The sequence below is a fragment of the Osmerus eperlanus genome, chromosome 13 (assembly GCF_963692335.1).
Source record: "Osmerus eperlanus chromosome 13, fOsmEpe2.1, whole genome shotgun sequence".
NCBI classification, from domain to species: Eukaryota; Metazoa; Chordata; class Actinopteri; order Osmeriformes; family Osmeridae; genus Osmerus; species Osmerus eperlanus.
Window position 1 is genome coordinate 1,795,980 of NC_085030.1, and position 144,179 is coordinate 1,940,158.

Here is a 144,179-nt window from a genome sequence, read left to right on the forward strand (position 1 = left end):
AATATGCCCCCCAAAACGTAAATAAGCTTGACATTTATTTAGTGGAAAATCGCTCATTCATAAAAAGCTCACTGGTAGCGATCAGTCAGTAACAACGCAAAATGCGATATAGCCCTGTGTGGAGAAGCTGCCCCGGTAAATTATACTACTACAGTACTAGACTACTGCTGTGTTCGTCTTGGTAGCGATTGCGTTGGTTGAATTGGATTTAACGTTCCGTTGTACGGTTTATGCTGAAATTAATTATTTTCATGAACAGATTGACAACGTTTAGGCTGTGGCAATGAAGTTCAGGTTAGTAGTTAGATAGACTTTTGATTTAAGTAAGCGGAGTGCCGAACATGTTCTGTCGCCGTTTGACTTCCTAAACAGCTGTGTACTGTAGATGTTTTTGTAGTGTGTCTCGCGTAAGCTACAGCGTTGCAGTGAGCTACACTGGTTTGAAACCACAGGTAATGGTAATTTCACCAACAAATCGTTTACTAATGTCGGAATGAATCCTACAACGAAAATGTATATGTGAGGAATGTTTATTTTAACGATTGAAAACAGATACATCATAGACCACTGTAGTATGTGTTGCCCGGGCAACACAGGCTAATGTCATGATGCTAATACTTCAGTGAAATAGTAGACTACTGTTTCCGAAAGTAGATCTACTTCCTTAATAATATCAGCTTATATTGTACATTACACATCACAATTGTGTGTCATATCACAAAGTAAAATGAGTAAATAGTTATCACCCTGGCCTCTTTGCTTGTGGCGTTTCTGCAGCTGCCTTGCAGTAAAGCTATAGTTAGCCTAGCTATCCCCCAAGTTAACAGATGCGAAATGAATGTTCTGCCAAAGGTAGTCACGCGTGTTTTCGTGACGTTAGTGACGTTAGTAACGTCAGTGACTGTGGCTAGCAAATTAGCCACCGTTAGCTTCACTTTTCGTCACAAAAACTTAACTTGAGCCTAAACCATGCAACGGAACGTAAATTCCAATAGAAGCAACTCAATCGCTACCAAGACGAAACTTTTGACACCTATGTTGTCTATGTAGGCCAAATATTGACTGAGTTTTAGGGGGGCAAAAAGAAATAATAATATATATGTGAGAGAACAAAGGTTGTGCCCTTGCCAAAGGCAAAGCACACCCAATAAGTATGCATTTTTATATAAAATATACAGAAATATCAGTTGTAAAAATGTTTCCTCCGTAAGGAGGAAACCTATTGTTATTGTTAGTTTTATTATTAGGATTCCTCCGTAAGGAGGAAACCTATTGTTATTGTTAGTTTTATTATTATTAGGGTTCCTCCGGTAGGAGGAAACCTATTGTTATTGGTGGTATTATTATTAGGGGCCAAGCAGCGAAGCTGCGAGGCACCTATTGTAATTGTTAGTATTATTATTATTGTTGGAATGCTGCTTCAGCATTCCAAGTATTGTTCTTTGAATCTTTATTGTTGGAATCCTGAAGCAGCATTCCAAGTATTGTTCTTTGAATCTTTATTCAACTTATTGTTGGAATGCTGAAGCAGCATTCCAAGTATTGTTCTTTGAATCTTTATTCAACTTATTATTATTTATCTTCAATTTCTTCCGTGGCACCTTTCAGCGCCTTCAAATCTTCAGCTATTAAAACCGTTCAGCTATCAAAAAATTCATCAGTTTCAGGCCATGGGTGCTATGACTTTTCAGCTTTGTACCTCTTATGCTTGAATTAATATAAATCAATATTCATAATATTTTTAACATGGGTTTCCAATGGAGTTTTCTTTCAAATCCTCTCAAACTTCTTTAAACTTCTTCAACTTCCAAATCCTTCTTCTTCCTCAATCTTTCAGCTAGAGCCACCATTTAAACTTTAAAATGTTGACAAAACCCTAAACTATTTTTAAATAATTCATCTTTTTGATATCTATTCAACTTTTTTCAATATCACTGATTATGTTTCATGACTTTTTCAAGCCGTTTCTGAGATTTACATGGGTGTTTACGTGAAACCCTAGACTGCAGACTGAAACGCTTAGAGTGGAGGGCAGCTTCGGATGTCGTTGAAAAAATATTTCTAGTTTGCCAGCATTGCCACAATTTTCGCTCTTCATGCTTCGTTTTTGGATCAATAGATAGCTAATTGTGTGCTGGTCGTAGACAGTTGTCTGTTGAATCCAACAGACGTACACATTTGTTCAGAGCCCCACGAAAGCGAGACAAAGTCCAACTCTCGCCCATAGAGACCAATGCAAATCTGGTGACAAAATCGTCAGAGAAAGCAAAAAGAACAAGATTTTGAAACTGCCGGTAGAGTCGTATTTCTGACCGCACAGAAATATAAAGGACATCTCTGGTTTCGGCAGAGTCTTGGGTCTCGGAAAATATCCTTACTTTTTGGATTGGACGTATAGTTTTGCGTCTAGGTCAACTTGTTTGAGGTGTGGATGCTAGGTAAATGTTCGTTTTTCTCTCTGCCTAGCTCGTTAGCCATCACAGCTGCGCCATCACCGTGGCAACCAAACAAACACGCACCAGGAAAGCAAAAGGAACACGTTTTCGAAACTGCAGGTAGAGTCGTATTTCTGACTGCACAGACATATAAAGAATATCTCTGGTTTAGGCAGAGTCTTGGGTCTCGAAAAATATCCTTATTTTTTGGATTGGACGTATAGTTTTGCGTCTAGGTTAACTTGTTTGAGGTGTGGATTCTAGCTACATTAGTTATTCTCTCTGCCCAGCTCGTTAGCGATCACAGCAGCTCCATCGCAGTGGCAACCAAACAAACACGCACCAGGAAAGCAGAAGGAACACGTTTTTGAAACTGCAGGTAGAGTCGTATTTCTGACTGCACAGACATATAAAGAATATCTCTGGTTTCGGCAGAGTCTTGGGTCTCGGAAAATATCCTTATATTTTGGATTGGACGTACAGTTTTGCGTCTAGGTTATCTTGTTTGAGGTGTGGATTCTAGCTACATTTCTCTTATTCTCTGCCCTCAGCGCATTAGCAATCATAGCTGCACCATCACCGTAACGACAGACACGCACCACTCAGTCTCTCACACAGGTGATTGGTACGTTTACTTGACCATGAGAAACCCGATTACTAGCAATTGTCGGTTTATGCCAATAATACGATTACTCCGTTTACATGTGTAATTGGTGGCCAAGCCGCGAAGCGGCGAAGCCACTTAAGTGTTTCTACCTTTTCTTATTATTGGTGGCCAAGCCACGAAGCGGCGAAGCCACTTAAGTGTTTCTACCTTTTCTTATTGGTGGCCAAGCCGCGAAGCGGCGAAGCCACTTAAGTGTTTCTACCTTTTCTTATTATTGGTGGCCAAGCCGCAAAGCGGCGAAGCCCCTTAAGTGTTTCTACCTTTTCTTATTATTAGGATTCCTCTGTGAGGAGGAAACCTATTGTTATTGTTAGTTTTATTAGGGTTCCTCCGGTAGGAGAACCCTATTGTTATTGGTGGTATTATTAGGATTCCTCCGTAAGGAGGAAACCTATTGTTATTGTTAGTTTTATTATTATTATTCTAGTTCCATGGGAGTCAATGGCAGCCCCTAGAACCCTTGGATAACTTTTTGTGAAATTTGGCACACTCATTAAGGACAGTTCCTTATATACCTACACCAAGTTTCATGTATCCAATTAGACCACTCTAGCGCCACCAATGGGTCAAAGTTGGACTTGTGTTTACACACGCAACTTTTGAACCGTATGACCGATTTTCAAAAATGAGGTACCATTGGATTCCCTGGATCAAGACGAGTTCAACGCACCCAATGACGTCAACTTCCGGTTATATAGATTTTCCGCCATTTCCGGTTGTATCAAAAACCTTTGAAAGCCTACTCCTCCTACAATTTTTGTCATATCTTCTTCAAAATGACCAGAGATGATCTAAAGACCAAGCCTCACAAAAGTTATCCCAAGGCGTTTTGATTTTCTAAACCGTTTGTCCGGTACAACCAATCAAAATCAGCAAAAAAGCAACCAAACAGGAAGTTGGGTCAAATCTCAGCAAATCTTTGAGATATCAACACGTAACTTGGTATGTCACAAGGAAGACACTACAACATGTTACCATGTGCAAAGGCTATTTCATTTCTCCAAAAATTGTTGATATAAAGCAAATCGAATTTATCGCTAACGCTAAAATAATGCTTTACACATCCGCCGGTCAAAAACTGATACTTTGATTCAATCACAAGTTCATATGAAGACTCTTGAGAATGTTTAGTACACAAATCTGAGGAAAAGTTGACTGTAACATGAAAAGTCGATTTGTGGTGAATATTTGAAACATGCATGCTTGGCTAATTGCTAACAAAATTTCCAATGAAATGTCTCCCCTCCTCTTCAGCGCTCGCGTGCTCCACATTCTCACACACTCAGCCTTTCCCTTGACACACGCGCGGGCTTGGCGAGACGCATACACAACATTTCAGGCAATTGTGGGCTGACCAAGCCCCCACTCATTCCTTGGCTTGAAGTGAAGGCCCTTGTGGATCTTGATGGTAATGCATTTTAGAAAAAGTTCTCAAAATCCTGAAACATTGATAGTATAGGCCAGGAGTAACTACCACACCACAAATGACGCACCATTATCCATAGGTGGCGCTACGGCCAAGCCCCAATTGTCCATTTACAAAGTGATGCCATTCGCATCCCATTTGTCCCAAAATTCTGAAATTCATTAGATATACCTTATTTCTTATGAGGAACAAAAAAGCCTCAATAACCTATAACGGCCGCCATATTGGATTTTTTTTGTACAATAAAGATTTAGGAAACACGTTTTTTTGCTACTTCTCCTACTATTTTTGTCCAATCTTCCCCAGAATTGGCAGGTATCATCGTCAGAGCTACCCTGACTGAATTCTTCAACATATTTTTGAATTTCAAAACCATTTGTCGGGTACAGCCAATCAAAATCGTCAACAAAGCAACCAAACAGGAAGTTGGATCAAATCTCAGCCAATTTTTGAAATATCAACACCAAACTTGGTGTGTCACGTGAAAGACACTACATCATGTTCCCATGTGAGAAGGCAAATTAATATCTTCAAAAATGATCGAAATAAAGGAAATCTAATTTATTTCTAACGCTAAAATAATGCTTTACACATTCGCCGGTGCAAAACTGATACTCTGATACAATCACAAGTTCATGAAGACTCTTGAGAATGTTTAGTACACAAATCTCAGAAAAAGTTGACTGTAAGATGAAAAGTTGAATTTTGGTGAATATTTGAAAAATGCATGCTTGGCTAATTGTTAAAGACATTTCCAATGAAATGTCTCCCCTGCTCCTCAGCGCGCGCGCTCCACATTCTCACACACTCAGCCTTTCCCTTGACACACGCGCAAGCTTGGAGAGACGCATACAAAACATTTCAGGCAATTGTGGGCTGACCAAGCCCCCACTCATTGCTTGGTCTTTAGCAAAGGCCCATGTGGATCTTGATGGTATTGCATTTCCGATTTTGTATGCAATGGTAAAAAGTTCTCAAAATCCTGAAACATTGATAGTATAGGCCAAGAGTAACTACCACACCAGAAATGGCCCAATATCACCCGTAAGTGACGCTACAGGCCACGCCCTGATACACAAAGATTCAAAGCTTTCTGGAATGGGTAGGCTCACCAAGCCCCCTCCCTTCAATCCTTGGCTTGAAATAAAAGCCCTTGTGGATCTTGATGGTATTGCATTTCAGATTTGGTATCTCATTGGTAAGTCTACAGCATGGATGTTTCTATACAGTGACAATTTGAGAAGAATATACATTTGTCAATGGTTCGCAATGTTTTGGAGGAATCCGCCATTGCTGCTTGCAGCTATATTTATTATTATTAGGATTCCTCCGTAAGGAGGAAACCTATTGTTATTGTTAGTTTTATTATTAGGGTTCCTCCGGTAGGAGAACCCTATTGTTATTGGTGGTATTATTAGGGTTCCTCCGGTAGGAGAACCCTATTGTTAGGGTTCCTCCGGTAGGAGAACCCTATTGTTATTGGTGGTATTATTATTTTTTACCCATGGGAGTCAATGGCAGCCCCTAGACCAGTACCGTAAAAAGTTGTGAAATTTGGCATGTTGAAACTGCAGACCATTAGTAACTACCATACCAAACATGGGCCATGTGAGACAATAGGTGGCGCTACAGGCCACGCCCCAATATGTCAATTTTCAAATTGATGCCATTTGCAGGCCATAAGTCCCAAAATTCTGAAATTCATTACATATGCCTTATTTCTCATGAGGAATAAAAAAGCCTCAAGAAGCTATAACGGCCACCATATTGGATTTGTCTGTACAATAAAGATTAAGGAAACGCGTTTTTTCCCTACTCCTCCTACATTTTTGGTCGAATTTTCTTCAAAATTGCCATAGATGATATCCAGACTGAGCCTCACAAAAGTTATCGTAGGGATTTCTGATTTTCAAAACCGTTTGTCCGGTAGAGCCAATCAAAATCTGCAACAAAGCAACCAAACAGGACGTTTGGTCAAATCTCAGCAAATCTTTGAGATATCAACACCAAACTTGGTATGTCACGTGGAAGACACTACAACATGTTACCATGTGCAAAGGCAACTTCATACCTCTAAAAATGATTGATATAAAGCAAATTGAATTTATTGCTAATGCTAAAATAATGCTTTACACATCCGTCGGCCAAAAACTGATACTCTGATTCAATCACTAGTTCATATGAAGACTCTTGAGAATGTTGAGTACACAAATCTGAGAAAAAGTTGACTGTAACATGAAAACTCGATTTTTAGTGAATATTTGAAACATGCATGCTTGGCTAATTTCTAGGGCTGTTTCCCCAAATCCTCTCTCCCTTTGCTCCTGTGCGCGCGTGCTCCACATTCTCTCACACACAAGGGGCCAGAGCCCCTTGACACACGCATGCTTTCTTGAAAATGTGTGCTGACCAAGCCCCCACCCTCGTTTTTTAGCCCCTGTTTCATTTCGCTTCCAATCGCAGCTCGCTGTTACGAATACAAATTATTTTTCGGCGGCCATTGTTGTTTCCCGTGTCCCGTGAAAGTCGTCTCCCGTGAAAGCCGTGTTGGAGGCAGCCACTTTCGGTAAGTCCTGGTTTTACACATTTTAAGCTAGAATTAATGATTGGGTTTGTGAAAGTACACTACTCTTGAATTATGGTGAAGGTTTAGCACTTTTAGACTTTATAGATCGTGATTCTGAAGTGACGGAAAACCAAACTCGAAAAGTAGCTACTGTAGCTCTAGCTTTTTTCCTCTGTGTTTTTAATTAGTGAGTCATTTTGCATCTCGGCGAATTGTTCATCAAAAAGGTCGAGGAGAGCAGCCTTTAGGAGAAAAAGCAATTCCCCACAGACCTGTCGGCTCATAATGGTGATTTTTGGCGTGAAAGTCTTTGTAATAAGCCTATGCGGCAGGGAGACTTTTTCAAGGCGAGCCTGTTTCATTCGTCATATGCCCTGAGAAAGCGACCTACGTTAGCCAGGCTAGTTTTGCCAATTTCGGTAAATCAGGCTATTTAAAGGTCTCTTACAGTCAGAATCACTGTTTACAAGCAAAGGTCGAGCTGGTCTTTTGTCAGATGTGTATATATTGACCAGTTTAGAGGTAAATACTCTTGCCAGAGCCTGGAATCGAACCTGTGTTTTGAGTGACTGCATGGGTCTCCATGACGTCAACACATTTGGATTCAAGTTCAAGTAATGACACTGCATTTCACAGTCAAAACTGAAGTCTGTATCAAGTGTAGATGGGAAAAGCTTCATTTTTCACAACTGACATGGACCCTTTCTTCACTTTGACAGGTCTGGAGGGTCATGCAGAGGCCTGCTCAACAGAGTTCAACAGAGGATGCAACAGACTCGAGGATGGTGAGATCCACACAGACCCCTTGCTGGACTACCCCTCTCTAGCTGGACAGCTTCTCTTCAGCCCTGACCCCAGAACAGCTTGATCCAGCTGGCCTGCCTGCCTGCCTGCCTGCAGGCCCTGCTTGCCCCTGCCTGCCAGCCCTCCAGAGACAGTCACCCCACAGACACAGTAGCTCTGCAGCCTGCTTTTTTGAGGACATTGATGAAAAAGGACAAGCCAGCATTACTTTGATGAAAGTCTAAATGTTTAATCCTTTCCATGTGCCAGTATGCCAAGCTGCTGACTTTGTGTCTTAAGTGATGAAACTAGTTCAAGTGATAGACTTTTGACCTGAATCCAATGATTATTCATCTGAATAAAAACCACTCAAGAAAAGTACTGCTTCTTGGAGCATTTGTGCTCCACATCAGTACATCTCACACATTTGCCTTTGTTTCCATGGGATTCATTGAATTGTTAGTTTCTGCTCCACCATTTCCACCCTAGTGTAATAATAAGTATAATTTAGGACAGCAATTACATTTTTGTGTTATCCTTCCGCATTACACACATTTAGTCAATGTTCTTAAACTCAACCGATTATTGTCATTTTACCATACTGTTCATATTGAACAGACATCAGTGTTTACTTGGAAAGATGACTGTATATTTCCACTTTTGATTTGTATTTCCATCGTAAGTTTGGTCTTTAATTTCATTTGGAAGTGGTATTAAAAGGTCTTACATTTAACTTGTTTATACCTGTAGACACCCTGTGAAGCCCCCACTGCAGAGACAGTTGGTGACAGAGAGGTGCAGACATTAAGTTAAACATGCCTTAACCCTCGTGCTGCCTTCGGGTCACATGACCCAAAGGTTCATAACGAACCATCGTTGTGTTTACCCAATTTTACCCAATACAAAAACAAATAAAAATAATTTTCTTTTAACCTTTGCAATGTGGGGGGTCTGAGACAGCCCAACGGTTAAAAGAAAATGCTTCACTTTGTCTTTGTATGCGGTAAATCTGTCGCAATACGACGGTGGGTCACAATGACTGATGGGTCAGAATGACCCGAAGATAACACAAGGGTTAAGAATAGAGTAACAAATAGAGACTAAATGTGTAAATGGCTGTTGAAACTGAGTTGGTGCATGTCAGTTTAGGCAAAGGTAACCTTTTAAACCTCTAGGTTTAAAACAAATTCAGATTTGATTGGAACTCTCTTTTATACATTTATAGTTGGATTTGACATTTAATTCATTTAGCAAGTTGTTTAACTCAAACAACCATAACACGGTACATATGGTATACAATGCTGCAGTCAGATTTGGCGAAATTGTTAGCTTGGATGTTATCTTTACATATAGATGGGGTCTTGTTGATGCGCACGCAGCTTCAAGGCAGAAAGACGCGTTCCATTTCACTTTTACTGTACCTACACCTTTAATGTTCCCGCCATCCCCCCATTTCTGAATAAAGTTCGACTGATATGATTTGTTGATTTCTGTTGCTATGAAAACCAGTTTAGCCAAGCTAACTAACATTGTTTTTAGCTAGCTTGCATTACCATTCAATTGCTAACAAAACATTAGTCAAAATAGCTTGCTAATCGGGCAGAACTTGAACTCGGGCAGGAGACTCTGAGACCTCAGCGCACCACTAGCATCTCGTCATATCACGCAGTCGGAGCACAGCTAGATAATCAGCGTCAGCGCTCTTGGGTACCCAGCATGCAGTGCGGCATGTTAAAAAAACAACAGCTACGCAAGGGATTTCAGTTGTTGTGTTCGTTCAGTTAGATGTTTGTAATGTTATTGGCCGGGTTTCCCAGATTCGTTAAGAAGCTCTTAGCGTTAAGAGCTTCTTAACGAATCTGGGAAACCCGGCCATTGTTTGTTAGTTAATATAATCTTGTTGGTCACCTTGAGTGTGCATGCTGTGTAGTTTAATGGGAACAGAGAGTCGGCCAATTTACTATCACAGGCTATACTTGCAAGGAGCTGAACGTGGGCTGTGCCCTAGACCAGACCAATTGCCTATGAGGCTAATCTTGATTCTGGAATGACTGAGATTCTGGAAAGAGATCTACTCAAGAAGAGAGTCAATATCTGTGGTATTCAAGCCATCTTTGAGAAAGTTTGAAAACAATGTTGCGGTTAATATGTTTTGATTGTGGGAGGCAACTTTTGGACTACACCTAAACCTCATGCGGCCACCGCACCACCCGCACTGGCAAAGAGGGAAACAGCATGGATGGGGAAAGTGTGTGGGCAGAGCAAGCAGTAGTAGTACATAAACTACACACGTCCTTTACTAAAGTGTATTCTGACTTTCATAAAGTTATTGTTGTAATCAAAGCTTTTAAAGAATGGATCTCTGCATGATGGGCCTGACCAGAGCACAGGTGGCCTGACAGAACACGCTTCAAAGTTGTCACTTTCAAAAGGGTGGCATTTTAACCCTGTCAGTCCAAAATGTCTAAAAGTTGGTACGCATGCCTTATTGCCAATGGGGAACAAAGAAGTCTCAAGAACCCATAATGTCGGCAGCATGGATATTTCTCTACAGTGACAATTTGTGAAGAATTTCAAAAAATGACTTCAAATCAGCCATTGATCCAATTGTATTGAAATGTTGTGTACATGTATGAAATACATGTCTGTGTCATGTCAATTTTGTAATGGTTTGCAATGCTGAGGAGGAACCCGCCATTGCTGCCTGCAGCTATATTTAGGGTTCCTCCGGTAGGAGAACCCTATTGTTATTGGTGGTATTATTATTTTTTACCCATGGGAGTCAATGGCAGCCCCTAGACCAGTACCGTAAAAAGTTGTGAAATTTGGCATGTTGAAACTGCAGACCATTAGTAACTACCATACCAAACATGGGCCGTGTGAGACAATAGGTGGCGCTACAGGCCACGCCCCAATATGTCAATTTTCAAATTGATGCCATTTGCAGGCCATAAGTCCCAAAATTCTGAAATTCATTACATATGCCTTATTTCTCATGAGGAATAAAAAAGCCTCAAGAAGCTATAACGGCCGCCATATTGGATTTTTCTGTACAATAAAGATTAAGGAAACGCGTTTTTTCCCTACTCCTCCTACATTTTTGGTCGAATTTTCTTCAAAATTGCCATAGATGATATCCAGACTGAGCCTCACAAAAGTTATCGTAGGGATTTCTGATTTTCAAAACCGTTTGTCCGGTAGAGCCAATCAAAATCTGCAACAAAGCAACCAAACAGGACGTTTGGTCAAATCTCAGCAAATCTTTGAGATATCAACACCAAACTTGGTATGTCACGTGGAAGACACTACAACATGTTACCATGTGCAAAGGCAACTTCATACCTCAAAAAATGATTGATATAAAGCAAATTGAATTTATTGCTAATGCTAAAATAATGCTTTACACATCCGCCGGCCAAAAACTGATACTCTGATTCAATCACTAGTTCATATGAAGACTCTTGAGAATGTTGAGTACACAAATCTGAGAAAAAGTTGACTGTAACATGAAAACTCGATTTTTAGTGAATATTTGAAACATGCATGCTTGGCTAATTTCTAGGGCTGTTTCCCCAAATCCTCTCTCCCTTTGCTCCTGTGCGCGCGTGCTCCACATTCTCACACACACAAGGGGCCAGAGCCCCTTGACACACGCGCGAGCTTGGTACGACGCACAAGAAGAAGGCCATTTTATAGTTGGAGAAGACTTGAAGACAACTACTGACGAGACTCCTGCAGCCCTCAGAGATTTTCATTGTTACATTTGACAGTGAGTAATAAGAGCCTACAACGGCAGTACAAAACATGTATTTTAGCGTTTGTATTCGTATGATAACTTGAAGACTTTTATACTGTTGTAAACAGGATAGCAGCTAATCTATCTAGGCTAGCTGAGCTAAGGATTTCTCTTTGTACAGGCAGTATTACAGGCTAGCAAGCCGTACAATCTTTAACATTATACTTGCTTCTGTGAGACGCGTTTGAAATTTGTATACTGTGCTAACTATGCGGTTGGGTTGTTCTATTTCTACGGTCTTCACATCGTAAGTTATTCTTTTCCAAACTGTAGCTAGGTAGCCTAGTTTGCTGCACAGATAGAGCTACCTAGCATTAAACAAGTAGCAATGGTACCATGGTTGTTTTGCTTGCTAGCTTTGTTTGGGTTCATGGTTTGATCGTTTAGGAGTTCCATTGAAAGCCTATAGAGCTACAATACGTTTGTAATCGGCATGTTGTACTATGCTGCACGATTTCCCATCTCTTGATAACATTTTATATTTGTATCAATTTTATACACTAAATTGCCAAAGTATTCGCTCGGTTGCCTTTACACGCTCATGAACGTGAGTGACATCTCATTCTTAAACCATAGGATATGATGTCGGACCACCCTTTGTAGCTATAATAGTTTCAACTCGTCTAGGAAGGCTTTCCACAAGGTTTAAGAGGTTTATGGAAATGTTTTACCATTCTTCCAGAAGTGCATTTGTGAGGTCCAACATTGATGTGGAACAAGAAGGTTTGGCTCGCAGTCCCTGCTCTAATTCATCCCAAAGGTGTTGTATTGGGTTGAGGTCAGGACTGTGTGCAGGCCACTCAAGTTCGTCCACACCAATCTCGCTCATCCATGTGTTTATGGGCCTTGCTTTGTGCACTGTTGCACAGTCATGTTAGAACAGGAAGGGGCCATCTCCAAACTGTTCCCACAAAGTTTGGAGCATGAAATTGTCAAAATGTTGGTGAATTATTGCATTTCAGGAAATTAACTTATGGGTAGGAAATATTTAATGGATTGGGCTCGGCGGGGTATTTTGTCATCCATCCATTCCCACTCCATGCTCTTGATTATGTAATTGACCTACAGGTACATCTTCTAGGCTATGTTTATTTGTTTTAATTTTCTAATGTGAGTCAGTGGCTTGGCAGTATTTTAACAGTAAGGTTTGGTTATTTGTGTTAAACTGTGATGATTCTTTTGGTGAAACATGAATTTAAAGTAAAAACCATTTGCAAGATAAATTGTTCTCAATTGGTCTTAATTTGTATTTATAGTCGAGTCCGTTTCTCTATGTTTACATTTTACAGACTTAAATTTGAATGTAGACAGTGTAAATTGAATAAAGGTAAATAATGGATGTCTAAATATTTTTTTTAAGTACAGAGATTGGTGTTTTGAGAATCCTAACCCTTTCAATATTTTCTTAAAGGTCTGTATACTAGAACTGTTGAGTATGAAGTTATGATAATGTAAGACTATGAAATTGTTAAGCAGTAGTGTGGTATGTTACATTTCATAGTTTTTGATGGTTTTTCTATGTGTTTTTTAGATGCCATGTTCCAGCAAGAGATCCAGGGACCAAGGATCCACTGTTGAGGTTAGACTTCCTTGTGGGAAAAAATGCTAAACCAGTGTGTTTAAGTGATAAGATTAATTGAGAAAAATGAATGTGAATGAGCATTTTTAACAACGTCTTTGTTACGGACCCATGTTTAAAATGTCCTAATTCAGTCTGTATAGTTGTGGTTGTGTGTTTTTTCTTTTCTCCCCTCTTTCTTTCTATTCGCTGCATGCAGGTATGGTCTAGTCAGCGTTTGTTGGCGGTTGGCTATCAGTCTCCCTATCTCGTGATTGGCAATCAGCCGCGCACTTCCAATCAGCGGTTTAGTTGTCAACATAAAATTACCACACTGGTCAGCTGTTTCAGAGATTGCTTTGGAAAGTTGCTTGTTTAGAGAGTTGTCAAGTCAGAGAGACTTCTTGTTGAAATCATTGTAAATGTTTTTATTATTTTGTTAGAATGGTTTGCTTCATAGTGAACCCTTTTAATAGAGCAGTTAGTGGTGCAGCGTTTATTCGAGGGTGGCGTTCATTCAAGGGCAACGTTTAATTGGTAAGAGAGATTCAGTGAATTGTAGCTGCAGTGCAGCCATAGACAAACACAGAATAGACAAGGAAGTCAAACAAAAGCCCAGTGTAAAATGTATGCCGCGCGTGTCTCTACTTTGTGTACAAATCTGACGCAGCATGCCGTAACATTCTTACACTTTAGCTTTCAAACAGAAACCTGTGCAGAAAGCACTCACCACCAGCAACAGATCTATAGCACGCAAACTTGGTGTTGATGAAAAGCACATTCAGGAATGGTTAAGTCAGCTACCTCGCCATATTGTATACAATATGTGTAACTATCTATAGGCCTGAATGCAATTGTCGCAATTGCATTATAATAATGTATAATTTTTTTTCAAGCAATGTCTTAATTTAGAATTATATAATTGTATTCAGAATTATTACGTGACTTTATTTTGAAGGCCTTTTGGGACGCTCATGAGTGAGAGAGTCGACAACCTAACAGCAAGCGAAGCACAGACAATTTAAAGCTCTGATAAGTTTCAAGTTCAAGTTTATTATCATATACTCATAAACAGCATTTATAAGTAATGAAATTCTTTGTGCTCAATGTCCGTTCAACTTGCAGAATAAAAAAATTCAATACTAAAGAATGGGGAAAAAGGGTAGAAAAAATAAGAAAAATTGTAGTGCAAAAAGATATTTCAAGGACAGTTCAGCATCCTGATGGCATGTGTGAGAAAACTATCCCTGTATCTGCTGGTACAGGACCTTATACTCTTGTATCGCCTTCCAGAAGGCAGGAGGGAGAAAAGACTGTGGCAGGGATGACTAGGGTCAGAAATGATCCACTTGGCCTTTCTCCTGCACCGCTGGCTGTAAAGGTCCTGAATGGATGGTAATGCAGTCCTTGTAATACGCTGTGCAGATTTGACCACTCTTTGTAGTGTCTTCCTGTCCTGGGCAGTGCTGTTGCCAAACCATGTTGTAATGCCACCAGTCAGTATGCTCTCAATGGTGCACCGGTAAAAATTGGTCAGTATAGTGCAGTCCATGCCAAATTTCCACAGTCGCCGCTGAAAAAAGAGCCTCTGTTTCGCTGTCCTTGTAACCACACCAATATGGTGGTCCAGCTCAGATCCTCACTGATGTTGATACCAAAAAATCTGAAACTTTTGACTCTCCACAGCTGTGCCCTCGATGTGAATGGGTGCATGTTCTCCCTGCAGCCGCCTGTAGTCCACTATCAACTCCTTGGTTTTTGCTACATTAAGCAACAGGCTGTTATGCTGACACCAGGATGTCATTGTTGCCACCTCTGCTCTGTAGGCAGACTCATCACCATTCTTGATGCAGCCGATAATGGTGGTGTCATCAGCAAACATAATGATAGTGTTGGAGCTGTTTGTGGCTGCACACCATAGGTGAACAGAGAGTACAACAGTGGGCTTAACACACAACTCTGTGGGGCACAAGTGCTGAGTGTTAGACTGGTGGGGTGATGTTACCTAGCCGTACTGCCTGTGTCCTGTCCAGCTGCACATGGAAGGACTGATGTTCCGGTCCTGTAGTTTTATGATGAGCCTTGATGGTACTATGGTGTTGAAAACGGAGCTGAAGTCGATGAAGAGCATCCGCACGTATATGTTGTTCTGATCCAAGTGAAAGAGAGCAGTGTTCAAGGCCAAAGCTACAACATCATCTGTAGACCTGTTCGGCCTATTTGCAAACTGGAGTGGGTCTAATGCAGGTGACAGGCAGGATGTAATGTGGTCTTTGACTAACGTCTCAAAGCATTTCATCACAACAGGGCAACAGGGCGGTAATCATTGAGACAGTTCACTGATGGTTTCTTAGAGACTGGGATGATGGTGGCCCCCTTGAACCTATTGGGGACGACAGACTGCGACAGGGAGAGGTTAAAGATGTCAGTGAACACCTGCCAGTTCAGGAGCACAGGCCTTGAGAACACAGCCAGGGATGTTGTCAGGTCCTGGAGCTTTATGCACATTCACTCTAAGTGATAAGTTTAAGGTTGTTATAGAGGTTGTTAGCAATCTAAGGAAACCTCTATTCCCTTGTGTAGGCTACAGCATGCAGCCAACAAAGTATGTTGTTTTGTGTCTGTATTTGACTTTGGTGAATGTTATTTACATGCTGCGCATGTCATTGCATGTTCATATTAAGCTAATGTGGTCTTTATTTTCTCATTACAGCGTGAGTTTAGTTTTAACGGTGGATTTGGAGAAAAAGCTTCAAATAAATCTGTAGCAAGAAAGACACTTGCGCCTGCCAGTGTTTCATGGGATAATAGTATGCTACACTTGTAAATTACTTGTGTAATAAATACTGTGTTTTAATTTAACCAATTAAATAACCGTTTTCTGATTTTTTGGGGGAGGCGTTTAATCGAAGGTGCCATTTATTACACAATGTTCATTTTTGGTGCAGCGTTTATTCAAGGTCAACGTTTAATCAAAGAAAAACTGTAGTTTTCTTCCCAGCATGGGAAGGCCAAAGGATGTTTACAATTGTAGTAGGCCATTGATATGTTTTAAAAGTTCAGGGATGTAATTTGTTGGATAAGAAGCCCCCATCCCCCACTCCAGAGACAATTGATGACAGAGAGGTGCTGACATTAAGTTAAACATAGTCATGCGTTAAAGAGTAGAGTAAAAAATAGAGACAAAATGTGTACATGGATGTTGAAACTCAGTGCTCTGAGTTTGTGCATGTCAGTTTAGACAAACGTAGCCTTTTCAACCTCTAGGTTTAATTCTCTCTTTTATACATTTAAAGTTGGATTTGACATTTAACCCTCGTGCTGCCTTCGGGTCACATGACCCAAAGGTTCATAACGAACCATCATTGTGTTTACCCAATTTTACCCAATACAAAACCAAATAAAAATACTTTTCTTTTAACCTTCGCAATGTGGGGGGTCTGAGACAGCCCGACGGTTAAAAGAAAATGCTTCACTTTGTTTTTGTATGCGGTAAAGTTGTCGCAATACGACGGTGGGTCACAATGACTGATGGGTCAGAACGACCCGAGGAGAACACAAGGGTTAACAGACATTTAATCATTTAGCAAGTTGTTTGACTCAAAAACCATAACGAAGTACATATGGTGTAAAAAATCTGCAGTCAAATTTGGCGAAATTGCTAGCTTGGATGTTATCTTTACATATAGATGGGTTGGTGGTTACAAACAATGAGGATGCGCACGCAGCTTCAAGGCAGAACAATGCCTACCATTTCACCTCTAGTTTATATGTTCCCACCCCCCCCCCCTTCTGAATAAAGTTAGATTGATCTGATTTGTTGATATCTGTTGCTATGAAAACCATTTTAGCCAAGCTAACTAACATTGTTTTTAGCTAGCTGACATTACCATTCAATCACTAACAAAACACGAATAGAAATACTTTGCTAACAGTCCTCACGTGTAATCAAAAGCTTGTAGTGAGATCACATGCATGACCCCCCGAGACAAGCTTTCATGTTTGCATCGCTAGCATCTCGTCATATTACACAGCCGGAAGACAGCTAGATAATAAATATTGTAGCGTCAGCGCCCTTGGGTACCCAGCATGCAGTGCACACCAAAAACGCAAATAGCTGTGGAAAATAGTTTGGTTACAACAGCTGTGCAAGGGATTTCAGTTGTTGTGTTCGTTCACTTAAATGTGTGTAATGTTATTGTTTTTTACTTAAGATAATACTGTTGGTCACCCTGATTGTGCATGTTGTGTAGTTTAATGGGATCAGAGAGTCTGACCATGACAAAGTATTGTTAAGCTGCTGTACCATCACAAGGTACACTTGCTAACAGCTGGACATTAGCTATACCTTGGTCCAGTTCCCTACATGACTCTTGACAGTTGTTTGACTGAGACTCTAGAGAGAGCTCAATTCAGGTAGAGTTCTAATAGCCATGGTCTTCTAACCAGTTTCAGTTTTGAAAACAGTGTGACTGTGTATGGTATGTTTTTTGGGCTACTTCTAATACTCATACGGCTGCCGCATTTATGCCTTGGCATGACCTGCGCTGGGATAGAGGGAAACCGCATGGATGGGGAAAGTGTGTGGGCAGAGCAAGCAGTAGTAGTACATAACCTACACACTTCCTTTAGTGAAGTGTATCCTCACTTTCATAAAGTTATTGTTGTAATCAAAGCTTTTAAAGAATGGATCTCTGCATGATGGGCCTGACCAGAGCACAGGTGGCCTGACACAACACGCTTCAAAGTTGTCACTTTCAAAAGGGTGGCATTTTAACCCTGTCAGTCCAACATGTCTAAAAGTTGGTACGCATGCCTTATTGCCAATGGGGAACAAATAAGTCTCAAGAACCCATAATGTCGGCAGCATGGATATTTCTCTACAGTGACAATTTGTGAAGAATTTCAAAAAATGACTTCAAATCAGCCATTGATCCAATTGTCTTGAAATGTTGTGTACATGTATGAAATACATGTCTGTGTCATGTCAATTTTGTAATGGTTTGCAATGCTGAGGAGGAACCCGCCATTGCTGCCTGCAGCTATATTTATTATTATTCTAGTTCCATGGGAGTCAATGGCAGCCCCTAGAACCCTTGGATAACTTTTTGTTAAACTTGGCACACTCATTAAGGACAATTCCTGCTATACCTACACCAAGTTTCATGTATCCCATTAGACCACTCTAGCGCCACCAATGGGTCAAGTTTGGACTTGTGTTTACACACGCAACTTTTGAACCGTATGACTGATTTTCAAAAATGAGGTACCATTGGATTCCCTGGATCAAGACGAGTTCAACGCACCCTATGACGTCAATTTCCGGTTATATAGATTTTTCTCCATTTCCGGTTTTATCAAAAACCTTTGAAAGCCTACTCCTCCTACAATTTTTGTCAGATCTTCTTTAAAATTACCAATGATAATCTTCAGACCAAGCCTCACAAAAGTTATCGAAAAGAATTTTGATTCTCACAACCGTTTGTTCGGTACAGCCAATCAAATTCAGCAGAAAAGCCGCCAAACAAGAAGTGAAGTCATATCTCCGGTACAGCCAATCAAATTCAGCAACAAAGCAACCAAACAGGAAGTTGGGTCAAATCTCAGCAAATCTTTGAGATATCAACACGAAACTTGGTATGTCACAAGGAATACACTACATGATGTTACCATGTGCAAAGGCAACTTCATATCTCAAAAAATGGTTGATATAAAGCAAATCGAATTTATCGCTAACGCTAAAATAATACTTTACAAATCCGCCAGTCAAAAACTGATACTCTGATTCAATCACAAGTTCATATGAAGACTCTTGAGAATGTTTAGTACACAAATCTGAGGAAAAGTTGACTGTAACATGAAAAGTCGATTTGTGGTGAATATTTGAAACTTGCATGCTTGGCTAATTGCTAACGAAATTTCCAATGAAATGTCTCCCCTGCTCTTCAGCGCGCGCGTGCTCCACATTCTCACACACTCAGCCCTTCCCTTGACACACGCACAGGCTTGGCGAGACGCATACACAACATTTCAGGCAATTGTGGGCTGACCAAGCCCCCACTCATTCCTTGGCTTGAAGTGAAGGCCCTTGTGGATCTTGATGGTAATGCATTTTAGAAAAGGTTCTCAAAATCCTGAAACATTGATAGTATAGGCCAGGAGTAACTACCACACCACAAATGACGCACCATTATCCATAGGTGGCACTACGGCCAAGCCCCAATGGCGGAAAATCTATATAACCGGATGGTTATAACTAATGGTTTTACCCTTAGAATGTGGCTGTAACATTAGCTCTGCAGCTAGCTGAGTTACTGTCGCTAATGGAAATGTATATAGCATCAAGTATGTGTGTGAATACACATGCTGTAATGTGAGTGTTGTACACTTCTTTGTTATTTGGATAACCGTTCTGCTGTTGGTGTTATGGCGCGCGCGATATCCGCCTTTCCCCTCATTGAAATGACTGAGTGTTTACCTCTGCAAACCAGGGTTATAAGATGAGAATGGGCAAATTCGAGGCATCTTACAGCAACGGGGCTACAGCCATTGCGATACATCCATTGTAAACATTAGCGCATGGTGCCGCCCCTCCGCTCCTCATTAGCATTTAAAGCTACAGACACCAAAACAGCACGTTCTGAGGAAAGCTCCTTGTGGGACTGCTAGTAGTAGGCCGTAAGGTGAACCCTGTTATCGTTTCAACCCGCTCCACAGTCTGGCATCTACACGATCTTTAGCTCATAAAGAAGAACGAGTCCTGCTAAGCTACCAAAAAAAAGTTTGTTGCTGAAATTCCAGTCGATTGTCGATGTGTCTATGTTTTATGCAGAACTAGTTTCTTCAGAGCGTAATAGGATTTTGGTGGCACAGTTCGACACGTGATCCTTCTACACCAATAAGGTAGCTGCTTTTTGTCAACATGGATGGAAATGGTTGTCATATAGAGGATGGGACCTCTATATGACCCGGCCCGCCACGACTACATTTCTGCCGCCATGGTATCAAAAATAGTGCTGTACAAAATTTTAGGACGTCTATGTGATTGTTAGAGTGCATGTCGGAGAATAGCATGGATACACGCTTCACACCGCAGTTGAGATTGTGCGTCTTTGAGAAGTCGTATAGCTAACTTGTCAGTTAATTTAAGCCTGTTATTGTATTAGTCTATATTCTTGCTAATTTAAATTAAGTTAACTGGTGATCTGTATTATTCCCCTGCTAGCTAAATTGCACATGTCTGTTGATTCGATAGCGATTGCTGCCTTTGCTTACGTTTGTATTTTCGGTGCATTACTATGCAGAAGTAGTTTTAATTAATAAATAGTGGGTTTATTGTTATTATTTGCTACAGAATGCTTAGCCTATCAAGCTCAAATGAAGCAGACAGTGTACATGCTTTCGAGTACCTTAATCGATAATCAGAATCAGAATTCGGTTTATTCGCCATGTATGTTATACAAACACGGAATTTACTGTGGCAGGGAGGTGCAAAACACTAAACATATACAGATCTTAAATTAAGTAAAAGTACAAAAGTTTAACTATTTCTAAGAACTAAACAACAGACATGAAAATCCCTCTCCTATTCGGCGAAATTCGCCGTTTTGAAACCAAAATAGGTGACCTACGTGAATCGTGTAGATTCAAGAATTATTTTATTTTTTGGGGGGGGGTATTCATTCAGTGAACTGCGAACAGGTGCGCGTGTCAGAAGGGAGCGCGAGTGCATGGAAATTAGTGATGGGAAGTTCGGATCATTTTACTGATTCGGTTCTTTGAATCTCGTTCAGTAAAATGAACGAATCTTTTTTCGAGTCATTCGTTCATTTCAACGGGGGGGGGGGGGGGGCTATCCGTCCACTGCAAACACGTATCATATTCTCATGTAGGTTAGTGCATGACATGTGCACCAGCAGATACTATTTTAAAAGAATTCCTGCATTAAAATAATGTATCATGACAGTTTGTATGATTTGGTCATTTATTATCACACTAGCATTTAATTATCACGGCAAACAATTACACTGCACTAAACTGTAAGTGTGAATGTAAAGTGAAAATAACAAAACCAGTCAGTATGATGACTTGAGCGAATATTATTCACGTCTTACTAAAACAGCAGCCTCAAGGGAATGAGGAAACTGTTTCCTCTACTAAAAAATACAATGTGGGTCACGTGAAAAAAGGATCCAAAAACTCGTAGAAAGACTGAGTCGGGAAATGAACGAATCGTTTGTTTCCTCCAGTACAGAGCCTATGCAGGTCACGTGAAAAATGATCCAAAGACTCGTAGAAAGACCGAGTCGGGAAATGAACGAATCGTTCGTTTCCTCTAGCTACCAGTACAGAGCTATGCAGGTCACGTGAAAAATGATCCAAAGACTCGTAGAAAGACCGAGTCGGGAAATGAACGAATCGTTCCCTCTAGCGTTTCCTCTAGCTACCACTACAGAGCCTATGCAGGTCACGTGAAAAATGATCCAAAGACTCGTACCCGAAGACCGAGTCGGGAAATGAATGAATCATTTCTGTTTACTTGGACGAGCCTATGCAACCGTCCCGATGCGCGGCCACGAGAAAATGAACGAATCACTCTTTGAGAGGACTTGTTACTCCCGAGTCCTTGTAAGGATTCGTTCAAAATGAACGAATCGTTCACAAACGACACATCACTAATGGTAATATTATCGCGAAGGGCCTTGCATCACCAGTGCAGACCACCATCAGAAGCTGAAAGCACTGGCCTCGGCGATTTACCTGACTGAATTTGGTGAATGATGGTTTCAATCATTTTTATATTTTCTGGTATATCTAAGTTAAGTTACCCAGGAGCTCTGTTGACATAGACTTAGCTAATGTTAGCTACAGCTTGATGAATTGACTCATTGAACACAGCAGGAGAGAACGTTAGCCAGCTAGCTAAAGCTCCGGTGGAAAATTCCAAATGAACCTATGCAGCCCTTAGTGCCGCTTACACACAACAGTGACACTGACAGATCGAAAGCTAATTTGAGACAATATAAAGATGGAAAACCAGGCTAAGAAACGTAAACGTAATTACTTTCACTAGAACGTTTTACCAATTGGACAAACGGCTATGTTTGTTTGTTTCAAGCTCCAAAAGCTATTTTGTGCTCAAATCTGACCAGCGCTATGCGCGCTCGCATTAAGCATGGAAGTCCCTAACTAGCATCACATCAGGCAGAATTTGCCTGCATTAGCAGGGCGCTCGCTGTGGGCCGGTCTGGATCAAAGTCCAGGGCCTATTTTTACTCCCAGTCCGTCCCTGCCGTTCTATCAATAAGCAGACCTGCCAACCTTTAGACTTCAAAGTACGCTGGTACTTGTATTGGCTGTCAATCATGATGGAAGAGTTGACAAGTTAAGTTACAGCATGTCCACCATCTCTTGTGGGGGTTATGCATTAAGCCATTTGTGGTGCCCTTACCACATTGTGCCTCATATACTGTAAATATTAGACCCAGTGACAGGCTGGCATGAAATGGCTTGCATAATACTTAGTAAGGAGGCCATAATAATTTTCGACTCATGGCTTAAGTTACGTTTCTCCAGCTCTCCCCAGGTTGGCAAAATAAGTATCTCAAAATGCATCAGATTGATGCTTTAAAATATGGAATATTTAAATTTTTCTTATGGGGGAGCATGCACCCGGACCCCCTTAGAGGGGTAATATCCTTCTCACCTTTTTCACCCCTGACCCGTTTTCATGACTGAAACAATCTAAGAATACAACAATTTAAATATAAAATAAAATATATTTAAAAATAAGAATAGAATGAGCAGGGTGAATGGTCAACATCGGATACTGAGATAAGTGGCTTATGCATACTGAATTGCCATTAGATGGACTTATAATAGTTAAATAAGTGAATGAATGTCAATGGGAGTCCTTGGCCTTGTTGAAGAGGCCAGTAGCAGATGGAAAGAAACTGTTCTTATGGCGTGAGGTTTTGGTCCTGATGGACCGCAGCCTTCAGCCAGAGGGGAGTAGCTGGAACAGGGAGTGACCAGGGTGGGAGGGGTCAGCCACAATCTTCCTCACACGCCTCAGGGTCCTCGAGGTGTGCAGGTCCTTGAGGGTAGGCAGATTGCAGCCGATCATCTTCTCAGCAGTGCGGATGATATGCTGCAGTCTGCTCTTGTCCTTGGCAGTGGCAGCAGCGTACCAGATGGTGATGGAAGAGGTGAGGATGGACTCAATGATGGCTGTGTAGAAGTGCACCATCATTGTCTTTGGCAGGTTGAATTTCTTCAGCTGCCGTAGGAAGTACATCCTCTGTTGTGCTTTTTTGGTGAGGGAGCTGATGTTCAGTTCCCACTTGAGGTCCTGGGAGAGGATGGTGCCCAGGAAGCGGAAGGACTCCACAGTGTTGACTGGGGAGTCGCACAGGGTGATGGGGGTGAGTGGGGCTGTGTTCTTCCTGAAGTCCACAACCATCTCCACTGTCTTAAGAGCATTGAGCTCTAAGTTGTTCTGGCTACACCAGGTCACCAGGTCACCAGGTTGTCAGCTTCTATAGTCAGACTCATCCCCGTCAGAGATGAGCCCAATGAGGGTGGTGTCGTCCGCAAACTTCAGAAGTTTGACAGACGGATGACTGGAGGTGCAGCTGTTGGTGTACATGGAGAAGAGCAGAGGGGAAAGGACGCAGCCCTGAGGAGATCCGGTGCTGATGGACCGGGAGTCAGAGACTTGTGTTCCCAGCTTAACGCACTAGAATAGGCTACTGACCAACGTCAATTATTAATACGTCAATTAATAATTGGCAGCATTTATGCCATTTAGAACATGCTTTATGAGTGGAAGGTCTCTAAGTAGCCTAACCTTATTGCTTTAGGGGAAATAGTACGAAAATATGTTCAATATTACATTAGTTATCAGGGCTCAACATTAACATTTTTTGGCACTGGCCCCATCGGGCCAGTGGGTTTGAAACTTACTGGCTCCAAGACAGTTTTTACCCCCTCCAAAAGTTGTAATTTATCATTGTTACAACAAAACCAAAGACTTATAAGTTGTGTTATTCTGTTAACATGTTTAACCATTTATTAAACACATCCTGGATATAAAAATAACTCAAATGAAATCACATTTCTAGTGATAAAAAGTTAAAAGGTAATAGTCAACAAAACAATTGACTTTTAACCTCAAACATGACGTGCTCTCTTCCCTGCTGACAGCTATCTCTGCACAACTCTGGCTGGCTGAAACTGGTCCCTCAATGCTAATATATAAAAGCTTCCATAGCATTTCATCAGTATGATACTAGGTACCCAAGTCGACACCATTCTTCTGCTGCAGTTCAATAGCCTGGGGGAACGAGACGAACGGCTAGTCCGTCTTAATTACGTGATATGCCGTTGTTATAAGTCGTGCAATAACACGATGGGCATCTACATTTAAATTCCTGACAACTGACCAGCATGGTCAACGGCCTCGAAGATGGATTGTCAACCATCCGCTTAGCTGTCACGCAAACCAGGTGCTGTCTGCTAGCATGGCTGGTCAGGTATTGTTTTCGAAAATTGTCGGTGCCTCTGTAAAAATATCCACTTTTGTCTGCTTTAGACGGGAACATACGACAGACGACACAGTGCATCTTCGTTCCATAAAAAAAGTTGCCTCCGTTTGAGCTCGTAGCTCTACTTTGCTGCCATCTTCACTTTATTGTCTCGCGCCAGTTGTTAAAAAATGTATCGACATTAGAGAATTACAATTTGACAACCAGTCGTCACTCCTCAACTCTTGATTTGCCAACTGTTCGCCCCACGAGCTGCAAAGTTATTTATGCATTTAGCAGATAGCAAAACATATGAAGGATGTTAACTTTTACAATGCAAATTTTTTTTTTCAATCAATAATTTGCAGTGGCCCGATCGGGCCAGTGACTTGCTAGTTTAACTGTCCCGACGTTACTTTTAACTGGCCCCGGGCCATCGTTATTGTCGAGCCCTGGTTATTAAACTAGGCTATTACATTAACCTGGGGGGGGGGGGGGGAGAGACAGACTTATGTCGTTGTTGTAACATTCATTCATTCATTCTTCCACAAATGAAAACACTGATCAACCATAAAAACAATCGTAATGAAAAATATGAAATATGATATATAAAACTGTACAAAACAGAATAAGGAATAACAGATTAAGGACACTCAGTCCTCACTGTCAGTGTCAGGACAGTTATCTCCCAGTTCCTCAGTTTCTTTTGTGTTGGCACAATTACAACAACGACATAAGTCTGTGCAACACAGTCCTGCAGAAAAACATGAACATCTGCCTGTCTCACACGCACTTTTTCAGCCGCAGTGCATCACATGCAAAACACTGTCAGGGGCCGAATTTCTGTTACGTGCAAGGTCCCATCCACTATTTGCCAAACATATCCATCCATGTTGACAAAAAGCAGCTACCTTATTGGTGTAGAACGATCACGTGTCGAACCGTGCCACAAAAATCCTATTACGCTCTGAAGAAACTAGTTCTGCATTAAACATAGACGCAACTATAATCGACTGGAATTTCCGCGACAAACTTTTTTTTGGTAGCTTAGCACCAATCGTTCTTTTTTATGAGCTAAAGATTGTGTAGATGCAAGACTGTGGAGCGGGAATCATTTTCTAAAAGACTTTTCGTGGTTCACCTTGCAGCCTATAGTGGCTGTAATTCTGCACCAAGGCTGAATTTCGGGAAAGAGACTTCTGATACAGTATTAGGGGACCACTTAAGGCCTTTATAAAAGCATCCAAAAACAGCATGTCATGTCACCTTTAATAGGGAGTGGACAGGCTCTCCGTAAACGGGCTCTGGTAAAACCTTTGATTAATGGAAAAAAAGGAGCCTTGTCCATGAGTGAAAAACATTGCATTTGTTTGTCAATATGTTTCATAAGATCTTTATTTTTCTGTTATACTGCATTCATGTTTTATAATTGTTTTATTAATTCCTGAGTCCTAGTCCAACAGAGTCACGATATCCTGCATGCTTTGGATTCGTTTTTTAAAATATGTGATTACACTCCAATTAATAACAAGTAGGTGAGAAACATGAAAATGTATAGTCAATCATTGTGCCACCCAAGGATGCAGACAGTTCCAGAGGATACACCCGCAGACATCCCAACCTGCAGAGACTTGTATAGCATTTGTGGGCGTCTGGGAGCCGCTATTGAAATGCTGGAGACTCCCGGAACTTCCGGGAGACTTGGGATGTTTGCACCCGGAACTGTTAATCAATCTACGAACCACACACCGGTACATTATTTCCAGGAAGTGTAATCGAACGGATGGATGAGCTAGATGCCGGGCTAGAGGAAATGGAATAATGGCTCTTTCCAGGGGCTTAAGATGCTGTCAAAGGGTTTTTTCCTGGATACCAGTCATAATCATCACTTCAGTTGGACTATGGTCGTACTATGCCTACGTGTTTGAGCTATGTTTGTGTAAGTACAGTAGTGTATCATGTATTTAAAAAGCTAGTCTAACAAGGGTATATTTCTGCAATACGTTGGTTTCCAACTACGATTGCAGCAGTGTCACAAGCTTGGACAACAACAATGGCATGAAATAATTGCAAAGCTACAGTAGCTAGCTCTAGCTAGGTAGCCAGCTAGTACTTAACACGAAGTGTTGGTCGGTCTAGCTAGCTCTAAATGATTATCTGAAATTGACGTAGGCTAAAATGCACGCCTGACAATTTAGCTAGGTCGGTTTCGTGTTGTGTGCGTGAAATAATGAACTCTCCGTATTTCTTTCCCAAACATAGCTTTTAGTTGCCAGCGTTGATCTAAAACATTGTAAAAAGCATGACTAACAATTTACTTATTATCTTTACCGTACTGTACAGTACCTTTGTCATCATAAACCTGTATTGCAACTGACAACATCCCTTCTGTAACTAGCTGAAATCTCGTTTTTTGCAGTTACAATAACGAAAAGTTTTGAAAAAGGTGAGTTAAAGTCCCTGAGTTGGACTTCAAATCTTAAAATTTGACGTCCCACAGAAGCCAGGTTGATATGTGCACATTAAAAAGTTTAATCAGCTAGGTTGTTTGTTAGCAAAATGATTTGTTGTCGTGTATACAGTGGCCTACCTGCTAGTGTTTCACATCTGCTTCGGGATGTTCTCTTGGACATACTGGAAGGCAATCTTTACCCCACCCGCATCTCCTTTCAAGAAGGTAAACAAACTTATTGATATTTTAACTTGAAATCTTATAATGGGTTTTACTGTCAACTTGTTGGTTTGGACTTAACTAGAGCTACATTCCTTGGAAATATAATTGGAGTGCTGTAAATAGTTTCCTCAAATTATCAGACAAAATAAAATACTTGTTGACTGGATTAGCTTGCTGTTTCAGTTCCAGCTCTCCTACATTGACAAGGAGCGCTATGAGATGGAGGAGAGGCCAGATGCCCAGAAACAGATACTGGTGGACATTGCCAAGAACCTGCCCATCTTCACTCGAGCTGCATCCGGAGGTGATCAAACCAGATTGCGCTTTAGTCCTTATATGCAATTGTTGGGCAGCTGTTCTTTTTTAGAATCTAAGACGTGATAACACTATAAGGACCTAGCAACTGCTCTCTGGATTTCTCAACCTGTCTGGGATAGCTTATGGTATAATTTTCAGCTCACACATACCTGTCTTGTAGCCTATAGCTGAGGGTCAAGCTGATGGAAGGACAAGCGGTCTCTTCTCTTTCTCTCAAGCTCTCTGTCTTTGCATCCTACCACCTCTTAATGTTATCAGAGCCTGTCTAAAAGAGAGCTTGTTCACTCCCTATTAAAGGGGTCATTGATTGCAGAACCGAATTACCTTGTCACAGTTGAATAACGACAGTTCAGTGGGTAAAATGGACATACAGTGAACCTCAAAGTCCATTGACACCTCTTTCCTATGTAAATCTCACAATTAAAAAATGTAGCTGTAAAACGGTAGGTTTTGAAATAGCCACCGAACTGACGTCAGTTTGTTGGCTCTGATCTGTACCTTGGTCACGCCCCAAAATTTGCTGCGCGCTGCTATGTGTACTTCCACAGAATTACAAAGAAGAACGTTTTTCTAGCATATTGAAAATGGACTACGGTGGTAAATGAAGTGTTCCAGGTACACTGTTCCAGTGCAGTTCGACCCTCAATTACACATTTGCTCGAACCATTTCACCCAGGACAGTTTTGAATGAAAACCTTGGACAATTTAAAGAAGGATTTGTTAAGCCGCTGTTGCTGAAAAGAGGTGCTGTTCCAACCGTATGCTCATCACAAACGCAAGCTGTAAGTATGATTTTGTCGATAACAGTTAGCAATGCTAACGTCTCCTGTATCTAGCATAGGTAGAATGCTAAATACGTTTCTAAACACATCAACATACCTTACTTAGCAAATGACTCTAGCTAGACTAGCTGTAGTCGGGAGAAGGGAAGCTTCCGAAAAAATAGCCAGAAAACGAATAGCAGTCTAGCCAATTTCTAACGCCTGTCAAGATTATCTATTTGAAATAACTAGAGAAAGGCAGGTGCTAGATACAGGATACGTTAGCATTGCTAATAACTGTTACAGACAAAATCATACTACAGCTTGCGGTTGTGATGAACATAAGGTCGGAACGCACCTCTTTTCAGCAACAGCAACAAATCCTGCTTTACATTGTCCCAGGTTTTCTAAACGTCCTTGGTAAAATGGTTTGCGCAAATGTGTCGAGGGTCAAACTGCACATGGATCTTCTACGCTACGGTATAGACAAACATCATGCTCGTCTAGTCAATGTTAGCTAGACTCATTTGCTTTTTATCAACGCTGATTTGCAAGGAATGCAAGAACAGCTAGATAGCAAAAACACCTAGACTGTAAACTAGTTTAGCTTGCTAACGCAAGAGCATAGGTAGAATGTGTGATGATTTAGCCTAGTTTATTGGCAATGGTTATTTCATGTTCCGGACTGTTTCATTCAAATAAATAAAATGTGTTATGTAATTCTACAATTCAAGATGCATGTTTGTCCACATCTATTTTTCAGTAAGATAGCTAGAGCTAACTGAAGCTGAGTTGAATCACGATAGTTTGTTTGCTAAGCTGTAGTGCTAACGTTACCCACCTAAGGCGATCCTGTTTGCTTCGACAACAGAAGTGGAAACAACTAACATAATCATTTCAAATTATATCTAGTCAATCTGTTCAAAAGTGTTGTGTCCTGGGAAAATTTCACTGGATGTATAAGGGAGCATAGAACAGCACCCGGGCCATTTTCAGCCCAACCAATGTTACATACCCTATTCGGAGACCTTAACCCTTGTGTTATCTTCGGGTCATTCTGACCCATCAGTCATTGTGACCCACCGTCGTATTGCGATAGATTTACCGCATACAAAGACAAAGTGAAGCATTTTCTTTTAACAGCTAGGCTGTCTCAGACCCCCCACATTGCAAAGGTTAAAAGAAAATTATTTTAATTTGTTTTTGTATTGGGTAAAATTGGGTAAACACAACGATGGTTCGTTATGAACCTTTGGGTCATGTGACCCGAAGGCAGCACGAGGGTTAAGGAACAGTGTGAAATACCCCAAAAACCCAGTAAATTACCCCTTTAAGACCCATTGTACCGAATTTTGTTGCAGTTACACCAGAGTTGCACTGGGAGTGATCGCGGTCCACTGCAAAATGAATGGGAGTCTATGGAGCTAAACGGCTAAATTTGGCTCTTTTCCTGATTGTCGTTGAGAAATCTCAGATTTGATTGTAGTTTTTGCATGTTCAACATGGATTACAGGTCAAAAGTTGAATGAACGAGTACTTATGTCCTTTCGATTTCTTACAGGGTGATTTGTTGTTGCCCATAACACGCTCGCATTCTTCTAATGAATGCTGATTGGTTAGTGAAGGACTGACTACGACCAAAGATCCCGCTTGATGGTATCCGAAGCGGAACCAGAATGTCATTAGGGAGATTAGCAACAACATTAGCAAGCCAAAACTCTTTCTAGCATGTGTATTGACAGAGAGAGCCTAACGTGTCAGCTGTGTTGTCGATGCCTCGAGAGAGAAAAAGTATAAATGTATAAACGTTGCGTACGCACAAAAAGCTTGCGTACGCTGGTTTTCACGCACACGGTGTGATGTATAAAGATCAAAGTCTTGTCTGGCTCTGTAACATGGCGAATTCTAACTGAAAAGTGCAGAAACTCACCAAACATAACAAAATACTTACTGTCATACGTCTATGACGTTGACTATTCAAATCACATGTTCATTTTTTTCATTATTTTTTTTTTCTTTCATTAATGTGGATGATCACATCAAAATGCCAAAACCCAAACGGGAAATGCTAGCTCTATATAGGCTACTGTTTAATCCGCCACCACTTAATAACTTCTGTCAAATTTGAGGGTGTCAAACGAACGCCAAATTCACTCAGGAAATCATGCTGTTACGATTCGCCACCACTCGTTTCTTAATTTTGAGTTTTACATTGACCATTTCTTCTTAATTTCTGCTATGGTCCGGTTCTCCGAACCCACAGCATTTACAGCCCTTTAATAATAATAATAATAATAATAATTGTATTTGTAATGCACTTTATATTTAGCTAAATCTCAAAGTGCTACAGGTAAAAAAAAAAAGAAATGCGCCTGACAGTTTACTCCGCCGACTTTCTTATGTTGCTAATGCCTGATGACAGACCGACAAACAGGACACATTTTCTCGCCTCGTCTATTGTTAGAACCTCGATCTCAGTCTGTGAAATTTTTATTTTGTGTTTAGACATTTTAATTCAGACAAAGAAATGACCTCAGGAGCGCATTTATAGGCTAATCTGCATATTCATTTATGGGAGGAGGCAAGGCGGGGTCAGTGGCTCGTTCACGTGCGGTCAATCTCACGTTGATTGTGATTTATAAAGGAAAGGTGCGCAGGACCTGGCGTACGACCGGTTTTATACATGTGAATATTTCTGTGCGTGGGTACTTTTCGAGTTTTGGCCGTACGCCATCTTCTGGTATGAAAGCTGCGCCTTCCTTTATACATGAGGCCCCAGAGCTTGCCGCAAAGCAGTATCTATGGTCGTACGATGTGTATGACGTCATTGACATTTTAAAAGGCTTTTTAGGACAAAAAAGCGACTAAGAAAATCGAACGCCCAGCAGTGTGTATTCTTTTGGCCTCCCCTTTTGAATTCACAATTCAAATTACTAGACAAAAAATTATCCTGAGAAAAGTGGATTTTGAGTGGTATAGCTCCATTGACCTCCATTCATTCTGCACTGGACCGTTAGCACCCTCATATGGAACTAGGGTGGAACTGCAACCAGTTCAGACCCCGGAAGTTTCCAGAGATTGGCATTTCTCACCATATTAGACATTCTCTGGTGTTATTGTATCTTCCTGTGTTGAAAAATAAGGAAGCAGTGTTTCCCCCAGGATTTATTTCAGATGGGGTGGTAGACAATAAACCTATTATTAAGTAGACCAAGCGAAGGAGCTTTTTAAAGATGGCGCCCCCGTTAATTTCTACGGAAAGTGCGCAGTGAGACAAGTGAGAAAAGGACCGTGCCATCTTTCCAGTTCTGGCTCGTCTGATCTTGCGCTGTGGCTCGCCATGCTCCTAGATCCAAGGCTTGTGTAAGCTAAGGCTGCAGTAGAATCAGAAAACGGGCAGAATGGGATACACAGTCAATCAAGAAGCAGATTACATTTAGTCATTTAGCAGACGCTCTTATCCAGAGCGACACAGTAGGTACAGGGACATTCCCCGAGGCAAGTAGGGTGAAGTGCCTTGCCCAAGGACACAGTCATTTGGCAAAGCCAGGAATCGAACCAGCGACCTTTTGATTACTAGCCCGATTCCCTAACCGCTGAGCCACCTGACTCCCAGATACATAATGTGAACAAAAATCAATGCTATCAGTACAGTATAGTATTCCTTTCACTTGGTTTTTAGAAAATATAGGCCTATTCTAGATGGAACTCGCCACATATGTTGTTCTTTTTGCTTCATGTTTTAAGTATGATGCCTAAGTAGTGTGTCGAGTTAACCCTTAGCTGAGTGAGTTCTAAATATTTCCCCACAGCGCAAGTTATTTTTCCAAAATGGTAGCTAGCTAGCTTACATTTACATTGTAATTTAGCAGACGCTCTTATGGGCCTCTTATGGACACAATGGGCCTCATTCACCAAATGTTCTTAAGAACTAATTTGTTCTTAAATCCCACTTACCCAGTTTTCATGAAGATTCTGGCATTCGCCAATGTTTTCTTATTTGGGAGCACTCTTACAAACAATTTAGAGGTGACATGTTTGCGCAAAAGCAAGTAGTTATACCGTTTTCGTCCGTTCTAATACAAATTTTAATATTTCTCTCCTTTATAATTTTGCAACTAATAATTTTCATAATTTACACATAATTTTATGTTTGTTTTAATAAATACACACTACACTTACACTTCTGCTAATTTGTAAAGCACTTTGAATTGCCATTGTGCATGAATTGTGCTAGGCCTATATAAATAAACTAGCCTTGCTTTGCCTTCAATTCACATCAATTATGTTAATGGGAACCTTGCCATCCAATAATAAGTGACTTACCACCGTATTTATAGGCCCAAAGTACGCTTATTCCGCACACGACAACAACATCACACAATGGATTATTTATTGCTGCTGCAAAATTTTGCAGATCGTGCCCTGAGGAGGGAAGGCATCTTCCGTGACCATACCGATTTATTTGCAGAGTGATGAGTACCTGTTGGGACGCTTTAGGCTACCAAGAGCAGTCCTCATGGATATTTGTAACAGCATGCAGTTAAACAAGTTACAATTGAACAACATGAAAGAGTGTACCTGTAGAAAAAATCATCAACAGTAAAATATTTCACAGCGAGTACAAGAATTTGAAACCGTTACAACTAACCAACAAGAGCAACAAGTCTCTCAATACGAGTCATTGTGATCCTGGAGGAAACTAACATCAGGTCCAGCCAAGCATTCCTAAGTGCCGTTGTACTCCCGGAACAAGTGCGTCTTGAGCCTTTTCTTGAAGGTGGGGAGACTGTCAGTGTCCCTGATGGAGGTGGGGAGTTGATTCCACCATTGGGGGGCCAGACGGGAGAAGAGCTTGTGTTGGGACTGGGCGCTCTTGAGCGGTGGGACCACCAGACGGGTGTCAGAAGAAGGCCATAGGTGGCGGGGGGGGGGGGTGTAAGGCTGGAGGAGAGACTTGATGTAGTCGGGTGCAGTCCCGTTCACCGCTCGGAAGGTCAGTACCAGAGTCTTGAATCTGATACGGGCCGTGATGGGAAGCCAATGGAGAGAGATGAGGAGCGGGGTAACATGGGAGCGTCTGGGTAGATTGAAGACCAGACGGGCCGCCGCGTTCTGAATCCTCTGGAGAGGGCGGGTTGCGCATGCTGGGAGACCGGCGAGCAGCGAGTTGCAGTAGTCCAACTTTGAGAGGACAAGTGCTTGGACTAGCAGCTGGGTGAAATGCTCAGATAGGTATCTCCTGATCTTCCGGATGTTGTAGAGGGTGAATCTACACGACCGGGAGACCGCAGCAATGTGGGCTGTGAGGGAGAGCTCGTCATCCATGGTCACCCCGAGGTTCCTGGCAGAGGATGAAGGGGTCACCGACGCTGATCCCAGGGTGATTGAGAGATCGTGGGAGATGGAGGGTTTGGCCGGGATGATGAGGAGTTCTGTTTTGGCGAGGTTCAGCTGGAGGTGGTGCTCGGTCATCCAGGCGGAGATGTCTGTGATATCTCCGCCTGAAGGAGGAGTTGAGGCCCACTGATGTGGTATCAGTGGGCCTCATTCAGAAAATGTTCTTAAGAACAAATTTGCTCTTAAACCCCACTTACGCATTTTTCACGAAGATTCTGGCATTCACCAATGTTTTCTTATTTGGGATTTGTTCTTGGGTAAGAACAGAATGTACGCACACCCAAGAGCACTCTTACGCACAATTGAGAGCTGACATGTTTGCGCAAAATAAGTAGTTATACCGTTTTCGTCCGTTCTAATTTAAAATTGAATATTTTGTCTCCTTTATAATCTTGCAACTCATTTTTTAATTATTTTACACATAATTAAATGTTTGTTTGTTTTAATAAATACACACTACACTTACACTTCTGCTAATTTTTAAAGCACTTTGAATTGCCATGGTATATGAATTGTGCTAGGCCTATTTAAATTAACTAGCCTTGCTTTGCCTTCAATTCACATCAATTATGTTACAGTTTTTCCCCATTGCTTTGGCTCATTTCACGAAACAGAAATGCCATTCTCAAAACAACACGTGCAAACCTCCAAACCACTGGGCACTTGTTCACAAACGATTGGAATTTTTCATTCCTTTAATCAAATTGCAATTGTATTAGCACATCCTCGTAAATGACAAGTGCAATTGCCTACAGTTTGCACAAATTTCAAATGATTTAGCACATCTTTGAAATGGTTAAGTACAATTGCCTTCATATTGGCATAATTTCCTTGTGTACATCATCACCTGCACAATAGTTCACTCCACTGTAAAAATATTTCAGGCACATAATACCATGAAAAACATCATGGTATATACTGTAATATGGATCTCTTGGATCAACTGGTTACAGTCATGGTCAGGTGCAACTAGAACTTTACTAAACAAGGGGACACATCCAATCACACAGTAAGTTTAGTTACAGTTTTTCTCAGTCGCTTTGGTGCATTTCTCACATCACTTTACATTTGCACAACAGTTAATGCAGTTCTCAAAACAATTAGTACAAACTGCAAAACCTAGTTGATAACCTGCAAAAGCGTGTCACTTGCTCAAAATGGATAACTCATTCCTCAAAAGCAAGTATTCATGTCAATGAAAGTGTCAGTGTCATCAAGATGAAAAGTCCCGACACCATTGTTTATGAACAAGATAGTCAAATGGCTTTGTCATGTTTTCATTATGACAGTTTACTCTGTAAATGTTTTCCAATGCAAAAAAGTCAGATCTTGGTGACACTACCTGAAAATGCTCAAGACAGCACTATATACTATTTGCACAGCCATTTGAAAAATACAGTAAAGTTACACATTACTGTATTTAGGGAGGTAAATGAGTACAAGACACTGAATATGTATGTTTCACATTTTTACTGCATATGCTCTTTGCAATTCTAATTTGTTCACAGCATTGTGCAAACAAAAAAATACACCCTTATTTATAACAAATATAAACTCCCTTTGGGTACAGCTGTGCACAACGGTAAACAATATTGCAGTACAACATGCAACAACAACATCAGGGATCCGCCTATGTACTCGGCCTCTTCTTCCTCTTCCCCTGTTTTGTCCCCTTCCTCCCCACACCCTCTTCCTCAAGGCTGACCTTCCATTTCTGTGTCACAGTATTGTAGAAATGGTACACACTATGTCCTGCTTGGTTCATATGTGCTTGTAAAGTGGGGGTTTATGGGACTCGGCTCTGACAGTGATTATAGAGAAGTGGCTTATCATTGGTTGCAACTGATACTTCACACCCCTTCTCTTCAGTGAAAGCTGAGATTCACTTGAGAGAAATGGTTAAATTTAGGAGACATTTTCAGGAAAAAAAAGATTTTAAAAAACGTTGTAAAATTTGCATGACAGATTTTGACAACTAGTTCAACATTTTTGTATATAATGACTCAAACAATGAAATGAGGACTATTAGTTTTATATGGAATGACTATTCAGCATTCACAAGTATAGTTAATTTTGACTGACATGACATAAGCAAATGATAATGTTATAAAACAGCAGAGAGTTGTATGAAAGCAATTGATGCATGTCCAAACGCACTTGCAATTTGTTGGAAGGAATGAGAAACTGCTACTATGATGTGCACAAATGACTAAATGTTGTGGAGGTTGAACTAACTGTTGTGCAAATGTAAATAGTGATGTGAGAAATGCACCAAAGCGACTGAGAAAAACTGTAACTGACAGGAGCTGACAACTGACCATGCTGGTCAGTTGTCAGGAATTTAAATGTAGATGCCCATCGTGTTATTGCACGACTTATAACAACGGCATATCACGTAATTAAGACGGACTAGCCGTTCGTCTCGTTCCCCCAGGCTATTGAACTGCAGCAGAAGAATGGTGTCGACTTGGGTACCTAGTATCATACTGATGAAATGCTATGGAAGCTTTTATATATTAGCATTGAGGGACCAGTTTCAGCCAGCCAGAGTTGTGCAGAGATAGCTGTCAGCAGGGAAGAGAGCACGTCATGTTTGAGGTTAAAAGTCAATTGTTTTGTTGACTATTACCTTTTAACTTTTTATCACTAGAAATGTGATTTCATTTGAGTTATTTTTATATCCAGGATGTGTTTAATAAATGGTTAAACATGTTAACAGAATAACACAATTTATAAGTCTGGTTTTGTTGTAACAATGATAAATTACAACTTTTGGAGGGGGTAAAAACTGTCTTGGGGCCAGTAAGTTTCAAACCCACTGGCCCGATGGGGCCAGTGCCAAAAAATGTTAATGTTGAGCCCTGGTAACTGTAGCACAGTGCACATGAGGGATATTTTTAAGGTCCACTGCCATACTGACAAAACATCTAATCATTTTGACCTGCAGTGTTTACACAATGCCAAAGGGACTTTTCATTTTGGGGGCACTGACTACTTGTATGAGAAAAGGATTTAGTTTTGACTGATGAGTTGTCTGTTTTAGGAGAAAGATGACCCTTTGCAGGGGTGCCATGGTGTTTTGCTGAACCATCTAGGTTATTTTGGCAAATGTATGTATGTCCTCTTTTTTCTCGAGAGATGAGCCAAAGCAATCGAGAAGGAACTTTTCATTTTGGGGGCACTGACTATTTATATGAGAAAATGATTTGGTTTTGAAGCATGAGTTAACTGTTTTGGGTGAGATATGACCTTTTGAAGGTGATCTATGTATTTGTGCTGAACCATATAGGCTATTTTGCCAAATGCACTTAGAGTTTTGAGAATGTAATTTCTGTTTCAAGAATTGAGCCAAAGCAATGGAGAAAAACTAACGGGGAACCTTGCCATCCAATAATAAGTGACTTATCACGGTATTTATAGGCCCAAAGTAGTCTTATTCCGCACACTAAGACAATATCACACAATGGCGTGTTTATTGCTGCTGCAAAATTTTGCAGATTGTCCCCTGAGGAGGGAACGCATCTTCCGTGACCATACCGATTTATTTGCAGAGAGTGACGAGTACCTGTTGGGACGCTTTAGGCTACCAAGAGCAGTCCTCATGGATATTTTGTAACAGTCAACTGTCTTCTAGGCTATGTTTTGAAATGTTTTTTTGCTTCAGAATTCAGATTAAAGTTAAACCATTTCATTTCACTTCATCAGTTCTGCGCACTTCTCCAGATACAGCGTTCACTGCGCTTTTATCCAAAGCGACTTCCAAGAGAGAGCTTTACAAAAGAGCATAGGTCACTGATCATAACAACGAGATAGCCCCAAACATTGCGAGCAGCCAAAACATGAAGCATACATTGTGGAAAACCAAATAAGTGCAAAAGGGAAGAACCATAAGAGCATGCAGTTAAACAAGTTACAATTGAACAACATGAAACTCCCCACAAGAGTGCAAGAGTGTACCTGTAGAAAAAACAATCAACAGTAAAATATTTCACAGCGAGTACAAGAATTTGAAACCGTTACAACTAACCAACAAGAGCAACAAGTCTCTCAATACGAGTCATTGTGATCCTGGAGGAAACGAACATCAGGTCCAGCCAAGCATTCCTAAGTGCCGTTGTACTCCCGGAACAAGTGCGTCTTGAGCCATTTCTTGAAGGTGGGGAGACAGTCAGTGTCCCTGATGGAGGTGGGGAGTTGATTCCACCATTCGTGGGCCAGACAGGAGAAGAGCTTGTGTTGGGACCGGTGCTTGTGTTGGGTATTTTATTGATGAAACGGCTAATTTGTAAATTTGCTCCGACTTCTCGATAACCTAGGTAGCCTAAATAAACACTCAACGACGACTTACAAAAAACCGTTGCGCCGCCTACTCTTCTGGCGGTGAATTGTTTTCAGCACCCACAGCCTACGGAGAACAATAAACGAAGTCTATCCGTCCGTATCCGTGCGTATCCGTGCGCCCGCCCATCCGTATACGGAGACGCAGAAGCATATTTTGGCCTTAACGTCAAAACAATGTACCCCCGGGACGCAGTCTCACTCCACTTGTTTTCCATGAATCACAAAAATAATCGGAGCATCTGGCTAAAAGCACAATTCCCACATCTCCTAAAGGCTGCCCTCCTCGACTTGGTGGTTGGGGTAGAATTGACCGAACTGTAAAACGGTAAACTTATGAACATGACGCGACCAAAACATGGCTGCCGCCTAAGCCTATGTGGTCTCCCTGGCGCATAGGCTTATTACAAAGACTTTCACGACCCAAATCAAAATTCTGAGCCGACAGGTCTGTGGGGTATCGCTTTTTCTCCTAAAGGATGCCCCCCTCCACCTTCTTGGTGAAGAATTCGCCGAGATGCAAAATGATTCATTAATTATAAACACAGAGGGAAAAAGATAGCTACTTTTCGAGTTCGGTTTTCCGTCACTTCAAGCTCACAATCTAAAAGTGCTCAAACCTTCACCATCATTCAAGAGTAGGGGAGTCAGGTGGCTGAGCGGTTAGGGAAGTGGGCTAGTAATCTGAAGGTTGCCAGTTCGATTCCCGGCTGTGCAAAATGACGTTGTGTCCTTGGGCAAGGCACTTCACCCTACTTGCCTCGGGGAGAATGTCCCTGTACTTACTGTAAGTCGCTCTGGATAAGAGCGTCTGCTAAATGACTAAATGTAAATGTAATGTAAGAGTAGTGTACTTTCACGAACCCAATCATTGATTCTAGCTTAAAATGTGTAAAAATAGGTGACATGACTTACCGAAAGTGGCTGCCTCCAACACGGCTATCAGGCGATTCCAGTTGAAAACAACAATGGTCAGCACACACTTGGTCAGCACACAATTTCCAGAAAGGATGTGTGTGCGTCTCGCCAAGCTCGCGCGTGTGTCAAGTAGGGTGACCACCTGTCCCGCTTTGCGCTGTATCGCACAGCATTTTCAATATGTGACGTGCGGGAGAAGGGGTGAAAATGCTGTGCGATACAGCGCAAAGCGGGACAGGTGGTCACCCTACTTGACACACGCGCGAGCTTGGCGAGACGCACACACATCCTTTCACTCAGCTTGGCATGCAACTCAGCTTAATTTTGTAACTCTGTTAGTGAAATGACAAACACTTTCTCCATTAAGGAGTTAACAGTTTGCCCTGTAGCAGAACAGCAATCAGATGTTTTTCAATCCGCAGACATTATCCTACGTAATCAGTTGTGAAACGTCGCATTTGCACTACAATGCATTTCACAATGCATTTTAGAAACAGTATAATAAAACTCCCGGTCCTGTCCTACATCTATAAAGTTGAATAATGGATTTTGGTGTTTTAAAAACCCATCGACACTGTATGACTATGTTTAGCCTGTGTTCTGCTCCTCTCTCCCACCAACCGTCTCTGGAGGAGGGGATCCCTCTCTGAATTGCTCCTCCCAAGGTTTCTTCCATTTTTTTTCTCCTGTTGAGAGTTTTTTGGGAGTTTTTCCTTGTCTTCCTTGAGGGTTTAGGTTGGTTGAGGGGCAGTTCTATGGGCATATGTGAAGCCCTCTGTGACATGCTTGCGTGTAAAAAGAGCTATACAAATAAATTTGATTTGATTTGAACTGAATTCCCTGAAATGTTCAAATAGAGCTGTGTTCATGTATGTTTAATACAACTTAATGGCTCATTATTTTCACCTTGTATGCATTGCAGTAGGCTACTGTGTATGAGTTCTTTATCTCACACGCTACCTCACCAATTTAACAATCCTAAAAACCAACTGCTATTCTAATCAACTATTTAATGATGCAGCAATTCAGTATTTCTTTTCAACTTACTGGGGGAGTAGGATTTTGGCAACACTGTTTTTCATCAGAATCAGAAAGGGTTTTAATTGCCATGAAAGTTTGCACAGACAAGGAATTTACTTTGGCAGGAAGGTGCATACATTAAACATATAGGAACCTTAAAACTTAAATATGTGGTCTAACTATACAAAAGGTACAAAGTCTAGCTAATACTAAGGGGATTTAGAATAAAATATAAAGTAGCCATAATTTACAATATAAAAATACAAATACTACAAAAGATACAAATAGTGCAAATTGCAATGTGGCAAGGTGTCATTGTGCAGCTTGTGATTAAAGTAATTAAAGTCAGTGTGAGCCCTTAACCTTGTTGAAGAGGCCAACAGCGGATGGGAAGAAGTTTTTGTGGCGTGTGGTATTGGTCCTGATGGACCGCAGCCTTCTGCCGGAGGGGAATGGCTGAAACAGAGTGTGTTCACAATCTTCTTTGCTCGCCTCAGGGTCCTCTAGGTGTGCAGGTCTTTGAGGGTAGGCAGATTGCAGCCGATCACCTTCTCAGCAGTGCGGATGATACACTGCAGTCTGCTCTTGTCCTTGGCATCAGCGTACCAGATGGTGATGGAAGAGGTGAGGATGGACTCAATGATGGCTGTGTAGAAGTGCACCATCATTGTCTTTGGCAAGTTGAATTTCTTTCGCTGCTGTAGGAAGTACATCCTCTCATCCACAGTGTTGACTGGGGAGTCGCACAGGGTGATGGGGGTGAATGGGGCTGTATTCTTCCTGAGGTCCACAACCATCTCCACTGTCTTAAGAGCATTGAGCTCTAAGTGGTTCTGGCTGCACCAGGTTGTCAGCTTCCCAGCTGTAATCAGACTCGTCCCTGTCAGAGACGAGCCCAATGAGGGTGGTGTCGTCCGCCAACTTCGAGTTTGACGGATGGATGACTGCAAGTGCAGCTGTTGGTGTACAGGGAGAAGAGCAGAGGGGAAAGGACGCAGCCCTGAGGAGATCTGGTGCTGATGGACCGGGAGTCAGAGACGTGTGTTCCCAGCTTAACACACTGCTTCCTGTCAGACAGGAAGTCTGTGATCCACCTGCATGTGGAATCAGGCACATTCAGCTGGGAGAGCTTGGCCTGAAGCAGGGCGGGGATAATGGTGTTGAAGGCAGAGCTGAAGTCCACAAACAGGATCCTGGCGTAGGATGCTGGGGAGTCCAGGTGCTGTAGGGTGAAGTGGAGGGCCATGTTAACTGCGTCGTCCACAGACCTGTTGGCTCTGTAGGCAAACTGTAGGCAAACTGCAGGGGGTCCAGGAGGGGGTCTGTGATGGATTTGAGGTGTGCCAGCACCAGGCGCTCAAAATACTTAATTACCACAGAGGTCAGGGCGACGGGTCTGTAGTCATTATGTCCTGTTGGTCTTGGCTTTTTGGGCACAGGGATGATGGTGGATAACATCCTACCTGCCGAAATCCTCCCCCCCCCCCATATCTTGGGACTATAATATCTGACACAACCCAAAATTATGTTGGTGGCTCCTCATGCCCTGTAAAGTGTGACATAAAAAGCTTTTGATACTAGTTGCAAAAATGTAAACGTTAGAAGGGGAGTAGGATTTTGGCAACTGTTTTTCATACCTGCCGAAATCCCCCCCCCCCCCCATATCTTGGGGCTATAAGATCTGACACACCCCAATGTGGACAATCTGGATGGCGACACTAACTGAGAATAGAAGTATGCAGTGGCATAACGACGTCTCTGGCGTTGATAACAACCCTAACCGTTTAAAAATCGGTTGAAAATGTAGCAAGTTATGGTCATTTAAAAAGTACATGTAGCATCAACACAATGTTATGGGTGAGCGAGTTGACTTTAGCAAGATTGCCGCCATGTGCGGACGTTCTAGACTCCGCCGTAAGACATCTAGTCTTTATATATATCTATGGTCACCCTAGTGTCAAGGGGCAGGATGAGCCTGTGAGATTTTGGAGCGCGCGCGCTGTGGAGCAATTCAATTTAATTCAATCATATTTTGACATACCAAGGTGAAATTGTTTATGGTACTTCAGAGTGATGTCATCTTGAACCCTATTAGGTTTGAAAAACCATCAGTCAAAAATAAAGCTGCAAGCAGCGATGCGGGTTCCTCCGCAAAATGGCAAAATATTATAAACATGTACACTGTTGAAGATGGAGAGTTGGACAACAAGAGAGCAAAACAACTTCATGTTTGGCCAACAACAATAGGCTGAAAGGGGATTTGAACTCATGAGCATAAGGTCACAAGTCAGTCTCTCTATCCTCTCTGCTACACACCAACTGTTGAGATTGTATGAGTAGAAAAGGCAGAGTATGAGCTTTGGTCAGCTTTGGGACAAAGGTTAAGAAACGGTTGACATTTCAAGGTAAAATTGCATGAAATTGCTCATGGTACATCAGAATGATGTCACCTTGAAGCCAATAAGGTTTGAAAAACCATCAGTCAAAATGATATTTTATTTATTGACACAAAGATATTGAGGCAATGTGGACACTTATATAAATACACCCCTTTCAGACATTTTGTATTGCATTTCTACATTTACATTTAGTCATTTTAGCAGACGCTCTTATCCAGAGCGACTTACAGTAAGTACAGGGACATTCCCCCGAGGCAAGTAGGGTGAAGTGCCTTGCCCAAGGACACAGTGTCATTTGGCATAGCCGGATTTGAACCTGCAACCTTCTGATTACTAGCCCGATTCCCTAACCGCTCAGCCACCTGACTCCCCGATTTCTCATTCCATTTCACCCTATATAAAGACACATCTGCCCGCACACTATCCCCATCCATGCTGCTTCCCTCTCTCCCAGCGCAGGTCATGCCAAAGCAGAAATGCTGCTGCAGCCGCATGAGGTTTAGATATAGTCCAAAAATTACCTCCCACAATCAATACATATCAACCGCAACAGTGTTTTCAAACTTTCTCAAAGATGGCTTGAAAACCACGGATATTCACTTTCTTCTTGAGTAGATCTCAAGAATAGCCTCATAGGCTGTACCCTAGCCAGTTGCCTATGTCCAGCTCCTTGTGAGTGTAGCCTTTGATAGTATAAGGGCTGACTCTCTGTTCCCATTAAACTACACGACATGCACACTCAGGGTGACCTAACTAACAAACAATAACATTACAAACATCTAACTGAACGAAGACAACAACTGAAATCCCTTGCATGGTCGTTGTAACCGAACTATTTTCCGCAAGTCTTTTCCGCACGTTTTTTGACATGCCGCACTGCATGCTGGGTACTCAAGAGCGCTGACAGCTGATTATCTAGCTGTGCTCCGACTGCGTGATATGACGAGATGCTAGTGACGCGCTAAGGTCTCTGAGTCTCCTGCATTAACAATTTCTGCTCGATTAGCAAGCTATTTTTACTAATGTTTTGTTAGCTATTGAATGGTAATGCAAGCTAGCTAAAAACAATGTTAGTTAGCTTGGCTAAACTGGTTTTCATAGCAACAGAAATCAACAAATCAGATCAGTCGAACTTTATTCAGAAAGGTATTGTATCTGTATTTTTTACTCTACTCTTTAATGCATGACTATGTTTAACTTAATGTCAGCACCTCTCTATCACCAACTGTCTCTGGAGTGGAGGGTGGGGGCTTCATATCCAACAAATTACACCCCTGAACTTTTAAAACAGATCTAATGGCCTACTACAATTGTAAATATTCTATGGCTTCTTCTCCAATTGGGCCTCGATACAATGTCATCTAATATTTTCTGCCCATTCTGCACAGTTTTTGGGGACTTTCCACACCAGCACCCTTTGCCCAGTCCCTCTATTCTGCCCTACTACATGTGTTTTCCAACACCAGTTACAATCAACCCTGGGCAGGGACGGCGCCAGAGAATTTTTAATACAGGTGCTGAGGAGGTGCTAGATCATTGACAGGGGGAGCTGTGCAATTATATATACATAAATACTATTAATAAAGAAGCAGTACTTCTCTTGAGTGGTTTTTATTCAGATGAATAATCATTGGATTCAGGTCAAAAGTCTATCACTTGAACTGGTTTCATCACTTAAGACACTCAAAGTCAGCAGCTTGGCATACTGGGACATGGAAAGGATTAAACATTTAGACTTTCATCAAAGTAAAAAATGCTGGTTTGTCCTTTTTCATCAATGTCCTCAAAAAAGCAGTCTGCAGAGCTACTGTGTCTGTGGGGTGACTGTCTCTGGAGGGCTGGCAGGCAGGGGCAAGCAGGGCCTGCAGGCAGGCAGGGCAGGCCAGCTGAATGAAGCTGTCCAGCTAGAGAGGGATAGTCCAGCAAGGGGTCTGTGATGCTCTCAGCATTCTCTGTTGTTGCTCTCAGCATCCTCTATTGAACTCTGTTGAGCAGGCCTCTGCATGACCCTCCAGACCTGTAAAAGTGAAGAAAGGATCCATGTCAGTTCAGTTGTGAAAAATGCTTTTTCCATCTACACTTGACATAAACTACAGTTTTGACTGTGAAATGCAGTGGCATTACTTGAACTTGAATCCAAATGTGTTGACCTGATGGAGACCCATGCAAAGTCACTCAAAACACTGGTTCGATTCCAGGCTCTGGCAAGAGTATTTAGCTCTAAACTGGTCAATATATACACATCTGACAAAAGACCAGCTCGACCTTTCCCTGTAAACAGTGATTCTGACTGTCAGAGACCTTTAAATAACCTGACTTACTGAAATTGGCAAAACTAGCCTGGCTAACGTAGGTCGCTTTCTCAGGGCATATGACGAATGAAACAGGCTCGCCTTGAAAAATCAGATATACTGGCTATCTTTAGCAGGCCCTTGTCTACAAAAAGCAGTCCTTCCTGACGTTTTTGGAGTAGAATTGAGTGAAATACAAAATTGTTTACACATTGCCAGTGGGCGAGCCGAGCCTGACTCTGAGGCTAACGTCAAATAATGTACCCCGGGACGCAGTATCACTCTAATTGCAAGTCCACAAATCACAAAAATAATCGGAGCATCTGGCTAAAAGCACAATTCCCACATCTCCTAAAGGCTGCCCTCCTCAACCTTTTTCGTGTAGACCTAACTGTAAAATGGTGAACTTATGAACATGAGGCGACCAAAACATGGCTGCCGCCTAAAGGCCGAATTATACTTCTCCGACTCCGTTACGGACGGACGGAGTCGGACGGATTGGTTGAATTTATAGTACTCCGAAGGCTGTGGGTGCTGAAAACACTTCACTGCCAGAAGAGTAGGTGGCGCTGCACTGCGATGCTAGCTAGGTTATCAAAAAGACTAAGCAAATTTACAAATTAGCCGTTTCATCAATAAAATAAGCACATTTTCAGCAACTACACTGCCCATTTCTCGTCACATTTTAATTCAGATGCTGATTTACATGTACTGTTTAGCTGAAATAGGAATTGTAAACTTACAGCAATGGCGGTCAAAGGATTCTGTTCCGTCTTGTTGGTCACAGCAACCCCGCCCCTGACGCAAGCGGTTCTTAATACGGACCAATCACAGCCAAGGGGTATCCGTAAAATGACGGACGGATAGTCAGGAAAATCAGGAGGTGCACGTAGAGCTCTCCGAGGGGCTCGGAGAGGGCACTGAGAGGGAGTTCCTCGTCGGAGAGGGCGTTCCCTGTGTCCGTCTCCGTAAAAACGGAGAAGTATAAATCGGCCTTTAGCCTATGCGGTCTCCCTGGCGCATAGGCTTATTACAAAGACTTTCACGCCCCAAATCAAAATTCTGAGCCGACAGGTGTAAGGCAGAGTTTCTGGGTACATGTACAGCTTGTGTCTCTGTAAGGTCAAGAGGTCATGCAGCGAGGCCCCCTCTGAGCAGAATATAGCATGCAGTCCAGACAGTGGGGAGACAGTGAGGAAAATCATGTACAAATAGGGCTTATGTGATTAACGACCACTTCACCTGCTGAACGTTCTAGTGTGTCAATACATTGACCACTGAAGACCCGTTGCGGAAGCAATTCTGTGCATTCTATATCTGTACTGTCCAACTCATGTATTTAAGCACGACTGAGAGACAGAGTTCTCACTCATGCCATCAGCTCGTCTTGAACTGATTGTTTGATCCGGACCGCTCGACTAATAAACCCAAGTCAACTCCTTTCCTTTGTCGTGACTCCTTCCGGCCTGCCTTCTCCAGAATTTACATCTTATCAACAGGTCTGTGGGGAATTGCTTTTTCTCCTAAAGGCTGCCCTCCTCGACCTTTTTGATGAACAATTCGCCGAGATACAAAATGACTCACTAATTAAAAACACAGAGGAAAAAATCTAGATCTACAGTAGCTACTTTTCGAATTCGGTTTTCCGTCACTTCAGACTCACGATCTAAAGGTCTAAAAGTGCTAAAACCTTCACCATAATTCAAGAGTAGTGTACTTTCACGAACCCAATCATTGATTCTAGCTTAAAATGTGTAAAAATAGGACTTACCGAACGTGGCTGCTTCCAACACTATCAGGCGATTCCAGTTGAAAACAACAATGGCCGCCGAAAAAAAAATTATATTCGTAACGGCGAGCTGCGATTGGAAGCGGAATGAAACAGGAGCTAAAAACAGAGGGTGGGGGCTTGGTCAGCACACAATTTCCAGAAAGGATGTGTGTGCGTCTCGCCAAGCTTGCGTGTGTGTCAAGTAGGGTGCCCACCTGTCCCGCTTTGCGCTGTATCGCACAGCATTTTCAATATGGGACGTGCGGGACAAGGGGTGAAAATGCTGTGCGACACAACGCAAAGCGCGACAGGTGGTCACCCTAGTGTCAAGGGGCAGGATGAGTCTGAGAATTTGGAGCATGCGCGCTGTGGAGCAATTCAATTGAATTCAATCATATATTGTGACATATCAAGGTGAAATTGCGTATGGTACTTCAGAATGATGTCATCTTGAAGGTTCAAAGGTTTGAAAAACCATCAGTCAAAATTATATTTGATTTATTAACACAAAGATATTGTGGCAATGTGGACATTTACATAAATACACTTCTTTCAGCCATTTTGTATTGCATTCCTTATTCAATTTCACCCTATATAAAGACATGTATTCTACAAATATGTAACAATTTTCAAGTCGATTTTCAAGTCTATGCTTCATGAGGAGAAGGTTGTACCAAATTTGGACAGTACAGCAAAATTTATCATGGCAAACCTTATGGGTTCTTGAGGCTTTTTTGTTCCCCATGAGAAATAAGGCAAGTATACCAATTTTCAGGCATTTTGGAGTAATGGGGCGCTGAGGAAATCACGTAGACTTTGGGCGTGGCTTATAGTGCCACCTATGGGCGTACATGGGCCACTAGCCGTCTGGGAGTAGTGAGTGACCTGTTGTATAATTGGGCCAAATTTGAAAAAATCGGGTCAAGTACTTTTTGAGCCATTTAGCAGAGAAGAGGAAAAATAATAATAATAGGAATACTAACAAAAACAATAGGTTCCCTCCTACTGGAGGAACCCTAATAATAAGAATAAGAATACTAACAAAAACAATAGGTTTCCTCCTACCGGAGGAACCCTAATAAGAATACTAACAAAAACAATATGTTTCCTCCTACCAGAGGAACCCTAAATAATAAGAATACTAACAAAAACAATAAGTTTCCTCCTACTGGAGGAACCCTAATAATAAGAACACTAACTAAAACAATAGGTTTCCTCCTATCGGAGAAACCCTAATAACGATGATGAGGATGGGAGAAAGGGCTGAGCAGGACCAAAGCAAAGAAATCAAATATATAACGTCCCCACCCCTAACCTGTCCTAACTCCCTAGCACAACACTCTTGATCTAATCTGGCCCACAATCAAGGTGCCCTAAACAACCCTCTCCCCACACAAGGGAAAACAAAGGAGCTTAAATAACAGGAAGTGGGTTCTGATTAGTGAATCGGGGCAGATGGGTAATTGATATAGGTGGATTAAATGATGAGCTGTAGTCACTGATTGGACCATTCAACAGGAGGGCGGGAACTGAATGACACCTGGGAAACATAGACACGGACAGAGGGAGACAAACAAACAGAGCCAACCGAACAGTACACGCAGTCACAAGTCACGGGACGTAACAATGAGAAAACAATTGAGTCTTGATAAACGTAGGAGTTAGCTAGGCTTGTGTGTTCTGATAGTAGGTTAGCTAGCTAGCTGCAGAGCTGTATCAGCAGTGTTCACGTTAATTTGGTAGTTAAGAGCAGCACGGTCAGACACTACCACAAATTGGGTGTCCCGCAAGTAAACATTTTTTCCAGAAATTGTAGGTTAGGCAACACCTCCCTTGTATTTATTTCCATCTCACAATTTTACATAAACTTTGGATGCTTTTTTTAGTTAGGCTATATAGTGTATATTACAGGATAAGATAACAGGCCTACAAATGTTGTTGAATAAATACAGAAAGTACATGTTTTGTTTTTCACCAAAATGTTCTATATCACATCACGCATGACACGCCCACAACTCAGCAGGAAGCTTAGGTATCAAGAACAAATTATGAGTATTTAGTGATCCTAAACATGTTGTATATTATATTGAGTGGTTTCTTCAACACTAACTTTTGTAATATGCAAGAAAATGAAAAAAAGCGGACAAAACGCCGACAACAGACTGGACTATGTCACATTTGTGTGGGGGAGATCATCTTGTGCAGGTTAATTCATTACAATCTTAAATTTAAATCTTGATTTAAATGTGAATATGATATTGTATTCAAGCTTAATTTTTTTTCTCAATAAGTTACCAGTATCTTACAAAATACAGTTGTTAATAATGTCACTGACAATTAATATAATTGCTTTAATTAATTAAAACAAGAGGTTGAGTGGGGAATGGTTTTCTCTTGCAATGATCTGGTTTCCCCTCAGAAACGAATAAAGTCAAAGCACCCAATTTTAAATGTCTTAAAACGTTTGAAACAGCTGTGTTTATATGGGAATTTCTGTCATCTTAAGACTGCCAAATGTATCGACTTAACACAAACTTACAGGTTTTGGCACATATGGCTTTCCATAATTAGGGCATTTGTGGATGAGCAACGTCAGTATGTTGCCGGTCAAAACAAAACTAGCACAGTTTATGCAAGAAAGTAAATGCTATACCCAGCACCACACTGAGCCGCACGCGAGGGCGGACTCAGCGAATTCACGTGAATGAATCGCTGCCAGTGGATCTAGTGTACTCAGGCGAACAGGTGTATATCACAAGGGCAACGTTGCGCAAACTTTTGTCGCAAATTAATTGAACTTCTGAGGCGACAAGCAAAAAGCGAATTGCCTGTATGTATCCGTTTTTGTTTTCTGGAATATATAGCCTAATTACATATATTTTGTCATTCTTTTATGGGGGCGGGAGGTTGGTTTGGGGGGGTGGGCCGACCTGGAGCAGGTTAATATAGCTTCGGTGCATATGAAAAAAAAAAACATTCTCCAGCCTTTCTCAACCCTGGTCCTCAAGGACCCCCTGCCAGGCTTGTTTTAAATGTTTCCCTGCCCCAATACACCTGATTCAAATAAATGGGTCATTATCAAGCTCAGCAGAAGCCTGGTAACAACCCATTCGTTTGAATCAGGTGTGTTGGAAGAGGGAAATGTTTAACACATGCAAGGAAGGGGGGTCCTTGAGGACCAGGATTGAGAAAAGCTGCTCTACAGTGCAAACTAACCTATAGCGGGGAGTAAGTGTGGGATTGGATGGCCTATCATGCAAACATACAGTACATACTTCCTTTCCTGTCTCATCTCAACCCACCCTTCCTGTCTCCAGCTGTCAGGTTTTGTGACCACTGCCAGGTTCTGAAGCCGGACCGCTGTCATCACTGCTCCATTTGTGAAACGTAAGTATGTCACACACAGACACACTCCTTTTGTCCATGTGATGTGGAGAGAGACCATTGATTGTAAAAAGAATGGACGGCATGACAGATCCTCAAAAGTGAAGCCAAAACATCTTGATTGCCCCCTGGTTGCTTGCTGCAGTATAGGTCATAAGTCCTGCCTCCTCCTTGTTGGCTGATAGGACATAAGCCAAACTAAAAAATCAAGTGCACGTGAAAATAATTTTCTTCCCAAAGATGGTTTCTGTCATTTTAGGTACAGTGCAACTGCAAAGTATTCACAGCGCTTAGTGAAGGGCCTTATTCAGGGAGGTGACCAAGAACCTGATGATCACTCTGACAGAGCTCCGGCATTGCTCTGTGAAGAGAGGAGAACCTTCCAGAAGGACAACCATCTCTGCAGCTCTCCACCAACCAGGCCTGTATGGTAAAGTGGCCAGATGGAAGTCACTCCTCAGTAAAAGGCACACGACAGCCTGCCTGGAGCTTGCCGAAAAGCACCTGAAGGACTCTCAGATCATGGAAAAAAAATATTTGGTCTGATGATTTAACTCTTTGGCCTGAATGCCAAGCGTCATGTCTTGAGGAAACCAGGCACCGCTCATCACCTGGCAAATACCTTCCCTACAGTGAAGCATGGTGGTGGCAGCATCAAGCTCTTGTTTTTCAGCAGCAGGAACTGGGAGACTAGTCAGGATCAAGGGAAGGAAGAATGCAGCATGTACAGAGACATCCTTAATAAAACCTGCTCCAGAGCGCTCTGGACCAAAGGTTCATCTTCCAACAGGACAGGACAACGACCCTAAGCACACAGCCAATATAACAAAGGAGTGGCTTCGGGACAACTCTGTGAATATCCTTGACTGGCCCAGCAACAGCCGAGACTTGAACCCAGTTTTTGAGAGAATTGCAAATTAAGAAAACATCTTCATGAATTTGACAACACATGCGCAGCATTCAGCAAACGCGCTGCAAATACACACAACACAACCAAATACATAAACGCGCTGCAAATACATAAACGCGTTGCAAAAACGAAAGCACGCAAACCAAAAACGCTACATCCAGTTTTCACAACGGAAGTTGTCCAGGCCTCTAGGGGGAGCGCTAAATGGGACAGCTTGATTTTTGGCCCCACGGAGCGAGAGAGAGAGAGAACATATGAGAAGTTTGTTTTAGAAATGGGACCAAAATCGCTGCTCTTTTGAAAAACTGTAAAAGAGGAGGGCTACATGTAAAAATGAATACTAACCTTTTTATGTTGCCTCTTTACTTCGATGTTGTTCCAAACTTCTCACATGCTCTCTCTCTTTCGCTCAGTGGGGCCAAAAATCAAGCTGTTCCACATAGCACTCCCCCTAGAGGCCTGGTCATTTTTGCAACGCGTTTATGTACTTTCAGCGTTTTTGGTTTGCGTGCTTTCGTTTTTGCAACGAGTATGTATTTGCAGCGCGTTTATGTATTTGGTTGTGTTGTGTGTATTTGCAGCGCGTTTGCTGAATGCTGCGCATGTGTTGTCAAATTCATGAAGATGTTTTCTTAATTTGCTTGTGTTTTGTCTATTTGCATGTGTTTTCTTAATTTGCAGCGCGTTTGCACATGACGGCCACCGTACCATAGAAACGTGAAAAAAATGTCCTCAAATACTGAACCTGACTCATCTGTTGTTACGTTTGTTAAAAGGGGCAGGGAGTCAGGACAATGATTTAATCAGAATATCTTGCTAAACGTTTCCCTGCACTGATTAAATGTTGATGAAATGTAGGCTAACACTGTACCCAGCTAACAAAATGACGTCCCCAGGGCGTCCCTTGTTAGCTGGGTAGCTAGATAGCTTATATGGACATTAAACCAACAGGTTAATGTTTGGCTACCCACCTTTCTTGGTAAAAAACTGGGTTACTGATTGAAACCCTGTCTTTTGTCTATCCTCTCTTTTTTCTCTGATCTTTTCCGAAACCCTGATTTGTGTTTACTGCCTGACATTCTAGCAACTAGCGCATCTACTGACTGCAACTAAACACCGTCACCGATAAGTGCGCTAAGGCAGGATCAAACCATTTCATGCAGATACAGGGGGATGGTCGGTCAATATGGATGTTTACTTTTTGGTCAATAGGGATATTTAACCTTTATTGCCAAACACAAGTAAAAACAAAGAGATCATTCATTGTATTATTATATTTTAAATGTATTATATACTCGATGATGGTTTATATAATATAATATAATTTTATATTACTTTTTTTCCTATTTTTTGGGGCCCCTGTCAGTCAGGGGCCCTTAGAATAGTCCTAACTTTTCCCCCCTATACGGCGCCCCTGCCCACACATGAATGGTCTCAGGAAACTTTTCTGCTGGCATGACACAGGATCGATGGTAGCGCTCAACTTTTCTTTGTGCCAAGCTCAATTGTTTTCTTTTGTTTACACCGCAGTGTCTACGGCATGTTACGGCTGCGACGCAAGTTTGTTCCGTCCTTGAAGCAACCTCACCACACCAGACACGTCTGCAGCGCATGCGACGCGACCAGATTTAGTTGTACACATGCAAACTCACCTTTTGGCGAAATTCCCAGTTTTTTATCCAAATCGTTGTTTTCAGCATGTTCGTTTGGCCAACCAATGTCATCATGAAACACACGCTTTTTATTTCGAGTCTTCGGGTCTGTAATTTACGGAGCCCCAGACATGACTTCCGAAAAAAAAAAAGAAGAATTTGTGGCCACGAAATCCTAATTCGTGGCCACGAAATGCTAATTTGTGCTATTTTGGGGATAACAACGTAGTTTAACTATATTGCGGGCAGTTCTGCTATACCTGTGTGGGGCACATACCCAGAGCAAGCTAAAGGTGCAGTCATGGACAGAGATGATTTGATTGTATTGTATTTTAGGCTGGTGAATGACCGTGGTAAAATAGGTTTGAAGTTGGATATTCAACAGATATTCGGACGCCCAGTATTGTGTTATTTTAACCGGTGTTAGCACCGCTACGACCGGCTGCTTAGCCACTGCTTTTGGCTGCCTAAACAAAGCGTATGTTTAGAGACCATCAACAAATTACACGTTTCAAAAGTCAATAGCTTCTCAACAACATGAACTAGGAGCGTCAAAATAATGTTAAACTGTTGAAAATGTATGCATTCATGCTGCACAGCCTTTATTTTGTTCATTTTCATCTCAAGTTATTACAAATTAATTCTCATGTTTTAATGCCCACTGTGTTTTTATTTTGAAGTGACCAGGGGCATTTTCCATAAAGCGGAATTTAAGACAGGCATGTCAGTTACTTTCCCGTTTATTTGGTAAACTTTCTTTATGGAACATTCAGACTTTTATTCTTGAATTTTACCTTAATGCTTGGACGCGACTTCCGCTAAAAACATATCTCTCGCAAAGCTGCGTGGAGGCCCGTGTCTGGGATGCTTCTGAAACGCGCCGCACCTCGTCTGGTGTGAACTGCACAATTGACTGGAATGGTTATGGAGTAGCAAGCTACATAACTGAAACATTCTGGCTCCTTTCCACTGTGCAAAATTGGCTTCCGTGGTTGTGGATAATGGCCGCGTTAAGAAGCGTTAAGAAGTTCATTAATATCGGTGAACTTGTGATGTGTCTTAGTCGTTGGCGGGTCTCAGTTTATGTGCTGAATTGAAATATAAAATGTTCTCAGGTTTAGCAGCATTTTAGTATTAGCCTACGTATCATCATTATTATTTTATCTTTTTTTACTTGGACAAAAAATATTTTTCAGTGTGGTTCTTCGGGGTTACAGGTCTGAGTCAGACTTTAAGAGGGTGTCGTGGAAGGTTTTGAGAGAATCAATCGTTAAGCTGAAGTCGGGTGAAGTACAGAGTTAATGTTTATTTGACGTATGATGTATACATAATAACGTTACCAACATAACATCATGGACACACAAACATAAGATAATAACACAAAGACAATTCCATACAGCTCCATCTAGCATTCTAGAATGGAACCAGGAGAATCCAGCACTAGGGGTGTCACGATACCAAGAATTCAGTAGTCGATGCCAATACCAGTAAAATAACATGATTCACTATGCCGATTTCGACCACGGTTAAAAGTACATGTACATGGAATTTTCTTAAATTCCATGTACTTGAACTTGAAACATGAACTTCTTTATTAAAATACTTGAAAAATATCAAAATGTCATACCAAGACATAAAAACATGCAATATAGCATATAACAACATAATAAAGTGGAATTAATGCTCATAGTGCAACAACTAGTGTCCCCAGACACGTTCCAGACATATTTTCAAAAGGTACTGTGCAAAAACAACAACAGTGCAAAACAAAACAGTGGATATAGCAGTGCAGCCATTCAGGCCAGGGGTCTCATTTATAAAACTGTGCGTAGGATTCTTACTAAAAGTGTACGTACGCCCAAAAGCCTAAAATGCCGTACGCCCCAAAAAAATCTGATTTATAAAACCTTGCGTACGCACACCTGTAAGCAATGTTCCCTTTATAAATCACAGATTACCCACAAGTGTGCGTACGTGAATCTGCATTTAACCCACCCTGAACACGCCCATTTTTAACCATAAATGGTCAATGCAAAGCACCTCATGAATGCTAATCCAGTATATTAATGACCCTGGAATGCGATTGTTCTTTACGGTGAATCATGGCGCATGACAACTTCTCAGACACTGTTATCCTATTGGCGGAGGCCCGAAAACATTATTTGGTGGCCGGTGGATCACCAATTAAAAAAAACAGTGCGAGTGGCATCAACTGTGCCAGTGATACCCCGAGTCGAGATACAGTTTGAAAACAAAAGCGTTTTGTTATGAACAGTAATCTATTAAATGGACTGCATTTATATAGCGCTTTTCTACCTTAGCGGCACTCAAAGCGCTTTACAATGTTTGCCTCTCATTCACCCATTCATACTCTCAATCACACATACCGACGGCAGCGAGCTACCATGCAAGGCACCGGGCTGCCCATTGGGAGCAACTTGGGGTTCAGAGTCTTGCTCAAGGATACTTCGGCACATGACCTAGGAGGAGTCGGGGATTGAACCGCCAACCTTGCGATTAAGAGACAACCCTCTCTACCCCGAGCCACAGCCACCCCTCTATTAAAGTCTGGACTGATAACAAGGACGTAGAGTGTAGCGATTGCGCGGGAGCTTAACGACTATTTCTCTCCAACGTGCGTTCACTGAGCAACAAACTGAATAAATTTCAGCTACTGGTGTGGAAAAACAGAGACTTTCATCTTCCGTTTTGTGCTTTATGGAGACATGGCTGAGTGAACTGATCCCAGACTCTGCGCTACAGCTAGCAGGTTTCAAACTGCTGAGAGCGGATCGTGACCCTGTGCTCTCTGGCAAAACGAAAGGCGGTGGTATTTGTTTTTACATTAACAGTGGCTGGTGTGAAGATGTGACAGTGATTCTGCAGCACTGTTCTCCTGATCTGGAATAATTTTTTATTAACTGTAGATCTTTTTACTCGCCACGAGAGTTTGCATCATTCATTCTGGTTGGCGTCTACATGCCTCCGCAGGCTAGCGTCAACGAGGCTCAACGTGTGCTCGCCAGCCAGATACTGAGTGTGGAGCATGAAAATCCGGATTCCTTGGTTATTGTGCTAGGCGACTTTTAAAAAGGCAATCTCACTCAAGAACTCCCAAAATATAGACAATTCATCAAATGCCCTACCAGAGAAGGAAACACATTGGATCACTGCTACTCTACAATCAGCAAAGCATACCATGCGGTCCCCCGAGCAGCACTGGGTCACTCTGACCACGCCATGGTCCACCTGATTCCTGCATACAGGCAGAAGCTAAAGCGCTGTAAGCCTGCTGTGAGGACATCAAAACAGTGAACCAGTGAAGCTATGGAGGATCTGCGGGCGTGCTTGGACTGCACTGACTGGGACATGTTCACGACTGCTACCAATAGTCTGGATGAGCTCACAGAGGCTGTGACATCATACATCAGCTTCTGTGAGGACTGCTGTATACCAACACGCACCAGGGTAAGCTACAACAACGACAAACCCTGGTTTACAGCCAAACTCAGAAGGTTGAGGTCAGAGAAAGAGGCCGCGTTTAGGAGTGGGGACAAAGACAGTTTCAAGGAGTCGAAGAACAGGTTTAGCAAGGCGGTGAGGGAGGCTAAACGACTGTACTCAGAGAGACTAAAACACCAATTCTCTGCAAACGACTCTGCTTCTGTCTGGAGAGGGCTCAGGCAGATTACCAACTACAAGCCCAGAGCCCCCCACTCCACTAACGACTCCCGCCTGGCCAACGACCTGAATGAGTTCTACTGCAGATTTGAAAGACAATGAGACAGTCCTGAACTACCCCTTCCCACCCAGGAAGCCTCCCACCTCCCCCCCTCTACAGTGACGACTCTCTCCATTCAGGAGGGTGAAGTTAACAGACTTTTCAAGAGGCAGAATCCCCGCAAAGCAGCTGGGCCGGACTCTGTCTCTCCAGCCACCCTCAAGCACTGCGCTGACCAGCTGTCTCCGGTGTTTACCTACATCTTTAGCACCTCCCTTGACATGCCACGTGCCAGCCTGTCTCAAGTCCTCCACCATCATCCCTGTGCCCAAAAAGCCAAGGCCAACAGGACATAATGACTACAGACCCGTCGCCCTGACCTCTGTGGTAATGAAGTCTGTCGAGCGCCTGGTGCTGGCACACCTTAAATCCATCACTGACCCTCTACTGGACCCCCTGCAGTTTGCCTACAGAGTCAACAGGTCTGTGGACGATGCAGTTAACATGGCCCTCCACTTCACCCTACAGCACCTGGACTCCCCAGCATCCTATGCCAGGATCCTGTTTGTGGACTTCAGCTCTGCCTTCAATACCATCATCCCAAGCTCTCCCAGCTGAACGTGCCTGATTCCACCTGCGGGTGGATCACAGACTTCCTGTCTGACAGGAAGCAGTGCGTTAAGCTGGGAACACAAGTCTCTGACTCCCGGTCCATCAGCACCGGATCACCTCAGGGCTGCGTCCTTTCTCCTCTGCTCTTCTCCCTGTACACCAACAGTTGCACCTCCAGTCATCCGTCCGTCAAACTCCTGAAGTTTGCGGACGACACCACCCTTATTGGGCTCATCTCTGATGGAGACGAGTCTGATTATAGGTGGGAAGCGGCCAACCTGGTGACCTGGTGCAGCCAGAACAACTTAGAGCTCAATGCTCTTAACCCTTGTGTTATCTTCGGGTCATTCTGACCCATCAGTCATTGTGACCCACCGTCGTATTGCGACAACTTTACCGCATACCAAAACAAAGTGAATCATTTTCTTTTAACCGTTGGGCTGTCTCAGACCCCCCACATTGCGACGGTTAAAAGAAAATTATTTTTATTTGTTTTTGTATTGGGTAAAATTGGGTAAACACAACGATGGTTCGTTATGAACCTTTGGGTCATGTGACCCGAAGGCAGCACAAGGGTTAAGACAGTGGAGATGGTTGTGGACTTCAGGAAGAACACAGCCCCACTCACCCCCCTCACCCTGTGTGACTCCCCAGTCAACACTGTGGAGTCCTTCCGCTTCCTGGGCACTATCCTCTCCCAGGACCTCAAGTGGGAACTGAACATCAGCTCCCTCATCAAGAAAGCACAACAGAGGATGTACTTCCTTCGGCAGCTGAAGAAGTTCAACCTGCCAAAGACAATGATGGTGCACTTCTACTCAGCCATCATTGAGTCCATCCTCACCTCCTCCATCACCGTCTGGTACGCTGCTGCCACTGCCAAGGACAAGAGCAGGCTGCAGCGTATCATCCGCACTGCTGAGAAGGTGATTGGCTGCAATCTGCCTACCCTCGAGGACCTGCACACCTCGAGGACCCTGAGGCGAGCGAGGAAGATTGTGGCCGACTCCTCCCACCCTGGTCACTCCCTGTTTTAGTCACTCCCCTCCGGCAGAAGGCTGCGGTCCATCAGGACCAATACCTCACGCCATAAAAACAGTTTCTTCCCTTCCGCTGTTGGCCTCTTCAACAAGGCCAAGGGACCACACTGACTCTAATGACTTCCTGCTTAAAACACACTGCTTTTTGCACTGCATTACAAAATTGTATCTTGTACATTTGTATTTTTTGTAATATTTGTATTTCTGTATTTTTATATTGTAATTTACGGCAACTTATATTTTATTTTATTGTATATTTAATTCAATTCTAATCCCACTTAGTACTGCAAGTTTATGTACCCTTAGTATAGATAGTCCACATATTTAAATTTTAGGTCCCTATATGTTTATTGTATGCACCTTCCTGCCAAAGCAAATTCCTTGTCTGTGCAAACTTTCATGGCAAATAAATCCCATTCTGATTCTGATTTCCAGTTTTTGACATATGATGATATATGCACAGTATTAAAGAAATATATTTAGTTATACAATGTGTTCTGCAGTTATCTAAAGGTAGGATATGTGATGTTATCCTGTATTCCATGCAGTTGGGCATCTCCCCCTCCCGCACTCTCATAGTGGACAATCTCATGGTGAGACAGACAGTGCTTAATTTTGATTTAAAATTTGAGTTGGATTGTACAAGGTGTTTATGGAACAATTATCACTCAGTACAAGCGCAAATAACACTGCTGGATTTAATCTTCATGATAATGATGAAATCGGGTGAAAAATAAAACGTGTGTGAGGAAAACAAAATATATAAATATTACGAGTAATTGTTTTTCCCACACTTACTTTCTGCAGTCTGACTACAGTACGGTCATCTGCGTCGCCAATTCCCACTGTCTCCAAAATGTGCGTAGGCCTATGGAAGGGTCAGAGTTTGCGTGGAGGACCGCACATTCTCCCGTCAAGTTTGTTTTTTATAAATCACAACCTTTGCGTGGGAAGTGGCGTACGCACATTTTCAGCCCAGTTTTGTGCGTACGCAAGCTTTATAAATGAGACCCCTGGTGCGCGTTCGGTCATTTGTTTTCCTGCATTCCAAGGCTGCGATTCTCTTCTCTGTCAGCAGATGTCGCAAGGGCTCCCGTATGCGAGTCTTCTGTTATTCAGACGTTTAATATATAGTATGTAAATATACCTAATATCTATAGTTTATACATATATGTGCAAAATGATAAGAATAATTTAATTATACGAAGTGCATTTGTTTCACATACTTTGTGTGTAGACCATGGTATAAGCGCAATTCTTATGTCCCATTATTTTAAAGACAATAATTTACGATTGCGAATAAGCTATGTTTTGCAAAGCAGATAAACGTAACTAAAAAAAAGCATTTTTGCATGTATTCAAACATGGGTTTTACGAATCATTAGCCGATAAAATCACCAATGAAAATAGACAATCTATGAATGGAAGGCGAATTAGTGGATACTCAAACTATAGTTTGCAATCAGTAGGTACAGGGCTCGACAATAACGATGGCCCGGGGCCAGTTAAAAGTAACTTCGGGACAGTTAAACTAGCAAGTCACTGGCCCGATCGGGCCACTGCAAATTATTGATTGAAAATAAAAATAGTATTGTAAAAGTTAACATCCTTCATATGTTTTGCTATCTGCTAAATGCATAAATAACTTTGCAGCTCGTGGGGCGAACAGTTGGCAAATCAAGAGTTGAGTAGTGAGTGACGACTGGTTGTCAAATTGTAATTCTCTAATGTCGATACATTTTTTAACAACTGGCGCGAGACTGGCGCGAGACTGGCGCGAGACTGGCGCGAGACTGGCGCGAGACTGGCGCGAGACTGGCGCGAGACAATAAAGTGAAGATGGCAGCAAAGTAGAGCTACGAGCTCAAACGGAGGCAACTTTTTTTATGGAACGAAGATGCACTGTGTCGTCTGTCGTATGTTCCCGTCTAAAGCAGACAAAAGTGGATATTTTTACAGAGGCACCGACAATTTTCGAAAACAATACCTGACCAGCCATGCTAGCAGACAGCACCTGGTTTGCGTGACAGCTAAGCGGATGGTTGACAATCCATCTTCGAGGCCGTTGACCATGCTGGTCAGTTGTCAGGAATTTAAATGTAGATGCCCATCGTGTTATTGCACGACTTATAACAACGGCATATCACGTAATTAAGACGGACTAGCCGTTCGTCTCGTTCCCCCAGGCTATTGAACTGCAGCAGAAGAATGGTGTCGACTTGGGTACCTAGTATCATACTGATGAAATGCTATGGAAGCTTTTATATATTAGCATTGAGGGACCAGTTTCAGCCAGCCAGAGTTGTGCAGAGATAGCTGTCAGCAGGGAAGAGAGCACGTCATGTTTGAGGTTAAAAGTCAATTGTTTTGTTGACTATTACCTTTTAACTTTTTATCACTAGAAATGTGATTTCATTTGAGTTATTTTTATATCCAGGATGTGTTTAATAAATGGTTAAACATGTTAACAGAATAACACAACTTATAAGTCTTTGGTTTTGTTGTAACAATGATAAATTACAACTTTTGGAGGAGGTAAAAACTGTCTTGGGGCCAGTAAGTTTCAAACCCACTGGGGGGCCAGTGCCAATTTTTTTTAATGTTGAGCCCTGAGGTATATAGAAGGAGCTATTGAAATAGTCTCATAGATCCCGAGGCCTGTTCCATAAAGCGAGTTTACCGAATAAGCCAGACTTGCGTCAGTTAGTCTGACTCATTTCTAGTTCATTGGATTCCATAAAGCTAGCTCAAAGTAGTTCGAACTCGGTTACTATGGTAACTTATTATTCGAAATTAGCCTGTTCCGGGTCAGGCTAATTGTCAGGCTTAGACCGTGTTCTTGCTTAACCAGACGTTCCTGTAACACTGACCCAACGGGAAAACGATGATTTACCACGGACATTCTCATTTTCTTATTCTCATCAGTTCAATATGTAGGCTACAGTTATAGAAAATCAACTTAAATAGCCTACATAGGCTACAACATTTAGCTTAATGCATTAAACAATGATGAACAATGCTTTGATATAGGCTACACATAGCCGTTAAATGTATGGCTATGGTAGTGATTAGGTTGTGATTTCAAATGTTTAGGCATTAGGCATAGGCCTATATCTCAATCTAAATTATCAAAGTATAATTATCATAGCTATATAATTGTTAACAGTAGCCTAGAATTGCAAAACGAACCTAAATCCATACCCTTCATTTCCATGACACAAAAACCATGTTAAAAAGTTAGGCTACTGGATAATGTATTGATCAATAGTAGGCTATTTATTTTAAACAATGTCAAAAAAGTCAATTTAGATGTGTAGAGGGTGTTTTAGAGGGTTTTTTAATCAATGAAGTAAAGGTCTAAAAAGGTCCTTGACCTACATAGCCTATCGTTCACGTCAATCATGGCCTGTCATTTTATTTTGATGAAGCGGTGGATGATGGAGCTGTCATTGTACACGATTTAAAGCGAACGTTCTTTCTGGAAGAAGTCACGTGGCCGTGTGCATTGCTTTTGCCGTGGTGGATTGTATGATCCATGTTTTACCTCCCGGGCTGCTTAAGAATAGGGTGCACGCGCAATTAGCTTGACTACTTAAATCTGACTTTAATTAGTAAGAGTGCATGAGCTGGAATGGGCCTTTATGGAACCGCTTTAGCCCCGCTTGACTAATTAATCAAATGCAAGTCAGGTTTGGGACTTTAAGTCTAACTTTTTTGAGCGGCTTTTATGGAACAGGCCTCAGGGGTCTGATAGATCCAGTTATCTTGGCAAAACAGTTATTGTTATTTATTTATTGATAGGGCACGGTCCAACCCTTACAAAAAACAGTATATTCAAGTATACTATAAGTGTACAAAAAAATTACACTTTTTGTTCACTTTTGATATACTTTTAAGAAATATACTTAGAAAATAGTTCACTTTTGATATACTTTTAAGTATGCTTTGAAAATAGTTCACTTTTGATACACTTATAAGAAGTATGCTTAGAAACAAAAAATGATATACATTTCTTCTGGAGTAGGATGTACGTTTTCTTTTATTATACAGCAAAAACAGTCAAAATACTTTTAAACTATATTATATTACAAGTTACATTTTTTAGATCCATCTTGTATGTTCTAATTATTCATGTCTATGAAAATATATTATGCATTGCACATTGAATCTTTTTTGGTACTGAAGCTGTAACCTTAATTACTGCCAAAACATTTTGACAGTGGCGAATATTTTGGGGGTGCCAATTATATGACATTTTCTCAAGAGAAATTCCTGAGGGGGACACCAAAATGACGTCTGTAACACATAGCCTACATTGTAATAAGTTAAACTTATATTATTAATATTATTAAAATGTCCTTATGTTTACAGTGATTTATTGGGGGGGACAAATTCTATTTTTCCCAGGATGGGGGGTCCCCCCCCCCCCTGTCCCCCCTGGGATTTCCGCCTATGCATTTTGAAGCTCTATACTCTTATACTATACTAATAATAATCAATTGGAGTATTAATGGAAAAAACAAAAAAGCTACTTGAGAAGCAGACAGAAGGGCTGCATTATGCATTTGAAGGTTATACTGTCAAACTGACTGAAGAACGAAATGACGATGTGAAAAAATGAAGATAGCGTGGCTCATTGGCTGGTCAATTACCATGATGCAAGGCGGTAAATAGTGTTAAAATTTGCTGATAAGTTTGCCATTTGTTCGAAATACAAATGTAACTTCATGAATGTAGTTTTTTTTATGTGTCTGCTTATTTTTGTGTTTAAGTGTACATTTGTTTTTCATTAATTTTTTCGATTGAGTAAAATTCGATTTAAAATAATTTGATTCCATTTCAATCTATGATTAATTTTTTATACAGTTTGAACATTTTGAATTCAAGTAAAAAATTTAAACATTCGGATTCGGTTATAGTTGGCACTCCATACTCTGACTCAAAACACCACACCTGAAAAACCTGTGTGGTTCTTACTATAGACAAACAATGCTAGCTAACTATGCCTCCTGGCGGTTGTTTTACCAAAATTCACCCATGGAAAAAGCTGTAGAAAAAATAAGCCGTTGCGTCAGGGGCGTTGTTAGACATAAAGCTCTACTGGGGCACAGGCCCCTATTCATATCCCTTTTCTTCCAAGCTTGCTGCGCACAATGCAGTACTCGGATATAGAAACTCCCCTTGCTTAACCCACTGCACAACAGTTCAGGGACGCAAGTTTGATATCAGCTTTGGCAGGGACATCAATAGTTAATGCGAGCACGCACATTTTTTTCCGCATTCATTTGAGCGCAAATACTGTGTTTTTAGAGCTTCAAGTAATATTGTTTCTGTCATTTAAAAACGTTCTTTAGTTTTGTAATGTGTCTTAGCCTACCTCAATTCTGACTTGTGTGCCGAGTCCGACACCTGGACTTCTGTGTGCGTGCTGCAGTGGCTATTTGGCAACCTCAGAAGAGCGCGCTTACATGGAATTCTGCTGGCATCGATTAAACTGCTTTGATTTTACAAGCATTGATTGGGATACCGCGTTAATTTTTTCTGGGATTATCAATCTAAATGAATGCACTAATAAAGTAAATTGTTAAAACTCAAACTTTAAATTTTACTGGGGCACAGCAGATTTATACTGGGGCACGTGCCCCAGTAAAAAGGGTCTAACAACGCCACTGCGTTGCGTAAAGTTCCTGCAACATGACGCTCAAATTAAAAGAGGAACATCAGTATAGTGACACAGAGGCCTAACTTTAGACCATGTTTTTTTTTTTTTTTTTTTTACAGTTTTCTTGCAGGCTGTTTTTGGAAGATGCGATTTGCACCAACAACTTAAAGTGCAGGTAAAGTGCAGTGTAGTCCATGCAAAAATATTGGGTAATAAAACACACATACCTAGGATCGAGTGTGAATATTGTTTCTTTTTCTTTTCTTCACTGCGGCCCGTGCTCAACACTTCTAATGATTAACACAAAATGACCACACCTCTCTGAAGGTGTCTTTGAAGCCGATTATCTGGGCTTATTAACATTCAGATAAGCGTATCTTCAACTATTTTCAGATTTCAATGTATAACACATAATTTGAAAGTTTACAATCTGCACTTTCACAATCTGTAAATAAACTGAGAAATGACCTCGCCGACAATGTCACCTTTTGACTGGACATATGAACAGTTAATAGCCACATCAATTGGACTTGCTCATTGTATTCTTTCCTGAGTTTGTGAAAGATATGTACAACGAGAACCAGTCAATTTAAATGCTAATTTAGTTTTATTATCTAAATAGGAACATAATCAATGTGTAGTAATAATGGATCTCAGTTCACCTTCCTCTTCACTGTTGAGACCACTCAACAACCATAAGGTACCCCCTACAGCCCTACACATTCAAAGAAAGTCTAGTGTGTAAATTTGCTTAAAAAAAAAAAGATTTAAAACCTTAATTTGTATTGCCAATTTTTCTATGACACTGTCCTTTCTTGTCTACATAGGTGTGTGTTGAAGATGGATCATCATTGTCCATGGTAAGGAGCCTGCTTTAAACACAGACAGATTAACCACAGCAAACAAGAGATAAGAGATTGAGTTGAGTTAATTTTTCAGGGACAGTGCACATTAATCAACGTTTCAGTAAAAGTGCCGGTTTTAGCCAGCCGGCTATTTTTCAACCACAGTCCCTGGGCAGGTTATTAAAAACAATTACAATACAGACAATCATTGAGCAGTGAGCACACGCAGGGCAACATAGCATAGCGACGAAGCATACAGATAGAGCAACATAGATCAAAAAGCAACAAGACTAAATCCATAAAAGCAACAGTGTTTCCACACCTCACAAGTTTAGGATTAGCATTCAGATACCCTTTTATTAGGAAACCATGTTTACTTTCAATTAGACAGAGGCTTAATTAAGATATTTATGACTTTTGTATTATTTTCAAGGGTTAACAACTGCGTGGGCTTCTCCAACTACAAGTTCTTCCTGCTGTTCCTCTCCTACTCCATGCTCTACTGCATCTTCATTGGAGCCACTGTCTTTCAGTACTTTATCAAATTCTGGGTGGTGAGTACCCTTGAGTTTTGGCCAAGACAGACCTGCCAGTTACACCCCAGGATGACTAGTGACCCAGACACTTCCATAAATCATTTTGGTCAGATGGGAGAGGGGGTAAAACACGATCCTGCTCATGATCCTACAACATCTGAAGGATATGACTGTTCCTGACCACATACTCCACACAGGTGCTTGCCCAGGCCACAGTGCTCTCGTCTTGACTATTGAACCTTTTCTCACAGGCCTACCAGCCTGCACCACATATTCTCTGCAGCTCATTCAGTATGAAACGGCTCATTCAACCCTATAGATGTTTGTCATTCATTCTGTGAACCATTTGTGTTACGTTACGCTACTAGCAATTTACATTTAGTCATTTAGCAGACGCTCTTGTCCAGAGCGACTTACAGTAAGTACAGGGACACTCCCCCCGAGGCAAGTAGGGCGAGCCGCTGAGCCACCTGACTCCCTGACACCTGATTTGGTTATTGGCAGGTGCAGAGCCGATGGCTCTTTGCAGGGGGGGGGGGGACCTGGAGTGGGCCCTTATACAGCCTATAGGTTGAATGGAAATGCAAGACAGATCCAAGGGGAAAGTTACAGAGATGGTGCATGCTATTTCAGCACCATGGACAGCGTCATGGATTTATTATTAGACGGTGACTTGCTGACATTTAAGTGTTTCCCAAACTTTTTTTCTGGGGACCCATATTTTAAAAGTCACAAGCCTTCGCGACCCAAGCCAATAGACATTATTCGTAAACAGGGCCGGCGCAAGCACCTTCGCCGCCCTAGGCAAGATGTTTCAACAGCACCGCCCCCCCCGCGCGCGCGCAAATCGGAGAGACGCCCCCCACCCCGCCTCGGCGCCCTCTGCTGGTGGTGCGGGACGGTTAATTAATGGACGCACTTCGGAATTTGGTGCCCCTCTCTTCATGGCGCCCTAGGCGGCTGCCTAGTTCGCCTATAGCAATCGCCGGCCCTGTTTGTAAATCACAAAATTAAGGTGGATTTGACCATTATTGAAAAATAATGAGGATATTTTATTGTTATTTTATTGTTATTTCAGAACTTGTAGGCCTACTGCCATTGTTAATAAACTATCTCAGACTGAGTGATCACTTCTCGCTGAACAATTGAACCAGCAATATTTAAAGAAGGTATCCAATAAGTGCCTAATAGGACATTAAATGTAGGCTATAAAAAAAAACATATAGCCCATTTCTTCTTATTTTCAACACTCAATTGAACCATAAATATTGGAACAAAATATGTAATAATTACAAAAAGATTACAAATTATACAAAACATGTTGTACCATTTCAACATTGCTAATGGGATAGGTGGGCCTGTCTGCGTTTTTGTAGTGCGTTTCAGTCCGTGGTGCAGGAGGAGAGCGCAACACGCATATCAGGCGCAGCATTCAGCTGTTTCTGTGCTTTATCTTCATTTTTGTGAGCACAGAAAATCCCAATTCGCACATGTACGTAGTAGTGAAAGGAATAAGCATAGAAATACTGGCCCTACTGAGAACAGGATATTCTGACGAAATACTTATACAGAATGATCAGGTCACAGATCCATAGCGTCAGTGCGATCGCAGCTGAGCTGCAACAACTCGGTTTCTTCTGCAGGACTAAGCGTCAACTCAAGCAAAGCCTCAGGACTCTCAAATTCGAAGGGATTTTGCATCCACCTTTTATTATTCAGAATGGCATACCTCTCTGTTGGAAAATAGCGATCAAAGTTCTCAATAAGCGCAACAACATAAGTTTGAATAAGCGCAGACGGCTGCTGGTCTTTCAAATAGGGGAAGCTCATTTTCGGCCTAAATCATATATATTTTACATTAATTTTCTAGTTCACTGGCTAGTTCACCCCTACGACACTAGCCTAGCATACTGTATATGAATGAATGAACAATCAACGAAACAATATTAAACTCGAAGAAAATGTGGGAATTAGGTTAAACTGAAACAAGGCATGTGGTGTAGCTATAATTGTATGAAATGTATGATGAAAATTTGCTAGCAACTTCGCCAAGCAAATACCAAGAAATAGGTTGCAGCAATTTGTCTTTCGACTACACTTACAGAATCCGCGATGGGACTGAGCTTGAATAGCTTTGGTGACTTTTTATAGTACAAAATTACTGTCAATCAAAAGGAGATGCAGTCTTTCGACAGACCCTCCAATCATCACGCGGAATCCCAGCGTCCAGGCCAGCCCACTCCTCCATTCACCCCCAGAGATGCTGAGCGTCCATGGGCGGGACATAATCGCAGCATTTATCCAATTACCGTATAGTTTCGAAGCACTGAAAAAAACTGTTCAAAGCTGCCCCATTGAAGTCCATGGAAGCTGAGCTTCAACAGGGAAATGCACTGTGGCGCTACGGGAATGTATGAGAAGGAAATCAGTCAGTCCACCTGCTAATATATGTATCTGATTCTGAATGAACTCATCTTCGATATGAACGTGTTCTAACGCATTTAAAATGTTAACACAATAGTAAATATTTGACCATTAATTTGTTTAAGAAATCGCCACTGGCAGAGATGCAGATCGTGACAAGGCGACCCCCAAAAAAGTAGACCAAGTGGTGTCCTTGCAAGACAAGGGAATACGTTGGTCTGCTGCAAGCACAAACTCTGTAAACCCTGTAAATGTACATGTTACAGTATTACAATTATTACTAGAATGTAATACATAAAATAAGAAACAAAATCATATCAAACTTGACATTAAAAGCTGTTTAGATCTATATTTAGAAGAACACAACTTTTAATGATAATTTCATTGTCATTTTAGCATTCATGCAAATCAACGACTGTACCAGATGAGTGTCTGGGTGACTAGTGACAAAGGGGCTGCCAATACAGCCCTACAACCTCTAAATACAACCACCCCCCCCCCCAATATTCAAATCTGGTCAAAATGTCCCCCCCAATATAGTGATATAAAAATATACATGTTACGCTACGACAGGCAACCACGCACGCTGTCCGAAATTATCATTTAAAAAATGTATTAGTCCCCCCCAATGTGGACTCCATGGCTACGGCCTTGCTGAGATGAAAGCATGAACTGTTGTATTTCACGAGGTGATGTTTTTGCAAAGTTAGCTGTTGCTAATTTACTAGGCTATGTTACGTTGTTTGTGTGGTCGGATTATAACGAATACAAAATAATTCGGATACATCCAGTCAGTCTAACTTGATTGCTATATGTTATATTGCAAGAAGAAAGCAACACGAGGCAGGCATGTAACTTCAAACTCTTTATCTAAAGTAGGAGCAGCTATAGGGGTTATGCGGAGCGCCCAGCGTTCGAACCGGAAAACAGATGTAATCGTTTCCGCTTCTCACTTCCGTACATATCTGCAGCGCTTGGTGATGCAAAGAACTTATATTGACAGAGAAGTTCAAGCATTTTATAAATTATATTACTCTCTACATTAGGCTAAGTGTGACAGGTAAGAATAAAGTGATGAGTTTATATAACGTTATAATAGCCTAACGTTAGACCGTTTCCCAGGAGGTAACGTTAACGCTAGCTCTACAGTACACATTACAACGTTAGCCTACAGTATACACAAATAAGTTATCAATGAAATATATGAATTCAGCAAATTAATTTAAGAAGCTCATTTTAATTTACTGTCATATCCATATAAATCATTATTCTGGTTTCTATGGCTAGGACCTGCAGTTCCTAGAAGGAATTAAGTTTACTAGCCTACTACTAGACAAAAAAAACGTTAAAGTTAGCAGGTGCATAACATTACGCTACCGACCAAATTTACCTGTCAGGGTCTTTGGGAAAGCGATGAAAGGCATAAATACTGTCACATTGGTAGTTGTTGCAGTTGATTGCCTAACACTGCGTTCTTTGAGTCCACTTGGACTTCGTTTTCATATTGTGTCTCTTTCTGTGTAATTGTTATAACTAGCTAGTATGTAACTTTGTTACTATTAGTCCAGGCACAGTAGCGTTTTACAACAGACTAATTGTAAAAAAAATTGCAGCTTAGATCATTTCTATGAGGTGTCCAGAACAACATACTAAAAGTCCTAAGAAATCCTAGTTGAGGAAATATGTTAAATTCTCATCAATCCGAGATGTGTGCCAATAAGGCCAGGCAACATTACACCCCAATTGGGCTATTTTTTTCCTTTACTCCTATCAAAATTAAACTTTACACACTGAAACTACCCATGACAAGTACACATTTTTGTATTACAAGTTCCTTTAAAAATGAATGTTAATATGTTAATGAGCTATACACTAATCGAATATGCCCAAAATACAGCCAAATAGGCTTAATTTTTTCCTTTACTCATACCACAATAAAACTTAACATAGTTAAAGTATAAATGAAAAGTAACTTTTTATTACAAGTTTCTTTTGAAAGTAATTTGAATATGCACATGAGCTCCACACTTATTGAATATGCTCTAATTTGAAAAGGCATTAACACCATTCATATGACAAATACATCGGCCCAATCTTCATCCAATCATCCTTCTGCTAATGACCTGATGGTCATTATTGGCATAAATCTCCCATCCAAAACATGCCACCCCCAGTCTTTTGGTCCATACGTTCACTTCCCCCTTTCCACTCCATCATTTGGCAAAAGACCCAAAGACTACAGAACTTTGCAGCTGTTGACGTTGGAGGGATAGTTACATTTATGCATTTAGCTGACGCTTTTATCCAAAGCGACTTCCAAGAGAGAGCTTTACAAAAGTGCATAGGTCACTGATCATAACAACGAGATAGCCCCAAACATTGCGGGTAGCCAAAACATGAAGCATACATTGTGAAAAACCAAATAAGTCCCAAAGGGAAGAACCATAAGAGCATGTTTAGACAAGTTACAATTAAACAACATTAACTTCAGAAGTGCAAGTGTGTACCTGTAGAAAAAGCAAGCAACAATAATATAATTCACAGCGAGTACAATAACTTTAAGTCAGTTACAACTAACCAACAAGAGCAACAAGTCTCTCAATAAGAGTCATTGTGATCCTGGAGGAAACTAACATCAGGTCCAGCCAATCATTCCTAAGTACCGGAACAAGTGCGTCTTGAGCCTTTTCTTGAACGTGGGGAGACAGTCAGTGTCTCTGATGGAGGTGAGGAATTGATTCCACCATTGGGGGGCCAGACAGGAGAAGAGCTTGTGTTGGGACCGGGCGCTCTTGAGCGGTGGGACCACCAGACGGTTGTCAGAAGAAGACCGTAGTTGGCGGGTGGGGGTGTAAGGCTGGAGGAGAGACTTGATGTAGTCGGGTGCAGTCCCATTTACGGCTCGGAAAGTAAACTGAGTCTCCACTATATTACGCTGCACCTCAAAATGCTTCTGACCTTAGATCACAATACTTTCTTTTAGCAATTTACAATTTTTATTGCTGCATACATAGCCTAACTCTTACATACATATACAGTACATTTGCCTCAACCCTTACTGCAGTTCTGGGCTTGTGCTATTGTTGTTCAGTTTCTGTGCAGGCATGAACAGGGGGGACAACCTGGATATTGAGCTCTGAGTAATGAGCTGTCTGAAAGAGCAGTGCAGCAGTGTCATTACACACTGCTGTGCCAGCTTTGCACGAACACTGACTGGAGGTCATGACGACAGGTTCTGAATCACGTAGCACTATCTGTGTAAAATACACAAAGAGACAATTAGACAAACATTGATACTGATGTATCCTTTGAATTGTTTTTTAAGTGAATTTTGCTACTATTCAGATACCGCTGAATTAAGAATTGGCCTAGTAAAGTTGCCGGGGTAAGTTTGTTGACAAGGGGTTTCCTACAAGTCTATTACAATACGAGGTGAGGTATACCATACCAAATATGTTGCAATAGAAAGATTTACTGTCAATCAACTTTGCCCCAATTACCTTACTTCTCCACTAACAGGTAGACTATAGCCATTTATCAAGTGTCTCAGAAGAATGTTTACATAGTCGAGAACATGTTCATGGTCAAATGAAAGCAGTTGTAATGTAAATATTTTAGTTCTGAGAGGCTTGATGAACGCATGCTATGCTGCAGTCATTGAACTGGAACAGACTGCAAAATTGAACAGAATACCCAAACCCATCCCTAAACATTAGCCTACTCTCAAGCTGTGTGGTTTTTCATTCTTCTGCATGGACCTGTGACAAGCTGCTCTGACACTGATAGTACCGGTAAACCTGTCTTTGTTTGAAACTGGTGGACAAGAAGATACAGCATTCATCCACTCAGTACTTATATCATTATTCTAACAATATTTTAGAAATCTGAAACACCTGCCAGAACAGCAGTCTACATTAGACCTACAGTCGACACATTAGACCTACAGTCAGATGGATTACATAACGGTTGACCAGCATAAACACACAGGACATCGTAGTAATTATACTGTTGGTACTATAACCCCATCGCTAAAATGCAGTCTTCGTTTGACTGTTTTAATCGTCTGCGAGCAAAAATAAAAGACTAAACTACTGATAGCATACAAGTTAGCTAACACTATCGCTATATCCGGTGCCATTAGCAAAAGCTACATATATTACATACCTTCATAATTATGAATAAATGAGGTGGCGTAAAACTTAAATACCTTGTCTAACAGAGTACTCGGGGCTCTGGACGTCCGTTTGGCAATACGGTGTACATCGGAAATTGTAATTAAGGGTAGCTCCTGTAAACACCGAAGGTGGCCATTATTACGCTATGTTTACATCAGTAGCGGACGGCCGGAAGTAGTTACATCTGTTTTGTAGAACCCGGAAGAATGTTGTGCATAACCCCTATTCAGCATGGTACATCGTTAAGGCTTCATCCTCGAACACTAAATCCTTCTCTCCCAGTACATGGTAATCCCACACATCAGTCATTACAGCGACACCTAGTGGTGTGGTTGCAGAATGAGGACACAACATCTCCCCACAACGTTAAATAATTACTTCCAGGGTTCTAAATTAACACCCGCCAACCCGCCAAATGCGGGTTAAAATTCATTTTGGCGGGTGTTAATAAAAATTCACTAGCCAGTTTGGCCGGTGACACGAGGCATTACATGAATGATACATAAGGCTCTGTTCTCGGCATGGTTCTTGGTCATTTATCCCCCTGGCAGTACTTCCTAAGTTTCCCATGAACACTGTGCCGTAATGCTACATGATAACGTTTTATACGCCCATTGGCTGCGCACAGTTGAAGTGAAACCGCGCGAGAAACCGTGGAAACGAACGGAGCGTCCACCAGAAAACACAAGGAAGAAGTGAAACGAAGCATAGCGGATCATAGGAGGTAATAAGAGCTAGCTAGATTAGTAAAGTCAAGTAAAAAGTTAACTTAATGCGGCGGTGGTTAGGACAAACTTCTGGGGGCGAGAAGAGGAACGAGGCAGGGGATGAGGATATTGATAGCACTAGAGAAACGAAGAAAATAAAATGTTATGCCAAATGGCTGACGGGCCGGGAATGGCTTGTGTTTGACAATGAAAATGTTGTCATGTTTTGTAAGGATTGCCGCATGTAGTCTACGCATAAGAAAAATTGTGTTGCTTACTGACACAGTCTAGTGTAATGTAAATACACTGTTCTTAATAAAGAGTATATTAGGTCAGTTTAATTAATGCCTGCTTAGGACAAAACGTTACTGTAAATGCATGGGCAGGAGTCAATCTCATGATGCGAATGGACGTTTGAGCCATTTACAATAAATCGTGTCCTTACTTAGTCACGTGTTGGTGATTTCACATACCCTTGCATGATGCATACTTCTGTGCTTCATTTTCTGTGTTTTTCATGCCAACAATGTTAATAAAATGATCAAATGCATTCAGTGAAACTCATAATTGTTCTTATTTTCACCGGAAAGAATTTGGCTAGTGGAAATTCTGATTGGCTGGTAACTTTCTAAAGTTACCAGCCAAATTGGCTGGTGATCAAAAAAGTTAATTTAGAACCCTGATTACTTCCCTCTATAAGTAAGGTAAGAGATCATTTTAAGCCTGACAGGATAAGGCATTAACAGAGCAACAGAAAATTAAATCACATGACTAGTATCAGACTATAGTAAGTATTTACGAAACTGAACCAAGTTATTTCAATCAAGTGAGCCTAAAACATGAACATGACAAGGATATGACTCGGTCCTTTTTTTTTTATTGCATCTCATGTATCAGTCTTTGAACCAGGAGGTTTTCGCTCTCTAGCGAGATGTGCTCGATCATTCCTGTCTCTCAGGTGCACAGTCTTCAGCTGTCTCAGCAGCAGGTTGGTCTGTGTTTATCATTGCTGAGTCAGCCGCCTGAGTGTTCTCGTCGGCAGGTGTCACTGCCGCATCAGGTACCTGTGTGAGGTGAGAGGAATGCCAGAGTTTCCCATCCGACAATCCGTATGCATGGACCAACTTGCTTTTGGATTTGAACTGACCCTCATGAGTTATAAATCTTTGCTGGCTGTGTTCAGTTGTATTACTGGTCTGGAGGTAGGTGAGGCAGAAAGCAATGTACCTCCTTCAATACGCAGTTTAAGAGCAGTTATCAAGTCCATCCCCATTAATGGAGTTCAATTGTCTGTAACATAAAAGTTCACTTTACAAGCATCATTGGCTCTCACCACTGTAGCAGGCATGCACCCCAGCACTTTGATTGGAGTTTGGGAGAAGGTCACAAGGCGAGCTGCAGGTGGTAGTAGGGTCACTACCTTGAAGTATTCCTCCACTATTCCTTGGGGCAGAACCGACACTGATGCTCCAGTATCCACTGTCAATGTAACAGACTTTTGCATGGTCCCGGCGCATATATCCACAGTGCAATTCAGTTTAGCCGGCGGCTCTTCTCTTTGCAGCAAAAGGAGTGTGTATTCGGGTATGTCCACATTGTACACGCTGTGAGTCTGTGCAGCAGACCTACACACACGGCTAAAATGTCCTCTCTTATTGCAAGTTTTACACACGGCAGTGCTAGCTGGGCATTCCGGTGCATTTGCCAGATGCTTGTCCACAGCGAAAGCAGGCACGGGAATTTGTAGCAGGAGTGAAACTGCCGGTGGACTGACCTGTAGATGACCCCACTCGCGCATTTTTCCATGGCTGTCGACGTTGCACTGTGCTGTGTACTTGGACTGCTTGCACAGGTAATCCACTTTTAGTCATGCATTTTGCTTGCTCGCCAGCTGACTCCATCTGACTAGCGATAGTAACGGCATCCTCTCATGTCAATTTCCGCTTTAACAACAGTCTTTCCCTTATGCGTGCATGTGCAACTCGTTCCACTAATTGGTCACGTATCATGTAATCACCGTCAGCAAACTCACAGGTAGCGGCTAGCTGGCGCAAAGCAGTCACATACTGAATTATAGATTCTTATAGATCTGCTAGCTGAACTCGCTTCCGAAATGTGTGTCGTTCCACTCCGAGGTTTACCTGTGGCGTGAAGTAGCCATGCAGAGAAGTTAGCGAGGTTGCCAACCTATCACCAGTGTTCGGTAATTGGCCCTCTGTGCCTAAACAGTGAAGTAGAAGAGCGCGTTGTCTTGACCCAGTCCATTTTTGTCCTTCCACATTGATTACCAGGCAGTAGTTTTGGAAAATCTTCACCCAGGACTTGACTTAAGGCTTCATCCTCGAACACTAAATCCTTCTCTCCCAGTACATGGTAATCCCACACATCACAGTACAATACAGCGACACCTAGTGGTGTGGTTTCAGAATGAGGACACAACACTATGAATCGTTTTGTTTTCTCTAGCTGGCTTCCAACTCGTAAACCTTCTGAGTTGGCAACACAGCCCGTGTTCACAAAATAAGTTACTGGATGGAAACCAGCAAAACGAAAACAAAACGATGCATTACAATCCTAGTAACAAGTTAGACTGACTGGATGCACTTGCATTATTTTGTTATAATCCTACTACACAAACTACGTAACATAGCAAAGTAAATTAGCAACAACTGTTGATTGTCAACCAAGTTGAGCTATAGGCGAGACTGGAACATGACTCCAAGACACCTCGACGAAAGGCGATCAAGCAAGCTGCTGCTTGGATACCTTCAAACCTTTTTGGTTGGCTTCAACTTTTCTGGGAAACTTTTCTGGTGAGTAGATTATTTATACCCACAAAATATACACATACCTGTGGCATGATATTGATGAAAACATGACCTGTGGTTGTTTTCCACTATCTGATGTTTTTGCTAGCTAGCTCGTAGTAAAGGGTCTTATTCAGGTAACTAGCGATTACTAATTTGCCATGTTTAGGGGCGGCTGTGGCTCGGGGTAGAGAGGGTTGTCTGTTAATCGCAAGGTTGGTGGTTTGATCCCCGACTCCTCCTAGGTCATGTGCCGAAGTATCCTTGAGCAAGACTCTAAACCCCAAGTTGCTCCCGATGGGCAGGCCGGCGCCTTTCATGGTAGCTCGCTGCCGTCGGTATGTGTGAGTGTGAGTATGAATGGGTGAATGAGAGGCAAATATTGTAAAGCGCTTTGAGTGCTGCTAAGGTAGAAAAGCGCTATATAAATACAGTCCATTTACCATTTAGTCAAATTAAAGCAAGCACAATAATTCAGACATCCATTCTTTATTGATGGCTATGTTTTGTGATCTCTTGCTACCATCTACTGTCATTCATTTACGTGTTGATAGAACATTTATTCCTCGTTTATTGTCAGGCCACAGTTCAAGTATTGCAAAAATGTGTAATTTGTTTGGAAAATCTGGGCTAGGGCTAGTTGATGGACGACATGTAGAATAAACCAGACTTTATGCTTATTTAGTATAACAACCTATTGAAATGACAAGACGGTAATGTATGACTGTAATGTTTCATAGGGTAATGAAACGCACCACTTGTCATACCACTTGATTGCCTGCTGTTGACCGTTTTCAATATATTGAACATCTCCCTTTCTAATTTTACAGGTGAATGTTGGCCCGCACAGGCCCCGTTCCAAGAGACAGAAAATGTTGAAAGACGGTTGCACTGCTGTACAAATTGTCCATATATAGTAGATGGCCTTCTCTCAGGTGTCGAGCAAGTAAGATCAGCTCAATTCCCTGCTGAACATCAACGAGAAGACCGTCAAGGACCTAATTCCTTGATGTACCAGCAGCGTTTTTATTTTTTCCAAAGTCTGAAAGCCCATCTCCCATCCCACATCCTCACCACATTGCATAGAGGGACTATAGAGAGCATCCCAAGGAGCTGCATCACGGCCTGCAGAGGACAGTGAGGACAGCTGAGAATATAGTCGGGATCTCTCTTCCCTCCCTCACAAACATCTATACCAAACGCTGCATCCGCAAAGCCACACGCATTGTGGACGTTTTTTAATTTCATTGTGTACTGTAAGTATAATGACAATAAGTGCCAGTTGACTTGTCATGACAACAGACCCAGAAATCCCAAGCCCTTCATGATCCTGGATGTCCATAGTGGATCCTGTGTAAAGGATCATGTCGTAAATATAGCCAGAACATCACACAACTCAAACATGCTGTACCTTGCCGATATGTTGACGGAAGCCTTGCCTACCCAGTGTTGGGAAAGTTCACTTTCTACATGAACTTGTTCAGTTCATAGTTCACACATTTAAAATGAACTAGTTCAGTTCATAGTTCATAATTCAAAATTTTGAACTATATTCACAGCTCCAAAAAATGTTTATTAGTTATTTTTTTCAATATGTTGCGAGCTATAATTTTTCTAAATTATTTCCACAGCCCATATAGAACCACAGACAGCAATTATGTTATTAGTTCAACGGTGAAACTGTGTGTCAAATTTCATCTTCATATCCAATTTGTAATTCACAATTTGTGAATCTCCCCTTTTTTTAATTAATTATTGAAATCTTCACACACCAGAATGAATGCGTTCACAGTATTGTTCATCAGGCAGTAATACAGTACATTCAGTTAACGTTCACCGAAATTATGAACGAGTTCATTGAACTTTCGTTTAATGAACGCGTTCAGACGCAACACTGTGCCTACCCCTACACAGCATCAAGGATTTAAAGGGGTGATTGACTGGGTTTTTTGGGTATTTCACACTGTTCCTTAAGGTCTCCGAATAGGGTATGTAACATTGGTTGGGCTGAAAATGGCCAGGGTCCTGTTCTATGCCCCCTGATACATCCTCTGAAATTTTCCCGGGAAAAAACGCTAGGTTTTCTCCTTTTATGGTATGCTCATATAGATCAGCTGCACGCTGATTGGTTGGTTTACAACGAGTGAAGCTGTGGAGCAAAGACGCAACACGGCCAACAGCACTCAGTGAAACGACGAAGGTGGAGACTTAAAATATAAACGTACAAATAAATCTATTGTGTCTACACAATAGACACTGTTTTCAACACTGTTTTCAACACATTGACTAGATATCATTTGAAATGATTAAGTTAGTTGTTTCCACTTCAAACTGGATAGACTTAGGTGGGTAGAATGTTACAGCTTAGCAACCAAACTATATCGTGATTCAACTGAGCTTCAGAGCTCGACGTGCACCTCCTGATTTTCCTGACTATCCGTCCGTCCGTCATTTTACGGATACCCCTTGGCTGTGATTGGTCCGTATTAAGAACCGCTTGCGACAGGGGTGGGGTTGCCGTGACCAACAAGACGAACAGAATCCTTTGACCGCCATTGCTGTAGGTTTTTAGAATTCATATTTCAGCTAAACAGTACATGTAAATCAGCATCTGAATTAAAATGTGACGAGAAATGGGCAGTGTAGTTGCTGAAAATTAGCTTATTTTATTGATGAAATGGCTAATTTGTAAATTTGCTTCGACTTTTCGATAACCTAGCTAGCATCGCAGTGCAGCGCCACCTACTCTTCTGGCGGTGAATTGTTTTCAGCACCCACAACCTTCGGAGTACTAGTACAGAGGGGTGTTATTTTCAGCAGCGTAAATTGAGTTTTTGAGTTTTTTTGGAGTTGTCCCCAAAAAGGGCAATGTTGCCGCAATTAACACGGCAAGGGAGACAACTTGTCAAACCATTACGACCGTTAAAATGCGTAAATTGTAGGCCTACCAAATCTCCTTAACATAATTATATGCAGTTAGGCCTACTGATAATTAGCGTAATTTGATAAGCTGTCTGAAACCGTTCTGACAGTAGCCTATGGCCAATATTCTAAACAGGAGATTGAGAATAATAGCCCAAAAAAGAAGGCAGCAATTGAAAATTGTAGATAAAATTCAAAACACTGAAGAAGGCCATGACACTTGATGTGGGCTAATAATGTTTTTGTCTTCACATCTTGAACAAAATTAATAAATTAGCCTACTTCAAAATAACTTTGCCATTTATTAACTGATAGGCTAAGTGCTGAGCTTTAAGATAAAAGGGAAAGATAACCATGACTAAAATGGGGATTTACTGAAATAAGTATTATTGCACAGATCCAGCACAAACTTTCAGATCAGAAGGTGACCCAAACTGTAGCACACTTTGCTTGGCAGAACAGTCATTTAAAATGACTCAGCATGACTAAGAATATATAATTATTATATTACACGTGCATATTTAATCCAAATCCAATTATTACTATTCTGGCTGACAGTGTATGGACAGCTGCCATAGTTTATCTAGATAAACTATGCTGGGCCTGCTGAACCTATACTTCTTCCACAGATACTGGTCAGGGAAGCATTACTTCTGTCTCTGAAGACCCTTGGCGCTGGTGGGATAAACGCTCTTTGTATAATCTGAGCACCTTCATCCACCACAGGGTTGTCAAAGAATGGATACGCCAATTGATTGAGGGAGGCTCTCTGTACAAATGAAATGTACGAGAGTCTGGTTAGGACCAGGCTAGGACTAAAGTGCTTTGCGCGCAGGAATTTACTTGACGGAACTGTCTTTTGAGATTCTGTTTCCGCCTGTTTGAAATTATTTGCAACACATTTTAGTTTAGCTTGACTTTTAGCCTGACACGGATCAGGCTAGTTCCGAAGTATAAGTTACCTTGGTTAGAATAAGCCACCTTAATGGAACGGAACTCTCGCTAAAGTAAGTGAGACTTGGCGAAATAAGTATCGCTTTTCGTTAATCGACGTTGATGGAACACCCCCCAGGTGTTTTCTCTCTCTAGCTGTTCTTGCATTCCTTGCAAATGAAGGATTGAATTATTTTGCGTCTATTCCAATATGTAATGATAGTATTCAATGACACAAATCTGTGTTCTAGAAAGAGTGGTCTGGAGTCGCAGAGGTCCGATAATATCAGCTTTAATGCAGCAGTTGGAAATCAACAAGTACAGAGCTCTGGGGTTGTCTACGTTTCCCTACCCGCAACAGAGTTTGGGTTGGTTCACGAAGTCCAACTGGCTATCTGTCCTTCCCCAGCATATATTTATACAGTGCAATTAAAAACAGAAAGATGAAAAGAGGGTTGAGCTTGTTCTCTCGTGCATCAGGGAGTTGTTCTTGCCTACGCGTCCCACCTGCTCGGGTGCCGTCTCCACCCGGTTTCAAGGTTGTTTATAAAAATGAAGAGATAGAGACACAAAGAACAGCCTGCTTCCCACACCCTGTGTGAGACACCATGTTTAAGCCTGAGCACACTTCTCAGATCATAAGACAGAACTTTAATAAGCACAATATATTCTTTACAAATCAGCGTTAATAAAAAGCAGATGAGCTAGAGTGTAGCTAACATTGACTCGACGGGCATGGCTGATGTTTGACTATACCGTAGCTCTAGCGTAGAAGATCCCTGTGCAAGCAAACAGGATCGACTAGGTGGGTAACGTTAACACTACAGCTTAGCAAACAAACTGTCGTGATTCAACTCAGCTTCAGTTAGCTCTAGCTATCTTGCTGAAAAATAGATCTGGACAAACATGCATCTTGAATTGTAGATTTACATGACAACACGGGTTATTTATTTGAATGAAACACAGCCCCATTGCCAATAAACTAAATCATCACACATTCTACCGATGCAGGCAGGATACGTTAGCATTGCTAATAACTGTTAGCGACAACATCATACTACAGCTTGCGGTTGTGATGAACATAAGGTCGGAACAGCACCTCTTTTCAGCAACAGCTTCATAGCAAATCCTGCTTTACATTGTCCCAGGTTTTCAAAACGGTCCTCGGTGAAATGGTTCGAGCAAATTGAGGGTCGAACGGCACAGGGATCTTCTCATAGACAAACATCACAGCCCGTCGAGTGTTTGGTTCCTTGGGAAGGCTCTGAAAAGTGTCAGCATTCCCTGTACAGCCTGGAACACTGCATTTACCACCGTAGTCCATTTTCAATATGCTAGAAAAACGTTCTTCTTTGTAATTCTGTGGAAGTACACAGAGCAGTGCGCAGCAAATTTTGGGGTGTGACAAAGGTACAGACAAGAGCCCAAAAAGGTGGACAAGAGCCCAAGAGCCCATCTCACAATTAAAAAATGTAGCTGTAAAACGGTAGGTTTTGAAAAAGCCACCGAACTGACGTCAGTTCGGTGGCTTTTTCAAAACCTACCGTTTTACAGCTACATTTTTTAATTGTGAGATTTGCATAGGAAAGAGGTGTCAATGGACTTTGGGGTTCACTGTATGTCCATTTTACCCACTGAACTGTCGTTATTCAACTGTGACAAGGTAAATTCGGTTTTGCAATCAATGACCCTTTAAATAATTTTGATGTGCTATTTTTTTATAGCTGTGTGCTGAATGTTTGTGCTAATGATATTCCTTGATATGTAACTTGACAGTGACGAGATTGTACCCTTTCCTGGACATGTAACTGAAATGAGTAAAAGGATACTGTGGTAAAAATTAAGAAACGTGTTGGTGTGGGTTTTTTAACTTTATACTAAACTAAATATTTATTAAAATAACTTATTACTAGGGCTGTCCCTGACTAAGATTTTCTTTGGTCGACCAAGACTCGACTAAAACGTCTGAAAATCGACTAATCGAAATTTGAAACGTTTTTTTTTTTTCCAGAAAAAAAAAAGTACTAACATTTTCCCAATCTGACTCAAAGGCTGCTTGACATTGCAGATTCAGCCGCTAATAGCCTACTAATAATAAAACTCGTATCACCAGTCCTGGGGGGTATTCGTCGTAGCTCGCTAAGCGGTTTAGCTTGCTAATTTTCAGAATAAGATAAAAAACTCTTTTTGGTTCGTGGAAGCAACTTTCGATAAATCACCATAGTAACATATCAATTAGCACTAACCTGCTCCAGAGCAGGCTAACGTAAGTGTAGCTGGATAAGCTTGCCACACCCCCGGAAAATAACATGGCAGCTCCATTTTTGAGAGACCCAGTTGACCAAGGACCTATATTCTACTTCGATTAGCTTTCCATATCAATAGAGTTCTTCGCGATCGCCAAGATCCTTTATTTCACACGGATGAGTTCTTGTTTGAGCGATATCGATTCAGCCGACAAGGACTCATTTATTTGCAAGACCTTCTCGGGCCGTACATTGCAAATATCACACGCCGCAGCAAGCTTTATGCTTTATTATGAGCTGCTGTATGTGAATATGTAACGCTATGTTTTAGGAAATGTCTTGTCTTATCTGTTATGCCTATGCTTTTTATATGTTTCACTGTGGGAGAGTGGGAAACGTCATATCGATTCCTTTTTATGTCTTGACATGTGAAGAAATTGACAATAAAGCTACTTGAAACTTTAACTGTGCTTCAGACTCTCTGCATAGCCTTGAGGTTTTTTGCGTCGAGGTACATTTTTATACAGTATAGGCAATGTAGAAAACATTGGCAAAGCCGCAGCATGCGTTGCTGTAAGAAAAGTGTACTTGGCGCTTAACCAGCTGATGAATCAATTCATTATATTCCCTATGTCCCAGTCAATGAAATCAAAGAGGGATTTACACATACGCTAATGTTAACGGGCTAAAGGGACAATTGATTAACTTAGCTTCAACCCTTACGACGAACGGGGCCCTGCTGTAACTGAATGCCGATGGTATTTAGTATCTCTTACAATGTACTACAAATTAAAAATATTGTTTGTTTAACATGCAAATCATCAGAGCGCGCTTATCACTGCCTGAAAACTTGCAGCATGCGAACTTACGTAGAAGCTGAGTGGGGAACGTTGCAACAGAGAAAGATTTTGTTGTCTTGGCCGGAGAAGATAATGTCATTCGATTTAGATGTGATTCTTATGATAGGCATATTCATTTTTCAACCCAGCGCGATAGCATAAGCGAAGTAGGGCTAGGCCAACTTACGTTTTTCAGGTGGTATGCTACATCATATTCAACGTCGAACTATGAAAAATAAACCGTTGTTGGCAGAGTTTGCATTCAACGTTTTTCGAGTCACCCGGTACTTTGTAAATGTACTTTAATGAAATGCTGCCATACCACAGATTTCTTTGCCATTTTGACTAATAACACAGACAAAGTAGGCTATGGCAGAGTTTGTAGTTCGGCAGCCAATTGTGCTCGTGCCGTGTGCAAAATACCAAAACAAAACAAAGCGCAGATTAACGAAAAGGAAAACAGTAACACCTTTTCTTTTCAATTATATATTTTTAATAGTTGCTTTATTTGTCTTAAATAATCTATAATTTCTGTAGAACATTTCGTTAATTCAGCAATGTTGACACAAGCGGGAATCAGATCTCACACTGCCATACGGCAGCTCGACTAAAAAAATCGTAGTCGACCAAGAGCATATCGACCAGAAAATCGACTAGTCGACTGAGTGGGGACAGCCTACTTATTACTGTCATTACTGTTCCGATTTTCAAATATTCACGCAAGTGTATCCACAGTGAATGGATATGATATATTATCCTAGTGTAGCCGTCGACAAGCTAACTTGGCTATTACCAGAGAATGTCTAATATGTGGAGAACTCAGACCCTCGCCCCTCGGCTTGAAGCAACGGCCCCAGTGAATGTAGGTGGTATTGCATTTCTTGTTAGACATCCGGCTCTTCCGGTCGTTTTTAATCTATTAACTCCAGTCAACATTTACAAAACTATCTCCCAAAATAATTTTTGTTCGATTCTCAAACCTGGCTCATACTACTAGCTTTTTCATAGAATAATTTTTCCTGATTTTTGCTAAGTTTGAAACCAATCCGAAATGGGTAAACTAGCACCCCATTTATTTGCTTACGTCATTAAAAGTTGCCTGCAAATGTGCTCACGGATACGAACAGGGCACGAGCACAAAAGTTCACATTGGCCGATTGCCGATTTACCTGGAGCTGAATGAGCCATAGACTTATATTGAATGAGCACAGGGAGAAATGGCTTGAGTTGCCTGCCCTGTTGTAGCAAGTTTAGCAAATGGTTGTCACACATGCATGAAATGTTTTTAATATAGTTAATTCCCGTTATTTTAAAACAGATTTGATTTTGATGGCAAATATTATATTATGTTAAGCGTGAGCATAGATTGTTGACATGTCTATCTTGAGCAAAGACGAAGATTAATACTTTAACTGATAACCACAATAGGAAATTATATATATTTAAATAATATTAGTCTTGCCTTCAGAAGCTTTTGTTAAACACACCCATTATTCTTTTTTTTATCGTGTCATCAAGCCAGACTGCTTTTGTGGGACGTTCCATTCTCAGTGACTCTATTTCACCCCCACTTATATATGATGGAAACGTCTTGTATATAGTTCTGTTAATATGCCCCTTTCAAAGGCAAATGTTCAATAAAATATATTCTAGACACACTTTTATTTATAACATTATTACCAAGTTTTGTTAGATCACGTTGGGGTAAATTGTGCCATTGATTATTGAAGTAAAACAGAATATTTTCATGTCAGAAACTGTGATGCTATATAAAAGCTAGACAAATTCAATACAAAATTACTCATTTAAGGTTAATTTAAAGTTATTTTACAACATCAAAGACTTGATTGGCAAGTCCAGTTCTTTTATATCCTGGCCTTATTTCTTTTCCATCTATCTTTTTCTTCTCCATGTATCGTTTTAGTGACATCCTGCATATGTTCATCTGCCTCGCCATGTGACAAATGGACTTCCCCTTCTCCACCTCTTTCACTGCTTTGTCCATGTCCGCTAGAGGAGTGGAAGCCCTGCCTGTCTTACTCTTATAACTCCGTGGCATGATGGTCTATTTCTATTTTCTGTCTAAAATGTCAGACAGAAAATAGAAAATAGTCTCTAGAATGTCACATAGTTTTTGTGATAAAATGTAAGAATACAACGTATAATTACAATAAAATAATATGTAATAAAATATTCATAAGTGGCACAACTCACCCCAGGCCCTTTGGCACAAATCACCCCAATCCCACGTTTTTGGAAATGCATCATCCAGCAGTTTTGAGCTAAAATCATGCTAGCTATATACACTCATTGTGTAGCTTACCAAAGCACTAAAACATGTGTGAAATGTTTTCAAACTTGTCTATAACTGTTCAGACACAACAATCAAAAAACCTTGATCATAGAAAATTTACTTTGGAAGGCAAAAAACAGTTTTTTGAACTTAAATGTACTTATGTCTCATGCAATGAGGCTCTCTTCTTTGCAGGATGAGTAAATTGGCTGACTCTTCAAAAATGTGGGGTCACTTGACCAATTTCTTCTATGGTTCCCTAGAAACAGGGGTGGCACAACTTCCCCGCTGGCATAAATCACCCCACTCTCCCCTACGCATCATAGAACTGCTACTCAACCAACCTAAACCCTCAAGGTAGACAAGGAAAAACCTTGAGGAGGTGTGGAGGAGGGACAGAGAGAAGAGAGTAGTAGAGAATGCAAAGAAGCAACTAACAGTTACAATAACAGTGAGGGTGAGGTCCCCACTAGTAAAGTGTGAACTAGTGCAGCAGTTTAGCAGACAAAAAAGGGTATTTGATGTAGCCCTAGACACCAGGGCGCCAGCCCTCGTAGATTGGAACATGAAATCTGTTCCAGGGAAGACAAACTCTAAATAAGAATGCCCTGTCCTCTGTAGAATGATATGAATATGCATTTTTCATATCAAATCATACACCTGAACTGTTTATACCATATTGAAGAGAAGAACTAGCACTTTCTAATGATATAAATACATGTAAATGTATAAATGTTTGACAAATCTTTACTTTATTTGTAAATTCAAGTTATATGATACATATACAGACATAAACACACTTTTTCTTCATTTGTAATAAAGTTTAAACTAAACATACAAAAATACACACAAGACATACAACTTCACTTTAGCATCTTTGGGTGTCTAATGCTAATGTTGTGTTACAAGAGCCTAACATGACATAGCACAAAATATAGGCCAGTACGTTATAATTATAGTCAGTAAAAGCAGTTTCTAATGCGGCGTAAACAGGCCTTCTTACGTACCCCCCTCTCTCAAAGTGAGGACCCTCAAATATAGTCGGGAACATCTGAAGGTTTCACTTTATTTTCAACAAAGGGAAAATTTGTCAAAAGACATGTCTTGGTACTTTCAGCTGAAGTAGTGCAACTTTATAGCCATTTCTGTATCCATCTAGGTTTCTTTGTAATTATGGAAATGTTCTGATCTTCAGCTCTAACTGGTTTTCTCCCAGGGGGACCTGCCCAACGGACGCACTAAGTTCCATGTCCTCTTCCTCATGTTTGTGGCACTCATGTTCTTCGTCAGTCTTATGTTCCTATTTGGTTACCACTGCTGGCTGGTGGCCAAGAACAGGTCCACTCTGGGTAAGAGTTCAATCGGATCCCCCTTTTTTCCAGTGGGAGGTGTTGAACGTTAACAGGGATTCTGGAGGGGTTGGGTAGTGAATTTGAAGCTTTCTATATTATCCTATAAAAAGTTACAACTGAATCCGACATCTCCCTCTCTTTCTTTGTCACTGTCTATACCCCTTATTCCCTCAGAGGCCTTTTCTGCACCAGTCTTTGTAACTGGTCCAGACAGGAACGGCTTCAACGTAGGCCTGAAGAGGAACTTGGAGCAAGTGTTTGGAGAAGACAAGAGGCTGTGGTTCATCCCTGTTTGTACCAGGTGAGGCAAGAGGCTCTGGTTTATACTGTACCTGTCTGTACCAGGTAAGATGTTAGGAGGCTGTGGTTTGTAGCTATCTGTACCAGGTTTCCAAAGCTCCCTACGTCCAGATTATATGCATGCTAACTTAATATTTTGGAAGTTTTGCATGCATCTACGACAGTAGATGTAAGGAGGGAGAAAAACAGATGGACGGAAGAATGTATGAATGAATGAGTACATTTATTCATTTAGCAGACACTTTTATCCAAAGCGACTTACAAGAAAGGTAATAGAGTAACAGCCTAACTTCCTGGCCCTTATGTTTCAGCCAAGGAAACGGACATTACTTCCCCCTCAAGAGCCAAAGTGAGTCCAGGAACCCCTTACTGGCAAATGAGGAGGGCTGGGATGAGGAAGAGGACGAGTCAGAGGAAGGCTGCTTGGGTGAGTGTGAAACAAGGCAGTGGGAGGCTGACTGGAACGTTTCTGTTTATAAATGACTTTTTTTTAGGTATTGTTTTCTGCTGAGATATGCTGAACACTATAACCTCACTGTGTTCATAATATATAGAATAACAATTGTCAAAAACATATTTGACATCATTTTGTTTCAGATCTGGACCCTTCGGTTACAATAGAGATGGAAGAGTAAGGGATGGATGATGTAGATTGAACATTCCTATTGCCTGAAACTGTGCTGTCCTCCGGATAATTTAAGCAATTTTTCAGTGATGTATTTTTTTCCGGTCTCTATAGAAAACTGGGACACTTTGTAGAGCTCTGAGGACTATGGGACTGCACACGTAGAGCTGTATTGTGGTTAACACATTCACAATCCTGTGAAGCCTTTAGAAAACTCTGAATAGGCATGTGTGGATGGATGACATGGTTCTTGTTGAAAAAGTATTGTGGGTTCATGTGGTGTACAGAATATAGTAATTGAAAAAAGTCCAAAAGAAAGTTTGGATTATCAACAATATTCATTGTTTCTTTTTGGATGGAAATATCGGCATCAGTATCTCCCTTGGTTGGGTATTGTCATTTATGTCCAATGTGACAGAATATATGAATGGCTCTTTACATTGCTTCTCCTTTGCAACTGCAACTGGGACATATTTTGCTCATAATGTCTTTTTATCCATATTACTCTTTCTGTCTCTGTCTCAGTCTCTGGTGTGATGTTGTACAGTACAAATACTTTAAATAGCAAAGCTCAGGGCATCTCTTGTTTTGGGGGTATAAAAACCAATACCACACCCTACCAGTCTAGAGAGACCTCTTGTAGTGTAGGAGCTTTATACTCCAGCTCATGAACCTGTTCATTTGACAAAAGTGGCAATTCCTCTAACTGTTCATCAGTGTTTGTTTTATGATAGTTCTATACTACGGCCCTTTAATACTTTTTCCAACACCTATAACTCTGAGATCTTAATGTTTTAAATAAAGTAGCATCAGATACTACTGAGTTGTCGTAAAAGTACTACAGTGACAATATGTTTTTGTTGTTTTCTAACTGTAGATTTTAAAGATTGTAGATGGTCTCATTATAATTTTAGGAATGCTATACTGTTCAGTTGCAGATGTCAAGGCACCTTGTCGCACGCTTTTGTTTTAGAGTCAGAAATTCCGTTTACTCTTGAGGCCCAGACAACATATTCATCAGGTATGTATGCATTAGGTGTGTGACGAGATCTTGTGCCACGTATTATGCCACATATTAAAATGTGACAATATTTCTTGTTGAGGTGTAAGGGTGTCGATACACTGACAGCTAATCAAGGGTTAATCATCTAAATTCGAACCTGATTCGCGTTGCCAACTATCCCATGCAGCCCTGTGGGGCCTGTCACGTGACATCCTTTGAAAATGAATGCGATTTAGCTGGCGAATTTCAGATCGATTTGCTGCCAGTGGATCAGCAGCCGAACAGCCTTGCACCATTCGTGCCGTGTTAAGACAGCAATTTATGTAGTCTTAAGCCGGCCAAATGTGTCATTTTAACGTGTACATTAAATTACAGGTTTTACATTTACAACTGCAGACCTCTCTCCTCAGGCCCCTTGACCAATGGGGATTGAGAATGAGCTCCCTCCTATGACCCCTAGTTCTGTGAGTCAATGTGGTTTGAGTATGACCTACCAATTCCGTAAACCAATGGGATTTGAACATGAGTGGTACGCTTCTGTAGTTTGAATACATTGGTGGTAGATGTATTTGGAATATGGTTTAATAGTTAATCCTAGGGATATTGAGGAATTACATAACAGATTAACTATAATAAACATAAAATCAAAAGTATTTGCTGGGTTGGGTGTGCTTGAACTATTGATTTATGCTAAAAACTTCTAATCTAATTGTCCACTAAATGAAACCGAAACATTCTCTCTTTATTTTCATAAACTATGATTATGGCATAAATGTGGGTCTAGCCAGCTACTTGAATCATTTAAAAACACATACATTTTACATCAATTTGCATCGGTAGCTGTGATGCCAATTTTGCTGTTAAAAACTATTGATTTATGCTTGCACAAAAGTTCAAGTTATTAAAATCAATAGGCCTACAATACATCCTCTGACCAGTGGGGGCGATAACACCTGCATGAGAGGGGCCTGAGGAGAGAGGTCTGTCTGAGGAAGACCAGAGCCTGTTTGAGAGCCTGGCCACTCCCTATTAAAGATCCTGTAAAGTAAATTCCATGTTTTGCTTCTAAGTACATCATATACGTGTGAAATTAGTTCCTGAAAGCATGTGCAAAGCGCTAAAACTTTGTCGCACTGAAATGTGGAGTTAGACCGAAGAACAGTTTCTCTTCCGTTTTCAGATCAGGTTTTAATGGGCGGAGCCAAAAAATGCCCTATCTACGTCATTTCGCCCCATCTACGTCAGATCACTGAATGGCCCTTCCTGCTGTTATTGTAGCTTACATCAGCTAGCTAGCTAGCTTCGGGATGTCTCCCACCACCCGCAACTGCATCTTCCCTGGATGCAAGAACTCCAGCTGCGCTGCAACGCCATTTAAGTTCCCTGTTGATAATGAAAGGAAAAATAGGTGGATAGATTTTGTGAAGAGCCACGCTCATGGAAAGCTCCGGATAAACTCCAACAGCCGCCTCTGCGCCACTGACCATTTCACGGCGGAAAGTTTTAACATGGACAAGAGACAGACGGGGTTCACCAACACACGGCTTCTCTTGCAGCGCGGAGCCATACCGAGCATCGCCCCCCGGGCCGTTCATCCTCCGGTCGCACCTGGACCATCCACCGCCGCCAGCAGACAGGGACACGCCCCCCAAGTCTCGAACAGAGAAGACTGCTGATTTTCTTACAATTTCAAAGCCTAATTTAACATACTTGTCAGTGTTTTTTTTTTCATTCGAATTTGGATGGGTAGTTAATAACACATTATTCTGTGGTGTGGTGAACTTGTAACTCGTTTTTCATTCCACTTTACAGGATCTTTAAGCCCCATTGTAGAGAATTTTGTTGCAGTTCCACCAGAGTTCCACTGGGAGTGATCGCGGTCGAGTGCAAAATGAATGGGAGTCTATGGAGCTAAACGGCTAAATTGGACTCTTTCACCTGATTGTCGTTGAGAAATCTCAGATTTGATTGTAGTTTTTGCATGTTCAACATGGATTACAGGTCAAAAATTGAATGAACGAGTACTTATGTCCTTTTGATTTCTTACAAGGTGAGTCGTTGTTGCCCATAACACGCTAGCATTCTGCTAACGAATGCTGATTGGTTAGTGAAGGACTGACTACGACCAGAGATCCCGCTTGATGGCATCCGAAGCAGAACCAGAATGTCAGAGCATTAGCAACATTAGCAACAACATTAGCAAACCAAAACTCTTTCTAGCATGTGTATTGACAGGGAGAGCCTCCCCTGTCAGCTGTGTTGTCGATGCCTTGAGAGAAAAATGGAAGTGACCAGAGGCCTGTTCCATAAAGCGAGTTTACCCAATAAGCCAGACTTATGTCAGTTAGTCGGACTCATTTCTAGTTCATTCGGTTCCATAAAGCTAGCTCAACGTAGTTCAAACTCGGTTACTATGGCAACTTGGGCTGCGAAACTAGTCTGGTCCGGGGCAGGTTAACTGTCAGGCTTAGCGTGACTTGGTGCTTAACCAGACCTTCCTGTAACACTGACCCAACGGGAAAACGATGATTTACCACGGATAGTCTCATTTTCTTATTCTCATCAGTTCAATATGTTCAACATTGATAGAAAATCAACTTAAATAGCCTACATAGGCTACAACATTTAGCCTAATGTATTAAACTATGATGAACAATGATTTGATACACGCCACGTTAAACGTAGCCTATGGCTAGCCTAGTTTGTGATTTCAAATGTTTAGGCATCAGGGAGGCCTATCTCAATCTAAATTATCCGAGTATAATTATCATAGCTATATAGTTTTTAACAGTAGTCTACAATTGCAAAACAAACCTAAATCCATAGGCTACTCTATATCCTCCATTTTCCCGACACAACCATGTTAAAAAGTTAGGCTACTGGGTAATGTATTGATTAATAGTAGGCTATTTATTTAAAACAATGTCAAAAAAGTAAATTTACATGTGTTTAGAGGGTGTCTGTTTTTTAATCAACGAAGTAAAGGTCTAAAAAAGGACCTCGACCTACGTAGCCTATCGTTCACGTCAATCATGGCGTGTCGTTTCATTTTGATGAAGCGGTGGATGAGGGAGCTGTCATAGTACAAGGTTTAAAGGGAACGTTCTTTCTGGAAGAAGTCACGTGGCCGTGTGCATTGCTTTTGCCGTGGTGGATTGTATGATCCATGTTTTACCTCTCGGGCTGCTTAAGAATAGGGTGCACGCGCAATTAGCTTGACTACTTAAATCTGACTTGAATTAGTAGGACTGCGTGAGCTGAAATTGGCCTTTATGGAACCGCTTTAGCCCCGCTTGACTTGTTAACCCTTGTGTTATCTTCGGGTCATTCTGACCCATCAGTCATTGTGACCCACCGTCGTATTGCGACAAATTTACCGCATACAAAGACAAAGTGAAGCATTTTCTTTTAACAGCTAGGCTGTCTCAGACCCCCCACATTGCAAAGGTTAAAAGAAAATTATTTTAATTTGTTTTTGTATTGGGTAAAATTGGGTAAACACAACGATGGTTCGTTATGAACCTTTGGGTCATGTGACCCGAAGGCAGCACAAGGGTTAAGACAGTGGAGATGGTTGTGGACTTCAGGAAGAACACAGCCCCACTCACCCCCCTCACCCTGTGTGACTCCCCAGTCAACACTGTGGAGTCCTTCCGCTTCCTGGGCACTATCCTCTCCCAGGACCTCAAGTGGGAACTGAACATCAGCTCCCTCATCAAGAAAGCACAACAGAGGATGTACTTCCTTCGGCAGCTGAAGAAGTTCAACCTGCCAAAGACAATGATGGTGCACTTCTACTCAGCCATCATTGAGTCCATCCTCACCTCCTCCATCACCGTCTGGTACGCTGCTGCCACTGCCAAGGACAAGAGCAGGCTGCAGCGTATCATCCGCACTGCTGAGAAGGTGATTGGCTGCAATCTGCCTACCCTCGAGGACCTGCACACCTCGAGGACCCTGAGGCGAGCGAGGAAGATTGTGGCCGACTCCTCCCACCCTGGTCACTCCCTGTTTTAGTCACTCCCCTCCGGCAGAAGGCTGCGGTCCATCAGGACCAATACCTCACGCCATAAAAACAGTTTCTTCCCTTCCGCTGTTGGCCTCTTCAACAAGGCCAAGGGACCACACTGACTCTAATGACTTCCTGCTTAAAACACACTGCTTTTTGCACTGCATTACAAAATTGTATCTTGTACATTTGTATTTTTTGTAATATTTGTATTTCTGTATTTTTATATTGTAATTTACGGCAACTTATATTTTATTTTATTGTATATTTAATTCAATTCTAATCCCACTTAGTACTGCAAGTTTATGTACCCTTAGTATAGATAGTCCACATATTTAAATTTTAGGTCCCTATAGGTTTATTGTATGCACCTTCCTGCCAAAGCAAATTCCTTGTCTGTGCAAACTTTCATGGCAAATAAATCCCATTCTGATTCTGATTTCCAGTTTTTGACATATGATGATATATGCACAGTATTAAAGAAATATATTTAGTTATACAATGTGTTCTGCAGTTATCTAAAGGTAGGATATGTGATGTTATCCTGTATTCCATGCAGTTGGGCATCTCCCCCTCCCGCACTCTCATAGTGGACAATCTCATGGTGAGACAGACAGTGCTTAATTTTGATTTAAAATTTGAGTTGGATTGTACAAGGTGTTTATGGAACAATTATCACTCAGTACAAGCGCAAATAACACTGCTGGATTTAATCTTCATGATAATGATGAAATCGGGTGAAAAATAAAACGTGTGTGAGGAAAACAAAATATATAAATATTACGAGTAATTGTTTTTCCCACACTTACTTTCTGCAGTCTGACTACAGTACGGTCATCTGCGTCGCCAATTCCCACTGTCTCCAAAATGTGCGTAGGCCTATGGAAGGGTCAGAGTTTGCGTGGAGGACCGCACATTCTCCCGTCAAGTTTGTTTTTTATAAATCACAACCTTTGCGTGGGAAGTGGCGTACGCACATTTTCAGCCCAGTTTTGTGCGTACGCAAGCTTTATAAATGAGACCCCTGGTGCGCGTTCGGTCATTTGTTTTCCTGCATTCCAAGGCTGCGATTCTCTTCTCTGTCAGCAGATGTCGCAAGGGCTCCCGTATGCGAGTCTTCTGTTATTCAGACGTTTAATATATAGTATGTAAATATACCTAATATCTATAGTTTATACATATATGTGCAAAATGATAAGAATAATTTAATTATACGAAGTGCATTTGTTTCACATACTTTGTGTGTAGACCATGGTATAAGCGCAATTCTTATGTCCCATTATTTTAAAGACAATAATTTACGATTGCGAATAAGCTATGTTTTGCAAAGCAGATAAACGTAACTAAAAAAAAGCATTTTTGCATGTATTCAAACATGGGTTTTACGAATCATTAGCCGATAAAATCACCAATGAAAATAGACAATCTATGAATGGAAGGCGAATTAGTGGATACTCAAACTATAGTTTGCAATCAGTAGGTACAGGGCTCGACAATAACGATGGCCCGGGGCCAGTTAAAAGTAACTTCGGGACAGTTAAACTAGCAAGTCACTGGCCCGATCGGGCCACTGCAAATTATTGATTGAAAATAAAAATAGTATTGTAAAAGTTAACATCCTTCATATGTTTTGCTATCTGCTAAATGCATAAATAACTTTGCAGCTCGTGGGGCGAACAGTTGGCAAATCAAGAGTTGAGTAGTGAGTGACGACTGGTTGTCAAATTGTAATTCTCTAATGTCGATACATTTTTTAACAACTGGCGCGAGACTGGCGCGAGACAATAAAGTGAAGATGGCAGCAAAGTAGAGCTACGAGCTCAAACGGAGGCAACTTTTTTTATGGAACGAAGATGCACTGTGTCGTCTGTCGTATGTTCCCGTCTAAAGCAGACAAAAGTGGATATTTTTACAGAGGCACCGACAATTTTCGAAAACAATACCTGACCAGCCATGCTAGCAGACAGCACCTGGTTTGCGTGACAGCTAAGCGGATGGTTGACAATCCATCTTCGAGGCCGTTGACCATGCTGGTCAGTTGTCAGGAATTTAAATGTAGATGCCCATCGTGTTATTGCACGACTTATAACAACGGCATATCACGTAATTAAGACGGACTAGCCGTTCGTCTCGTTCCCCCAGGCTATTGAACTGCAGCAGAAGAATGGTGTCGACTTGGGTACCTAGTATCATACTGATGAAATGCTATGGAAGCTTTTATATATTAGCATTGAGGGACCAGTTTCAGCCAGCCAGAGTTGTGCAGAGATAGCTGTCAGCAGGGAAGAGAGCACGTCATGTTTGAGGTTAAAAGTCAATTGTTTTGTTGACTATTACCTTTTAACTTTTTATCACTAGAAATGTGATTTCATTTGAGTTATTTTTATATCCAGGATGTGTTTAATAAATGGTTAAACATGTTAACAGAATAACACAACTTATAAGTCTTTGGTTTTGTTGTAACAATGATAAATTACAACTTTTGGAGGAGGTAAAAACTGTCTTGGGGCCAGTAAGTTTCAAACCCACTGGGGGGCCAGTGCCAATTTTTTTTAATGTTGAGCCCTGAGGTATATAGAAGGAGCTATTGAAATAGTCTCATAGATCCCGAGGCCTGTTCCATAAAGCGAGTTTACCGAATAAGCCAGACTTGCGTCAGTTAGTCTGACTCATTTCTAGTTCATTGGATTCCATAAAGCTAGCTCAAAGTAGTTCGAACTCGGTTACTATGGTAACTTATTATTCGAAATTAGCCTGTTCCGGGTCAGGCTAATTGTCAGGCTTAGACCGTGTTCTTGCTTAACCAGACGTTCCTGTAACACTGACCCAACGGGAAAACGATGATTTACCACGGACATTCTCATTTTCTTATTCTCATCAGTTCAATATGTAGGCTACAGTTATAGAAAATCAACTTAAATAGCCTACATAGGCTACAACATTTAGCTTAATGCATTAAACAATGATGAACAATGCTTTGATATAGGCTACACATAGCCGTTAAATGTATGGCTATGGTAGTGATTAGGTTGTGATTTCAAATGTTTAGGCATTAGGCATAGGCCTATATCTCAATCTAAATTATCAAAGTATAATTATCATAGCTATATAATTGTTAACAGTAGCCTAGAATTGCAAAACGAACCTAAATCCATACCCTTCATTTCCATGACACAAAAACCATGTTAAAAAGTTAGGCTACTGGATAATGTATTGATCAATAGTAGGCTATTTATTTTAAACAATGCCAAAAAAGTCAATTTAGATGTGTAGAGGGTGTTTTAGAGGGTTTTTTAATCAATGAAGTAAAGGTCTAAAAAGGTCCTTGACCTACATAGCCTATCGTTCACGTCAATCATGGCCTGTCATTTTATTTTGATGAAGCGGTGGATGATGGAGCTGTCATTGTACACGATTTAAAGCGAACGTTCTTTCTGGAAGAAGTCACGTGGCCGTGTGCATTGCTTTTGCCGTGGTGGATTGTATGATCCATGTTTTACCTCTCGGGCTGCTTAAGAATAGGGTGCACGCGCAATTAGCTTGACTACTTAAATCTGACTTTAATTAGTAAGAGTGCATGAGCTGGAATGGGCCTTTATGGAACCGCTTTAGCCCCGCTTGACTAATTAATCCAATGCAAGTCAGGTTTGGGACTTTAAGTCTAACTTTTTTGAGCGGCTTTTATGGAACAGGCCTCAGGGGTCTGATAGATCCAGTTATCTTGGCAAAACAGTTATTGTTATTTATTTATTGATAGGGCACGGTCCAACCCTTACAAAAAACAGTATATTCAAGTATACTATAAGTGTACAAAAAAATTACACTTTTTGTTCACTTTTGATATACTTTTAAGAAATATACTTAGAAAATAGTTCACTTTTGATATACTTTTAAGTATGCTTTGAAAATAGTTCACTTTTGATACACTTATAAGAAGTATGCTTAGAAACAAAAAATGATATACATTTCTTCTGGAGTAGGATGTACGTTTTCTTTTATTATACAGCAAAAACAGTCAAAATACTTTTAAACTATATTATATTACAAGTTACATTTTTTAGATCCATCTTGTATGTTCTAATTATTCATGTCTATGAAAATATATTATGCATTGCACATTGAATCTTTTTTGGTACTGAAGCTGTAACCTTAATTACTGCCAAAACATTTTGACAGTGGCGAATATTTTGGGGGTGCCAATTATATGACATTTTCTCAAGAGAAATTCCTGAGGGGGACACCAAAATGACGTCTGTAACACATAGCCTACATTGTAATAAGTTAAACTTATATTATTAATATTATTAAAATGTCCTTATGTTTACAGTGATTTATTGGGGGGGACAAATTCTATTTTTCCCAGGATGGGGGGTCCCCCCCCCCTGTCCCCCCTGGGATTTCCGCCTATGCATTTTGAAGCTCTATACTCTTATACTATACTAATAATAATCAATTGGAGTATTAATGGAAAAAACAAAAAAGCTACTTGAGAAGCAGACAGAAGGGCTGCATTATGCATTTGAAGGTTATACTGTCAAACTGACTGAAGAACGAAATAACGATGTGAAAAAATGAAGATAGCGTGGCTCATTGGCTGGTCAATTACCATGATGCAAGGCGGTAAATAGTGTTAAAATTTGCTGATAAGTTTGCCATTTGTTCGAAATACAAATGTAACTTCATGAATGTAGTTTTTTTTATGTGTCTGCTTATTTTTGTGTTTAAGTGTACATTTGTTTTTCATTTATTTTTGATGGGGGCGGCGCCCTTTATTAACAAGCCGCTACTGCTCACAAGTATAATGTAACAGGAGTAAAATTCGATTTAAAATAATTTGATTCCATTTCAATCTATGATTAATTTTTTATACAGTTTGAACATTTTGAATTCAAGTAAAAAATTTAAACATTCGGATTCGGTTATAGTTGGCACTCCATACTCTGACTCAAAACACCACACCTGAAAAACCTGTGTGGTTCTTACTATAGACAAACAATGCTAGCTAACTATGCCTCCTGGCGGTTGTTTTACCAAAATTCACCCATGGAAAAAGCTGTAGAAAAAATAAGCCGTTGCGTCAGGGGCGTTGTTAGACATAAAGCTCTACTGGGGCACAGGCCCCTATTCATATCCCTTTTCTTCCAAGCTTGCTGCGCACAATGCAGTACTCGGATATAGAAACTCCCCTTGCTTAACCCACTGCACAACAGTTCAGGGACGCAAGTTTGATATCAGCTTTGGCAGGGACATCAATAGTTAATGCGAGCACGCACATTTTTTTCCGCATTCATTTGAGCGCAAATACTGTGTTTTTAGAGCTTCAAGTAATATTGTTTCTGTCATTTAAAAACGTTCTTTAGTTTTGTAATGTGTCTTAGCCTACCTCAATTCTGACTTGTGTGCCGAGTCCGACACCTGGACTTCTGTGTGCGTGCTGCAGTGGCTATTTGGCAACCTCAGAAGAGCGCGCTTACATGGAATTCTGCTGGCATCGATTAAACTGCTTTGATTTTACAAGCATTGATTGGGATACCGCGTTAATTTTTTCTGGGATTATCAATCTAAATGAATGCACTAATAAAGTAAATTGTTAAAACTCAAACTTTAAATTTTACTGGGGCACAGCAGATTTATACTGGGGCACGTGCCCCAGTAAAAAGGGTCTAACAACGCCACTGCGTTGCGTAAAGTTCCTGCAACATGACGCTCAAATTAAAAGAGGAACATCAGTATAGTGACACAGAGGCCTAACTTTAGACCATGTTTTTTTTTTTTTTTTTTTTACAGTTTTCTTGCAGGCTGTTTTTGGAAGATGCGATTTGCACCAACAACTTAAAGTGCAGGTAAAGTGCAGTGTAGTCCATGCAAAAATATTGGGTAATAAAACACACATACCTAGGATCGAGTGTGAATATTGTTTCTTTTTCTTTTCTTCACTGCGGCCCGTGCTCAACACTTCTAATGATTAACACAAAATGACCACACCTCTCTGAAGGTGTCTTTGAAGCCGATTATCTGGGCTTATTAACATTCAGATAAGCGTATCTTCAACTATTTTCAGATTTCAATGTATAACACATAATTTGAAAGTTTACAATCTGCACTTTCACAATCTGTAAATAAACTGAGAAATGACCTCGCCGACAATGTCACCTTTTGACTGGACATATGAACAGTTAATAGCCACATCAATTGGACTTGCTCATTGTATTCTTTCCTGAGTTTGTGAAAGATATGTACAACGAGAACCAGTCAATTTAAATGCTAATTTAGTTTTATTATCTAAATAGGAACATAATCAATGTGTAGTAATAATGGATCTCAGTTCACCTTCCTCTTCACTGTTGAGACCACTCAACAACCATAAGGTACCCCCTACAGCCCTACACATTCAAAGAAAGTCTAGTGTGTAAATTTGCTTAAAAAAAAAAGATTTAAAACCTTAATTTGTATTGCCAATTTTTCTATGACACTGTCCTTTCTTGTCTACATAGGTGTGTGTTGAAGATGGATCATCATTGTCCATGGTAAGGAGCCTGCTTTAAACACAGACAGATTAACCACAGCAAACAAGAGATAAGAGATTGAGTTGAGTTAATTTTTCAGGGACAGTGCACATTAATCAACGTTTCAGTAAAAGTGCCGGTTTTAGCCAGCCGGCTATTTTTCAACCACAGTCCCTGGGCAGGTTATTAAAAACAATTACAATACAGACAATCATTGAGCAGTGAGCACACGCAGGGCAACATAGCATAGCGACGAAGCATACAGATAGAGCAACATAGATCAAAAAGCAACAAGACTAAATCCATAAAAGCAACAGTGTTTCCACACCTCACAAGTTTAGGATTAGCATTCAGATACCCTTTTATTAGGAAACCATGTTTACTTTCAATTAGACAGAGGCTTAATTAAGATATTTATGACTTTTGTATTATTTTCAAGGGTTAACAACTGCGTGGGCTTCTCCAACTACAAGTTCTTCCTGCTGTTCCTCTCCTACTCCATGCTCTACTGCATCTTCATTGGAGCCACTGTCTTTCAGTACTTTATCAAATTCTGGGTGGTGAGTACCCTTGAGTTTTGGCCAAGACAGACCTGCCAGTTACACCCCAGGATGACTAGTGACCCAGACACTTCCATAAATCATTTTGGTCAGATGGGAGAGGGGGTAAAACACGATCCTGCTCATGATCCTACAACATCTGAAGGATATGACTGTTCCTGACCACATACTCCACACAGGTGCTTGCCCAGGCCACAGTGCTCTCGTCTTGACTATTGAACCTTTTCTCACAGGCCTACCAGCCTGCACCACATATTCTCTGCAGCTCATTCAGTATGAAACGGCTCATTCAACCCTATAGATGTTTGTCATTCATTCTGTGAACCATTTGTGTTACGTTACGCTACTAGCAATTTACATTTAGTCATTTAGCAGACGCTCTTGTCCAGAGCGACTTACAGTAAGTACAGGGACACTCCCCCCGAGGCAAGTAGGGCGAGCCGCTGAGCCACCTGACTCCCTGACACCTGATTTGGTTATTGGCAGGTGCAGAGCCGATGGCTCTTTGCAGGGGGGGGGGGGACCTGGAGTGGGCCCTTATACAGCCTATAGGTTGAATGGAAATGCAAGACAGATCCAAGGGGAAAGTTACAGAGATGGTGCATGCTATTTCAGCACCATGGACAGCGTCATGGATTTATTATTAGACGGTGACTTGCTGACATTTAAGTGTTTCCCAAACTTTTTTTCTGGGGACCCATATTTTAAAAGTCACAAGCCTTCGCGACCCAAGCCAATAGACATTATTCGTAAACAGGGCCGGCGCAAGCACCTTCGCCGCCCTAGGCAAGATGTTTCAACAGCACCGCCCCCCCCGCGCGCGCGCAAATCGGAGAGACGCCCCCCACCCCGCCTCGGCGCCCTCTGCTGGTGGTGCGGGACGGTTAATTAATGGACGCACTTCGGAATTTGGTGCCCCTCTCTTCATGGCGCCCTAGGCGGCTGCCTAGTTCGCCTATAGCAATCGCCGGCCCTGTTTGTAAATCACAAAATTAAGGTGGATTTGACCATTATTGAAAAATAATGAGGATATTTTATTGTTATTTTATTGTTATTTCAGAACTTGTAGGCCTACTGCCATTGTTAATAAACTATCTCAGACTGAGTGATCACTTCTCGCTGAACAATTGAACCAGCAATATTTAAAGAAGGTATCCAATAAGTGCCTAATAGGACATTAAATGTAGGCTATAAAAAAAAACATATAGCCCATTTCTTCTTATTTTCAACACTCAATTGAACCATAAATATTGGAACAAAATATGTAATAATTACAAAAAGATTACAAATTATACAAAACATGTTGTACCATTTCAACATTGCTAATGGGATAGGTGGGCCTGTCTGCGTTTTTGTAGTGCGTTTCAGTCCGTGGTGCAGGAGGAGAGCGCAACACGCATATCAGGCGCAGCATTCAGCTGTTTCTGTGCTTTATCTTCATTTTTGTGAGCACAGAAAATCCCAATTCGCACATGTACGTAGTAGTGAAAGGAATAAGCATAGAAATACTGGCCCTACTGAGAACAGGATATTCTGACGAAATACTTATACAGAATGATCAGGTCACAGATCCATAGCGTCAGTGCGATCGCAGCTGAGCTGCAACAACTCGGTTTCTTCTGCAGGACTAAGCGTCAACTCAAGCAAAGCCTCAGGACTCTCAAATTCGAAGGGATTTTGCATCCACCTTTTATTATTCAGAATGGCATACCTCTCTGTTGGAAAATAGCGATCAAAGTTCTCAATAAGCGCAACAACATAAGTTTGAATAAGCGCAGACGGCTGCTGGTCTTTCAAATAGGGGAAGCTCATTTTCGGCCTAAATCATATATATTTTACATTAATTTTCTAGTTCACTGGCTAGTTCACCCCTACGACACTAGCCTAGCATACTGTATATGAATGAATGAACAATCAACGAAACAATATTAAACTCGAAGAAAATGTGGGAATTAGGTTAAACTGAAACAAGGCATGTGGTGTAGCTATAATTGTATGAAATGTATGATGAAAATTTGCTAGCAACTTCGCCAAGCAAATACCAAGAAATAGGTTGCAGCAATTTGTCTTTCGACTACACTTACAGAATCCGCGATGGGACTGAGCTTGAATAGCTTTGGTGACTTTTTATAGTACAAAATTACTGTCAATCAAAAGGAGATGCAGTCTTTCGACAGACCCTCCAATCATCACGCGGAATCCCAGCGTCCAGGCCAGCCCACTCCTCCATTCACCCCCAGAGATGCTGAGCGTCCATGGGCGGGACATAATCGCAGCATTTATCCAATTACCGTATAGTTTCGAAGCACTGAAAAAAACTGTTCAAAGCTGCCCCATTGAAGTCCATGGAAGCTGAGCTTCAACAGGGAAATGCACTGTGGCGCTACGGGAATGTATGAGAAGGAAATCAGTCAGTCCACCTGCTAATATATGTATCTGATTCTGAATGAACTCATCTTCGATATGAACGTGTTCTAACGCATTTAAAATGTTAACACAATAGTAAATATTTGACCATTAATTTGTTTAAGAAATCGCCACTGGCAGAGATGCAGATCGTGACAAGGCGACCCCCAAAAAAGTAGACCAAGTGGTGTCCTTGCAAGACAAGGGAATACGTTGGTCTGCTGCAAGCACAAACTCTGTAAACCCTGTAAATGTACATGTTACAGTATTACAATTATTACTAGAATGTAATACATAAAATAAGAAACAAAATCATATCAAACTTGACATTAAAAGCTGTTTAGATCTATATTTAGAAGAACACAACTTTTAATGATAATTTCATTGTCATTTTAGCATTCATGCAAATCAACGACTGTACCAGATGAGTGTCTGGGTGACTAGTGACAAAGGGGCTGCCAATACAGCCCTACAACCTCTAAATACAACCACCCCCCCCCCCAATATTCAAATCTGGTCAAAATGTCCCCCCCAATATAGTGATATAAAAATATACATGTTACGCTACGACAGGCAACCACGCACGCTGTCCGAAATTATCATTTAAAAAATGTATTAGTCCCCCCCAATGTGGACTCCATGGCTACGGCCTTGCTGAGATGAAAGCATGAACTGTTGTATTTCACGAGGTGATGTTTTTGCAAAGTTAGCTGTTGCTAATTTACTAGGCTATGTTACGTTGTTTGTGTGGTCGGATTATAACGAATACAAAATAATTCGGATACATCCAGTCAGTCTAACTTGATTGCTATATGTTATATTGCAAGAAGAAAGCAACACGAGGCAGGCATGTAACTTCAAACTCTTTATCTAAAGTAGGAGCAGCTATAGGGGTTATGCGGAGCGCCCAGCGTTCGAACCGGAAAACAGATGTAATCGTTTCCGCTTCTCACTTCCGTACATATCTGCAGCGCTTGGTGATGCAAAGAACTTATATTGACAGAGAAGTTCAAGCATTTTATAAATTATATTACTCTCTACATTAGGCTAAGTGTGACAGGTAAGAATAAAGTGATGAGTTTATATAACGTTATAATAGCCTAACGTTAGACCGTTTCCCAGGAGGTAACGTTAACGCTAGCTCTACAGTACACATTACAACGTTAGCCTACAGTATACACAAATAAGTTATCAATGAAATATATGAATTCAGCAAATTAATTTAAGAAGCTCATTTTAATTTACTGTCATATCCATATAAATCATTATTCTGGTTTCTATGGCTAGGACCTGCAGTTCCTAGAAGGAATTAAGTTTACTAGCCTACTACTAGACAAAAAAAACGTTAAAGTTAGCAGGTGCATAACATTACGCTACCGACCAAATTTACCTGTCAGGGTCTTTGGGAAAGCGATGAAAGGCATAAATACTGTCACATTGGTAGTTGTTGCAGTTGATTGCCTAACACTGCGTTCTTTGAGTCCACTTGGACTTCGTTTTCATATTGTGTCTCTTTCTGTGTAATTGTTATAACTAGCTAGTATGTAACTTTGTTACTATTAGTCCAGGCACAGTAGCGTTTTACAACAGACTAATTGTAAAAAAAATTGCAGCTTAGATCATTTCTATGAGGTGTCCAGAACAACATACTAAAAGTCCTAAGAAATCCTAGTTGAGGAAATATGTTAAATTCTCATCAATCCGAGATGTGTGCCAATAAGGCCAGGCAACATTACACCCCAATTGGGCTATTTTTTTCCTTTACTCCTATCAAAATTAAACTTTACACACTGAAACTACCCATGACAAGTACACATTTTTGTATTACAAGTTCCTTTAAAAATGAATGTTAATATGTTAATGAGCTATACACTAATCGAATATGCCCAAAATACAGCCAAATAGGCTTAATTTTTTCCTTTACTCATACCACAATAAAACTTAACATAGTTAAAGTATAAATGAAAAGTAACTTTTTATTACAAGTTTCTTTTGAAAGTAATTTGAATATGCACATGAGCTCCACACTTATTGAATATGCTCTAATTTGAAAAGGCATTAACACCATTCATATGACAAATACATCGGCCCAATCTTCATCCAATCATCCTTCTGCTAATGACCTGATGGTCATTATTGGCATAAATCTCCCATCCAAAACATGCCACCCCCAGTCTTTTGGTCCATACGTTCACTTCCCCCTTTCCACTCCATCATTTGGCAAAAGACCCAAAGACTACAGAACTTTGCAGCTGTTGACGTTGGAGGGATAGTTACATTTATGCATTTAGCTGACGCTTTTATCCAAAGCGACTTCCAAGAGAGAGCTTTACAAAAGTGCATAGGTCACTGATCATAACAACGAGATAGCCCCAAACATTGCGGGTAGCCAAAACATGAAGCATACATTGTGAAAAACCAAATAAGTCCCAAAGGGAAGAACCATAAGAGCATGTTTAGACAAGTTACAATTAAACAACATTAACTTCAGAAGTGCAAGTGTGTACCTGTAGAAAAAGCAAGCAACAATAATATAATTCACAGCGAGTACAATAACTTTAAGTCAGTTACAACTAACCAACAAGAGCAACAAGTCTCTCAATAAGAGTCATTGTGATCCTGGAGGAAACTAACATCAGGTCCAGCCAATCATTCCTAAGTACCGGAACAAGTGCGTCTTGAGCCTTTTCTTGAACGTGGGGAGACAGTCAGTGTCTCTGATGGAGGTGAGGAATTGATTCCACCATTGGGGGGCCAGACAGGAGAAGAGCTTGTGTTGGGACCGGGCGCTCTTGAGCGGTGGGACCACCAGACGGTTGTCAGAAGAAGACCGTAGTTGGCGGGTGGGGGTGTAAGGCTGGAGGAGAGACTTGATGTAGTCGGGTGCAGTCCCATTTACGGCTCGGAAAGTAAACTGAGTCTCCACTATATTACGCTGCACCTCAAAATGCTTCTGACCTTAGATCACAATACTTTCTTTTAGCAATTTACAATTTTTATTGCTGCATACATAGCCTAACTCTTACATACATATACAGTACATTTGCCTCAACCCTTACTGCAGTTCTGGGCTTGTGCTATTGTTGTTCAGTTTCTGTGCAGGCATGAACAGGGGGGACAACCTGGATATTGAGCTCTGAGTAATGAGCTGTCTGAAAGAGCAGTGCAGCAGTGTCATTACACACTGCTGTGCCAGCTTTGCACGAACACTGACTGGAGGTCATGACGACAGGTTCTGAATCACGTAGCACTATCTGTGTAAAATACACAAAGAGACAATTAGACAAACATTGATACTGATGTATCCTTTGAATTGTTTTTTAAGTGAATTTTGCTACTATTCAGATACCGCTGAATTAAGAATTGGCCTAGTAAAGTTGCCGGGGTAAGTTTGTTGACAAGGGGTTTCCTACAAGTCTATTACAATACGAGGTGAGGTATACCATACCAAATATGTTGCAATAGAAAGATTTACTGTCAATCAACTTTGCCCCAATTACCTTACTTCTCCACTAACAGGTAGACTATAGCCATTTATCAAGTGTCTCAGAAGAATGTTTACATAGTCGAGAACATGTTCATGGTCAAATGAAAGCAGTTGTAATGTAAATATTTTAGTTCTGAGAGGCTTGATGAACGCATGCTATGCTGCAGTCATTGAACTGGAACAGACTGCAAAATTGAACAGAATACCCAAACCCATCCCTAAACATTAGCCTACTCTCAAGCTGTGTGGTTTTTCATTCTTCTGCATGGACCTGTGACAAGCTGCTCTGACACTGATAGTACCGGTAAACCTGTCTTTGTTTGAAACTGGTGGACAAGAAGATACAGCATTCATCCACTCAGTACTTATATCATTATTCTAACAATATTTTAGAAATCTGAAACACCTGCCAGAACAGCAGTCTACATTAGACCTACAGTCGACACATTAGACCTACAGTCAGATGGATTACATAACGGTTGACCAGCATAAACACACAGGACATCGTAGTAATTATACTGTTGGTACTATAACCCCATCGCTAAAATGCAGTCTTCGTTTGACTGTTTTAATCGTCTGCGAGCAAAAATAAAAGACTAAACTACTGATAGCATACAAGTTAGCTAACACTATCGCTATATCCGGTGCCATTAGCAAAAGCTACATATATTACATACCTTCATAATTATGAATAAATGAGGTGGCGTAAAACTTAAATACCTTGTCTAACAGAGTACTCGGGGCTCTGGACGTCCGTTTGGCAATACGGTGTACATCGGAAATTGTAATTAAGGGTAGCTCCTGTAAACACCGAAGGTGGCCATTATTACGCTATGTTTACATCAGTAGCGGACGGCCGGAAGTAGTTACATCTGTTTTGTAGAACCCGGAAGAATGTTGTGCATAACCCCTATTCAGCATGGTACATCGTTAAGGCTTCATCCTCGAACACTAAATCCTTCTCTCCCAGTACATGGTAATCCCACACATCAGTCATTACAGCGACACCTAGTGGTGTGGTTGCAGAATGAGGACACAACATCTCCCCACAACGTTAAATAATTACTTCCAGGGTTCTAAATTAACACCCGCCAACCCGCCAAATGCGGGTTAAAATTCATTTTGGCGGGTGTTAATAAAAATTCACTAGCCAGTTTGGCCGGTGACACGAGGCATTACATGAATGATACATAAGGCTCTGTTCTCGGCATGGTTCTTGGTCATTTATCCCCCTGGCAGTACTTCCTAAGTTTCCCATGAACACTGTGCCGTAATGCTACATGATAACGTTTTATACGCCCATTGGCTGCGCACAGTTGAAGTGAAACCGCGCGAGAAACCGTGGAAACGAACGGAGCGTCCACCAGAAAACACAAGGAAGAAGTGAAACGAAGCATAGCGGATCATAGGAGGTAATAAGAGCTAGCTAGATTAGTAAAGTCAAGTAAAAAGTTAACTTAATGCGGCGGTGGTTAGGACAAACTTCTGGGGGCGAGAAGAGGAACGAGGCAGGGGATGAGGATATTGATAGCACTAGAGAAACGAAGAAAATAAAATGTTATGCCAAATGGCTGACGGGCCGGGAATGGCTTGTGTTTGACAATGAAAATGTTGTCATGTTTTGTAAGGATTGCCGCATGTAGTCTACGCATAAGAAAAATTGTGTTGCTTACTGACACAGTCTAGTGTAATGTAAATACACTGTTCTTAATAAAGAGTATATTAGGTCAGTTTAATTAATGCCTGCTTAGGACAAAACGTTACTGTAAATGCATGGGCAGGAGTCAATCTCATGATGCGAATGGACGTTTGAGCCATTTACAATAAATCGTGTCCTTACTTAGTCACGTGTTGGTGATTTCACATACCCTTGCATGATGCATACTTCTGTGCTTCATTTTCTGTGTTTTTCATGCCAACAATGTTAATAAAATGATCAAATGCATTCAGTGAAACTCATAATTGTTCTTATTTTCACCGGAAAGAATTTGGCTAGTGGAAATTCTGATTGGCTGGTAACTTTCTAAAGTTACCAGCCAAATTGGCTGGTGATCAAAAAAGTTAATTTAGAACCCTGATTACTTCCCTCTATAAGTAAGGTAAGAGATCATTTTAAGCCTGACAGGATAAGGCATTAACAGAGCAACAGAAAATTAAATCACATGACTAGTATCAGACTATAGTAAGTATTTACGAAACTGAACCAAGTTATTTCAATCAAGTGAGCCTAAAACATGAACATGACAAGGATATGACTCGGTCCTTTTTTTTTTATTGCATCTCATGTATCAGTCTTTGAACCAGGAGGTTTTCGCTCTCTAGCGAGATGTGCTCGATCATTCCTGTCTCTCAGGTGCACAGTCTTCAGCTGTCTCAGCAGCAGGTTGGTCTGTGTTTATCATTGCTGAGTCAGCCGCCTGAGTGTTCTCGTCGGCAGGTGTCACTGCCGCATCAGGTACCTGTGTGAGGTGAGAGGAATGCCAGAGTTTCCCATCCGACAATCCGTATGCATGGACCAACTTGCTTTTGGATTTGAACTGACCCTCATGAGTTATAAATCTTTGCTGGCTGTGTTCAGTTGTATTACTGGTCTGGAGGTAGGTGAGGCAGAAAGCAATGTACCTCCTTCAATACGCAGTTTAAGAGCAGTTATCAAGTCCATCCCCATTAATGGAGTTCAATTGTCTGTAACATAAAAGTTCACTTTACAAGCATCATTGGCTCTCACCACTGTAGCAGGCATGCACCCCAGCACTTTGATTGGAGTTTGGGAGAAGGTCACAAGGCGAGCTGCAGGTGGTAGTAGGGTCACTACCTTGAAGTATTCCTCCACTATTCCTTGGGGCAGAACCGACACTGATGCTCCAGTATCCACTGTCAATGTAACAGACTTTTGCATGGTCCCGGCGCATATATCCACAGTGCAATTCAGTTTAGCCGGCGGCTCTTCTCTTTGCAGCAAAAGGAGTGTGTATTCGGGTATGTCCACATTGTACACGCTGTGAGTCTGTGCAGCAGACCTACACACACGGCTAAAATGTCCTCTCTTATTGCAAGTTTTACACACGGCAGTGCTAGCTGGGCATTCCGGTGCATTTGCCAGATGCTTGTCCACAGCGAAAGCAGGCACGGGAATTTGTAGCAGGAGTGAAACTGCCGGTGGACTGACCTGTAGATGACCCCACTCGCGCATTTTTCCATGGCTGTCGACGTTGCACTGTGCTGTGTACTTGGACTGCTTGCACAGGTAATCCACTTTTAGTCATGCATTTTGCTTGCTCGCCAGCTGACTCCATCTGACTAGCGATAGTAACGGCATCCTCTCATGTCAATTTCCGCTTTAACAACAGTCTTTCCCTTATGCGTGCATGTGCAACTCGTTCCACTAATTGGTCACGTATCATGTAATCACCGTCAGCAAACTCACAGGTAGCGGCTAGCTGGCGCAAAGCAGTCACATACTGAATTATAGATTCTTATAGATCTGCTAGCTGAACTCGCTTCCGAAATGTGTGTCATTCCACTCCGAGGTTTACCTGTGGCGTGAAGTAGCCATGCAGAGAAGTTAGCGAGGTTGCCAACCTATCACCAGTGTTCGGTAATTGGCCCTCTGTGCCTAAACAGTGAAGTAGAAGAGCGCGTTGTCTTGACCCAGTCCATTTTTGTCCTTCCACATTGATTACCAGGCAGTAGTTTTGGAAAATCTTCACCCAGGACTTGACTTAAGGCTTCATCCTCGAACACTAAATCCTTCTCTCCCAGTACATGGTAATCCCACACATCACAGTACAATACAGCGACACCTAGTGGTGTGGTTTCAGAATGAGGACACAACACTATGAATCGTTTTGTTTTCTCTAGCTGGCTTCCAACTCGTAAACCTTCTGAGTTGGCAACACAGCCCGTGTTCACAAAATAAGTTACTGGATGGAAACCAGCAAAACGAAAACAAAACGATGCATTACAATCCTAGTAACAAGTTAGACTGACTGGATGCACTTGCATTATTTTGTTATAATCCTACTACACAAACTACGTAACATAGCAAAGTAAATTAGCAACAACTGTTGATTGTCAACCAAGTTGAGCTATAGGCGAGACTGGAACATGACTCCAAGACACCTCGACGAAAGGCGATCAAGCAAGCTGCTGCTTGGATACCTTCAAACCTTTTTGGTTGGCTTCAACTTTTCTGGGAAACTTTTCTGGTGAGTAGATTATTTATACCCACAAAATATACACATACCTGTGGCATGATATTGATGAAAACATGACCTGTGGTTGTTTTCCACTATCTGATGTTTTTGCTAGCTAGCTCGTAGTAAAGGGTCTTATTCAGGTAACTAGCGATTACTAATTTGCCATGTTTAGGGGCGGCTGTGGCTCGGGGTAGAGAGGGTTGTCTGTTAATCGCAAGGTTGGTGGTTTGATCCCCGACTCCTCCTAGGTCATGTGCCGAAGTATCCTTGAGCAAGACTCTAAACCCCAAGTTGCTCCCGATGGGCAGGCCGGCGCCTTTCATGGTAGCTCGCTGCCGTCGGTATGTGTGAGTGTGAGTATGAATGGGTGAATGAGAGGCAAATATTGTAAAGCGCTTTGAGTGCTGCTAAGGTAGAAAAGCGCTATATAAATACAGTCCATTTACCATTTAGTCAAATTAAAGCAAGCACAATAATTCAGACATCCATTCTTTATTGATGGCTATGTTTTGTGATCTCTTGCTACCATCTACTGTCATTCATTTACGTGTTGATAGAACATTTATTCCTCGTTTATTGTCAGGCCACAGTTCAAGTATTGCAAAAATGTGTAATTTGTTTGGAAAATCTGGGCTAGGGCTAGTTGATGGACGACATGTAGAATAAACCAGACTTTATGCTTATTTAGTATAACAACCTATTGAAATGACAAGACGGTAATGTATGACTGTAATGTTTCATAGGGTAATGAAACGCACCACTTGTCATACCACTTGATTGCCTGCTGTTGACCGTTTTCAATATATTGAACATCTCCCTTTCTAATTTTACAGGTGAATGTTGGCCCGCACAGGCCCCGTTCCAAGAGACAGAAAATGTTGAAAGACGGTTGCACTGCTGTACAAATTGTCCATATATAGTAGATGGCCTTCTCTCAGGTGTCGAGCAAGTAAGATCAGCTCAATTCCCTGCTGAACATCAACGAGAAGACCGTCAAGGACCTAATTCCTTGATGTACCAGCAGCGTTTTTATTTTTTCCAAAGTCTGAAAGCCCATCTCCCATCCCACATCCTCACCACATTGCATAGAGGGACTATAGAGAGCATCCCAAGGAGCTGCATCACGGCCTGCAGAGGACAGTGAGGACAGCTGAGAATATAGTCGGGATCTCTCTTCCCTCCCTCACAAACATCTATACCAAACGCTGCATCCGCAAAGCCACACGCATTGTGGACGTTTTTTAATTTCATTGTGTACTGTAAGTATAATGACAATAAGTGCCAGTTGACTTGTCATGACAACAGACCCAGAAATCCCAAGCCCTTCATGATCCTGGATGTCCATAGTGGATCCTGTGTAAAGGATCATGTCGTAAATATAGCCAGAACATCACACAACTCAAACATGCTGTACCTTGCCGATATGTTGACGGAAGCCTTGCCTACCCAGTGTTGGGAAAGTTCACTTTCTACATGAACTTGTTCAGTTCATAGTTCACACATTTAAAATGAACTAGTTCAGTTCATAGTTCATAATTCAAAATTTTGAACTATATTCACAGCTCCAAAAAATGTTTATTAGTTATTTTTTTCAATATGTTGCGAGCTATAATTTTTCTAAATTATTTCCACAGCCCATATAGAACCACAGACAGCAATTATGTTATTAGTTCAACGGTGAAACTGTGTGTCAAATTTCATCTTCATATCCAATTTGTAATTCACAATTTGTGAATCTCCCCTTTTTTTAATTAATTATTGAAATCTTCACACACCAGAATGAATGCGTTCACAGTATTGTTCATCAGGCAGTAATACAGTACATTCAGTTAACGTTCACCGAAATTATGAACGAGTTCATTGAACTTTCGTTTAATGAACGCGTTCAGACGCAACACTGTGCCTACCCCTACACAGCATCAAGGATTTAAAGGGGTGATTGACTGGGTTTTTTGGGTATTTCACACTGTTCCTTAAGGTCTCCGAATAGGGTATGTAACATTGGTTGGGCTGAAAATGGCCAGGGTCCTGTTCTATGCCCCCTGATACATCCTCTGAAATTTTCCCGGGAAAAAACGCTAGGTTTTCTCCTTTTATGGTATGCTCATATAGATCAGCTGCACGCTGATTGGTTGGTTTACAACGAGTGAAGCTGTGGAGCAAAGACGCAACACGGCCAACAGCACTCAGTGAAACGACGAAGGTGGAGACTTAAAATATAAACGTACAAATAAATCTATTGTGTCTACACAATAGACACTGTTTTCAACACTGTTTTCAACACATTGACTAGATATCATTTGAAATGATTAAGTTAGTTGTTTCCACTTCAAACTGGATCGACTTAGGTGGGTAGAATGTTACAGCTTAGCAACCAAACTATATCGTGATTCAACTGAGCTTCAGAGCTCGACGTGCACCTCCTGATTTTCCTGACTATCCGTCCGTCCGTCATTTTACGGATACCCCTTGGCTGTGATTGGTCCGTATTAAGAACCGCTTGCGACAGGGGTGGGGTTGCCGTGACCAACAAGACGAACAGAATCCTTTGACCGCCATTGCTGTAGGTTTTTAGAATTCATATTTCAGCTAAACAGTACATGTAAATCAGCATCTGAATTAAAATGTGACGAGAAATGGGCAGTGTAGTTGCTGAAAATTAGCTTATTTTATTGATGAAATGGCTAATTTGTAAATTTGCTTCGACTTTTCGATAACCTAGCTAGCATCGCAGTGCAGCGCCACCTACTCTTCTGGCGGTGAATTGTTTTCAGCACCCACAACCTTCGGAGTACTAGTACAGAGGGGTGTTATTTTCAGCAGCGTAAATTGAGTTTTTGAGTTTTTTTGGAGTTGTCCCCAAAAAGGGCAATGTTGCCGCAATTAACACGGCAAGGGAGACAACTTGTCAAACCATTACGACCGTTAAAATGCGTAAATTGTAGGCCTACCAAATCTCCTTAACATAATTATATGCAGTTAGGCCTACTGATAATTAGCGTAATTTGATAAGCTGTCTGAAACCGTTCTGACAGTAGCCTATGGCCAATATTCTAAACAGGAGATTGAGAATAATAGCCCAAAAAAGAAGGCAGCAATTGAAAATTGTAGATAAAATTCAAAACACTGAAGAAGGCCATGACACTTGATGTGGGCTAATAATGTTTTTGTCTTCACATCTTGAACAAAATTAATAAATTAGCCTACTTCAAAATAACTTTGCCACACACATTTATTAACTGATAGGCTAAGTGCTGAGCTTTAAGATAAAAGGGAAAGATAACCATGACTAAAATGGGGATTTACTGAAATAAGTATTATTGCACAGATCCAGCACAAACTTTCAGATCAGAAGGTGACCCAAACTGTAGCACACTTTGCTTGGCAGAACAGTCATTTAAAATGACTCAGCATGACTAAGAATATATAATTATTATATTACACATGCATATTTAATCCAAATCCAATTATTACTATTCTGGCTGACAGTGTATGGACAGCTGCCATAGTTTATCTAGATAAACTATGCTGGGCCTGCTGAACCTATACTTCTTCCACAGATACTGGTCAGGGAAGCATTACTTCTGTCTCTGAAGACCCTTGGCGCTAGTGGGATAAACGCTCTTTGTATAATCTGAGCACCTTCATCCACCACAGGGTTGTCAAAGAATGGATACGCCAATTGATTGAGGGAGGCTCTCTGTACAAATGAAATGTACGAGAGTCTGGTTAGGACCAGGCTAGGACTAAAGTGCTTTGCGCGCAGGAATTTACTTGACGGAACTGTCTTTTGAGATTCTGTTTCCGCCTGTTTGAAATTATTTGCAACACATTTTAGTTTAGCTTGACTTTTAGCCTGACACGGATCAGGCTAGTTCCGAAGTATAAGTTACCTTGGTTAGAATAAGCCACCTTAATGGAACGGAACTCTCGCTAAAGTAAGTGAGACTTGGCGAAATAAGTCTCGCTTTTCGTTAATCGACGTTGATGGAACACCCCCCAGGTGTTTTCTCTCTCTAGCTGTTCTTGCATTCCTTGCAAATGAAGGATTGAATTATTTTGCGTCTATTCCAATATGTAATGATAGTATTCAATGACACAAATCTGTGTTCTAGAAAGAGTGGTCTGGAGTCGCAGAGGTCCGATAATATCAGCTTTAATGCAGCAGTTGGAAATCAACAAGTACAGAGCTCTGGGGTTGTCTACGTTTCCCTACCCGCAACAGAGTTTGGGTTGGTTCACGAAGTCCAACTGGCTATCTGTCCTTCCCCAGCATATATTTATACAGTGCAATTAAAAACAGAAAGATGAAAAGAGGGTTGAGCTTGTTCTCTCGTGCATCAGGGAGTTGTTCTTGCCTACGCGTCCCACCTGCTCGGGTGCCGTCTCCACCCGGTTTCAAGGTTGTTTATAAAAATGAAGAGATAGAGACACAAAGAACAGCCTGCTTCCCACACCCTGTGTGAGACACCATGTTTAAGCCTGAGCACACTTCTCAGATCATAAGACAGAACTTTAATAAGCACAATATATTCTTTACAAATCAGCGTTAATAAAAAGCAGATGAGCTAGAGTGTAGCTAACATTGACTCGACGGGCATGGCTGATGTTTGACTATACCGTAGCTCTAGCGTAGAAGATCCCTGTGCAAGCAAACAGGATCGACTAGGTGGGTAACGTTAACACTACAGCTTAGCAAACAAACTGTCGTGATTCAACTCAGCTTCAGTTAGCTCTAGCTATCTTGCTGAAAAATAGATCTGGACAAACATGCATCTTGAATTGTAGATTTACATGACAACACGGGTTATTTATTTGAATGAAACACAGCCCCATTGCCAATAAACTAAATCATCACACATTCTACCGATGCAGGCAGGATACGTTAGCATTGCTAATAACTGTTAGCGACAACATCATACTACAGCTTGCGGTTGTGATGAACATAAGGTCGGAACAGCACCTCTTTTCAGCAACAGCTTCATAGCAAATCCTGCTTTACATTGTCCCAGGTTTTCAAAACGGTCCTCGGTGAAATGGTTCGAGCAAATTGAGGGTCGAACGGCACAGGGATCTTCTCATAGACAAACATCACAGCCCGTCGAGTGTTTGGTTCCTTGGGAAGGCTCTGAAAAGTGTCAGCATTCCCTGTACAGCCTGGAACACTGCATTTACCACCGTAGTCCATTTTCAATATGCTAGAAAAACGTTCTTCTTTGTAATTCTGTGGAAGTACACAGAGCAGTGCGCAGCAAATTTTGGGGTGTGACAAAGGTACAGACAAGAGCCCAAAAAGGTGGACAAGAGCCCAAGAGCCCATCTCACAATTAAAAAATGTAGCTGTAAAACGGTAGGTTTTGAAAAAGCCACCGAACTGACGTCAGTTCGGTGGCTTTTTCAAAACCTACCGTTTTACAGCTACATTTTTTAATTGTGAGATTTGCATAGGAAAGAGGTGTCAATGGACTTTGGGGTTCACTGTATGTCCATTTTACCCACTGAACTGTCGTTATTCAACTGTGACAAGGTAAATTCGGTTTTGCAATCAATGACCCTTTAAATAATTTTGATGTGCTATTTTTTTATAGCTGTGTGCTGAATGTTTGTGCTAATGATATTCCTTGATATGTAACTTGACAGTGACGAGATTGTACCCTTTCCTGGACATGTAACTGAAATGAGTAAAAGGATACTGTGGTAAAAATTAAGAAACGTGTTGGTGTGGGTTTTTTAACTTTATACTAAACTAAATATTTATTAAAATAACTTATTACTAGGGCTGTCCCTGACTAAGATTTTCTTTGGTCGACCAAGACTCGACTAAAACGTCTGAAAATCGACTAATCGAAATTTGAAACGTTTTTTTTTTTTCCAGAAAAAAAAAAGTACTAACATTTTCCCAATCTGACTCAAAGGCTGCTTGACATTGCAGATTCAGCCGCTAATAGCCTACTAATAATAAAACTCGTATCACCAGTCCTGGGGGGTATTCGTCGTAGCTCGCTAAGCGGTTTAGCTTGCTAATTTTCAGAATAAGATAAAAAACTCTTTTTGGTTCGTGGAAGCAACTTTCGATAAATCACCATAGTAACATATCAATTAGCACTAACCTGCTCCAGAGCAGGCTAACGTAAGTGTAGCTGGATAAGCTTGCCACACCCCCGGAAAATAACATGGCAGCTCCATTTTTGAGAGACCCAGTTGACCAAGGACCTATATTCTACTTCGATTAGCTTTCCATATCAATAGAGTTCTTCGCGATCGCCAAGATCCTTTATTTCACACGGATGAGTTCTTGTTTGAGCGATATCGATTCAGCCGACAAGGACTCATTTATTTGCAAGACCTTCTCGGGCCGTACATTGCAAATATCACACGCCGCAGCAAGCTTTATGCTTTATTATGAGCTGCTGTATGTGAATATGTAACGCTATGTTTTAGGAAATGTCTTGTCTTATCTGTTATGCCTATGCTTTTTATATGTTTCACTGTGGGAGAGTGGGAAACGTCATATCGATTCCTTTTTATGTCTTGACATGTGAAGAAATTGACAATAAAGCTACTTGAAACTTTAACTGTGCTTCAGACTCTCTGCATAGCCTTGAGGTTTTTTGCGTCGAGGTACATTTTTATACAGTATAGGCAATGTAGAAAACATTGGCAAAGCCGCAGCATGCGTTGCTGTAAGAAAAGTGTACTTGGCGCTTAACCAGCTGATGAATCAATTCATTATATTCCCTATGTCCCAGTCAATGAAATCAAAGAGGGATTTACACATACGCTAATGTTAACGGGCTAAAGGGACAATTGATTAACTTAGCTTCAACCCTTACGACGAACGGGGCCCTGCTGTAACTGAATGCCGATGGTATTTAGTATCTCTTACAATGTACTACAAATTAAAAATATTGTTTGTTTAACATGCAAATCATCAGAGCGCGCTTATCACTGCCTGAAAACTTGCAGCATGCGAACTTACGTAGAAGCTGAGTGGGGAACGTTGCAACAGAGAAAGATTTTGTTGTCTTGGCCGGAGAAGATAATGTCATTCGATTTAGATGTGATTCTTATGATAGGCATATTCATTTTTCAACCCAGCGCGATAGCATAAGCGAAGTAGGGCTAGGCCAACTTACGTTTTTCAGGTGGTATGCTACATCATATTCAACGTCGAACTATGAAAAATAAACCGTTGTTGGCAGAGTTTGCATTCAACGTTTTTCGAGTCACCCGGTACTTTGTAAATGTACTTTAATGAAATGCTGCCATACCACAGATTTCTTTGCCATTTTGACTAATAACACAGACAAAGTAGGCTATGGCAGAGTTTGTAGTTCGGCAGCCAATTGTGCTCGTGCCGTGTGCAAAATACCAAAACAAAACAAAGCGCAGATTAACGAAAAGGAAAACAGTAACACCTTTTCTTTTCAATTATATATTTTTAATAGTTGCTTTATTTGTCTTAAATAATCTATAATTTCTGTAGAACATTTCGTTAATTCAGCAATGTTGACACAAGCGGGAATCAGATCTCACACTGCCATACGGCAGCTCGACTAAAAAAATCGTAGTCGACCAAGAGCATATCGACCAGAAAATCGACTAGTCGACTGAGTGGGGACAGCCTACTTATTACTGTCATTACTGTTCCGATTTTCAAATATTCACGCAAGTGTATCCACAGTGAATGGATATGATATATTATCCTAGTGTAGCCGTCGACAAGCTAACTTGGCTATTACCAGAGAATGTCTAATATGTGGAGAACTCAGACCCTCGCCCCTCGGCTTGAAGCAACGGCCCCAGTGAATGTAGGTGGTATTGCATTTCTTGTTAGACATCCGGCTCTTCCGGTCGTTTTTAATCTATTAACTCCAGTCAACATTTACAAAACTATCTCCCAAAATAATTTTTGTTCGATTCTCAAACCTGGCTCATACTACTAGCTTTTTCATAGAATAATTTTTCCTGATTTTTGCTAAGTTTGAAACCAATCCGAAATGGGTAAACTAGCACCCCATTTATTTGCTTACGTCATTAAAAGTTGCCTGCAAATGTGCTCACGGATACGAACAGGGCACGAGCACAAAAGTTCACATTGGCCGATTGCCGATTTACCTGGAGCTGAATGAGCCATAGACTTATATTGAATGAGCACAGGGAGAAATGGCTTGAGTTGCCTGCCCTGTTGTAGCAAGTTTAGCAAATGGTTGTCACACATGCATGAAATGTTTTTAATATAGTTAATTCCCGTTATTTTAAAACAGATTTGATTTTGATGGCAAATATTATATTATGTTAAGCGTGAGCATAGATTGTTGACATGTCTATCTTGAGCAAAGACGAAGATTAATACTTTAACTGATAACCACAATAGGAAATTATATATATTTAAATAATATTAGTCTTGCCTTCAGAAGCTTTTGTTAAACACACCCATTATTCTTTTTTTTATCGTGTCATCAAGCCAGACTGCTTTTGTGGGACGTTCCATTCTCAGTGACTCTATTTCACCCCCACTTATATATGATGGAAACGTCTTGTATATAGTTCTGTTAATATGCCCCTTTCAAAGGCAAATGTTCAATAAAATATTACATTATACAATAAAACATTATTACCAAGTTTTGTTAGATCACGTTGGGGTAAATTGTGCCATTGATTATTGAAGTAAAACAGAATATTTTCATGTCAGAAACTGTGATGCTATATAAAAGCTAGACAAATTCAATACAAAATTACTCATTTAAGGTTAATTTAAAGTTATTTTACAACATCAAAGACTTGATTGGCAAGTCCAGTTCTTTTATATCCTGGCCTTATTTCTTTTCCATCTATCTTTTTCTTCTCCATGTATCGTTTTAGTGACATCCTGCATATGTTCATCTGCCTCGCCATGTGACAAATGGACTTCCCCTTCTCCACCTCTTTCACTGCTTTGTCCATGTCCGCTAGAGGAGTGGAAGCCCTGCCTGTCTTACTCTTATAACTCCGTGGCATGATGGTCTATTTCTATTTTCTGTCTAAAATGTCAGACAGAAAATAGAAAATAGTCTCTAGAATGTCACATAGTTTTTGTGATAAAATGTAAGAATACAACGTATAATTACAATAAAATAATATGTAATAAAATATTCATAAGTGGCACAACTCACCCCAGGCCCTTTGGCACAAATCACCCCAATCCCACGTTTTTGGAAATGCATCATCCAGCAGTTTTGAGCTAAAATCATGCTAGCTATATACACTCATTGTGTAGCTTACCAAAGCACTAAAACATGTGTGAAATGTTTTCAAACTTGTCTATAACTGTTCAGACACAACAATCAAAAAACCTTGATCATAGAAAATTTACTTTGGAAGGCAAAAAACAGTTTTTTGAACTTAAATGTACTTATGTCTCATGCAATGAGGCTCTCTTCTTTGCAGGATGAGTAAATTGGCTGACTCTTCAAAAATGTGGGGTCACTTGACCAATTTCTTCTATGGTTCCCTAGAAACAGGGGTGGCACAACTTCCCCGCTGGCATAAATCACCCCACTCTCCCCTACGCATCATAGAACTGCTACTCAACCAACCTAAACCCTCAAGGTAGACAAGGAAAAACCTTGAGGAGGTGTGGAGGAGGGACAGAGAGAAGAGAGTAGTAGAGAATGCAAAGAAGCAACTAACAGTTACAATAACAGTGAGGGTGAGGTCCCCACTAGTAAAGTGTGAACTAGTGCAGCAGTTTAGCAGACAAAAAAGGGTATTTGATGTAGCCCTAGACACCAGGGCGCCAGCCCTCGTAGATTGGAACATGAAATCTGTTCCAGGGAAGACAAACTCTAAATAAGAATGCCCTGTCCTCTGTAGAATGATATGAATATGCATTTTTCATATCAAATCATACACCTGAACTGTTTATACCATATTGAAGAGAAGAACTAGCACTTTCTAATGATATAAATACATGTAAATGTATAAATGTTTGACAAATCTTTACTTTATTTGTAAATTCAAGTTATATGATACATATACAGACATAAACACACTTTTTCTTCATTTGTAATAAAGTTTAAACTAAACATACAAAAATACACACAAGACATACAACTTCACTTTAGCATCTTTGGGTGTCTAATGCTAATGTTGTGTTACAAGAGCCTAACATGACATAGCACAAAATATAGGCCAGTACGTTATAATTATAGTCAGTAAAAGCAGTTTCTAATGCGGCGTAAACAGGCCTTCTTACGTACCCCCCTCTCTCAAAGTGAGGACCCTCAAATATAGTCGGGAACATCTGAAGGTTTCACTTTATTTTCAACAAAGGGAAAATTTGTCAAAAGACATGTCTTGGTACTTTCAGCTGAAGTAGTGCAACTTTATAGCCATTTCTGTATCCATCTAGGTTTCTTTGTAATTATGGAAATGTTCTGATCTTCAGCTCTAACTGGTTTTCTCCCAGGGGGACCTGCCCAACGGACGCACTAAGTTCCATGTCCTCTTCCTCATGTTTGTGGCACTCATGTTCTTCGTCAGTCTTATGTTCCTATTTGGTTACCACTGCTGGCTGGTGGCCAAGAACAGGTCCACTCTGGGTAAGAGTTCAATCGGATCCCCCTTTTTTCCAGTGGGAGGTGTTGAACGTTAACAGGGATTCTGGAGGGGTTGGGTAGTGAATTTGAAGCTTTCTATATTATCCTATAAAAAGTTACAACTGAATCCGACATCTCCCTCTCTTTCTTTGTCACTGTCTATACCCCTTATTCCCTCAGAGGCCTTTTCTGCACCAGTCTTTGTAACTGGTCCAGACAGGAACGGCTTCAACGTAGGCCTGAAGAGGAACTTGGAGCAAGTGTTTGGAGAAGACAAGAGGCTGTGGTTCATCCCTGTTTGTACCAGGTGAGGCAAGAGGCTCTGGTTTATACTGTACCTGTCTGTACCAGGTAAGATGTTAGGAGGCTGTGGTTTGTAGCTATCTGTACCAGGTTTCCAAAGCTCCCTACGTCCAGATTATATGCATGCTAACTTAATATTTTGGAAGTTTTGCATGCATCTACGACAGTAGATGTAAGGAGGGAGAAAAACAGATGGACGGAAGAATGTATGAATGAATGAGTACATTTATTCATTTAGCAGACACTTTTATCCAAAGCGACTTACAAGAAAGGTAATAGAGTAACAGCCTAACTTCCTGGCCCTTATGTTTCAGCCAAGGAAACGGACATTACTTCCCCCTCAAGAGCCAAAGTGAGTCCAGGAACCCCTTACTGGCAAATGAGGAGGGCTGGGATGAGGAAGAGGACGAGTCAGAGGAAGGCTGCTTGGGTGAGTGTGAAACAAGGCAGTGGGAGGCTGACTGGAACGTTTCTGTTTATAAATGACTTTTTTTTAGGTATTGTTTTCTGCTGAGATATGCTGAACACTATAACCTCACTGTGTTCATAATATATAGAATAACAATTGTCAAAAACATATTTGACATCATTTTGTTTCAGATCTGGACCCTTCGGTTACAATAGAGATGGAAGAGTAAGGGATGGATGATGTAGATTGAACATTCCTATTGCCTGAAACTGTGCTGTCCTCCGGATAATTTAAGCAATTTTTCAGTGATGTATTTTTTTCCGGTCTCTATAGAAAACTGGGACACTTTGTAGAGCTCTGAGGACTATGGGACTGCACACGTAGAGCTGTATTGTGGTTAACACATTCACAATCCTGTGAAGCCTTTAGAAAACTCTGAATAGGCATGTGTGGATGGATGACATGGTTCTTGTTGAAAAAGTATTGTGGGTTCATGTGGTGTACAGAATATAGTAATTGAAAAAAGTCCAAAAGAAAGTTTGGATTATCAACAATATTCATTGTTTCTTTTTGGATGGAAATATTGGCATCAGTATCTCCCTTGGTTGGGTATTGTCATTTATGTCCAATGTGACAGAATATATGAATGGCTCTTTACATTGCTTCTCCTTTGCAACTGCAACTGGGACATATTTTGCTCATAATGTCTTTTTATCCATATTACTCTTTCTGTCTCTGTCTCAGTCTCTGGTGTGATGTTGTACAGTACAAATACTTTAAATAGCAAAGCTCAGGGCATCTCTTGTTTTGGGGGTATAAAAACCAATACCACACCCTACCAGTCTAGAGAGACCTCTTGTAGTGTAGGAGCTTTATACTCCAGCTCATGAACCTGTTCATTTGACAAAAGTGGCAATTCCTCTAACTGTTCATCAGTGTTTGTTTTATGATAGTTCTATACTACGGCCCTTTAATACTTTTTCCAACACCTATAACTCTGAGATCTTAATGTTTTAAATAAAGTAGCATCAGATACTACTGAGTTGTCGTAAAAGTACTACAGTGACAATATGTTTTTGTTGTTTTCTAACTGTAGATTTTAAAGATTGTAGATGGTCTCATTATAATTTTAGGAATGCTATACTGTTCAGTTGCAGATGTCAAGGCACCTTGTCGCACGCTTTTGTTTTAGAGTCAGAAATTCCGTTTACTCTTGAGGCCCAGACAACATATTCATCAGGTATGTATGCATTAGGTGTGTGACGAGATCTTGTGCCACGTATTATGCCACATATTAAAATGTGACAATATTTCTTGTTGAGGTGTAAGGGTGTCGATACACTGACAGCTAATCAAGGGTTAATCATCTAAATTCGAACCTGATTCGCGTTGCCAACTATCCCATGCAGCCCTGTGGGGCCTGTCACGTGACATCCTTTGAAAATGAATGCGATTTAGCTGGCGAATTTCAGATCGATTTGCTGCCAGTGGATCAGCAGCCGAACAGCCTTGCACCATTCGTGCCGTGTTAAGACAGCAATTTATGTAGTCTTAAGCCGGCCAAATGTGTCATTTTAACGTGTACATTAAATTACAGGTTTTACATTTACAACTGCAGACCTCTCTCCTCAGGCCCCTTGACCAATGGGGATTGAGAATGAGCTCCCTCCTATGACCCCTAGTTCTGTGAGTCAATGTGGTTTGAGTATGACCTACCAATTCCGTAAACCAATGGGATTTGAACATGAGTGGTACGCTTCTGTAGTTTGAATACATTGGTGGTAGATGTATTTGGAATATGGTTTAATAGTTAATCCTAGGGATATTGAGGAATTACATAACAGATTAACTATAATAAACATAAAATCAAAAGTATTTGCTGGGTTGGGTGTGCTTGAACTATTGATTTATGCTAAAAACTTCTAATCTAATTGTCCACTAAATGAAACCGAAACATTCTCTCTTTATTTTCATAAACTATGATTATGGCATAAATGTGGGTCTAGCCAGCTACTTGAATCATTTAAAAACACATACATTTTACATCAATTTGCATCGGTAGCTGTGATGCCAATTTTGCTGTTAAAAACTATTGATTTATGCTTGCACAAAAGTTCAAGTTATTAAAATCAATAGGCCTACAATACATCCTCTGACCAGTGGGGGCGATAACACCTGCATGAGAGGGGCCTGAGGAGAGAGGTCTGTCTGAGGAAGACCAGAGCCTGTTTGAGAGCCTGGCCACTCCCTATTAAAGATCCTGTAAAGTAAATTCCATGTTTTGCTTCTAAGTACATCATATACGTGTGAAATTAGTTCCTGAAAGCATGTGCAAAGCGCTAAAACTTTGTCGCACTGAAATGTGGAGTTAGACCGAAGAACAGTTTCTCTTCCGTTTTCAGATCAGGTTTTAATGGGCGGAGCCAAAAAATGCCCTATCTACGTCATTTCGCCCCATCTACGTCAGATCACTGAATGGCCCTTCCTGCTGTTATTGTAGCTTACATCAGCTAGCTAGCTAGCTTCGGGATGTCTCCCACCACCCGCAACTGCATCTTCCCTGGATGCAAGAACTCCAGCTGCGCTGCAACGCCATTTAAGTTCCCTGTTGATAATGAAAGGAAAAATAGGTGGATAGATTTTGTGAAGAGCCACGCTCATGGAAAGCTCCGGATAAACTCCAACAGCCGCCTCTGCGCCACTGACCATTTCACGGCGGAAAGTTTTAACATGGACAAGAGACAGACGGGGTTCACCAACACACGGCTTCTCTTGCAGCGCGGAGCCATACCGAGCATCGCCCCCCGGGCCGTTCATCCTCCGGTCGCACCTGGACCATCCACCGCCGCCAGCAGACAGGGACACGCCCCCCAAGTCTCGAACAGAGAAGACTGCTGATTTTCTTACAATTTCAAAGCCTAATTTAACATACTTGTCAGTGTTTTTTTTTTCATTCGAATTTGGATGGGTAGTTAATAACACATTATTCTGTGGTGTGGTGAACTTGTAACTCGTTTTTCATTCCACTTTACAGGATCTTTAAGCCCCATTGTAGAGAATTTTGTTGCAGTTCCACCAGAGTTCCACTGGGAGTGATCGCGGTCGAGTGCAAAATGAATGGGAGTCTATGGAGCTAAACGGCTAAATTGGACTCTTTCACCTGATTGTCGTTGAGAAATCTCAGATTTGATTGTAGTTTTTGCATGTTCAACATGGATTACAGGTCAAAAATTGAATGAACGAGTACTTATGTCCTTTTGATTTCTTACAAGGTGAGTCGTTGTTGCCCATAACACGCTAGCATTCTGCTAACGAATGCTGATTGGTTAGTGAAGGACTGACTACGACCAGAGATCCCGCTTGATGGCATCCGAAGCAGAACCAGAATGTCAGAGCATTAGCAACATTAGCAACAACATTAGCAAACCAAAACTCTTTCTAGCATGTGTATTGACAGGGAGAGCCTCCCCTGTCAGCTGTGTTGTCGATGCCTTGAGAGAAAAATGGAAGTGACCAGAGGCCTGTTCCATAAAGCGAGTTTACCCAATAAGCCAGACTTATGTCAGTTAGTCGGACTCATTTCTAGTTCATTCGGTTCCATAAAGCTAGCTCAACGTAGTTCAAACTCGGTTACTATGGCAACTTGGGCTGCGAAACTAGTCTGGTCCGGGGCAGGTTAACTGTCAGGCTTAGCGTGACTTGGTGCTTAACCAGACCTTCCTGTAACACTGACCCAACGGGAAAACGATGATTTACCACGGATAGTCTCATTTTCTTATTCTCATCAGTTCAATATGTTCAACATTGATAGAAAATCAACTTAAATAGCCTACATAGGCTACAACATTTAGCCTAATGTATTAAACTATGATGAACAATGATTTGATACACGCCACGTTAAACGTAGCCTATGGCTAGCCTAGTTTGTGATTTCAAATGTTTAGGCATCAGGGAGGCCTATCTCAATCTAAATTATCCGAGTATAATTATCATAGCTATATAGTTTTTAACAGTAGTCTACAATTGCAAAACAAACCTAAATCCATAGGCTACTCTATATCCTCCATTTTCCCGACACAACCATGTTAAAAAGTTAGGCTACTGGGTAATGTATTGATTAATAGTAGGCTATTTATTTAAAACAATGTCAAAAAAGTAAATTTACATGTGTTTAGAGGGTGTCTGTTTTTTAATCAACGAAGTAAAGGTCTAAAAAAGGACCTCGACCTACGTAGCCTATCGTTCACGTCAATCATGGCGTGTCGTTTCATTTTGATGAAGCGGTGGATGAGGGAGCTGTCATAGTACAAGGTTTAAAGGGAACGTTCTTTCTGGAAGAAGTCACGTGGCCGTGTGCATTGCTTTTGCCGTGGTGGATTGTATGATCCATGTTTTACCTCTCGGGCTGCTTAAGAATAGGGTGCACGCGCAATTAGCTTGACTACTTAAATCTGACTTGAATTAGTAGGACTGCGTGAGCTGAAATTGGCCTTTATGGAACCGCTTTAGCCCCGCTTGACTTGTTAACCCTTGTGTTATCTTCGGGTCATTCTGACCCATCAGTCATTGTGACCCACCGTCGTATTGCGACAAATTTACCGCATACAAAGACAAAGTGAAGCATTTTCTTTTAACAGCTAGGCTGTCTCAGACCCCCCACATTGCAAAGGTTAAAAGAAAATTATTTTAATTTGTTTTTGTATTGGGTAAAATTGGGTAAACACAACGATGGTTCGTTATGAACCTTTGGGTCATGTGACCCGAAGGCAGCACAAGGGTTAAGCTAATTCAAGTCTGGTTTGGGATCTAAATTTGTCGCAATACAACGGTGGGTCACAATGACTGATGGGTCAGAATGACCCGAAGATAACACAAGGGTTAAAAGACAATGCAGATTTAAACTTGGAAATCAGTCGTAACTTATAGAAACTGTTTTTCACCACTGAGTTAATCTGCTTAACTAACCCAAGGTCTGAGTCAATAATGAACCCAAGATTCTTGACATGAGGACTGACATTAGTGAAAACATTACTAATCCTGTTAACAAGACTAGCTCTAGAGCCAGCAGGACCAAAAATAATCACTTCAGTCTTTTCATCGTTCAGTTGGAGAAAGTTACTTGAAAGTCACTTTTTTTATATCATAAATTGACCCCTGCGGAACCCCAGAGAAAACAGGAGCTATGGAAGAAGAAAAACTATCTATCGTGACTGAAAATGCCCTGTCTGTGAGATAGGATCTGAACCACTGTAGTGCAGTCCCGTTTACCCCAGCCCAGTGTTCCAACCTCACGATGAGGATGTCATGATCTACTGTATCAAAGGCAGCGGTGAGATCCAATAGAATCAAAACAGCATTATTCCCAGAATCAACAATAGACAATAAAGCAACACTTTTTTTCACCTTCATACTGCTGACATACTTTTGTCTGCTATGATATTGATAACTGTTATGCAATATACTCTTCATCACTATATTTGCTCATTTTTCTTCAAACTTGTTTCTGTTTCTCAGTCTTTCATTCTTTAATACTTTTAATGCTTAAAAATGTATGAAAGTCAATAAGATACTCTTTTCATCACTGATTTTTCTCCACTTTCAACAGAAAGAAAATATCGCAATGCATAACAGTGACAGATATACTTTTAACACTTTCTCACCATTTTGTTTTTAAAGCACATACCTCTTTTAAACATTTTGTAAAACCTTCTTCGCTATTCAAGCCATCAAATCAATCGTTTCGACTGCTTTCAGCAAACACACACATTTTCTTCAGGAAATGTACCTTTCTAGTTCATTCTACACTTCACTCTTATTTTGAGTTGTAAATGAGCAGCAAAAAAAAGATGCTTTTAAATCTATGTAATCTTTATAAATAATAAGTAGGCCCTATGCATTTTTATATAAAATATACAGAAATATCAGTTGTAAAAATGTCAAACCTCTTAAGCATCCTGTTAAATGTGCCTAAAAACGCCTAAACAGCATACCCAAAGTAAATTGGAAGCTGTTCTTGAACCATTTGGAGTACATGCATGTAAATGATCTCTTTTGAAAGCTGACACTCTGAAGTTATGTCCCCTGTTGTCAGGACCCCTGTCAGTCCTTCTAGTGTTGAGTAATAGAAGCTTGAACACAAGGAAAGTGAAAATTTCTATTTCCGCCTAGATTTTGTTTTGAAAACAGAGGCCTGAAGAGGCCTAGAGGTGGTAGGTATTATCTGGAAGACTAAATTGGACCACAGGTTGAAGCCTTACCCAATTCAAATCAAAAGTCAAACATAATACCACAATATATTCATATTTGACACATGTTTTTATAAGAGTACATCCAGGAATTTTCTAAAAGGGTCTTTTGGAGACTCCAAAATGACCCTTTGTAACCAAGGTCAAATAAAAAGGTATTATTTTTCATAATTGTTATCTCTAATGAAAGGTGGTACTTAGAACTATCATATATAATAGCTAAATCCCTAATTAGTAATACTGAAACACAAAAACTGAAGCATGAACACATTGGAGTGCTTTATCTGATTCCAAGGATTGGCGCACAAAGAACACTGATTCTGTCAACCATATTGCGCAATCGACTGTTATTTTGAAGGCTCCACAGACGCATACAAATGAGGTATTGGCATTTTCAGCTAGCTGTCAGCTACAAGGCTAACAAGCTAATTTCAGAGCCAGTCGAAGCCAGTTCGAGAAATTTGTTTAGAACGAGTGTGGGGGGGGGGGGGCGGGGGAGGGGGCAGGACGCACAGACCTAGTTGGCTTTAGAGGGCTGTCAACGGGGCATGGAAGCTCCTATTGGGTCGAACAAGGTGTCAATCAAAAGGGGAGGGTTCAACGGACATTTTGATACCTTCATTTAGTAAATACTCCGTTGCTAACCGGAGAAAATAACACTTTTATGTGAACAAGTTTTTTCTTCCGTCGGCTAACTTGCATAATGAAACAAAGGATAATGGCTATTCATGAACGTAAAACATTGTATTTGGACGAATTACTTTACATGGTTAGATACTTTGAACCCTTGGGACTTACGCAGATCAAGTTTTGATGGCATGATTTGCACACCTGGACCTATTTGAACAACTTAGGGTGAGTACAACTTTTTTCTTTGGCATTGTTGAAGGAATGTTCACCGGAAAAAGACGTTGACTTTGCTTGCTATTGCGACTTGATCTTGAATTGGTTTATTTCAATGGAAGCACAAGAATCGTAGCTTTCCAACGATGTATAACATGTGTAGCGTCTAAAAAAATATTTGTTAGAATTTAGTGCGTCTTAACTGAGGGAGGGGGAGGCAGCATTTTTGTCTCGCGGGCGAAACAGGAGCGTAAACAGGTTTTAACCCTCGTGCTGCCTTCGGGTCACATGACCCAAAGGTTCATAATGAACCATCGTTGTGTTTACCCAATTTTACCCAATACAAAAACAAATTAAAATAATTTTCTTTTAACCTTTGCAATGTGGGGGGTCTGAGACAGCCTAGCTGTTAAAATAAAATGCTTCACTTTGTCTTTGTATGCAGTAAATCTGTCGCAATACGACGGTGGGTCACAATGACTGATGGGTCAGAATGACCCGAAGATAACACAAGGGTTAAAAAACGGACCCCTGTGCAACCGACGCAAGCAAGCACACCCTACAATTTCCCCAGAAATTGTACCCTCTCTAGTTATGCGATTACTCAATAAACGCATCTACATGATTATTTTTATTAATCGTTGTATGCTCCACGGACAAAACTTGCACCATCATCTTTCTACAACAAAGTGTCGCTGTGTCTTCCTGTATCGGCCCTTCTGTATGTTTCATTCAATCAACACATTGAATCCTACTAAGAAAGCAGAGTAAACGCACTCAATGATAGGCTACATCTGCTACTGCTATTACTATCCCAAATATAATTTCAGCTGTTAAGACTATAATATTCTTTTTATGACTAGCCAGCCTCGGCCTACTTCTTCTTCTGTTTAACAGTTCAGCTTTCAGCTTCTGCCGCATTGTATTTCAGCTCTTAGCATTGTTAGATGATGCAGTTCAGTTTCCATACTGCCTCTTTTGTGTGACTCACACATTTTTGAAATTCATTTCAGCTTGCGGGTATTTTCTCATTTCTGTATTTTATGCAATAAAAAAAAAATGATTTCATCTTTCAGCATTCCAACGCATTCTCGCAATTGTTAAGCATTCTCACTATTGTTTTCCTGTTTCTCTTTATTGTGAGAATGCTGTTAAGCATTCCAAGTATTGTTCTTTGAATCTTTATTCAACTTCTTCTTCTATTTCTTCCAAGACACCTTTCAGCGCCTTCAAATCTTCAGCTATTAAAACCGTTCAGCTATCAAAAAATTCAGCAGTTTCAGGCCATGGGTGCTATGACTTTTCAGCTTTGTACCTCTTATGCTTGAATTAATATAAATCAATATTCATAATATTTTTAACATGGGTTTCCAATGGAGTTTTCTTTCAAATCCTCTCAAACTTCTTTAAACTTCTTCAACTTCCAAATCTTTCTTCTTCCTCAATCTTTCAGCTAGAGCCACCATTTAAACTTTAAAATGTTGACAAAACCCTAAACTATTTTTAAATAATTCAGCTTTTTGATATCTATTCAACTTTTTTCAATATCACTGATAATGTTTCATGACTTTTTCAAGCCGTTTCTGAGATTTACATGGGTGTGTACGTGAAACCCTAGAGTGCAGACTGAAACGCTTAGAGTGGAGGGCAGCTTCGGATGTCGTTATATAAAATATTTCTAGTTTGCCAGCATTGCCACAATTTTCGCTCTTCATGCGTCATTTTTGGATCAATAGATAGCTAATTTTGTGCTGGTCGTAGACAGTTGTCTGTTGAATCCAACAGACGTACACATTTGTTCAGAGCCCCACGAAAGTGAGACAATGTCCAACTCTCGCTCCATAGAGACTATGAAAAAAGAACAAGATTTTGAAACTGCCGGTAGAGTCGTATTTCTGACCGCACAGAAATATAAAGGACATCTTTGGTTTCGGCAGAGTCTTGGGTCTCGGAAAATATCCGTACTTTTTGGATTGGACGTATAGTTTTGCGTCTAGGTTAACTTGTTTGAGGTGTGGATTCTAGCTACATTTCTGTTATTCTCTCCTCTCAGCGCGTTAGCAATCATAGCTGCACCATCACCGTGGCAACGACAGACACGCACCACTCAGTCTCACGCAGGTGATTGGTATTAGCTGATTAGTGGAGTCACAAGACAGAGTTTGATAGTATTTCAACCTAATACAATTTACAAGAGGTGACTCTGCAGGTGCTGCTAATATCTCCTTTACTACTATTGCTCTCCTCTCTCTGTCCCCCCCACACACATCCCTTGTGGTGTGGGGGGTTTGAGTTGTCAGCACCTGCCTGGTCGTCGGTCAGCCAACGCTGGACCTGGTCGCGAGTCTCCCGGTCCTGTCCTACATCTATAAAGTTGAATAATGGATTTTGGTGTTTTAAAAACCCATCGACACTGTATGACTATGTTTAGCCTGTGTTCTGCTCCTCTCTCCCACCAACCGTCTCTGGAGGAGGGGATCCCTCTCTGAATTGCTCCTCCCAAGGTTTCTTCCATTTTTTTTTTCTCCTGTTGAGAGTTTTTTGGGAGTTTTTCCTTGTCTTCCTTGAGGGTTTAGGTTGGTTGAGGGGCAGTTCTATGGGCATATGTGAAGCCCTCTGTGACATGCTTGTGTGTAAAAAGGGCTATACAAATACATTTGATTTGATTTGATTCTTTTATTGCTTTAAGGTGCTTTTCAGCTCCTTAACAGCCGTTTTCAATGTATTTACAATGTTTGGCATTGTACTAGTTCACATTACTTTGACTTAGATTTGCCTAAAACAGGCCACACTGACTCAAATCAACTGGAAATCACCGAATCCATGCTACTTGACAAGATTTAGCAATTAGAGTCCGAGTTTTCAGACTTTCATTCTTTTATTGCTTTAAAGGGCTTTTCAGCTCCTGAATAGCCGTTTTCAGTGCATTTACAATGTTTTGCATTGTACCAAGTGCTCACATTACATGAATTTGACTGAGATTTCAGTCTAAAACAGGCCACACTGACTCAAATCAACTGGAAGTCATCGAATCCATGCTACTTGACAAGATTTAGCCATTAGATTCCGAGTTTTCAGACTTTCATTCTTTTATTGCTTTAAAGTGCTTTTCAGCTCCTTAACAGCCGTTTTCAATGTATTTACAATGTTTGGCATTGTACTAGTTCACATTACTTTGACTTAGATTTGCCTAAAACAGGCCACACTGACTCAAATCAACTGGAAATCACCGAATCCATGCTACTTGACAAGATTTAGCCATTAGATTCCAAGTTTTGAGACTCATTCTTTTATTGCTTTAAAGTGCTTTTCAGCTCCTGAATAGCTGTTCTCGATGCATTTACAATGTTTGGCATTGTACTAGTTCACATTACTTTGACTAAGATTTCAGCTTAAAACAGGCAACACTGACTCAAATCAACTGGAAATCACCGAATCCATGCTACTTGACAAGATTTGGCAATTAGAGTCTGAGTTTTCAGACTTTCATTCTTTTATTGCTTTAAAGGGCTTTTCAGCTCCTGAATAGCCGTTTTCAGTGCATTTACAATGTTTTGCATTGTACCAAGTGCTCACATTACATGAATTTGACTTAGATTTCAGTCTAAAACAGGCCACACTGACTCAAATCAACTGGAAATCACCGAATCCATGCTACTTGACAAGATTTAGCCATTAGATTCCAAGTTTTGAGACTCATTCTTTTATTGCTTTAAAGTGCTTTTCAGCTACTTAACAGCCGTTTTCAATGTATTTACAATGTTTGGCATTGTACTAGTTCACATTACTTTGACTAAGATTTCAGCTTAAAACAGGCAACACTGACTCAAATCAACTGGAAATCACCGAATCCATGCTACTTGACAAGATTTGGCAGAGTCTGAGTTTTCAGACTTTCATTCTTTTATTGCTTTAAAGGGCTTTTCAGCTCCTGAATAGCCGTTTTCAGTGCATTTACAATGTTTTGCATTGTACCAAGTGCTCACATTACATGAATTTGACTTAGATTTCAGTCTAAAACAGGCCACACTGACTCAAATCAACTGGAAGTCATCGAATCCATGCTACTTGACAAGATTTAGCCATTAGATTCCGAGTTTTCAGACTTTCATTCTTTTATTGCTTTAAAGTGCTTTTCAGCTCCTGAATAGCCGTTTTCAATGCATTTACAATGTTTGACATTGTACTAGTTCACATCACTTTGACTTAGATTTGCCTAAAACAGGCCACACTGACTCAAATCAACTGGAAATCACCAAATCCATGCTACTTGACAAGATTTAGCCATTAGATTCCAAGTTTTGAGACTCATTCTTTTATTGCTTTAAAGTGCTTTTCAGCTCCTTAACAGCCGTTTTCAATGTATTTACAATGTTTGGCATTGTACTAGTTCACATTACTTTGATTTAGATTTCAGCTTAAAACAGGCAACACTGACTCAAATCAACTGGAAATCACCGAATCCATGCTACTTGACAAGATTTAGCCATTAGATTCCGAGTTTTGAGACTTTCATTCTTTTATTGCTTTAAAGGGCTTTTCAGCTCCGGAATAGCCGTTTTCAAAGTATTTACAATGTTTGGCATTGTACTAGTTCACATAACCTGACTTTGACTTAGATTTCAGCTTGAAAACAGGACACACTGACTCAAATCAACTGGAAATCACCGAATCCATGCTACTTGACAAGATTTAGCAATTAGATTCCGAGTTTTGAGACTTTCATTCTTTTATTGCTTTAAAGGGCTTTTCAGCTCCGGAATAGCCGTTTTCAAAGTATTTACAATGTTTGGCATTTTACTAGTTCACATTACTTTGACTTAGATTTCATCTTAAAACAGGACACACTGACTCAAATCAACTGGAAGTCACCGAATCCATGCTACTTGACAAGATTTAGCCATTAGATTCCGAGTTTTGAGACGTTCATTCTTTTATTGCTTTAAAGTGCTTTTCAGCTCCTGAATAGCCGTTTTCAATGCATTTACAATGTTTGGCATTGTACTAGATCACATTACATGACTTTGACTTAGATTTCAGCTTGAAAACAGGACACACTGACTCAAATCAACTGGAAATCACCGAATCCATGCTACTTGACAAGATTTAGCCATTAGATTCCGAGTTTTGAGACTTTCATTCTTTTATTGCTTTAAAGGGCTTTTCAGCTCCGGAATAGCCGTTTTCAAAGTATTTACAATGTTTGGCATTGTACTAGTTCACATTACTTTGACTTAGATTTCAGCTTAAAAAAGGACACACTGACTCAAATCAACTGGAAGTCACCGAATCCATGCTACTTGACAAGATTTAGCCATTAGATTCAGAGTTTTCAGACTTTCATTATTTTATTGCTTTAAAGTGCTTTTCAGCTCCTGAATAGCCGTTTTCAATGCATTTACAATGTTTGGCATTGTACTAGTTCACATTACATGACTTTGACTTAGATTTCAGCTTGAACACAGGCCACACTGACTCAAATCAACTGGAAATCACCGAATTTTTGCTACTTGACAAGATTTAGCCATTAGAGTCCGAGTTTTGAGACTTTCATTCTTTTATTGCTCTAAAGTGCTTTTCAGCTCCTGAATAGCCGTTTTCAATGCATTTACAATGTTTGGCATTGTACTAGTTCACATTACATGACTTTGACTTAGATTTCAGCTTGAAAACAGGACACACTGACCCAAATCAACTGGAAATCACCGAATCCATGCTACTTGACAAGATTTAGCAATTAGAGTCCGAGTTTTCAGACTTTCATTCTTTTATTGCTTTAAAGGGCTTTTAAGCTCCTGAATAGCCGTTTTCAGTGCATTTACAATGTTTTGCATTGTACCAAGTGCTCACATTACATGAATTTGACTTAGATTTCAGTCTAAAACAGGCCACACTGACTCAAATCAACTGGAAGTCACCGAATCCATGCTACTTGACAAGATTTAGCCATTAGATTCCGAGTTTTCAGACTTTCATTCTTTTATTGCTTTAAAGTGCTTTTCAGCTCCTGAATAGCCGTTTTCAATGCATTTACAATGTTTGGCATTGTACTAGTTCACATTACATGACTTTGACTTAGATTTCAGCTTGAAAACAGGACACACTGACTCAAATCAACTGGAAATCACAGAATCCATGCTACTTGACAAGATTTAGCAATTAGAGTCCGAGTTTTCAGACTTTCATTCTTTTATTGCTTTAAAGGGCTTTTCAGCTCCTGAATAGCCGTTTTCAGTGCATTTACAATGTTTTGCATTGTACCAAGTGCTCACATTACATGAATTTGACTTAGATTTCAGTCTAAAACAGGCCACACTGACTCAAATCAACTGGAAGTCACCGAATCCATGCTACTTGACAATATTTAGCCATTAGATTACGGGTTTTGAGACTTTCATTCTTTTATTGCTTTAAAGTGCTTTTCAGCTCCTGAATAGCCGTTTTCAGTGCATTTACAATGTTTGGCATTGTACTAGTTCACATTACATGACTTTATCTTAGATTTCAGCTTGAAAACAGGACACACTGACTCAAATCAACTGGAAATCACCGAATCCATGCTACTTGACAAGATTTAGCCATTAGATTCCGAGTTTTGAGACTTTCATTCTTTTATTGATTTAAAGGGCTTTTCAGCTCCGGAATAGCCGTTTTCAAAGTATTTACAATGTTTGGCATTGTACTAGTTCACATTACTTTGACTTAGATTTCAGCTTAAAACAGGACACACTGACTCAAATCAACTGGAAGTCACCGAATCCATGCTACTTGACAAGATTTAGCCATTAGATTCCGAGTTTTCAGACTTTCATTCTTTTATTGCTTTAAAGGGCTTTTCAGCTCCTGAATAGCCATTTTCGATGCATTTACAATGTTTGGCATTGTACTAGTTCACATTACATGACTTTGACTTAGATTTCAGCTTGAAAACAGGACACACTGACTCAAATCAACTGGAAATCACCGAATCCATGCTACTTGACAAGATTTAGCCATTAGATTCCGAGTTTTCAGACTTTCATTCTTTTATTGCTTTAAAGTGCTTTTCAGCTCCTGAATAGCCGTTCTCGATGCATTTACAATGTTTGGCATTGTACTAGTTCACATTACATGACTTTAACTTAGATTTCAGCTTGAAAACAGGACACACTGACTCAAATCAACTGGAAATCACCGAATCCATGCTACTTGACAAGATTTAGCCATTAGATTCCGAGTTTTGAGACTCATTCTTGTATTGCTCTAAAGTGCTTTTCAGCTCCTGAATAGCCGTTTTCAATGCATTTACAATGTTTGGCATTGTACTAGTTCACATTACATGACTTTGACTTAGATTTCAGCTTGAAAACAGGACACACTGACCCAAATCAACTGGAAATCACCGAATCCATGCTACTTGACAAGATTTAGCAATTAGAGTCCGAGTTTTCAGACTTTCATTCTTTTATTGCTTTAAAGGGCTTTTAAGCTCCTGAATAGCCGTTTTCAGTGCATTTACAATGTTTTGCATTGTACCAAGTGCTCACATTACATGAATTTGACTTAGATTTCAGTCTAAAACAGGCCACACTGACTCAAATCAACTGGAAGTCACCGAATCCATGCTACTTGACAAGATTTAGCCATTAGATTCCGAGTTTTCAGACTTTCATTCTTTTATTGCTTTAAAGTGCTTTTCAGCTCCTGAATAGCCGTTTTCAATGCATTTACAATGTTTGGCATTGTACTAGTTCACATTACATGACTTTGACTTAGATTTCAGCTTGAAAACAGGACACACTGACTCAAATCAACTGGAAATCACAGAATCCATGCTACTTGACAAGATTTAGCAATTAGAGTCCGAGTTTTCAGACTTTCATTCTTTTATTGCTTTAAAGGGCTTTTCAGCTCCTGAATAGCCGTTTTCAGTGCATTTACAATGTTTTGCATTGTACCAAGTGCTCACATTACATGAATTTGACTTAGATTTCAGTCTAAAACAGGCCACACTGACTCAAATCAACTGGAAGTCACCGAATCCATGCTACTTGACAATATTTAGCCATTAGATTACGGGTTTTGAGACTTTCATTCTTTTATTGCTTTAAAGTGCTTTTCAGCTCCTGAATAGCCGTTTTCAGTGCATTTACAATGTTTGGCATTGTACTAGTTCACATTACATGACTTTATCTTAGATTTCAGCTTGAAAACAGGACACACTGACTCAAATCAACTGGAAATCACCGAATCCATGCTACTTGACAAGATTTAGCCATTAGATTCCGAGTTTTGAGACTTTCATTCTTTTATTGATTTAAAGGGCTTTTCAGCTCCGGAATAGCCGTTTTCAAAGTATTTACAATGTTTGGCATTGTACTAGTTCACATTACTTTGACTTAGATTTCAGCTTAAAACAGGACACACTGACTCAAATCAACTGGAAGTCACCGAATCCATGCTACTTGACAAGATTTAGCCATTAGATTCCGAGTTTTCAGACTTTCATTCTTTTATTGCTTTAAAGGGCTTTTCAGCTCCTGAATAGCCATTTTCGATGCATTTACAATGTTTGGCATTGTACTAGTTCACATTACATGACTTTGACTTAGATTTCAGCTTGAAAACAGGACACACTGACTCAAATCAACTGGAAATCACCGAATCCATGCTACTTGACAAGATTTAGCCATTAGATTCCGAGTTTTCAGACTTTCATTCTTTTATTGCTTTAAAGTGCTTTTCAGCTCCTGAATAGCCGTTCTCGATGCATTTACAATGTTTGGCATTGTACTAGTTCACATTACATGACTTTAACTTAGATTTCAGCTTGAAAACAGGACACACTGACTCAAATCAACTGGAAATCACCGAATCCATGCTACTTGACAAGATTTAGCCATTAGATTCCGAGTTTTGAGACTCATTCTTGTATTGCTTTAAAGTGCTTTTCAGGTCCTGAATAGCCTTTCTCGATGCATTTACAATGTTTGGCATTGTACTAGTTCACATTACTTTGACTTAGATTTCAGCTTAAAACAGGCCACACTGACTCAAATCAACTGGAAGTCACCGAATCCATGCTACTTGACAATATTTAGCCATTAGATTACGGGTTTTGAGACTTTCATTCTTTTATTGCTTTAAAGTGCTTTTCAGCTCCTGAATAGCCGTTTTCAATGCATTTACAATGTTTGGCATTGTACTAGTTCACATTACATGACTTTGACTTAGATTTCAGCTTGAAAACAGGACACACTGACTCAAATCAACTGGAAGTCACCGAATCCATGCTACTTGACAAGATTTAGCCATTAGAGTCCGAGTTTTGAGACTTTCATTCTTTTATTGCTTTAAAGTGCTTTTCAGCTCCTGAATAGCCGTTTTCAATGCATTTAAAATGTTTCGCATTGTACTAGTTCACATCACTTTGACTTAGATTTCAGTCTAAAACAGGGCACACTGACTCAAATCAACTGGAAATCACCGAATCCATGCTACTTGACAAGATTTAGCCATTAGATTCCGAGTTTTGAGACTTTCATTCTTTTATTGCTTTAAAGTGCTTTTCAGCTCCTGAATAGCCGTTCTCGATGCATTTACAATGTTTGGCATTGTACTAGTTCACATTACATGACTTTGACTTAGATTTCAGCTTGAACACAGGCCACACTGACTCAAATCAACTGGAAATCACCGAATTTTTGCTACTTGACAAGATTTAGCCATTAGAGTCCAAGTTTTGAGACTTTCATTCTTTTATTGCTTTAAAGTGCTTTTCAGATCCTGAATAGCCATTTTCAATGCATTTACAATGTTTGGCATTGTACTAGATCACATTACAGGACTTTGACTTAGATTTCAGCTTGAAAACAGGACACACTGACTCAAATCAACTGGAAATCACCGAATCCATGCTACTTGACAAGATTTAGCAATTAGAGTCCGAGTTTTCAGACTTTCATTCTTTTATTGCTTTAAAGGGCTTTTCAGCTCCTGAATAGCCGTTTTCAGTGCATTTACAATGTTTTGCATTGTACTAGTTCACATTACATGACTTTGACTTAGATTTCAGCTTGAACACAGGCCACACTGACTCAAATCAACTGGAAATCACCGAATTTTTGCTACTTGACAAGATTTAGCCATTAGAGTCCAAGTTTTGAGACTTTCATTCTTTTATTGCTTTAAAGTGCTTTTCAGCTCCTGAATAGCCGTTTTCAATGCATTTACAATGTTTGGCATTGTACTAGTTCACATCACTTTGACTTAGATTTCAGTCTGAAACAGGGCACACTGACTCAAATCAACTGGAAATCACCGAATCCATGCTACTTGACAAGATTTAGCAATTAGAGTCCAAGTTTTGAGACTTTCATTCTTTTATTGCTTTAAAGGGCTTTTCAGCTCCTGAATAGCCGTTTTCAGTGCATTTACAATGTTTTGCATTGTACTAGTTCACATTACATGACTTTGACTTAGATTTCAGCTTGAACACAGGCCACACTGACTCAAATCAACTGGAAATCACCGAATTTTTGCTACTTGACAAGATTTAGCCATTAGAGTCCAAGTTTTGAGACTTTCATTCTTTTATTGCTTTAAAGTGCTTTTCAGCTCCTGAATAGCCGTTTTCAATGCATTTACAATGTTTGGCATTGTACTAGTTCACATCACTTTGACTTAGATTTCAGTCTGAAACAGGGCACACTGACTCAAATCAACTGGAAATCACCGAATCCATGCTACTTGACAAGATTTAGCAATTAGAGTCCGAGTTTTCAGACTTTCATTCTTTTATTGCTTTAAAGGGCTTTTCAGCTCCTGAATAGCCGTTTTCAGTGCATTTACAATGTTTTGCATTGTACCAAGTGCTCACATTACATGAATTTGACTTATATTTCAGTCTAAAACAGGCCACACTGACTCAAATCAACTGGAAGTCACCGAATCCATGCTACTTGACAAGATTTAGCCATTAGATTCCGAGTTTTCAGACTTTCATTCTTTTATTGCTTTAAAGTGCTTTTCAGCTCCTGAATAGCCGTTCTCGATGCATTTACAATGTTTGGCATTGTACTAGTTCACATCACTTTGACTTAGATTTCAGTCTGAAACAGGGCACACTGACTCAAATCAACTGGAAATCACCGAATCCATGCTACTTGACAAGATTTAGCAATTAGAGTCCGAGTTTTCAGACTTTCATTCTTTTATTGCTTTAAAGGGCTTTTCAGCTCCTGAATAGCCGTTTTCAGTGCATTTACAATGTTTTGCATTGTACCAAGTGCTCACATTACATGAATTTGACTTATATTTCAGTCTAAAACAGGCCACACTGACTCAAATCAACTGGAAGTCACCGAATCCATGCTACTTGACAAGATTTAGCCATTAGATTCCGAGTTTTCAGACTTTCATTCTTTTATTGCTTTAAAGTGCTTTTCAGCTCCTGAATAGCCGTTCTCGATGCATTTACAATGTTTGGCATTGTACTAGTTCACATTACATGACTTTGACTTAGATTTCATCTTAAAACAGGACACACTGACTCAAATCAACTGGAAGTCACCGAATCCATGCTACTTGACAAGATTTAGCCATTAGATTCCGAGTTTTGAGACTTTCATTCTATATTGCTTTAAAGTGCTTTTCAGCTCCTGAATAGCCGTTCTCGATGCATTTACAATGTTTGGCATTGTACTAGTTCACATCACTTTGACTTACATTTCAGTCTAAAACAGGGCACACTGACTCAAATCAACTGGAAATCACCGAATCCATGCTACTTGACAAGATTTAGCCATTAGATTCCGAGTTTTCAGACTTTCATTCTTTTATTGCTTTAAAGTGCTTTTCAGCTCCTGAATAGCCGTTTTCAATGCATTTACAATGTTTGGCAATGTACTAGATCACATTACATGACTGACTTCAGCTTGAAAACAGGACACACTGACTCAAATCAACTGGAAATCACCGAATCCATGCTACTTGACAAGATTTAGCCATTAGATTCAAAGTTTTGAGACTCATTCTTTTATTGCTTTAAAGTGCTTTTCAGCTCCTGAATAGCCGTTCTCAATGCATTTACAATGTTTGGCATTGTACTAGTTCACATTACTTTGACTTAGATTTCATCTTGAAAACAGGACGCACTGACTCAAATCAACTGGAAATCACCGAATCCATGCTACTTGACAGGATTTAGCCATTAGAGTCCGAGTTTTGAGACTTTCATTCTTTTATTGCTCTAAAGTGATTTTCAGCACCTGAATAGCAATTTTCAATGCATTTACAATGTTTGGCATTGTACTAGTTCACATTACATGACTTTGTCATAGATTTCAGCTTGAAAACAGGACACACTGACTCAAATCAACTGGAAGTCACCAAATCCATGCTATTTGACAAGATTTAGCCATTAGATTACGGGTTTTGAGACTTTCATTCTTTTATTGCTTTAAAGTGCTTTTCAGCTCCTGAATAGCCGTTTTCAATGCATTTACAATGTTTGGCATTGTACTAGATCACATTACATGACTTTGACTTAGATTTCAGCTTGAAAACAGGACACACTGACTCAAATCAACTGGAAATCACCGAATCCATGCTACTTGACAGGATTTAGCCATTAGAGTCCGAGTTTTCGGACTTTCATTCTTTTATTGCTTTAAAGTGCTTTTCAGCTCCTGAATAGCCGTTTTCAATGCATTTACAATGTTTGGCATTGTACTAGATCACATTACATGACTTTGACTTAGTTTTCAGCTTGAAAACAGGACACACTGACTCAAATCAACTGGAAGTCACCGAATCCATGCTACTTGACAAGATTTAGCCATTAGATTCAGAGTTTTCAGACTTTCATTATTTTATTGCTTTAAAGTGCTTTTCAGCTCCTGAATAGCCGTTTTCAATGCATTTACAATGTTTGGCATTGTACTTGTTCACATTACATGACTTTGACTTAGATTTCAGCTTAAAACAGGACACACTGACTCAAATCAACTGGAAGTCACCGAATCCATGCTACTTGACAAGATTTAGCCATTAGATTCAGAGTTTTCAGACTTTCATTATTTTATTGCTTTAAAGTGCTTTTCAGCTCCTGAATAGCCGTTTTCAATGCATTTACAATGTTTGGCATTATACTAGTTCACATTACATGACTTTGAATTAGATTTCAGCTTGAACACAGGCCACACTGACTCAAATCAACTGGAAATCACCGAATTTTTGCTACTTGACAAGATTTAGCCATTAGAGTCCGAGTTTTGAGACTTTCATTCTTTTATTGCTTTAAAGTGCTTTTCAGCTCCTGAATAGCCGTTTTCAATGCATTTACAATGTTTGGCATTGTACTAGATCACATTACAGGACTTTGACTTAGATTTCAGCTTGAAAACAGGACACACTGACTCAAATCAACTGGAAATCACAGAATCCATGCTACTTGACAAGATTTAGCCATTAGAGTCCGAGTTTTGAGACTTTCATTCTTTTATTGCTTTAAAGTGCTTTTCAGCTCCTGAATAGCCGTTTTCAATGCATTTAAAATGTTTCGCATTGTACTAGTTCACATCACTTTGACTTAGATTTCAGTCTAAAACAGGGCACACTGACTCAAATCAACTGGAAATCACCGAATCCATGCTACTTGACAAGATTTAGCCATTAGATTCCGAGTTTTGAGACTTTCATTCTTTTATTGCTTTAAAGTGCTTTTCAGCTCCTGAATAGCCGTTCTCGATGCATTTACAATGTTTGGCATTGTACTAGTTCACATTACATGACTTTGACTTAGATTTCAGCTTGAACACAGGCCACACTGACTCAAATCAACTGGAAATCACCGAATTTTTGCTACTTGACAAGATTTAGCCATTAGAGTCCGAGTTTTCAGACTTTCATTCTTTTATTGCTTTAAAGGGCTTTTCAGCTCCTGAATAGCCGTTTTCAGTGCATTTACAATGTTTTGCATTGTACCAAGTGCTCACATTACATGAATTTGACTTATATTTCAGTCTAAAACAGGCCACACTGACTCAAATCAACTGGAAGTCACCGAATCCATGCTACTTGACAAGATTTAGCCATTAGATTCCGAGTTTTCAGACTTTCATTCTTTTATTGCTTTAAAGTGCTTTTCAGCTCCTGAATAGCCGTTCTCGATGCATTTACAATGTTTGGCATTGTACTAGTTCACATCACTTTGACTTAGATTTCAGTCTGAAGCACGGCACACTGACTCAAATCAACTGGAAATCACCGAATCCATGCTACTTGACAAGATTTAGCAATTAGAGTCCGAGTTTTCAGACTTTCATTCTTTTATTGCTTTAAAGGGCTTTTCAGCTCCTGAATAGCCGTTTTCAGTGCATTTACAATGTTTTGCATTGTACCAAGTGCTCACATTACATGAATTTGACTTATATTTCAGTCTAAAACAGGCCACACTGACTCAAATCAACTGGAAGTCACCGAATCCATGCTACTTGACAAGATTTAGCCATTAGATTCCGAGTTTTCAGACTTTCATTCTTTTATTGCTTTAAAGTGCTTTTCAGCTCCTGAATAGCCGTTCTCGATGCATTTACAATGTTTGGCATTGTACTAGTTCACATTACATGACTTTGACTTAGATTTCATCTTAAAACAGGACACACTGACTCAAATCAACTGGAAGTCACCGAATCCATGCTACTTGACAAGATTTAGCCATTAGATTCCGAGTTTTGAGACTTTCATTCTATATTGCTTTAAAGTGCTTTTCAGCTCCTGAATAGCCGTTCTCGATGCATTTACAATGTTTGGCATTGTACTAGTTCACATCACTTTGACTTACATTTCAGTCTAAAACAGGGCACACTGACTCAAATCAACTGGAAATCACCGAATCCATGCTACTTGACAAGATTTAGCCATTAGATTCCGAGTTTTCAGACTTTCATTCTTTTATTGCTTTAAAGTGCTTTTCAGCTCCTGAATAGCCGTTTTCAATGCATTTACAATGTTTGGCAATGTACTAGATCACATTACATGACTGACTTCAGCTTGAAAACAGGACACACTGACTCAAATCAACTGGAAATCACCGAATCCATGCTACTTGACAAGATTTAGCCATTAGATTCAAAGTTTTGAGACTCATTCTTTTATTGCTTTAAAGTGCTTTTCAGCTCCTGAATAGCCGTTCTCAATGCATTTACAATGTTTGGCATTGTACTAGTTCACATTACTTTGACTTAGATTTCATCTTGAAAACAGGACGCACTGACTCAAATCAACTGGAAATCACCGAATCCATGCTACTTGACAGGATTTAGCCATTAGAGTCCGAGTTTTGAGACTTTCATTCTTTTATTGCTCTAAAGTGATTTTCAGCACCTGAATAGCAATTTTCAATGCATTTACAATGTTTGGCATTGTACTAGTTCACATTACATGACTTTGTCATAGATTTCAGCTTGAAAACAGGACGCACTGACTCAAATCAACTGGAAATCACCGAATCCATGCTACTTGACAGGATTTAGCCATTAGAGTCCGAGTTTTGAGACTTTCATTCTTTTATTGCTCTAAAGTGATTTTCAGCACCTGAATAGCAATTTTCAATGCATTTACAATGTTTGGCATTGTACTAGTTCACATTACATGACTTTGTCATAGATTTCAGCTTGAAAACAGGACACACTGACTCAAATCAACTGGAAGTCACCGAATCCATGCTATTTGACAAGATTTAGCCATTAGATTACGGGTTTTGAGACTTTCATTCTTTTATTGCTTTAAAGTGCTTTTCAGCTCCTGAATAGCCGTTTTCAATGCATTTACAATGTTTGGCATTGTACTAGATCACATTACATGACTTTGACTTAGATTTCAGCTTGAAAACAGGACACACTGACTCAAATCAACTGGAAATCACCGAATCCATGCTACTTGACAGGATTTAGCCATTAGATTCCGAGTTTTGAGACTTTCATTCTATATTGCTTTAAAGTGCTTTTCAGCTCCTGAATAGCCGTTCTCGATGCATTTACAATGTTTGGCATTGTACTAGTTCACATCACTTTGACTTACATTTCAGTCTAAAACAGGGCACACTGACTCAAATCAACTGGAAATCACCGAATCCATGCTACTTGACAAGATTTAGCCATTAGATTCCGAGTTTTCAGACTTTCATTCTTTTATTGCTTTAAAGTGCTTTTCAGCTCCTGAATAGCCGTTTTCAATGCATTTACAATGTTTGGCAATGTACTAGATCACATTACATGACTGACTTCAGCTTGAAAACAGGACACACTGACTCAAATCAACTGGAAATCACCGAATCCATGCTACTTGACAAGATTTAGCCATTAGATTCAAAGTTTTGAGACTCATTCTTTTATTGCTTTAAAGTGCTTTTCAGCTCCTGAATAGCCGTTCTCAATGCATTTACAATGTTTGGCATTGTACTAGTTCACATTACTTTGACTTAGATTTCATCTTGAAAACAGGACGCACTGACTCAAATCAACTGGAAATCACCGAATCCATGCTACTTGACAGGATTTAGCCATTAGAGTCCGAGTTTTGAGACTTTCATTCTTTTATTGCTCTAAAGTGATTTTCAGCACCTGAATAGCAATTTTCAATGCATTTACAATGTTTGGCATTGTACTAGTTCACATTACATGACTTTGTCATAGATTTCAGCTTGAAAACAGGACGCACTGACTCAAATCAACTGGAAATCACCGAATCCATGCTACTTGACAGGATTTAGCCATTAGAGTCCGAGTTTTGAGACTTTCATTCTTTTATTGCTCTAAAGTGATTTTCAGCACCTGAATAGCAATTTTCAATGCATTTACAATGTTTGGCATTGTACTAGTTCACATTACATGACTTTGTCATAGATTTCAGCTTGAAAACAGGACACACTGACTCAAATCAACTGGAAGTCACCGAATCCATGCTATTTGACAAGATTTAGCCATTAGATTACGGGTTTTGAGACTTTCATTCTTT

At 40.7% G+C, this 144,179-nt stretch overlaps 2 protein-coding genes across 2 annotated transcripts; both read left to right on the plus strand.

Moving 5' to 3' along the window:
- Window positions 1–26,508: 26,508 nt before the first annotated feature.
- Window positions 26,509–87,450, plus strand: LOC134031992 (palmitoyltransferase ZDHHC15B-like). The gene is made up of 12 exons (XM_062475748.1): window positions 26,509–26,695; window positions 27,176–27,202; window positions 27,339–27,433; window positions 27,614–27,734; window positions 49,964–50,033; window positions 64,455–64,487; window positions 64,906–65,026; window positions 85,571–85,703; window positions 85,881–86,007; window positions 86,318–86,433; window positions 86,604–86,637; window positions 86,746–87,450. The coding sequence occupies exons 1-12, from the start codon at window positions 26,578–26,580 to the stop codon at window positions 86,771–86,773; spliced, it is 1,023 nt and encodes a 340-aa protein (XP_062331732.1). The 5' UTR covers window positions 26,509–26,577; the 3' UTR covers window positions 86,774–87,450.
- A 10,458-nt stretch (window positions 87,451–97,908) lies between these two features.
- Window positions 97,909–121,131, plus strand: LOC134031993 (palmitoyltransferase ZDHHC15B-like). Its single transcript, XM_062475749.1, has 8 exons — window positions 97,909–98,011; window positions 98,138–98,170; window positions 98,589–98,709; window positions 119,252–119,384; window positions 119,562–119,688; window positions 119,999–120,114; window positions 120,285–120,318; window positions 120,427–121,131. Exons 2-8 carry the CDS (start codon window positions 98,151–98,153, stop codon window positions 120,452–120,454), a joined length of 579 nt encoding a protein of 192 aa, XP_062331733.1. The 5' UTR covers window positions 97,909–98,011; window positions 98,138–98,150; the 3' UTR covers window positions 120,455–121,131.
- The last annotated feature ends 23,048 nt before the right edge of the window (window positions 121,132–144,179 follow it).

What these genes read in the sequence shown, in the direction of transcription:
- LOC134031992 (XM_062475748.1), top strand. Translation starts at nt 26,578, where the DNA reads ATGGCTCTTTCCAGGGGCTTAAGATGCTGTCAAAGGGTTTTTTCCTGG. An exon ending in CGTGTTTGAGCTATGTTTGT is followed by an intron (nt 26,696 to 27,175) that starts GTAAGTACAGTA and finishes CGTTTTTTGCAG; the next exon opens with TTACAATAACGAAAAGTTTT. An exon ending in CACTGCTCCATTTGTGAAAC is followed by an intron (nt 50,034 to 64,454) that starts GTAAGTATGTCA and finishes TTGTCTACATAG; the next exon opens with GTGTGTGTTGAAGATGGATC.
- LOC134031993 (XM_062475749.1), top strand. Translation starts at nt 98,151, where the DNA reads ATGGATCATCATTGTCCATG. An exon ending in ATGGATCATCATTGTCCATG is followed by an intron (nt 98,171 to 98,588) that starts GTAAGGAGCCTG and finishes ATTATTTTCAAG; the next exon opens with GGTTAACAACTGCGTGGGCT. An exon ending in GTCAGAGGAAGGCTGCTTGG is followed by an intron (nt 120,115 to 120,284) that starts GTGAGTGTGAAA and finishes ATTTTGTTTCAG; the next exon opens with ATCTGGACCCTTCGGTTACA.